This window comes from Nicotiana sylvestris, chromosome 8 (assembly GCF_000393655.2).
Source record: "Nicotiana sylvestris chromosome 8, ASM39365v2, whole genome shotgun sequence".
NCBI lineage: Eukaryota > Viridiplantae > Streptophyta > Magnoliopsida > Solanales > Solanaceae > Nicotiana > Nicotiana sylvestris.
This window is the reverse complement of record NC_091064.1, coordinates 212,173,535-212,317,713: the sequence shown is the minus strand read 5'-3', so window position 1 is coordinate 212,317,713 and position 144,179 is coordinate 212,173,535. Positions and strand designations below refer to the sequence as shown.

Sequence of the window (144,179 nt, the reverse complement as noted above, 5' to 3'; positions counted from 1 at the left end):
TCAGCAGGTTTAATAAAAGAAGAATCTTTTTCTCTGTAAGATTTAACAAAGCTCCATTTTTTCTTAGTGGGTTTAGTTGGGTTTGGATTTGGATTAATTTGATTAGAAGAAGAAGATGATGGGTCGGTTTTTTTAAGGCCAAGAAGCCCTCTAAACCATTTGGATGCTTTGCCCATTTAGTTAAAATAAAAGTTTTGGGATTAAAAAGAACATTTTTTGTCTTCTTTTTGTTGCAGAGAAATGGAGGTGAAGAGAGTGAGTGAAAGGAGTGAGAGGGAAGGAGGGAGACGTGGGAGAAGATGCGAGATTTGTGAGAAATAGAATAGGGGGAGAAGTCAAAAATAATGTGCTGAGGACTGTGTACTTGTTCTACTTGGGATTAGAAACTGTGTTTATTTATTGTGAATAATGGAAGTAATATTTACTCCAATGCTGGGGACTGTATGGGTGAAATGACCAAATCGCCCTAGCCAAACTACTCCCTGCCCAATTAAACTGTGACAACAACAACAAAAACAAAAACAACTATCCCACCTCGTGAAGGTAGAAATTCAATAGACCAATAAAAATCTAAAAAGTTCTAATAAAAACTCCTAGAGTAATAATCTGCATTTTTTTTTTATATATACGTAAGGGACGAGGAAGAAAAAATTGGAGAGAGAATTATAAGGAAGAAATCAAACTTTTACAAACACAATAAAAATTTAACTGACTTACCAACTAGATTATTAGAAAATCTCTTACAATCGACTTATGAAATGTGTCATTTATTGAATATAAAAAAGATAGGTATACGTGTAATGTAACTCGCCATGGGAAGTTGAAGACGTGGGTTAGAGCGAGAAACTCTAGCCTCTCTCTAAAAACAAATTTCATCTTCTTCTTCCCCAAAACCTAAAATATGCTCCTCAATACTCCCCATGCTCACCCACTCAATGACCTAAACAACATGGAAACTTCATCAAACAACATGAACGGAGATACCACATCTCCAACTAACATGAGCCTCAACTCTACCCATCCAAATATGTCTCAGACAAGCATGAACCCTAATACCACCCAAACATAACCACCGAAAACTGGGCAATACCACAAAGAAAAACCATCATTCCTAAGCATACTAAACAACAGCCCTACTTTCAGCAACCTTTCAAACAACATATGTGTCCAAAATGACATAAACATGGACCTGTTAACCACGGATGAAACTGAAAATCCTTTCCTCGAATAAGAGGAGGATATCTTCATTCCCATAACCTCTGAAGATAAAGAGAAATTATATAGGAACTGTGAAATAGCCCTTATAGTTAAGGTCTTTGGGAAAAGAGTTGGGTACCAATTCCTTCAACGCAAGCTTCAAGCGATTTGGAAGCCAAACGAAACTATTTCCCTTATCGACCTAGGATACGGCTACTATCTTATAAAATTTAACAAACAAGAAAATTACAATAAAGCTCTTCACAAGGGTTCTTGGAGCAGGGAATGTTGATTTCCGAAGAGCCTTTAGATCCATGCTTGATTATCACAAACCTAGTGTGGTTGCACTACTAGAAATAAGATTATCTGATCATCATGTCATCATGGAGGATTTTGGATTTTTAGGTCTAGCACAGGTTGCGGCACAAGGAAACTCGGGAGGAATGGCACTAATGTGGAACAATGATGAAGTCAACGTGGACCAAATAGGGGAAACAGATCAAGAAATCCATGCTATGGTAAAGGTAAATATTCTTCCTAAAACTTGGTTATGCTCAACTATTTATGCTAGTAGCTTATTAGAGGAAAGAATTACTCTTTGGAATAACCTAAAAACAGTTGCTAGCAACTATAAAGGACCCTGGTTAGTGTTAGGAGATTTTAATGAGGTCACTAGAGCAAGCGAGAAATTTGGAGGCCTCCCTGTCAATAACAATAGAATTTCTAAGTTTATTAGTTGCCTTAATACTTGTAAATTAATAGACCCTAGGTTTTAAAGGCCCAAAATTTACCTGGTTAAATAAGAGGAAAAAGAATAAAAATGCTTTCATTATGGAGAGACTTGACAGATTTGTAGCCAACAGTGAATGGATCAGTATGCTTCCTGAAGCTTGTGTAAAACATCTCATAAGAACTCATTCTGACCACTGTCCCATACATCTTGACCTTATCAAAGGACCTAGCCGTAGCAATAATATATTTTGACTAGAAACCATGTGGTTATCCCATCCCACTTTTAAGGGATTAGTAATGGACTGCTGGACAAATCAGCTTAATATATCAACTGCTATTAACAACTTCACTAACAAAGCCACTGCCTGGAATAAGGATACTTTTGGAAATATCTTTAAAAACGAACGAAATCCAAGCTAGACTAGAAGGTATTCAAAAATCTCCAAATTACACAACTAGCGCCTTCTTGTCTAACTTAGAAAATGAACTACGAGAAGAATTACAAAAAGTCCTCAAACTGGAAGAGGAATTCTAGAAACTGAAATCTAGAATCCAGTGGATCAAGATGGTGATGTCAATACAAAAATTTTCCATCTCACAACCCCGCAAAGAAGAAGGAAAAATAGGATTTTTAGTATTAGAGATGAGGCTGGTAATTGGTTCCACAACCCAAAGAAACTTACCCATATCATAACAAATTTCTATAAAAATCTATATACCACTAATCATACTTCCTCCCAAAAAATACTTATATACACGCCTTCCCTATCCTTAATTACCCCAACTGACCATTTTCCCCTCACCAGAGAGCCTGATGAGGAGGAAGTAAAGAATGCCCTTTTCTCTTTTAAACCACTAAAGGCACCTGGACCGGACGGTATCCACCTTTTTTTCTACCAAAAATTATGGGGAATTACTAGCAACCTTCTGGTCAACTTCTGTAAAGAATCCTTCACAAAGAAAAAAATGACTGATGACATGAATAGTACCTACGTTTGTTTAATACCAAAGCATCAGAATGCTGAAACCTTAAGGCAATATAGACCCATTAGCCTCTATAATACTGCATATAAGGTCGTAACAAAAATTATTGTTAATAGAATAAAACCCTTGCTCAACAAAATTATCCATCCTTCTCAAACAAGCTTTATAAAAGGAAGGAGAGCCTCAGACAATGCCATAATAGTGCATGAAGTCCAGAATTGTTCAAAAATTCCAAAGGGAAGAAAGGGAAAATCATGATTAAAATTGATTTAGAAAAGGCTTTTGACAAACTAGAATGGTATTTCATTAGATTCTCCCTGAAATCCCTTAACTTCCCGGATGACCTAATTGAGCTAATTATGTCCTGTGTATCCTTCACATCCACCTCCATACTCATAAATGGTTCAAGCATAGAATTATTTATCCCGACTAGAGGCATTAGGCAAGGGGACCCCCTATCCCCGTACCTATTCATAATATGCATGGAAATGCTCTCTAGACTTATTGACCATAAAGTAGTATGGGACCCCATAACCCTGTCAAAAAAGGGACCCCAATTATCTCACATGTTCTTTGCTGACGACCTCATTCTTATGATGGAGGCCAATCAACAAAGTTGTGACTCCCTCATAGATACTCTGAATAAATTCTGTAAGTTCCCCGGCCAATCTATCAACTTCAGCAAATCTAGAATAATCTTTTCTAAGAACACCCACCTGGACAAACAATCTCTCTTCAGCAGGTGCCTAAACATGAAAATATCAAACTCAGTAGGTAAATACCTAGGTTTCCCCATGACAAACTAGAGGCTATCCAAAAAGGATTTCCAATTCATTATCGACAATCTAAACAACAGACTAAAAGGATGTAAAACCCACTTCCTAAACCTAAAAGGAAGAACCACCCTCATTAAAGCAACCCTTGCAGTCATTCCTAACCACAACATGCAAATTTTCATCCTACCAAGAGCTACCCAAAATAAGATAGATTCCATCCAACGTAATTTCCTATGGGGAAGTACGGAGGAAAAAAGAAAATGCCACTTACTTAAGTGGAACAAAGTCACTACTCCAAAAAGACAGGGAGGCCTAGGGCTTTCTAAAACCAGTTGTAAAAATGATGCCTTCAACACCAGTCTAGCCTGGAGATACTCTAACAACAAGGAAGCCTTATGGGTCCAAGTTCTTCACAATAAATATGATAGGAAAACCAACCACAACAACAGACCCACTCCCAATCCTTTGTCCTCGCACATCTGGAAAAACATCTGTAAAGGAAACAAGATTTGCCAAATAGGGAACAAATGGATTATAGGTAATGGGGAAAACATAACCTTTGGAACAGCCGATGGATAAACCACGGGAACACACTAAGGGATAGTATCCATGGGCTTTTCCAAAGAGGGGAAGAAGATATGAAGGTAAAATCCATCATTCAGGATGGTTACTTCAACCTCTCAAAATTATCTTTCGAACTACCTGAAGATATAACCCTAAAAATCCATAGCACTTATATCCAACAATCCCAGTCAAGTAGGGATAAAATCAAATGGAAATCCCCAGGTTATAGCTCTTTCTCCATCAAGGCAGCCTATGATCTTATTACTCACCAGGATACTCAGATTGAAGAGAACAACCTCGACTTTAAGTGGATCTGGAAAAGTAACACCCTGAACAAACTAAAATACTTTATGTGGCTGCTCACCCTCAATAAACTCCCAACAACCACCTTTCTAGCAAAACATAATACCTGCGCATCTGACATCTGCACCACATGTGGAACTGAAAAGGAGGACATAAAATACATGCTCTTCTATTGCACCCACTCAAAAGAAATTTGGAGGCAATGTCACATAAAATACAACTACCCACCTTCGGATAATGAACTCTCTACGTTTTACTGGCTAAAGCATCAACTAAACTCAAACAAGCGATATAATCAATACATCACTTGGCCTGTCTTCTTAACTTTCCTCCTATGGTACTTATGGACCACTAGAAATGAAAAGATATTTCAAAAAAGCAGCCCATATCCTAAAATTAGCAAAGTAATCAATAGTACCCAAGAATTTCTTTTTCTAATCAATTAGAGTCCTATCCGGACACCAAAAAGAACCATCCTTATTAAATGACAACCACCTGACATAGGAACCTTCAAACTAAACATAGATGGATCATGCCTAGGTAACCCAGGTAGGGGGTATAGGAGGGATTTTCAGAGATAGCAATGGAAACTGGATACTAGGATTCAATATGGGATTTGCCTACGCTACGAATATCCAAATGGAAGCCATGTCCCTATAAGGCTTAAAACTAGCCATCCAAAAGAGACTAACCCCTTTAGTCATTGAAACGGACTGCCAAGAACTTATCAACCTGATAAACAATGATAATTGCCTTTATCAAAATATTATTGATGATTGCAGGTTCCTTTTATCTGAGGCAGACACACCACCTTTGAAGCATGCATTCAGAGAAGCTAATTGAGTAGCGGACACCTTAGCCAAGAATGGATGCAGCTTGGACTCTTTTGCTAACTTAATGTTGTATTATTATCCGCCTGTATTTGCTATTTCAGTTTTTTATAGAGATGGAATAGGCACTGCGTGGCATAGACAAATCTCATGTTGTAATGACTACTAAGTTTTTATGTTCTAAATAAATGTCTTTATTTACCAAAAAAAAACTCGCCATTATTTCTTTTCATCTTTTCTTTAGCCGAGAGTTTATTGAAAATGATTTCTCTATCCTTCTAGGGTTGGGGGTAAGGCTGGGTACATATTATTTTTTCCATACCCCACTTGTAAAAATTCATCGTATTTGTGTTGTTGTTGTGCGCGTGTAGTGTAACTCATGGGTGGATCCAATAGTTATGGGTTCAATTGACCCATAATTTTTATCCTAGATATGGATTTTTAGTATAAAATTCATAAATAGCTAAGACTTTTGAGCCATGAATCCACAACTCAAACAAGGTGATGAGTTTTAGTGGTTGAAATCGAAATCTTTAGCCTATAAAATTAAAATTCTCGATCTGCCTCTGGTATAATTTTATAGGTTCCAACAGATAAACCTACCATTTTAATACCAACTCATTAAACCTAGAGTATAGGCACTAACCTCCACCTTAAGTTTTAAGTGACCTAACTGTATTGGAAAAAATTAAGTTCATGTACAGAATTAATTATGAGGCGACATGTCATGACACGTGGACCGGTAAAAGAATAATAGTTGGCAAAGAATAGTTGAAGAGGCACGAGCTTCAGTAGGAACAGGCAGAGACCCAAGGAAGTCACAAAGGATAGGTGTTCGAACCTATCCATATTCAAAAGTCGCATCAGAAGAGTGAACATAAATAGCAAAAAGGGTATAGATAAGTATTATTGGTAATTAATAGGCATTAATCACTGAAAACGTTATGAAATCTGTATTGAATCAGTTATGGTTACCAATTATAACATTAAATTAAATGTCACTAATTGTCCATAATGACTCTATTATGAGAGAAACAAAACGTATTATTTAGAAATACCTATAAAAGGTGAAGATTGGACATTTGTAAGGACACGAAATACTATTGAAATATACTGATTTATTTTGATTTCTATTCAGTTATTATTTACATCAATTATTTCTATTTGATTATCAGTAACTCGGTTCTTCTAAAATTAAGCTTTGACTGAAATCCCTATTTTTGGTTAAACAAATTGGTTCCGTTATCAGGAATCTGATAATCGTCTACTTTCCAAATCGATTCTTTCTTAAAAATTGACTATGTCGAATGTCAACGACAATAACCAACACAATTTACCGCCTCAAGATCCACAACATCAAGTGAACGATGCAGATGACAGAACATAACCTCCTTCCCCATAACATTCTCAGCGACAGTCACGAGAGGGGACTCCAGACGGATCTGAAGCAAATCAAAAGGATAGAGTTGCGAACGAACAAGCACTCGATGATGCTCTTAGGAAATTAATTGCTCAACAAGTCAATAACGCTCTCCGGGCTTTTACCAGTCAGTTGCCAGTTGCACCACCAACTCCGAATAATAATACTTTGGAAACCTACATTCTAGACTCGTTAATTCAGGCAGTTGTGGAACTCCCAGCGAATCTCGTGATGGAGAACCAGGTAACATAGTTAATTTTGATTTACAAAATTTAGTATTAACCTTGCAGAAATAGCTCAAGGAGCAAAGCGATCGCATAGAACAAATACCCGGAGTACCGCATGTAATCAAGGGAATAGATATGGATAAATATTTATAACAACCTTGGAAGCCCAATGCTGTTTCTCTACCGATTCCGAAGAAATTCAAGATGCCCTATATTCCAAAATACGATGGCACAACTGATCCACGAAAGCACGTGACTGCATTCACAACTAGTGTGAAGGGCAACGACTTAACCAAACAAGAAATTGAATCAATATTGGTCAAAATATTCGGTGAAACACTCACCAAGAGAGCATTAACATGGTACTCTCTTTTACCAAAAAGTCTATAAATTCTTTTGCTGAGCTTGCAGATTCATTTATCAAAACGCATTCGGAAGCTCAAAAAGTCGATAAAAGAATGGAGGATATTTTCAAAATAAAGCAAGGAGATTCGGAGCTGCTTAGAGAATTCGTAGACAGATTCTAGCGTGAAAGGATGATGTTACCACGCGTACCTAATAATTGGGTAGCTAAGGGTTTTGCTAGTAATTTAAATGAGAAAAGTTCACAAGCGACGAGATGACTCAAGGAAAGTCTACGCAAATTTCCAGCGACAACTTGGAATAATGTTTACAACCGATACAACACGAAGTTGAGGATAGAAGAAGATACCATCTCCCGGTCTCAAAAAAAGGAGAGAGTAAGTTCGAGACGTGTTGAAACTGAAAAAAGGTCCGGTAAAAACAGATACGAGCCTTATATGGGACCAGCATGGAGAGACTCACGTTCAAAATAGGACAATTCAAGGTGTGATCATAAATCGAGAGATAGAGAGTCGGGCTCATCGTCAAGGTTTGGGAAAGAGCAAAACGCACGAGAGACGCGAGATGATGATAGAAGCTCGAAGGCAAAATTTGGCGGTTACAATTTTAATGTTAGAACATCAGAATTAGTAACGGTATTAAGAAGCATGGGTAATAAGGTGTTGTGGCCAAAAGAAATAAGATCAAATCCAAATAGGCGAAATCCTGATTTCTGGTGCGAGTTTCATAACGGTCATGGTCACAAAACGGCGGATTGTAGATTGCTACAAGGTGAAGTTGACCATTTATTAAAACAAGGATATCTTACCAAATTATTGAGTGAAAAAGGTAAGCAAACATACATGAAGAACATGCAGGAGCCCCTAAACCTCCTTCTCTAAAAAGAATAGTTAACGTTATAAGCGGGGGAGAAGAAATTAACGGCGTGACATATACGGCAGCCAAGAAAATTTCAAAGGTTACAGTTACACACGGGAAGCGAGTTCGACATGTTTTGGAAGAAGAAAGTATTACATTTGATAATGCAGATGCAGATGGCGTACTAACTCCTCACAACGATGCACTGGTAATATATCTACTTGTACATGACACTTATGTGAAATGAGTTTTTATTGATCCAGTTAGCTCCGTGAACATCATTTTGCTAAGAGTATTAAAGGAAATGCAAGCTGAAGATAAGCTGGTACCCAAGGCGCATACTTTATCTGGCTTTGACAATTCAAGTGTCATAACAAAAGGGGATGTATTACTTACAACATTTGCAGATGGCGTTGTCAAAGATACGAAATTTCAGGTGGTAGAGATGGATATGGCTTATAATATGATTCTAGAAAGACCATGGATTCACGAAATGGATGCTATGCCATCTAATATATATCAAGATATTAAATTCCCTTCACAATGGGGGATACGTCAAATCCGTAGAGATCAGCAGACATCTAGGAGCATCAACTCCATAGCAGATTCAAGCGCAAAAATTGAAGAAAAATAGCAATTACAGAATTTAGTTGAGGGTGTAAGCACATGATTTTTGCCCTATATGAGAATTACTCCCAAAAAATTCAAAATAAAATGATTTTCCTTGGTGTGCAATTTTGAGAATTTTTGTGACATTTTTGGATAATTATTTGTATTTGTCTGTGCATGTTTATTTGTTAAATTAATAAAAAAATACAAAATATGTCACATTTTGCATGTAGGATTTAATTCTACAATTTTTAGTAATTAAGTTTGTTTTACAAAAAATGAAAATTACAAAAATAGGCATCTTTTGTATTTTTAGCATTTAATGTCCAAATATACAATTTTATGCTTAATTATTACTTAATTGTGCGTTAATTGTTATTGGGAGTTAATTTGCGCTTTTATAACTTAATTTAGTTCTTAATAATAATTTAAGTATTTTTATAATTTAGTTTTATAAAAATAAAAGAAGAAAAGAGAGCAAAAAATAAAGAAAAATCGGATTGGGCCTCTTCTTCAATTTCAAACCACAAGCCCAAAAATTGCCCAACCTTCCCCATGACCCGGTCCATTTCAAACCGGATCGACCCGGTCCATAACCCCAATACCCAACCCCTCTTCATTTTTCATTTTTTCCCAAAACAAAACAAAAACAAAACAAAAAAAAGACTCAAAAAAAACCTAAACTAAACTATCCGCCCCCCCCCCACCCACCCACCCTTTCTTCTTCTTCTTCTCCAAAATCTCAAAACCACCCAACTCCCATGGCTGCCCGTCACCCTTTCCCCTCCAATGGCTTCCATAGCCAACCATGGCTGGTCACCTTCACACACGCGCACAACCCCTCCATCGACCACCCTTCGCTAGTCGTCGAACAACCCATCGTCAATGAGCAACCACGAACAATCCCAGCTCGCCGCTGCGACTCCTACTTCTTATACTTCACCATTGTTGCTTCTGCTGCGTCCAGACCCAACTGCTTCTGCTTCATCTTCTCCGCCCTCACGACCACTGGATCAACACCACGACCACGTCTCACAGCCCTGCCATGGACGACCACAAGTTCGTCGACGTGAGCTGCTTCTGCGCGCAGTGTCGTCTCACAGCCCTGCCATGCTCGTCTTCTCCAAACGACCAGCAGCAACCAGCTGCTTCATCTTCTTCGTCATGCTGCCTTAGCTCCGACCAACATCCATCGTTGATCCTTCTTCTCCGGCAAGTCGATGCTACTGTGCTGCGCTGCTGCGTCTCCATTCGCGTTGCTGCTTCCTCGCCGCTGTTGCTGCCCGTCTGCTGCTGCTGCATCGTCTGCTCCTTCTGCTGTGTCATCCATGGCAGCTCGTACTTCTGCTGTGACGCAAGCTCCAGCTCGTTGATTGCTGTTGTTCGTTACTTCTCCTTGTTTGTCCGTTCAAATGGTTTTGGTGCGATATTTGTTTCCGGGCAGATTTGTTTTCGTTCGAGTTCGTCGTTGGTCATTTACGGTTAGTTGGTTTAAGTTTTATTTCGTCCGTAATTTGTTTGATATTTTCAGATTTGAAATTAGTATAAGTTTGTTTCATTTTTCTTATTTATTTTTAGATAAAAATTGATTAGTTTAATTATAATGTTGTTAAGATTTAAGTTAAAGATTCAATTAAATATTTTTCAGTTTGTTTTATTAATTTAAAAGGATTTAATGTTAATATAAAAGAATGTTAGTTTAAATCGTTTGAATCCGTTGTTTGTTGTAGATTAAATTCGTGTTCATTTTGTTTAAAGTTCGTCTTTAATTTAGTGATTTAATGAGAAGTTATGTTTTGGTTTTTAATTTTTAAATCATGTATCTTTGTTATAATTTTATTGGAGTTAATTAAAAAAGAGCAATTGATTATTTGAAGTTTAGTGATTTGAATATGTTTATTTGTTTTGTTTAAGCTTAATTCGAATTTGAATAAAACTTGCTTGTTATTGTTGTTGAAACTTTTCATTTATGTTCATACTTTGTTTGATTGTTCTTGAATCCGAAATTAGTATAAGTTTGATTTTCTTGTTTGTTGTTTATCATTTATGATTATTTCTTCAGTTTGCTTCATGATCTTGTTTAGTTTTAATATAGAAATTGTTGGTTGTAATGTTGTTAGATTTAATTTTAAGTTCAAATGATTATTGAATTTAGAAATCTGAATATACTTGTTTGTTGTTGTTGTTGTTGAATCTGAAAGTAGGTTTGTTTGTTGTTAAAAAATATTGTTCAATCAAAATAATTTTAGTTGTTTCTTTGTTGTTCATCATTTAGTTTGAATTTGTTGTTGAAATTTGTTTAGAAATTGGTCATATTTGCTGTATTTTGGTTGAAATTGATTAGATGAATTGGTTATAGCTGATGGGGGTAGTTTGGTAAATTGCAGTACGTTCAGGGGGTAAAATGGTAATTGCAATAAGGTCGGAGGGGTAGTTTAGGAATTGTACATTTTGTAATTCTTTATGTTAAGCACGGGGGACAAAATGTAATGGGGTGTGGGTGATATAATTGTTTATGTTAGGCATGGGGGACACAGAAGAGGACGGACAGATAGAGAGAGAGAGAGAAAAAAAAGAGCTGAATATTTAAGAGAGAAAGAAAATTCCGAAAAATATTAAAACTTTCAAGAAAAAGAAAAGAAAAGAAAAAATACAAATAAAAAAGGGAGCTGGAAATTAGAAGAGAGAGTAGTACACACCTGACAAATATTCTGATACACAGGTTTAGAAATTAAGGGTTAAACATTAATTAACATTTCAAACCTGAAAATTCCCTTGGTTTCTGTCCGTTGTTTGTTGTCGGTGTTTCTGTATTTTATTTTGATTTTCAAATCTGTTCCTGGGCTGTTGTTGCTGGGCTGTTGTTGCTGTGATGTATTGTTATTACTGTTGCTGATTCTCATCTTCATTTTCTTTTGCTTCCAATATCAGGTACACGACTGTAATACTAGCTATTGCAAGCTAATAATGTGGAAGCATGAATACATATGAAGAATGAAATTTTGAAGTTTTAATTTCGCTTTTTTCTTTGTTCCTTTTGTTGATTGTATTTAAGCTATTTCATGTATTACTGAATAATAATTGGAATAAGAAAAAATAACATAAGTTAGTCATTAATGAATCGGTTTGGCAAAACGGGTTAATTCACTAGTTATGAAGGTTTCAAGATTATCAACAGTAGGTTAATCATGAATAAGTAGCTAAATTTAGCTAAGGCATGAATTTAAATTAAATTTCGTAAATTAGGCATGATTTGAGTTCAAGCAAGATTAGAAGAACGTTTAAGTCTAATAAACTTTCTAATAAGCTTTAGTAATTATGGTTAAATCTAGTTTCAAATGGTTGTGAATAATTAATCTCAATAATTTTTTTTATAAAAATGCTGAGTTGTATTTGATTCTTTTGGATATTAGTTGTCGAATTTTTATTTTATTTATAATTTCGAAATTTTGAGTAAAATTCCTTTTCATCAATATTTGTATTAATCTAGCAATTAGCATGCCATGTTTTCTTAAAATAATAAAAAAGCTAGTAATTAATTAGGATTTTCTTTCTTTATTTTATAGACTAATTTTAATAGAAAAATGTAGTCGCTTTAAGATTTGTCCATTTAAAATAAATGAGATGAGCCTCGCTTAATAAAATGTATAGATTGCGGGGCCCTCAATAAATGTACATTTAATTGCTTAGAATTCGGGAGGAGCCGTTTAGCAAATTTCTCGGCCCTACCCAAAATAATGATACGCTAGTCGCTTTAGGCGCGTATTTAATAATATTATCTTCTTAAACTCGGGTGCGTATTTCATGCAACCCAAATCCAAATCCTAAAACATTGAATAAAAATACGTTCCGGATCGCGGGTGCATTTTATGTGACGCAATCCAAAGACATGTTTTTAAACGATGTTCACATTCTTGTAAAAATAATAATAACAATTATGAAAGCGGTAAAAAGATAAAATTTGCACATAAGTTCATATTTGTATAAAATCAGATAATCAAGCCGAATATAACAGTTGAGCGACCGTGCTAGAACCACGGAACTCGGGAAATGCCTAACACCTTCTCCCGGGTTAACAGAATTCCTTATCCGGATTTCTGGTTCGCAGACTGTAATACAGAGTCATTCTTTTCCTCGATTCGGGATTAAATTGGTGACTTGGGACACCCTAAATCTCCCAAGTGGCGACTCTGAAATAAACAAACAAATCCCGTTTCGATTGTCCTTTAATTGGAAAAAACTCTTTGTACCCTCGCGGGGGCGGAAAAAGGAGGTGTGACAGAGGGTGCTACAACACAAGCCTCAACTGAACACAGGCGGACAGATGTAGACTCGAGGCCCGATTCCATCCAAGAACCGGAGGAAAATGAAAACATCAAAACGACTATTGAAGAATTGGAGGCTGTAGAACTATTCCTACAATGGCCTGAAAGGAAGGTCTACATTAGAGCCAGGAATACCTCCGGAGGTAATGACTCACAAATTAAATGAAGATCCATCATATCCACCTGTCAATCAAAAGAAAAGAAAGTAGGGATCTTTCAAAAATCGGGTGATTCAAGATGAGGTGCAAAAACTTTTAAAAATTAGGTCTATCCGCAAGGTAAAGTATCCTAATTGGTTAGCTAATACTGTATTAGTACCAAAAAAAGAATGGTAAATGGCGAGTTTGTGCAGACTACACTGACCGAAACAAAGCTTGTCCTAAAGATTCTTTTCTGTTACTACATATAGATCAACTAATTGATGCTACTGTAGGACATGAATTGTTAAGCTTTTTAGATGCATATTTAGGTATAACCAAATAAAAAAGGATCCCCTAGATGAGGAAAAAACTTCATTTATAACAGACAGGGGGACTTATTGTTACAAAGTAATGCCATTTGGCCTCAAAAATGCTGGGGCCACATATCAAAGATTGGTGACCAAAAATGTTCCAAGAACATTTAGGGAAAACCATGAAAGTCTACATAGATGATATACTAGTCAAATCCCAACAAGTAGGGAATCATATTCAGCACTTGTCAAATATATTTCAAATTCTCCGTAAATTCAACATGAAGCTAAATCCCGAGAAATGTGTATTTGGAATTTCATCAGGTAAGTTTTTGGGATTTCTTGTTTCTAACCATGGCATTGAAGTAAATCCCGCACAGATTAAAGCTATTGAGGAAATTCCTGATATGCTTACCAGTAAAAAGAGGTATAGAGACTGACGGGAAGAATTGCAGCCTTGGGAAGATTTATTTCCAAATCATCAGAAAAATGCTTTAAGTTCTTTTCGGATTTAAAAAAGCAGGATCAGTTCGAATGGTCTAAGGAATGTCAGCAAGCTCTCAAAAACTTGAAAGTATACTTGTCAAATCCACCGTTTCTCGCAAAACCAAAAGATGGGGAAAAGTTACTTATCTACCTTGTTGTTTCAGAAGTAGCGGTAAGTGCTATTTTGGTTCGTGAAGACCAAGGTAAACAGTCTCCAATTTATTATGTTAGCAAGTCATTATTAGATGCTGAGACATGGTATCCTCATCTAGAAAAACTTTCACTTGCATTAATTATGGCATCTAGGAAATTAAGACCTTATTTTTAATGTCACCCCATCTCCGTAATCACTGCTTATCCCCTGAGTAATATATTACACAAACATGAGTTATCAGGTAGGTTAGTCAAGTGGACCATAGAATTGAGTGAATATGACATTACATATCAACCTAGAACTGCAATAAAGTCACAAGTGTTAGCAGATTTTATGGCCGATTTTAGCCAAGGATGCAACCAGAAGCAGAAAAAGAACTACAAATATTCAACGGGTCTAATCCAGGAATTTGGACTTTATTCACTAATGGTTCATCGAACATAAAAGGGGCAGGTCTAGGAATTGTTTTGGTACCACCTACGGGTGAAACCATACGACAAGCCATAAAATGTCACGTTGTTAGTAATAATGAGGTAGAGTATGAAGTTGTGATTGTAGGTTTAGAACTGGGAGCTTGGCATAGAACAAGTTGTAATCAAAAGCGATTCACAGCTCGTAGTTAACCAAATGCTGGAGACTTACACAGCTAGAGAAGCAAGAATGCAATAGTACTTGGAAAAGGCACGTGATCTAGTTAGGCAATTCCAAACTTGGAAAGTTGTGTCGATACCACGAGAAGAAAATATCGAGGCAGACGCCTTAGCTAATCTTGCTTCTGCAGCGGAAGTGACAAATGATAAAATACTTATGTAATTCATCTATTCCATTCAGTACTTGATCAAGATAAAAACGAGGTAAATTTCAATAATTTAACTTGGGATTGGAGGAACGAGATTGTCACTTTTTTGTAGTATGGAATTGTCCTTGAAGATAAGAAAAAGGCTCACGCGCTTCGCAAAAAACCTGCTCGATACTATTTAAAGCAAGACAATCTTTATCGTAAAACATTCGGTGGTCCCCTAGAAAGATGCCTCGGACCTTCTTAAACAGATTATGTGATGAGAGAAATACACGAGGGGAATTGTGGAAATCACGTGGGAGGTAGATCTTTAGTGAAAACCATGATTAGAGCAGGCTATTATTGTCCCAAAATGTAAGAAGAAGCGGAAACTTTTGTGGCTAAATGTGACAAGTGCCAAAGATACGGTAACAATATGCATAGACCTGCAGAGTTATTACATCCGGTCATTGCACCGTGGCCTTTTATGAAGTGAGGGATGGATATCATGAGTCCACTACCACAAGCAAAAGGCAAGGTAAGATTTTTGCTAGTTCTCACTGATTACTTTACTAAGTGGGTAGAAGCGAGTGCTTTTAAACAGGTACGAGAAAAAGAGGTCAGAGATTTTATTTGGCGAAATATCATATGCCGATTCGGCGTACCAAATGAAATCGTATGTGATAACGGCCCGCAATTTATAGGCGCACAAATCACAGAATTCTTTCAAAGTTGGCAGATTAAAAAGATTATTTCAATGCCTTACCATCCGGTGGATAATGGACAAGCTGAATCAACAAATAAAGTCATTATCATCAATTTGAAGAAAAGATTGGAGGAATCCAAAGGCAATTGGCTAGAAGTATTACCTGTTGTTTTGTGGGCTTACCGCACAACAGCAAAACCAAGTACGGGAGAAATGTCGTTCTCACTTGTATATGGAGATGAAGCCTTGATCCCAGTAGAGATAGGGGAGCCAAGCACGAGATATACACAAGCAACTGAAGAGTCTAATGAAGAAGAAATGCGAATAAACCTAGATTTACTTGAAGAAGGAAGGGAAGCTGCACTAATAAGGATGGCAGCGCAAAAACAAGTTATGGAACGATACTATATTCGGAAAGCTCGTCTAAGATACTTCAAGATTGGGGACTTCGTACTCAAGAAGGTTTTCCAATCCACGAGAGCAGCTAATACGGGAAAGTTAAGTCCAACTTGGGAAGGACCTTATAAGATTCACGGTATATCAAGAAAAGGAGCATAAGAGCTGGAAATAATGGATGGCAAGATTCTATCTTCACATTGGAATGTTGTTCATCTGAAGAGATACTATTTCTAAGGAAAGGAAGTATCCACGGGAAGGTACCCTCATTTTAATATTTTATTTTTGAATTGTTAAAATTTTACTAAAGATTTTAGATGATAGGCAAAAAGCTAACCCGTACTAAGTGATGAATCACGACCTGCAAGACACGAGGAAAAATATAAATTTTTGGTCTAGGGTTACAACTATTCTGATAGAAATTTAAATGAGCTAAGCAGTCTTCATCTAAAATCGAACCTCTGAGTCCCGTATGTTTTTCCTTTTCAGGAAAAGGACCGCATGATAGGAGTAATCAAGTGCTAGAGATTTCATACTTCAAAGCTCAAATACTTAGGGGACTATATAATATACATAGAACATATGTATAAAGAAGACAAAGAAGATTGAATGCAAGTTAAATTCAAGTCAAGCCCAAAAGTCTACTCATCAAAAGTGCAGAGCAAAGTCACGAGCCAATAACACAAGCCAGTCAAAAAAACTTCATATAGATTTAACAATCTTATGATGTCTAGGTTAAAGGCAATGTTTAATCATGGGTTAAAAAAAACCTTAGATTTTATTTCCTTTTTTGCAAATCTGCTATAATCAAAACAGTTAGGAAAAGTTATAGAAGATATTTAAATACATGTAAAATGTTACTTAAACTTGACAAAGTTTTGATAAAAACTTTATCAAAGTTATTTCAAGAAACATGTATGCTCCTATTTCTTTTCCGTATATTTACACCATTATGAAGTTGAGACGTCTTCTTCATTAAGTGACGAGTATAAAAGAGCTCTCTTTTATAAAATTCATGTTTGATTCAGACATTCATGAAGTTAATGAAGCATTTTATAAAACAAAAAAAATGCAAAAAGGGTAAAACATAAACCCACGAATTAACTAACAAGTCCTTGAGTATAAAGGCAAGAGCGAGCAAACCAGAAGCTCAAGATAATCAAGTTAAAACAAAAACTTCTTAATATTAAAGTTTAGACAAAGTATGAACCTAGTCATAAACTATTTGTCATTTATACAAAATGCCCTGAAAAGATCTGGGGACTTGTCATTTTCAAAAAAAAATAAACCCTCAAATGGGACCGAGGGTTAAAACCACATTCCACCAAAAAGAAAAAAAGAGAAGTCACATTTCATAAACTTTCACTGAGGGACTGAAGAAGGATCTAAAACAGTGTCACTAACAGCAGAAGGTTGGAGTTGGCTTGAAGGAGTTGGAGCATTCATCGTACCCATATCATTTTCAACATGCTCAGGAGTATCAGCTATGGGAGAAGGAAAGTCTTGGCCTTGCTAAGTTTTTTCAGTAGTCTATTTTATCTTGGCTAACTCAGTATCCAAGTTGAAACCCTCTTGGCCAGCCTCCACAAGGGTCTCGTGGCGTGTGTTCAAAATTGCCCAACTCACTTCAACGACAGTCTTGTTCTCAAGAATCTCATAATCTTCCTCCCATTGATCAATCTCATTTTTTAGCTTTTCATTCTCAGCCAAGGCCGAATTATAAGAGGTTTGTAGAGGATCAAGTGAACTTTCTAAAAAATTGACCTTATTAGAAGACTCACGGAGATCTTCTTGGGTCTGAGTGAGTGATTGAACAAGTTCACCGGCATAGACTTCTTTTTCATTCTGCAAAGCCCTCAATTCTCTAATCTTTTTACTGGTTTTGGAGAGTTGCTCAGAAAACGATGTCTCAAGGAGATTTTTATCTTTACCAGCTTGATTTGAGGAAGCTTTCTCAACTGCCAACTCTGAAGTTAAAACCTTCAATTGCTGCTCTAAGGTGCACTTGATTCCTTCTAACACTTCCATATCAATTTGAAGGTTTCATATTGTTCTCTCCAGTTGTCTGCTTCAATTTGATAATCATGCATTAACTGCTCCGTGTGGGAAACCCTCTTTATCATCTCTATGCCAACAAGATTGATCTAAAAAAAAGGGTAAGAACCTTAATAGAAGAAGGATGTAGTAAAGTATGAAAAGAAACAAATACCTTTAATGATGACTGCACTATGTCATTCATCCAAGTCAAAGAGTTGTGACTCTCAAGATTGGATTTCTCAACTGGACCGAATAGAGGGTTCAACCACACATCAACCCGGCCTGATTTTCTCAAAAGGTTACTATCGGCAGAAACCTCGATGATAATTTTCTTCGTAGCTCCACTTCCACTTAAGGAACCAACCTCAGTATAATGGACAGTAGTGGAGGGAACTGTGGAAGAAGTCAAAGTAGCTTGCGGCGGAGCAACAACTGCAGCAGTTACAACTGGTAAAGAAGATGTCACAGTAACAGGCATGGAAAATGAGGCAAGAGGTACTTCATCAGAAACTAAACCCAAATTGTCACTATCAAACCCACAAGCAAAAAGCTGATCGTCAGAGTCACGAGCTGTCGCGGGAGTGTCATCATCAGAGATTACCATGGTGGCTTCAACAGGCTAGGTAATGGACGGGGAGGAGACGCTTCATCATCTGAAAAGACATGTCTTCTGGCTCGCGGCCATTTTATCAAGGAACCTCCATCCTGTTCCTCCTCCTCTTTAGAATATTGGACTGCAACAACCTTTCTTTTCGATGAAGAACCCAAGATTATCTCTTGAGCTCTTTCCAAAGAAACTCTGGAAGCTACGATAACATCAACACTTATATCTCGAATGAGAAATCCTGATAAAAAGAACGATTAAAACAAATTCCAAAAGAAAAAGTGAATGAAGGTACGAAGGATATATGAGAAAAAACATTTACCATGAGTCTTCACTTTCCAACCAAACCGATGTGAAAGGTTTTTCCAAGATCTACCTTCCATCGGAACAACATTCAATAACTTTCCTACCCAACTACGAAAATTGAGAATCTCATCAACAGTTCCCGTGGTTGCTAAAAAAGAGGAAAAAGTTAAATGGTAGCAAGCAAAATTGAGAGAAAAGGTAGAAAAAGTTATAAAAAGAAAACTTACGTGCAAAATTCCACTTCTCAGGAAATGGAACATTTTCTTGACCCACTAGACCAACAGTGGGGCAACAACAAACCTGGCATACCAGCCACAGTCTTTATCATCTTCTGGACTAACTAGCACTCTCTTACTTCTCGCTACTAAAGTAAAAAATCCTTGGCGAAAAAGTTTAGGAGAATAGAGATGAATCAGATGAAAGAAAGTAAAAGGCAAACCAGTCATATTGGCTAAATGCCTCAAGCAAGCAACAACCCTCCACACGATGGGGTCCTAAGCAAACGTCGAAAAAATGACTGAATTCGATGATAATAGGATCAATGAGTGGCTTGAAATTTAGTGTAAGGGTAAGTATACACAAAAGAAAACCCAGTCAAGTAAGATGCAATCCTTTGGTTCGCATTGGGAATTATAATGGGGAAATCATGTCTCCAATGGAAATCCCTACGAACAATAGAGATCAGACCTTCAGTGATTTGAGATGGGTAAATATCAGCACGATCTAAAGAAGACATAGAAGAAACTTGGTTTCTGATTGATTCTCTATCAATGTAAAAAGATAGTTCAGCAGGGACAATTTTGTCTACCAAAGGTTCACGCAGAGGTTCATTAGAGTCTTTATTTCTAGACGAAGACCTCTGGAAAATAGAACCTCTAGTTCTAGAAGGTGGAGTAGAACTCACTGGAGAAATAGAAGGGCCTTGTAACGATGAAGACCTTAGACTACGAAGTCTTCCTCCTCTCCTACTTCTAATAGGAGCAAGAGGAAGGTTATCAACAATGGGGACTCTCCGAGGGTTAGGGTTTGAAGAAGACATAGTAGTACGAGGAAAAAGAAAACGAGAACTAAATATTCTAAACTTTTTATGAGAAAGACAAAGACGAAAAATTATATTTATACTTAGAAGGAACCGTCAAAGGAAAAGGTGTAATGATGGAAACGTCATAATGGAAGTTATCGCTTCATAATTGATGGAGCCGTAAAAAAGACCTAAAAGGTGCTGAAAAGTTGCAGAAACAATCGAGGGATGCCACGTGTCACGAGCATTAAATGGAAGTGACATATGAAGCGTCAGTTCCAGAGAAAAAATAATGGCGACAAATATTCCCGCTTTAATAAGATTCACTTCCCAAATATTCTATTGAAGAATAAATGGCAAGTGGGGGGGGGACTATCTGTATTAGGAAAAAATAAGTTCATGTACATAATTAATTATGAGGTGACATATCATGACACGTGGACCGGTAAAAGAATGACAGTTGGCAAAGAGTAGTTGAAGAGGCACGAGCTTGAGTAGGCACAGGCAGAGACCCAAGGAAGTCAGAAAGTATAGGTGCTCGAACCTATCCATATTCAGAAGTCGCATCAGAAGAATGAACCTAAATAGCAAAAGAGGTATAGATACGTATTATTAGTAATTAATAGGCATTAATCGCGGAAAACATTATGAAATCTGTATTGAATCAGTTATGATTAGCAATTATAACGTTACATTAAATGTCATTAATTGTCCATAATGACTCTATTATGAGAGGAACAAAACGTATTATTTAGAAATAGTTATAAAAGGTGAATGTTGAATATTTGTAAGGACACGAAATACTATTGAAATATACTGATTTACTTTGCTTTCTATTCAGTTATTATTTACATCAATTATTTCTATTTCTATTTGATTGTCAGTAACCCGAGTTTTTCTAAAATTAAGCTTTGACCGAAATTTTTATTTTTGGTTAAACACTAACAATGTGAGATTCTTCACATAATTACTATTGGTGCATATGTAGGTCAAAGAGACTCAATCCCCACTAGACCAAATATGTTGAAGGAATATTGAAGAAATGACATAGTGAAAGGTCGAAGCTAAGGTTCAAATCTTGCGACATGTTTTATACTCCATTATACTAATGCTAGAGGAAAAGGAACATATGAGCATTATTAACCATAGTTTTCAACTCTAAAGTCTAAATCCTTTTCTCATGTACGGAGTAATTAAGGTTAATTACCTCTTTGAAAATATTTTATGTTAGGGTACCTTCCCTTGACCTTAGTTTGACCAATTTGATACTTCTAATTATCTAATAATATATGGAGTACTTAATTATTCTGCACTATCTAGTTAAATTAATTATATCAGGTTAAGATATACTGTAATAATGTAAAAAGTCTGTCATACCCTGTATATTTTAGATTGAATGACAATGTTAGATGATTTGATAATTAGTTAGTAAAATAGCTCTACTGTTTACTTTATAAGATTATGCATTCATGCTTTTCCGAAACCAAATTTACGAAAGACGGTGCCAAAATCTAGATCGACGTGTCCACAAACTGAAGCAGTAAGCTACACAAAAGCTCCCAATCATTCTTCTTTAAATCTTATTAATTTTTTCTTCTAAGAAACTAACAACTTGCTCAGACGGTTATTACATATTGCATTGTATAGTATTGTTACTTTAAATATTTTGATTGTTATTTAAATTTTATTATATCGTATCATTAAATCGATCTTACGTAACAACGGAAACGGTCACTTTATGGAATGACGGATTTGATGTGGTGACGTGGTTTCCTTATTTTTTTCTCTCATTTTGCCCTTCCTTATTATTAAATAATCATATTTTCTTTTGCCCTACTTGATTATATAATAATTCTACTCTGTATCATATTTTTCTTAGTAATGTTACAAGTTTATTCTTCATATTGTTAGTGCATGATATCATGAAACGATGGCAAATGATACAATCTATCCGCTAAGGGGGTTCAAAAAAGGAAAAAATTAAAAAATTAAAAGAAAATGTGGCTAGCGGAAAATGAACAACCAACCTAACAAAGGTTTTGAACCTCCTTGACCACTAAACTATATTTTTTGGCAGTATCAAGGAGATTCAAAATATAATATATAGAGGTACAAATCGAATTTTGCCTTATATATACAGTGTAATTTTCCGGCGAAGAGGGTTCAGATGAACCATCTAAATCCGCCCCTCTAAATCCATCCCTGTACAGTACAATATAATACGATACATTAAAAACGATATTTAACAACAATCCAAACAAGCTGTAAAATAAATTGAAGCACGTTGAAATATAGCAACAACAACATACCTAGTATTATCCCACATCGTGGGGTCTGGAAAGGGTAGTGTGTACGCAGACCTTACCCCTACCTTGTGAGGATAGAGAGGTTGTTGCCAATAGACCCTCGACTTAGGAAAGCATAAGCACCCTATTGAAAATATATACAAGAAGGGACATTACCAAAAAGTCATACAAAAGTAGAATAAAAACAACAAGATAGTAAGGTGATCAGCAATGAAAGAAAACAACGGTTAGTCACAAAAACTTACTATCAACAGAAAGCGAGACTGCATGCCGATAATACTATTATGAACACTCTAGACTACCGACTTTACTACCCTAATCCTCAACCTCCATACCTTCCTATCAAGAGTCATGTCATCAGTCAACTGAAGTTGCGCCAGGTCTTGTCTAATCACCTCTCCCTACCTCTTATTTGGCCTATCTCTACCTCTCCGTAGGCCCTCCAATGTCAACCTCTCTCACCTCCTCACCGGGTCGTCTGTGCTCCTCCTCCTCACATGACCAAACCACCTAAGCCGAGCTTCCCGCATTTTGTCCTCAATAGGGGTCACACCCACCTTGTCGCAAATTACCTCATTTCTGATCCTATCTAACCTGGTGTGTCCACACATCCATCTCAACATTCTCATCTCTGCTACCTTCATCTTCTAGACATGAACGATCTTGACTGACCAACATTTAGCCCCATACAACATCGTTGGTCTGACCACCACTCTGTAGAACTTACCCTTAAGTTTCGGTGGCATCTTCTAGTCACACAAAATACCGGAAGCGAGTCTTCATTCCATCCATCCCTCCCCAATATGATATGTGATATCTTCATCAATCTCCTCATTCCCCCAATAATAGACCCAAAGTACTTAAAACTCTCTCTCTCCTAGGGATGACATGCGCGTCCAGCCTCCCCTCCCCTCCCCTCCTTGAGTCTCGCCTATGAACTTACACTCAAAGTATTTTGTCTTGATCCTGTTCAACTTGAAACCTTTAGATTTTAGGGTCTGCCTCCATACCTCTAATTGCGCGTTCACACCGTCTCACTTCTCGTCAATTAATACAATATCATCTGCAAATAACATGCACCACGACACAATAATGAAATATAAAAAGATTTTTTTCAATACAAAAAAAAAAAAACAAATTGGAGGGAAAAAAAAAAGAATGAGATAGAGGTTGTGCCGTGACGGAAGAGTTATAGAGATGAAAGAGAAGATAGGAAAAAATATGTTCATTACCCTTTTGAAATTGTTTCAATTTAATAAAACATAGAGTACTGATCCTTCCTTTTAGATTATTTCATATCTATTCTCAGTCGGAAAGGAAAAACACACACAACGATTTTGAATATTTTTACCCAAGCAATCTCAAGCAACCATCCTTTTATTTTTTATTTTCTATAGTGATATATGTTGTTCCAATAATTATTTTAAGTCAAATTAGTATGTAAAATTTCATATTCAGTCAAATTATAATAATTGAAATGGTATCAAGAGAATATTTTGACACTTAATTCGAAACACATTAAATTACTCCACTAACTTTCAATCCCAAGATAGTTAGAATTAATGGTGAATTAGAGGTGCTAAAATTACCAAAAGTTTATACTAACTTTCGGCTGTGGCTGGTGAGCAGAGAGAGATTCCTGGCAACTGCTAACAAATCTTGCAAATCTTAGTAGAACTGACATAAATATTCCACTAGAGTTTAGACCCCCCCCCCCCCCGCACACACACACTCTATCTATATTTTTCCATGAGTGCCCTACTATATCTCACAACTTAGGACAGTAGAAGACAAATTCAAGTATAGTCCTGACGTGCTCTTTTGAATACAACGACAACTCATTTAATGAAATCTGGCGAGGATAGCGTGTATGCAGACCTTACCTCTACCCCAGATTATTTCCAATATACTTTTGGTGTCCTTCCCTCCAAGCTCTTCTGAATATCATTAACTTGTTCAACCATATTTTCTTCGTTAATGTAATTGAGTTTTTTCTTTTATACATTTTAATTGAGTTCAATTTGTTTTTAGAGTATCTTTTACAGTCTCTCTTTGTAATTTTCTTTGAGTAAAGCTTCCGTCCTGTTATATCAAGGATGTGACGAAATATAAAATAATCTACTTAACAATAATAAATCCAATATAATTCCATAAGTAAGGTTTAGAAAGGATAGTTGTTTAACCAGAAAATAGAAATTTCGAGTCAAAGCGTATTTTTAGAAGAACTCGGGTTATTGATAATCAAATAAGGAAATAATTGTGTAACAAGAAAAGAAAAATTGGACTGAGAAATAGTCGAGTAAGCAATATAATATAAATAAGTATATTCCAATGATAATCAGTGTGCCTATACAAATGTTATTTCTCTCCCTTTTATAGCTATTTCTAAGTACTACGTTTCCTTTCTCTCATAATAGAATCATTATGAGCAATTAATGACATTAATGGAATGTTATAATTGGCAATCGTAACTGTTTCGTGAAAATTCTATAACGTTTCTCCATCACTTACGCTCATTAATTGTAGATGTTACGAATTTGTACTTTTTGCTGTCTTGGTTCATTCCACCGGTGTCTCTTCAAATTATAAAGAGACCTGCATAACTGTTCCTTCTTGTTTTTCTGACCTTTTGCCCGTACCTATTAATACTCGTGTCTCTTTAAATACTCTTTGCCAATTGTCACTCTTTTATTAATCCATGTGTCTTGCTATGCCATTCACATAATTAATTCCATGTGAAAAGACGATTTTCCCCAATACAATAGTGCGTACGAGTCTTACTCTTACCTTGCGAAGATAAATAGTTTGTTTCCGATAGACCCTCGTCTCAAGCAAAGTACAGTCACAATAACAATGATTAAAATAGATACAATAGAGAAAAAGCCATAAAAAAGAGGCACGGACAACAACAACAATAAAATAATAAGGTAATCAAAGCAAGAGAAAGACACGAAGTGATAAAAATCTTATAAGAATAAAAAGATATGAGGATAATATATACCAGAACTATAGGTATGGCAAAGCAAAATGCTTGACTCTCTACGTATTAACCTTCCACCCTAATACAAAATGATTTACATAAAATGTAAGTTTTTAGATTAAATAATTATCATGTGACATAAAAAATCTTTTTTGTTTCCTATATTATATGTATGCAGAGAGAGCCAACATGACATCGTTTGTTTGCAACACAAGTGCTACTGTATGTGAATATGTGAATATGTGATTAGTTGGTAATCAAGCCTTTAATTCTTCTTAGGTCATGGTTGACCTTACATGATAATTCTTTAATTATATATAATACTTAGCTGAAAATTATTTCCATAGGGACCAAAAATTGATGCTCGTAAATTACTCCGAACATTTGTGCCGTTTCATAATTGAAGGAAACAACAAATAAGGAGTAGGTGGAAGGGAAGAAGAAAAAACGGCACAAAATATACGGGGAGGAATGTCAAAATTGAGGGACACGAGTCGCACACAAAGGAAGAACTTGGTCAACAAAAGAGGGCCTTATGAACGATAACCGTCCAATTACTGTCGCCATTTCCGATGACATTTCAACAGTATAGATTCGCATGCATTGACTCTCTGGTCAATTATAGATAGCAATGGCGATTGGTAGATCAACGGTGGTCAATTCGAATGTGCAAATTACATTGGTTATGCACTGGAATGAAGTAAATGTTTAGTATATATATAGTACACACCGTTTAGGGGTCGTTTAGTTTGAAGACAAGTTATGTGAGAATTATTTATGTTAGGTTACTTATATTGGGATTAGTTATTCTGTGATTAATTATCCTAAAATTATTTTTTATTAACTGTTTGGTATGTTATATTAACCAAAAAGGAATAAGACAGTACTAAATTTTTATTCCACAATTATTTTTGCTTTATCTATCATACCAAACGACCTCTAAGGGTGTTGCCAAAAACAGATTTTCCCATCAATATATGATGGCTAGGGTTTCTATGAGAAAATCTTCTCTGCATCTTAGAATGAATTAACATGTTATGGATAAAGAGAGTTCATTTATTTCGTGAGGATTTTCGGCGATCGATGACACAAGTCGTGATTGCTGCAGATTTACTTCCATCTTCGGGGAAACCCATAAGTATTAAACTAGTATTTGCAATTTAATTTTAGATACTAAATAATAAACTGTAGTCTTGATAAGTTACGTAGTATTTTTGTCAAAGAAGTTTCAAACACTACAACAAATGTGATATTTAGCTACAAATTTTTTAGCTACGACACAAAATTTGTCACTAATTGCTAACTTTTCGTGATAAAAATTACCTTTTGTGTCTAAATACGCGAGTCACATATTTTTAGTGACGAAATACAAAATTTTGTAGCAAAGTTTTGTCTACTAAAGTTTCTCACCAAAAAATGAGTTGGCGCCATTTACTGAGAAATATTAGCTACAAAGATAATGCTATTAATGACAAAAACTTGTGTCATTGACGTTGTATACCATTTGTGACGAAATATCTTTTGTCTTAATAAATGCTTAAATTTAGATACAAAAAAGTTTCGTCACAAAAAAATTGTTAAAATAGCAACAATTAAAAATCTGTAGCTAAATAATGCGAACTTTAGCTACAAAATATTGTACTTATTTGTGACCATAGTTTTTGTCACTAATAAGGTAGATAATTTACGGCGATCATTATGTTGTCCCTATTTAATACTTAATTTAGCCACGATGGCGTTTTGTCTAAAAAAAAATAGTGTCTTGCTACAACTAAAAATTCGTCACAAATCACTCATTTTTTGTGATAAATATTAGATTTTATATTTGGATGTACCAATTTAGAGATGATATTCAAATTTTATAACAAACTTTTTCTAATAAGATTTCCCAACAAAAAATATTAAACACCATTTACGGAATAATATTTAGCTACAAAAATGAAATTGCTGATGACACATTATTTTATCGTTGACCTTGTATACGATTTGTGATGAAAATTAAAATAATTGTCTCTAAGTTGTTAAAATTACATTCAGAAAAGAAGAAAAAGGGTCAGTAACCACGTATTTGGTTTTTATATAATGATAATTAGAATTTATAGTTAAATTGTGCGTTTATTTGCCATGAAAAAATCTTGTACTTATTCGTGGTGATAATTGTGGGTATAATTTATCTAAACATTTTGGGGGAAATGATTGCATTATTTCACAGAAATATGAAATGTATTGTCGCAAAATTATGTGTCTAATTAACCAAAACTAGAATTTCTAAAACTATAAAAGTAAAAAAAATAATTCAAATATGCCACTGAACTTTGAGAAAGACCCAAATATATTATGTGTCAATAGCTGAGGTCAAATATACTCCATGTTGTTAAATTGGTTTAAATATACGCTTATTCAGTAATGACGGAAGTTGTCCAGCACGTGATTTTTATTTTTATTTTTTGCAACAGAAAAGGCTCAAAATTGACTGTAAACTGGCGACATTGCAAACAGTTTGGCATATAACTATATACAGTCAAACATCTCTATCATAAGCGCATACTCTATAACACACTATAGCAGCTAACTTTTTTTAATCAATTTATCATGTTATATGTTAACCCTCTATAACCACATTTTACAAATAACAATAGCGATCATCACTATACCAATATATTTTTTATAAAATTATTTCTTGCTAGCAGCTCTACTCAAATATTAACTAATTTTGCATTTTACTGTATAATGCTAGTTCTAGTTAATTTTAGTAAATTTTTCAAAATAACTGCTATTTGGTTGAGATAAAAGATTCAATTGTTAAGTTCGTAAATGGTGAAGACCCAAAAGGTTATCTCTTGTTTTAGAAGTTAAATCTGTGTTCCGAGGCCATAAAAACCTTATTTTTTCTCACCTCGATTTGCGTGCGCAGACCGGGTGTATATTCAGAAAGCCTTTATGTGAAAATTTGAGAAAAATGCTAAATTTTGCCTTTAAAATTGAATTAAGTTGATTTCGGTCAATATTTTTGGGTAAACGGACCCGGACCGGTAATTGAACGCTCCAAAAGGGTCCGTAGGATAATATGGGACTTGAGCGTATGCCCGGAACTGAATTCCGAGGTCCCTAGCCCGAGAAATGAATTTTTGAAGAAAATTGTTTAACTGAAAAATATAAGGAGTTTAGAAATTGAATAATGTTTGAATTTGATGGTATCGGGCCCGTAATTTGGTTCTGGAGCCCGGTACATATTTAATATGGTATTTAAGTTGTATCTGTAAAATTTGGTAAGAAACGAAATTCATATGACGTGATTCGGACCCTCGGTTGTGAAAATAGTAACTTTAGGTGTTCTTGAGAATTTCAATGATTTTGATGCTAAATTCGTTGTTTAAGATGTTATTTTGGTGATTTTTCGCATGAGCAAGTTCATACGATGTTTTTAGATTTGTGTGCATGTTTAGTTTGGAGCCCCGAGGGCTCAGGTGAGTTTTGGATAGGCCGCAGATTGTTTTGAACTTAAGAAAAATTGCTGGTGTGTTTCAGGTCTACAATTGCGAAGCCTGGCTCGCAAATGCGAGCTACGATGCTCGCATTTGCGAAGACCCTTTGCATTTGCGATAAAAAGGCTGAGCAGGGGACCTTCGCAATTGCGAAGTTCATCATCGTATTTGCGATAACATCAGGCCGCAATTGCGAGCAAATGTTCACATTTGCGATAATAGCAGGCCTGAGCATTCTTCGCAATTGCGATGTAATGTTTGCATTTGCGGTGTTCGTAATATCACAAATGCGATAACTGCGATTGTTCAAAAAGAGTTTTAGACGGGATTTCAACTCATTCTTTCAAATTTTCAAACTCTAAGCTCCCATGGGCGATTTTCCAAAGAAAAGTTCTTCCCCAAATCATAGGTAAACAATCTCTAACTCATTTGTTTCAATCTACTTCATCATTTTACAATATTTCATCACAAAATCTAGGAATTTTCATGGGAAATTGGATGTTTTTGGGTGAAATTTGGAAATTTGGGGATTTAGACCTCAAATTGAGGTTGGATTCCAAAATCAATTGCATATCCGGGCTTGGGGGTGAATAGGTAATCGGGTTTTGGTCCGAACTTCGGGTTTTGACCAAGCGGGCCCGAGATTGATTTTTGACTTTTTGGGAAAAATGTTGGGAACCCTATAATTAAGTATTGGATTTGAGTTCTTTAGCATTTATTGATGTTATTAAGTTAATTATGACTAGATACAAGTGAATTGGAGGTGAAATATAGTGGGAAAGCGATATTTGAGGCTTGATTTTGGCTGTGGAATCCAGGTAAGTGTTTGGCCTAACCTTACCTTGAGGGAATATATGTTGTTGTCTTGTTTGCTACGTGTTAGTGTTGAGTACGACGTATAGATGTGGTGACGAATATCTATACGTTGGTGTCGAGCATGCCTGTGAGTCTTATACTGTGACTGTTGTGACTCTTATTATGTACTGTCCATGCTTAAATTGATGATTATCCACGTTGAACAAGACTTATGATAATTTCTTTGTAATTGACCATTGTTGAGTATTGGCTCAAGTTGAGATTTATTTTTGTGAAGTTAACTGTTGAAACGAGATTGATTATAGCTGATTCCCTTGCCGGGATGTTATTGTTTCTATTGTTGATTCCTTTGCCGGGATGTTATTGTCTCTATTGTTGATTCCCTTGCCGGAATGTTATTGTTTCTATTGTTTGGGTGTGGAAAGAGTGATAAGCACGAATGGTGATACCGTGCACATTCATACTTATGCATATGGTGAGGAAAGAGTGATAAAGCACGGAGGGTGATGTCATGCACATTTACATTTATATTAATACATACGGCGAGGAAGAGAGATAAAACACGAAGGGTGATGTCATGCACATTTATGCTATTCATATGATAAGGAAGAGTGATAAAGCATGAAGGGTGATGTCGTGCACATTTCTATTATTGATTGCATGGTGAGGATTGAGAGTAAAAGCACAATTATAGATTTCTTTCATTAAATTTGAATTTTTTTGTATCCAATTAGTTCTCCAATATATATGTGTATTAGAGAGTTTAATTGTTTGTAGGTACAATAAAACTAGTTATTATGGATTTTAATAATACATTAGCTTTTTTTGAAATTTAATTAATAAAATATGAATATCTTCTGAGATTTTAAATTTAAATATTTTATTTTCTTTTATTACATAAAAAGTTTGGAAAAATGACCATTTTTATAATTTTGTATATAACAGTCAAACAAGATCTAAATGTAAAATAATATTACAAGTGTATAATAATCATTTCGCTAAAGGATATGTAGACAAACAATATTATTATAGAGAGGTTTGACTGTAGTTAAAAAATTTGAATGACATATGTTGTTGGTTATTTAATAAAATTTTAAATATAATAAATTGGCAACGATACATTTTTATTGTTGCCAAAATGTCTAGTATTGTTGGTGAAACACTTGATTTTCTCTACAACTAATTACGCATATTCAGGGGCTACCGTGGCAGTATATATATATTAGATAATTTACTAAAACTTTATAAATATTTGACGGTAAAATTAATTATAATCATAAATTTACTTAAGCTAGTTGTAGGAACTCATAAACTTGTATATTGAAGAATAAAAATTAGTACCTAATTTTTGGAGTAATTTTTTTTGTTTCTTTTCAACTTTCCGCCAAAAAGCAAACGCGGCAAAAAGAAAAAATTTCCTCATTTATTTTTCACTTTGGCTCTAGGTTTTCTCCTTTCAATTAGACTGTTACAATTGAAATCTTTGTTTGGTATCTCTCTTCGGTAAGCATGTTCCCACCTCAAAATTTAAATTACATCTGAAGGTTAATTTATCTCCTCTTTTGTTACTGTATTTACATTGAAGAATTATTTTAGGAATTCAAACAATCACTCAAATTCTTTACAATCTTATTTATTTAGGGGTTTTTGTTCTTCCTTTTGTGTTTTTTAGCAGATTTTAATCATCCAAAGTCCATCGAAGATATGTATAAAGCAGCTACACCTACTTTTTACTCCAACGTTTGTGTTAGGGTTTCTTGCTCTGAATCGTTGTCTTTCTATTCAGTAAGTAAGTAATTTTAATTTGTGATAACCATCTTGCTTTTGAGAAAATGAGGAATAGGGTAAACACGAATCGAGCATTTATGCTAATTTTAAGAATTTCTCTATCATGCTCTTATGTGAATATGACAAATGCCTTGCTTTGCTAGTTTTCACTTTCCAGAATTCCCCTATCGTATTGATATGGGTAGTGGGTAAGTTCAAGAAATCTTTATTCTTTCTTTAGCTCTTCCTGAATTTCTTTTTGGTATTTCCTTGTTAAGCATATGATTTATCAAGATGAGTATTGAGTAGTTGAATATATTTGAAGTATAATCTTTCAGTTTTTTAGAATAAAGTTTACTTTCAACATTTTCTAACTTTATTTAGTGTATTTTGGTAGTTTACGATGGAACTTGCAATGTGTATTCCGATTAAAAATATGAGGAAAACAAAATTATCTTGTGTAACTTATTATAATTGCAGAACATGTTCATAGTTTTATTTTATACTTTGCCAATTACTAGGTACTAGTCATCCATATTAGAAAAGTTAGAACTATAATAGTTATGCCGACATAACTTTTCTAGTAAACTTGGAATCAGGTATCCTATAAGCCAGAGTTGAATTGCCATCGGTCTTCCTTTGACAGCTCTCTCTATAAGCTTAGTAGTCTAGCTATAGATTACAATTGAAAGTTAACACCAATCACCAATTCATATCAGGATTATTTTTAGAAGGAAAAGATAATATTTTGAGAAAATCTCATTCTTGAGATCCTTAGGCACTGTTCGGAGGAGGTTTAGCAGCAGTTGTTATCACACTTTTGCTCTACAAGCTCATCGCCACCATTGGATTATCTCTTAATCATCAAGTGCTTTTAGATGAATCTTTTCGGATTGTATCTCTGTTTTCTTGAAAAATGCTATTTTTATTCTTCCATTTTTCTGTTTTTAATTGCATAATGCATAAAATAGGGTATAAATGCAAAAGATTGATTTGGAAGTGGCTAATTCTTATTAATGTTTTAAGTCCTCTTTTCCGCTAAATTTTATTGTACTTTGCATCATTAGTTACAGTCATTGAAATAGTTGCTTCCAATTTAGTCTCTTAGAAAGTGAAGGTGAACAAAATATAACAAGTCCAAGAGCCCCTCACAATTTTTGTTTCACTTTAATGTTTCTGGACTTATACTCTGGTTATGTGATTTATATGCAATAATAATTTACAATCAACTGTAGTTACATTTGCAATGAAGAAAAATTATAGTCATTGTGTGTAAGATGCTTGGAAGTAGGGACAAGAAAACCATTATCAGCTCCATTTTGGTGCTCAAGTGAGATATGTAGTAGGTATTACTATCACCTTCCTACTGTTCTTGATTTTTATATTCTAATCATTCTGTTTTTCTTGTTATTATCAGCTCCAATAAATGGATTTTCTTGTTCAACATTTTGGGGGTCAACTGCAACCTAGTTTTTCCAACTCTCGAATCAATTAGGTAAATTTACTACTAGTTACTATTCTATAAAGTATTATTTTTAATTTGATATAGTATCCATGGTTGAAGGATTGATTTGATTTTAAATCTCCGAACTCAGAACTAATCATCTCGATCCCATAAAACACGGATAACGAAGTGTAAAGAAGCTAAAATGGAGGAAATGGAGTGGTAACTCATGAGACGACTGACCGGGTCGTCACAGGATGTAAACATTATGTTGATATACTTCAGTGAACTTTCACTTATGTTAAAGCTGTAATGATAAAGTTGAGTTGTAATTTAGAAATTACTACTAATATATATGCTCCATATTTTTTTGCATTTTAATATCTATATTAGTATATATGTTAAATAGTATTTTGAATTGACTTTTTTTATAAATACGTGCAGATTCACTTGGAATCAAGGAAGGTTGTGGACAAACTAAAATAAGGGTATTGAGAAATAAAGAACTCTTCGGGAGAAAAGATGATACTAGAAATCCTAGTTGGTAAATGGAGATCAATCAAGGTAGTGATTACATTGTATTTTTTTAGACAATCATACTTTTATTGAAGGACATTAGTTCGTCATAAATGCGACAAAAAATAGACTTTGTCCTAGAATTTTCTTATCAATAATATATAATATTTTATTTGACAATGAATTATCTTTGTATTTTTGAGAATTGTAATTGTCACTAATCATGATGATTTGTAGTAACGTTTTTGTTTTGTCAGTAAAATTAATATTTTTAGTGACGAAATGATAATTTAACTATGTAATTGTAAACCTTATTTATAAGAGCAGAGTTGTCACTAATTTATACAATTAGGGACAAAGTATCTTTTTGTATATAAAAGGCATTCTTTAGTGACGATATTGCAACTGTTCAACTACGAAATATATATAATTTTATAGACAATTTATGTCGTCATTAATTAAACTAAATAGACAGTGACAAAGCAGTTTTGTCGGCATTAATGACCTTTTCAATGACGAAAATGCATTATCAACTACGAATTTTTTGTATTTTTTTGACGAACAAGTTCGTCATAAATTCTATTAATTTAGGGACAAAAAACAATTTCGTAGTTAATATAACTTTATTTAGTAACGAAACACAAAGTTGTCTTTGTATATTATTAGTGACGGTGTTTTAAGGACGAAAGATTGACAATTTTTTTTTTGTCACCAAATATCTTTTGTGACGAAATATGAATTTTAGGTGACAAAATAATTTATCACTAATAATCAAATTTGTTGTAATGAAAGGAACATATTAAAGCTTGAGTGACTTCACAAATAATCTTAAAATTTTAACTCTAATACTAGACTCTTTCATAGATATTACGAGTCACCTTTTGACAAGCTTACTCTCACACATTCGTTTCTCTACCATCCTTTGTAACGATCCGACCGGTCGGTTTGAGTTTTTGCACTTTGCTCGCCAGTTCTCAGGCATGACTTGCCCCGTGTGATGTATTATAACTTATGTAAATCGTTGGTTTTCGTTTTCAGGGTATTTGGAATGAATTTGGAAGAATAGTTCTCAGTTTGAAGCTTAAGTGTGAAAAAGTTTGACCAAGATTTGGCTTGTTTGTATATGATCTCGGATCAGAATTTTTATGATTTGTTAGCTCCGTTAGGTGATTTGGGACATAGGAGCGTGATCAGAATACATTTTGGAAGTCTGTGGAAGGTTTAGGCTGAATTGGCGAAATTGAGATTTTGGCGTTTTCTGGTTGATAGATGAGATTTTGATATAGGGGTCGGAATGGAATTCCGGAAGTTGCAATAGCTTCGTTGTGTCATTTGTGACGTGTGTGCAAAATATAGGTCGTTCGAACGTGGTTTGGTTGGGTTTTGATCAAAAACGAAATTCGGAAGATTTTAGAAAGTTTGGCTTGAATCTGATGTGTTTTGGTTGATTTGATATTGCTTGAGGTGTTTTGAAGGTTGGTTCAAGTTTGTATAAGGTATTGAGTTATGTTTGTGCTTCTGGTTGAGGTCCTGGGGGCCTCGGGGTGACTTCGGATGGTTAACGGAGAGGTTGGAATCTTGTTGCAGCAGCTAATATTATTGCTTATGGTATTTTCGCACCTACAGTTTGGGGGCCGCAGGTGCGGTGCCTCATAAACGGAGATTTAGCCGCAAAAGCGGGAGAGGCTTGAGGAACAGGAAATCGCAGAAGCGGCTAGTGGGAACGCATCTGTGGAATCGCATATGCGGAGGGAGGCTCACAGATGCGGAATGGTAAGGTAGAGTCAGGAACCGCAAATGCAGTAGAGGGACCGCACCTGCGGAGTCGCAGATGCGGCTAGTGGACCGCAGATGCGGTATTTGGTCCGGTAAGTAAATTTCACAAAAACTGAGGATTAGACCGCATATGCGGTACCGCAGAAGCAGGTTTTGGACCGCAGATGCGGAAAAGCCTGGTGCAGAATGCTTAAAAATGAGTTTCGCGAGCTTTGGTCTATTTTCTCCATTGTTGAACGATTTTTGGAGCTTTTGAGAAAGATTGAAGAGGGAATCGAAGGGTAACACTTGGAGGTAAGATTTTTGAACTCTATACTCGATCCTATGTTAATTCCGACTTGTTTAATCATGAAATATGCGGAAATTAAAGCCTAAAATTGGGGAATTAGAGCTTGTAATTAGAGACCTAGAAATTAGGATTTGAGGGGCCATTTGAGGTCCGATTTTGATGTTCTTGATATGTATAGACTCGTGAGAGAATGAGAATTCTACTGATGTAACTTTTATCGGATTTCGAGACGTGGGCCCGGGGGCCGGGTTTAATTTCGAGATTTTTGATGTAAATTGGATATTTTCGAGTGAGTTTTGTTCCCTTAGCATATTTTAATAGTTATGTACTGATTGTGGATAGATTTGGAGCATCCGAAGGTCAATTCGTGAGGGCGAAGACATATCGGGATAGAGTTTGGACCGGATTGAGGTAAGTAATGATTGTAAATGCTATTATGAGGGTTTGAATCCCCAAATTTCACATTCTTGTGCTACTTGAGGTCATGCGCACGCTAGATGACGAGCGTGGAGCCGTGCACCGTTGAGGATTGTGACTTGGTCCGTCCCGTATAACTGCTAATTCGCGTATTTGATTTGAAAATCTTATGATATTCCACTTTTTAGAGATTGATATTATATTTTGGCGGTATGCCATGTTTGGGTCCTTGTGCCGACCTATTGAGACCCTTATGGGCATTTTTGACTATTTTTCCCACTTTACTTGCTAGAAGCCAATCCTCAGTCATGTTTTACCTGCTTAAATGTTTAAAACTGATTTTATCACTCTACTCCTAATTGTGAAAACTGGTTGGGCTGAGATAGACCGAGGGTCTGATTATGAGGTTGATGAATGAGATAGATCGATGGTCTGATTATGAGGTTAATGACTGAGAGAGGCTGAGGGCCTGATTGTGAGGATTATGTATCTATGGATTGGGCTGCACGCCGCAACATATATATATATATATATATATATATATATATATATATATATGGATCGGGTTGCACGGCGCAATGATACTTATATGGATCGGGCTGCACTCCGCAGCGATATATATTGGATCGGGTTGCGCTCCGCAGCGATATAGCGCTTGGGCTGTAGGAGCCCCTCCGGAGTCTGCACACCCCCAGTAAGCGCAGTCGACTATATATATGGATCGGGCTGCACGCCGCAACGATTACTGTATGGTACATATTGAATGTGAGTGCTGAGTGTGAACGCTGATTGGTAAAAGTTGAGAGTCACGAGTGACTAAGAGGCTTGCCCGAGGGGCTATAGATATACATGTACATGAGTGATGTTTTGCATGAGGGGCCTGTTTATGAACTTACTATTTTTTTGCTCCTCCTTAAAGTGAGTTTCTATTGAATATGTTGATTTAATTACTACTTTCACTCATCTTTAGTCCGAGCCTCTATTGGAAATGTTGAACAAATGATTTAAATAATCTTTCATTTAAACTGAAGTTTTTAAGTTACAAAAAAGGTGGTGAAATTCTGTTATGCCGAGGGGGCTGTATACGAACTAAGTTTTTGCCCGAGGGGCAGGTTATGGTTTTCTTCTCTTTTATTATAAATGGTATCGAACCCTATTGGAACTGTTGGAAAGCGTTTTAAATAATTTTTACCAAAAGCTGGATTTTAAATGAGACGATTGACTCGTATTCTGATTGAAAGCCTGTTGTGCTTATTGAGTTATCATATTTGTGGATTCATCGTTTCCTACTGCTCAGTCTTTATTTACTCTTATTATTTACTGGGTTAGAGTACTCATATTACTCCCTACACCTCGTGTGCAGATTCAGGTATTTCGGAACCCGGTAGCGGGTGTTGATTGCTCAGACGCAGAGTCATTAGAGTTAGCAAGGTGGCTGCACGACGTTCGCAGCTCTGCTTCATTCCTCTCATTTTCATTACTGTACTTAGTACACTTTTGACTGTTGTTGTAATCAGACCTTGGTAGATGCTCATGACTAGTGACACCCCGATGTCGGGCTTGTATAATTATTCCGTATTTTTCTTTTAAATGTTCATTATGAGATTATTGGTTTATAAATGATATAAAAATCACTTTTAACGGAGAATGGTTGATTTGGAAATCGTGTCGGCTGACCTTGTTTTCACGAGATGCGACATCACGACCGGGTCCGGTTTGGGGTCGTGACATCATCACATTTGTTTTATAGTACGTTTGATTCGCATAGGCGGAACTAAGATTGAAAGTTTGCGGGTTCTGAACTTGGCACCGAACCCATAGCATGTTTTAGGTACTAGGTTCGCAATTATATATTAATATAAACTTAATACGTTTTCTAATATAAATACAAGGGCCTATGCAAAAGGTACTGGGTTCGGCCGAACCCGTTAATTATACCCTGCCTCCGCCCCTGTTGATTCGAGACTGATGGTGGTATAAAGGCGTTTGACAATATTTGTTGTTGTGTTTGAACATAAAATTCACTTGCAAGAAGTTGTAATTTTGTGAGTGAAAATTATTATTTCATCACTTGAATATTTTCATAATATTTTTTATTTTATTTTAAATTCTTTATTTTAATAAACTATTACCAAATTATGAAACAAATATTAATATGCCATATATATTTTATTGAAATAATAAAATAATTGTTAAGACCAAATAAAAATAGTATTTGTTTCTATGCATGCACAAGCGTGGATTCTCTTCCATCTAAGGATTTTGTACTGCGAATGGAGTTTTATGTCCATTGGGACAAAGAGTCAAAGAGGTGATATATTAGGTTATAGGGGTTGATAATAGAGTATCCAAATTCTGGAAAAGACACCTACCCTGTGATTAGGTAAAAGCAGTATCCATTTTCATTTCTTTTTGGCTTTTGTAATGAGCAGTTTAGTAATTAGTACATGTTGTCAGTGGGTACTGATTAGTTAACTTGTCTTGGACGGCAAAATTAGCCTCTGTATGAAATGACTAAACATAATCTCTCTATATTTTATTAAGAGTAAAGGACTGATCAATCAGTATTCACGTGCTAAAGTCTTTGCTATTTGCTGCCCACAGCATACTGCTGTTGCATTTTGATAGTCTCCTGTCTTTTTCATGCTCTTTCTTCCTCTGCTCTCAAGACTGCTATATTACTTGCTGGCAACAACTAATACAAGTTTATTTACACTTGCATAAATTAATTTGGTACAAATATCACGTGCAAGTAGATTTCTTATCATGTACTACTTATTATCTTCAGAACAAAAACTATTGAAGGTTTGAACGAAAATTATTCTATCTTTATAACAAATAGCGATTGAATTTACTGTATACTTTTTATAGTCGATATACACATAGTATATACTAATTAAGTAATTATACACCATTATACATATATTTTAAACTAATCAGGATATTGTAACTTTCGGGTAATTCAGTATATTTTTGTCATGAAAATTTAAACAAAAAATTAAAATTCAGGACATGCTGACTAATTCCTAAATAACAGCACTTCAGACTTTAGAGTGGCTAACTGGTTCCATTTATATTAAGAGCCGGCCTCATGGGCCATTGGTAATGATCGCGAGCCCATTTCCAATCTGCACTTTTCTGCCCAATTCCGTTTACAGGATTTTGATACATAAAACTTGAGAACTATTTCCAAATATTGTCTCAATTATTTGGAATCTTATGTATGTCCAAACTGGCATGCTTGTGCATGAATATTACTGTACATTACTTGCAAAAATGACCATAAATTTTAGAAAATGTGTTATTTAAGCTTCTTATATTTAGATCTACAGAAGAATGTCAAAAGTTTCCCACTACATATGTTTGGGAATCTATCAATATATATATTAAAGTAATAAAGTTACCAAATATAATTAGCATTGTGGTTAAGTCAAGTGATAAGCTAATAAATACTAATAATGTATGGTAACTTTATTCTATATTTGATTATGTTAGTCAAATAGAAATATATATATATATATATATATATATAGACACACACACACACATAATTGAATTTGAATTAAAAGATAATTTTGAATTTTATATATAAAGTTTTAAAATCTATATATATTAAAGGAATAAAGTTACCAAATATAATAGCATTGTGGTTAAGCCAAGTGACAAGCTAATAAATGCTAATAATATATGGTAATTTTATTCTATAAAGTTTTAAAATTTGAATTAAAATAAAAATAAAAAGAAAGTTATCTTTTGTTATCATGCTTAATTCAGTTAATGATCATATGCAATCATGTTAAGAACTTTTGTTAAATTTTTATAATTATTTAAATATTACTTTACCTCGGGCAAAAAAGCAAAAAAAATCTCCATATAATTCTAAACTCTTTCACATCTAAAATCCTATAATTATAGTTCTTTAAAACACTATAGCTGGATTTAAATAAAGCAGATTTCTTTAAAAATAAATATAATATATATGGTACATGTCTATGTTTATTCAAATAACAAAAAAAAGTTTAAAAATCAAATAAAAGTTTACTTACATATATAATGAAGTAAAGCTACATGGTATAGAAAGAAACATCACAATAATGTGTTAATATTCAAATAAAAGTTATTTTTCTTTCTTTTTTTGAAGAATGTTTGTTTGAAGAGTCAAATTGTATAAATGGACATAAAAAAAAATAACAAAATATTGGTTATACAATTGCTATCATTACTTTTAATTTAGCACCTTTTAGGAATTAAAAGGTATAAGTTGAAACATTTTCATTTAGCTGCAGTCAAGCCAACATTGCAGGGGTATAATATTTTTTTCGTTGAAGAATATTAGTTTTGAATCATTAAATTATGTGAAAGGTTTCTCGAATTTCAACAAGAGGAATATTGGTTTCTAATTGGTAGTTTCTATATCGATTTTCAAGTATAACAAAAAATATATTTTGAAAATAAATGGTATGACGCCAAATATTTTTTTTTTAAATGTAAAAAATCATTTCAAAATGTGATTATTTTTTAAAATATAATGTATTTTTAAAAATAAAAGGATAAGATATTTTTGAATTTTAGTAGGGAATTTTAAAATTATTATAATAGAAGTCATATCATGATGAAATCAAGTAACCGAAATCTTATGTAATATTTACATAAATGTCCGACCAGATTTATTGTTGATCTTTTATAGCTGATATACATAGATGATATACTGACGATACATGATTATATCTAAATTACACATTCTTTAATTTTTTAATTTAAGTGGTTGAGTGAGCACATATTTAGGTTGATTAGATAAAGCCAAAAGAAAAATATGAAATAATTTTAACCAAAGACTAAAAATATAAATAAATTTCTTATGTAGACAATTTCTATTAAAAATTATCCTTTTATAGCGAAATAAATTATTTTTTTGTTACAAAAGAAAGAAAGACACAAAAAATAAGATAAAAGAAAATAAATATATAGAAAATCTAAGAACCAGAAAATAGAGATGACAACGGATTTCTTCTTCTCTTTATCTCTGTTGAGTATAAGAAATTTGGAAGCTGATCTCATCGATTTAAAATATTTTTTTCAATTCAAATACATAGATTATAAGATAAGGATATCTTAGAATATATATTATTTTTAATTTACATTGTGTATCGTTTTCAAAAAATTACTATTACTAACAAACTAATATGATATTCGAATCTGAATTTAGTTGCAATTTGAGTAGTTTGCATTGATGTTAACCATGTATAGTGTCGAGAAAAAACTACTTGATAATTTTAAGAGAATATGTGCAATGTTATATAATTACAATCAACTAATTTAACATTAAATGATTCAAAGATTTTTTTTTTTGTATATATAGGATATTCAAAATTTAAAATCTGTGGCTAGAGAATCAATAAACTCAAAATAGAGTCATACTGAAATAAAGTTTCGCTGGCTAAAAAATTATTTAAATTTTTAGATAGTCTATTAAAGTGGATTTTAAATTAAGGATGATATCTTCACTTGTATCATATAAAGCTAATCATTATTGAAAGATAACAACATACCAAATAAAATTAGAATTTTAAAATAAAATATTTTTTGAAAGATAACAACATACCAAAGAAGAGTTCAAGTCATAGTAAAAGAGTCATGTCGTAACCAAAAAGTCGTTCATATTGTGTCAGCCTTTGTGCTTTGCCATAAATACGAGTTATTGTTTCGCTTCGTGACTATTTTTAGGTTCCAATGACTCCAATAAGAATGATGTAAAAAAAAATCAATACGAGATTTGAAAAAATATTAGTTTTTTTTCATGTAGTATTTCTTAATTAATATCTAACGATTACCTATAATTATATAGAAGGTTTAAATTTTAAGGTTATTTATATATAATTCAAATAACTCAAATGTTTAATATGGTTAGTGTCAAATATCAAAATGGAGTCATACTGGAAAAAATAAATTCACTGGCTAAAGAATTATTTAAATTTTTAGATACCCGACTAAACTGAGTTTTTGAATTAAGGATAATATTTTTACTTCCATTATTATAAACATAATTATTATTGAAAAATAAAATTTTAGAAACTGAAATTTTAAAATGGAAATATTTTTTAAAAGATATCAATACACCAAATAAGAGTTCAAGTAGTAATACAAGAGTCAAGCCGTATCCAAAGAATCCTTCATAGTCTCAACCTTTGATTGTTTTGCCATAGATATGAGTTATTATTTTGCTTCCTGACTATTTTCAGGATCCAATGACACCGCTAAGAATGATACCAAAAAAGAAAATAGAATTATAACTAGGAAATTTGAGAAATGGTTAATTTTTTCCATGTAGTGTTTCTTAATTTATATCCAATAATTATCTATATTTATCAAAAAGGTTTAAATTCTAAAACTATTGACACATAATTCAAATAAATAAATATTTGACATGATTAGTCCGCGCATATGCGCGGGTGCTAATACTAGTGCTACAAAATGTACACAATTCTGAGTACTAAAATATGGAAAATTAACCAATCTGCGCAGGAACGCCTCAAATTATTTATATTTATTTCTAAAACAGCAAACTAAGCAAAAGCATCTTCCTGTACAAGGATACTACATTATGCTCGTAATACACTCCTTCAATTTAAAGCGAAATGTAAACAATAAAGAAAGATTAAACAACAACAACAACTACACCCAATTCGAAATAAGTTGGGGTCCGCTATATGAATCCATACTCTCCATTAAATTAAAACGAAAGGCGCTTTCCATCGTCGATTCACTTTATCCGCTTGTGTATTTATATAGGTTATTCATCTTGATTTGCCTGTCGAACAGTGTTTGATATCAAAGCCCTGAGTTCTTCCTAGATGTCAGTCCTCCAAATGAGAGAATTATTTCTGTCATTCTTCTGCTCAGGTCTTCAAATGATGGACGAAGTTCTGGTTTGCTGTTTGTAGTCAAGAAACAAAGGCTCAATTCAACTACAGTTACAATACTTCTTGATCAGAATTTATATCAAACAAAAGGAAAGGAAATCACCTTTGCCAACAATCATGTATAGTAGCTGAAACTCGGGAATCAAGATTTTGTGGAATGTCCAGTCTGCTATCCATGAAGCCAACAATTCCAACAACCTTCAAATAAACAAACTCCTTTTGGTACCACTACTGACCATCGAGAAGCAATTTTGTGGCGGAAGCCAAATGTATATAGTGTGAATGAGTTACAATTACTATACTAAAAATTATGACAGCCACCAAATAATAAATAAGACAATAATACAACAATAAAAGAACACCAAAATTTATGAGGTTCGGCCAATTTTGCATACTTCCTCGGACACAACCAATATTTTATTCCACTCCAAAAATACAAGTGAAATAATACTAAAGAGAGAAGATACAAATGCCTTAAGAAGATAAGAAGACAAATGAGAGGTGTTTAAATCCTAAACATTAGGCCTCCTGTTATAGGGAAATATTTTCCCCCAAATAAAATCATCCACCGATGTGGGACAATTTCTTTTGTCAATCAACACATCTCCACCTTAACAAAATTCCACATCTTTAATTTTCTCTCAATAACAAATTTTGGTTGTGTCTTCATCTTCTATCTTCAGTGTTCAACAATGTTGATCAAATTCAAACAATGTTGAAACTTGACCGCAGTCACCACTTTTGTCAGCATATCAGCAGGATTCTCCGTAGTATGAATTTTATTCACCGTGGCTCCACCTTCTTCTATGATTTCTCGGACGAAATGATACCGAACATCAATGTGCTTCGTCCTTGCATGATAAACTTGGTTCTTCGCTAATTGAATAGCACTTTGACTATCACAAAAAATTGTGATACTTTTGTGTCCAATACCAATCTCTTTTAGCAACCCTTGATGCCAAATTGCCTCTTTTACAGCCTCTGTAATAACCATGTACTCTGTCTTTGTTGTAGACAAAGCAACTGTTGACTGCAAAGTAGACTTCCAACAAACTGGTGCCTTTGCAAAAGTAAACACATAACCAGTAGTTGATCTTCGTTTGTCCAGATCACCCGCAAAATCTGAGTCACAATATCCAAATACGGACTGATTGCCTTCCTGCTCAAAAACTAACCCAACATCTAGAGTATTATGAATATACCGTAGAATCCACTGCACAGCTTGCTAATGCTCCTTTCCTGGATTATGCATATATCTGCTAATAACTCCAACAACTTGTGAAATGTCAGGTCTTGTACAGACCATTGCATACATCAAGCTACCAACAACATTTGCGTATGGTACCCTTGACATATACTCCCATTCAGCTTCATCTTTTGGCGACATAATAGTACTTAGCTTAAAATGGGGAGCAAGTGGAGTACTAACTGACTTAGTCTTCTCATCTATGCCAAAATGTTGTAGTACTCTCTTCAAATATTCTTTCTGAGATAAACAAAGTTGCTTTGAACGTCTATCTCTTATTATCTCCATGCCAAGAATTTTCTTTGCCTTACCCAGATCCTTCATCTCGAACTCCTTCTTCAGTTGAATCTTCAACTTATCAATTTCTTCCGAATTCTTGGAAGCTATCAACATATCATCAACATATAGGAGAAGATATATAAAGGAACCATCTTTAAGCTTGCACAAATACACATAATGATCGTATTTGCTTCTCTTGTACCCTTGCCGCAACATAAATTTGTCAAATCGCTTGTACCATTGTCTAGAAGATTGTTTCAATCCGTACAACAATTTTTCAAGTTTGCACACCGTATTTTATTTTCCAGCAACTTTGAATCCTTCTGGCTGAGTCATGTAGATTTCCTCCTCCAAGTTTCCATGTAAAAATGCAGTTTTTACATCCATCTGAACTAGTTCCAAATCCAACTGTGCTACCAAAGCCAACATAATTCTAATGGAGGAATGTTTTACAACTGGAGAAAACACTTCATTGTAATCAGTTCCCTCCTTTTGAGCATATCCTTTGGACACCAATCTTGCTTTGCAGCGAACATCTTCTTGATTAGGAAATCTTTCTTTCTTTTCAAATACCCATTTGCACCCAATTGCTTTCTTTCCCTTCGGGAGATTGGCAAATCTCCATGTATGATTATGATGAAGGGACTGTATTTCATCATTCATGGAAATCCTTCACTTATCTTCTTCTGAACTTTGGATTGCGTCTTTATAAGTGGTAGGAACATCATCAGCTACAATTGATGCGGCACAAGCAACCGTCTCTATGAGACGAACAAGTTTTGTTATTGTCCTTTTTGGCCTGCTAGTTGTTATTGATTCAAGTTGTTGTTGAGGTTTTTGAGTTGGAATCTCCCTCTCTACTGGCTCTTCTTCCAGAGGATAATCTTCATTTGTTTCCTCCTCTGCTTCTTGTGTAGGAAAAATAAATTTTCCCTCAAACTCCACCTGCTTAGAAGCACCCTCATTTTGTTTGGTATCTTCTGTTACCTTATTTACCATAGCAGATTCATCAAAGGTAACATCCCTGCTGAATATTACTTTCTTTGTCATAGGACACCATAAGCGATATCCTTTGACTCCAGAAGTAATTCCCATAAAAATAGCCTTCTTTGCCCTTGGATCCAATTTTGACTCTGTCACATGATAATATGCAGTTGAGCCAAACACGTGCAAAGAGTCATAATCTACAGCAGGCTTTCCATACCATTTTTCAAATGGTGTCTTGCCATCAATAGCAGCAGATGGTAGACGATTAATGAGGTGGCATGCATATGTAATTGCCTCAGCCCAAAATTCTTTGCCCAAGCCAGCATTGGACAACATACACCGTACCTTCTCCAGCAAGGTCCGGTTCATACGTTCTGCCACTCCATTCTGTTGTGGTGTATGTCTAACAGTGAAGTGTCGGACGATGCCATCATTTTCACAGACCTTATTGAAATGATCATTTTTGTATTCACCTCCATTGTCTGTGCGAATACACTTGATTCTCCTGCCTGTCTGATTCTCCACCATCGTCTTCCATTTGAGAAAAATTCCCAACACTTCATCTTTGCTCTTCATTGTATACACCCATACTCTTCGGGAAAAATCATCAACAAAGGTTACAAAATAGTGCTTCCCACCCAATGAAGGTGTTTTGGAAGGACCCCAAACATCAGAGTGTACATAATCCAAAATGCCTTTAGTATTATGGATCGCTGTACCAAATTTAACCCTTGTCTGTTTCCCTTTGACACAATGCTCACAAAACTCCAAGTTGCAAGCCTTTACTCCTTTTAACAATCCTTGATCTGATAGAGTTTTCAAGGATTTTCCTCCAGCATGTCCCAAGCGCATGTGCCATAGCTTGGTTGCTTCTGCCTCTTTGTCGTCACTGGATGTTACTGTCGCTGTCCCAATAACTGTACTGCCACGATAGCGGTACATATTATTATTCTTCCGATTAGCCTTCATTACCACTAGTGCACCGGAGCATACTCTCATCACTCCATTTTCTGCAATGATTTTGAACCCTTTTGATTCTAGGGCTCCCACATATATGAGATTTTTCTTCAAACCCGGTACATATCGAACATCTGTTAATGTTCTGATCATTCCATCATGGTTCCTTAAACGTATTGAACCAATGCCATATGAGGTAAGAGGGCTGTTATCCGCTGTGTGGACGACTCCATATTCTCATTCTTGAAAATCCACGAACCAGTCCCTGTTGGGACACATATGATAACTACAAGCTGAGTCCATCAACCATATGTCCGATGATGTTGATGGCTCTGTTGTAACTAATGAGAAGTCTGAATCATCACCATCATCTACGTTTGAATCCATAATGGTTTTTCCATTGTTATGTTTGACCTTATTCTTCAACTTCGAACAGTCTTTCTTCCAGTGCCCTTTTCTCGACAAAAGGCACATTCATCTTTGCTGGGTCTAGATCTTGACTTGGATCTTCCTTTCTTTGTCCTCGTTTGATTTTGAGGACGACCCCTCACAACCAGTGCTTCTCCTTCTCCGCCCTTCTGTTTTTCTCCCTTTCTTTGTTCATAGCTGTACAAAGCCGAACAAACTTCTCTGAGAGAAATTTCGTCATTCCCATGGAGTAGAGTAGTTTCAAGGTGCTCGTACTCATCAGGAAGTGACCCCAACAACATCAAGGCCAAGTCACCATCAAACGTTGCATCCATATTTTGCAAATCTGTGACCAACTTATTGAAACTGGTGATATGTTCATTCATTGTGGTACCAGGAACATAGGTGAAGCGAAACAATATCTTCTTCATGTGCAATTTATTTTGACTGGTTTTCTTCAAAAATTTATCCTTCAGTGCTTTCCATAATTTACTTGCAGAAGTTTCCTTTGTGTATGGATATTTCTGCTCTCTAGCAAGGTAGGATCGAATGGTACCGCAAACAACACGGTTGATAATTCTCCAATCTTCTTCTCCAATAACATCTGGTCTCTTTTTTTCAATCGCAAGATCCAGCCCTTGTTGAAGAAGGACATCTAGAATCTCACCTTGCCACATCCCAAAATGTCCTGTCCCGTCAAAAAATTTTATCGCAAATTTCGCATTTGACACAATTCTTGTCATAAGCGAATATGCCAATGATGACATATTATTAACACTTGATGTAGATTCTTCTTGTATATTGTCTCCCATCTTTGACACAAATATTATTTAATAGCTGACGACACAAATCAAGATTATTTCCTTTCTGGTGTGGAAGATCGGACTAAACTGCAACCACAGAGCATACTCAGATAGAACCTTGACTCAGTTACCAAGATAAATCTTTTCTGATATGGAAGATCAGACTATGCTGCAACCACAGAGCATACCTAGACAGTACCTTACTCTGATACCAATTATTGCGGAAGTCAAATGTATATAGTGTGAATAAGTCACAACTACTATACCAAAAATTATGACAGCCACCAAATAATAAATAAGACAATAAGACAACAATAAAAAAACACCAAAATTTACGAGGTTCGACCAATTTTGCCTACTTCCTCGGACACAACCAATATTTTATTCCACTCCAAAAATACAAGTAAAATAATACTAAAGAGAGAAGATACAGATGCCTTAAGAAGATAAGAAGGTAAATGAGATGCGTTTAAATCCTAAACGCCTCCTTTTATAGGGAAATATTTCCCCCAAATGAAATCATCCACCGATGTGGGACAATTTCTTTTGTCAATCAACAAAACTAACAAATCTAACTTGCTATCAGCATTTGCATACACACACACACGTGTTTTTAGGTGTTTGTCCTAATTTTCTTATCATATTTAATCTCTCTATCTCTTTAAAGAAGGACAACATATTTACCATAATTAGTTTTTTCCTATTACTAAAAGGAAAATCTAGTTCTTTCATATATATTTGGCTAGTTTTTTTTTTGGGAGGAAAAGTTCTTGACTTAGCATCCACAATGTAGCCTTAAAGAATTTGAGAGTCTTGTTTACGGGGAGAATTTGTGAGATAAGTGTTAGCATGCCACTTGTGTTTGCCTCTTTGTGAGGGCGTTCTTTCGATATTTTGTACTCTCTTTTATATAACGAATTACTCATCTCCGCTTGTGGGTATAGGTCAAAAGACCGAACAACGTTAAATATTTGTGTCTTTTTGGTATATGTCTTTTTGGTATATTTCTCTCTTGTTATCTGATTTATCGTCATTTAAGGTTTGTTTTACTAGCTTTCGCATGACACCTAATTATTTTGGTCCTAACACGTGCATATACATCGATATAGTGAAAAGAAACATTGAGGTACCTGTAAGGGATTAAGGTCTTTCCACGGAATCGATTCAGTCATTAGCTCCCATAAGATCACACCGAAACTAAAGACATCAGATCTGCACAACAGTGGAAGAATTTCATCAAGATACCCATGTAAGCGATGCTAATTATGTAGAATGTGCAGCAGGATGAAACAACATGCCTAAAAACCTTTTGCAAATTAAGGGGTTGATCTTTAACTGTATTGTTGAGAATTGAGAACTAAACCACACCACCAGTCTGAGTGTAAAAATATTAAGTTGAATAAATAGGATAAACTATGCAAGATCAGTCAATGGTATTATTAGAAACAAATTAATCTTTATCCAATTTTAAGCATTCTCATGCTTTATACACTTTTTATCCAAATTTTAATAGTATTAACCAAGCATCTGCAAAACTACAACATAATCCAGTGATTATGGTCATCGCATAAAAATCCAGCATTATTTGTCCGCAAATACATTACTAGGCGATACTTTATTCACTATTGTTGGATGTACGAATAAAGTCACATATTGGTAGCTGAAAAGATTGGGAGCATTCATATAAGGTATAAAGATTTCTTAATCGTCTGAGACGTTTTGGAGAAAACCATACGAGTTTGGCCCAAAGCGGACAATATCACACCCATGTTAAGAATATCTTTGGGCCGGTTTAGCCCAATACTCACAAAAGAATGGTCCCACCGATATGCTCCTTTCCTCCTAGAGAAAAGGCACAAGGAGCAATGTCTCAAGTTCTACGATCGGTTTTGCATTACACCATCAAGGTTAACTAACAGAAACAAAAAAATACAGAAAGTAAAGGTTGTGAAGCTTACTTCTCTGTTGAAGGTTCATTTCTAAGTACTTCAGGAGCCATCCACTGAGGCTGCAATGGTAAAATGTAGTAAAATATTGTGAGAGAGAGGTAACAGCATTAGCCCATCTGATGCGACCACAAAAAAGAGCAAAACAAAAGGCTAAGCAGCATACCGTCCCTCGTCCAGAATTTGCTGTTAAAAAGGTAGCATGTTTCAGTTTTGAAAGGCCAAAATCTGCAACCTGAGGAGGGAATCACCAATAAACTTGTCTAGTTAAAGGGCTTCACTATTTAAGAATAATTTTAAGGTTCCACAGAGAAATCAAAACCTTGACAGTCCAGCTTTTATCCACAAGCAGGTTTGAAGATTTCAGGTCTCTATGTACTATTGGAGGGTTTCGTCGGTGCAAGTAATTCATACCCCTAGCCTAAAGCAAACAGAAGAAGTGTGAGAAACAACATGAGTTCTCGTTACGGTAATGCGCTACACTTAAAAACTAATTACTCAAAGCAAATAGACGAGTCCAAGCGGATAACAGACCACGTCAAGAGCCATTCTAAGACGCCTTTTGAGGTCTAGCGGCTGATTATTCCTGTGAAGTGCTTTAAAAAGACTTCCCCTGAAACATATGATGAAACAGCATTTTCACAGAAAATTTTAATTCAGCTACTATATGCAGCGTCTAATCATTTGTGTCTCTAGTTTGACTGCTAATTTTCATAACCAGAACCATGTCTGATGAAATGACATACTTTCATTACCTGGGTAAATACTCTGTGACAATGGCAAGCTTTTCTTGGGAACATACTGCTCCCATAAATAATAGCACGCTTGGATGTCTAAGTCTTTTCATTATGTCAATCTGAAGAAGTGTTGAAAATCAATTAGAATTCTCTTAAGTATATGATAAGTCAATGACCGTTTGATGGCATCACATACCTCCTTTTTGTAGTCAAGCAAAGTTGTCTCACCACATTGGTTCCCAAAATAAACCTTTACAGCAACATCCTGAAGGACCAAAAAGGCGAGAAGACACAAATACCACGATGATGAGATATCATTTCAGTCTACCATCAGAATGTGAAAAGATTATTGTGAATTAGGACAGTACCGATCCTTTCCAGATTCCATGATACACAAGGGCATATGCACCTAAAAAAGGAAATATTATGGTGAGTAATATTCTAGCTCCCTCACAGACAGTGATTAACAAGATATTCAGCTTTTAATGCTTTTACAAATTGAGGCAATGAATGTACAAATAGATCTCTAACAGCTAGGGAGTTTCTTCTCAACCAAATTTGGCCGACATTACATATCTGCAGATAGCCAAAGTGCACCATGTCAATAACATTGGTACAATATTCTCAAGATTTACCTCGTCCAATTTCTTCCCTTAGGCTGATGTCTTCCCAAGATATTTCACAATGTGCTGTCAAGCTTATCCCGTTCTCATATTTCTGTGAATTTCCCTGGCTGCTTCTAGTGCTCTCCCCTGACTTCCGTGACTGTTGATTTTCTAACTGTTGTCGAGAAGAATCTTCCATCGCTGAAAGTTTTGAATTTCCCATCTGTGACTTGAGATATTTATCGTTGTTTTCGAAACATGATCTTGGCAACTGTTCAGGAGATCTGAATGCCTTAGAACATTCATCAAACTTTCTGGAGCAGTTAGCTATTGGACCCTCTGCAACATCAGTGGGCGCTATTTGTGCATTTTCAGGTGCAAACGTTCTTCGAGTAAAACAAGATGTCTTCAGTATATTCTGGAAATCATGATAGGCATCAAGAACATGACTATATTTTCCCTCTGAAGCTGATGGCAAATAAGGTTCCGTGACATCCTCACTAATAGAAGTTTTATCGCGTCCATTCGGTTGAATATTTCCACACATTTCTTCCCTAGTATTTCCAAATCCTGTAATGTGAAGCTTTGACATAACCTTTGCCACCTACCATATTGACAAAAACAGGTAAGACTAGAATAACAATGGCCATCCCACCTCTAAAAGAAATTAATGAAAGCCAGTAAAGTAGGCTGAAGGCCAAGAACAGGACATATCTAGAGAAAAATTATCCTATGCATGAAAGGAAGAAGAAACCGTACTAGTTTAGAAGGCTGAGCAATATCAAATTTAGACTCATCCGTCTCTGAGCTTTCTGAATTAGCTCTAATCTTCCTACCTAGCAAACTGAAATTCAGCCGTGCAGCCTGAAATGTTGATAACATTTCTCATACATCTCATTAATAATTAACAAAAAGCAAGGAACCTGTGACGGGGCGTAGCATTTTTGTTAACTTAAATGCATCTTCATGTTTGAGTTGCCTTAATTAATTGTCGTAAATTGCTTTTAAACTGATTTTTGTTGGATTATTTCTTAATAGTTGATTTTATTTTTTTTATAAATTAACCATATAAAATACGAGTTGAAGAATTATTTAAAGCAGCTAGTGGACATATAGAATATTATTGGTTGAGGTAATTAGGTTGGATTTGGTATATAAAAATGAAGAAATATGCAAACGGTAAAAATTCCAATTGCAGACTCACTTTCATGTGGATTAAGGCATTAGAACATTGCCTTTGATTTTAATAATAATAATAATAATAATAATAATAATAATAATAATAATTGTATAATATGGGCCGAAGCCCAAGAAAACAAATATATTTAAAATAATATATTTTAAAGTGTTGGGGAAAAAGTCAGCAATTGCTCCTTATGAACTTTACGAAGAAAAGCGCAGCATGAGCCATGCTGCTTAAAACCATGAAGACGCTACAAAAGAAGAAAAAAACGTGTGCTACTGTAACTTTACTCGAAAAAGAAAAGACATAAGGGATTGAGGAATCAAGAAACTGCTTGATTATTGAGCCAACAAAACGCTATAGAGTAGCTGATCCAATGGGTTTCTTTAATTGGAGATGAACAAAGTGACTTTGCTTTTGTACAACAATGTTAATCCTTCTTCCTAATTCATGGTACGTTTTCAACCTGTAGTGTATAAGATATATTCTAGTGTATATGGAGTAGCCTATATGTAATTTTCTTGAACCCCTTGATTTTGTTGGCCGTTCGAGAAGAAAGTTGCAAACAAACATTAAATAATATTAATAAACAAGGTTTTCCTCTACTTAGGATTTTGTAAATCAAGAGATTGGTTTGGTGAGTTGAATTTCGGACTGGAGCAACAAAGGTGTTTAAAAGGAAGGATTTTGAGGTAGTGAGATTTTAAACTTTGATACTTTTTCTAAAACCCGTTTTGAAAGTGTGTTTTCTCTGCCTGGTCCATGTGTTGGGACAAACGTGCGCTTGACAGAGTTGGTGGTCTTAGACTAGCCGCAAATATATTATTTTATGAAAAAAAAAATCATTTTATAAGTTGTTTGATAGTGTGATACAGCTGTGCGCCATAAGGTTGAGTTTTATAGTTTGATACGGCTGTGCGCCATCATATTGAGTTTGATACGGTTATGCGCCATCATACTGAGTTTGATACGGCCGTGCGCCATGATATAATGTTGAGTTTGATACGGCTGTGCGCCATGATGTTGAGTTTTATACGGCTGTGCGCCATGATGTTGAGTTTGATACATCTGTGCGCCATGATGTTGGGGTATTGTGTATGCCTTTGTACATCACCCGTGCATTGTGTATGCTCTGTTACATATTTGAGGCATTGTGGTGCCGTTGTGGACTCGTGGTCTGTTGGTAAATTTCTTTCACTGCAATTATGATAAGTCCTTAGTGTGTATCCTTGTTGGTTAATTCTTAATAACTCTGTTGATACACATATATTGAGTTATTGTATAATTATCATATTTACTATATCATCCGTGTTGGGTGTTTTTGTATTTTCCAACACTTGTTCCAAATGTATTTAAAGTGGCGGATCGAAGATCTTACTGAATTATATTTACGTATAATTCACTCCTTACCTGCATCTCTATTCAGATACTATTACGGGAGATAGAGCTAGTGGCTTACGAGTTTGTTCGAGTGGATCCTATTGCTGAGGTGAGCCACCGCATTGTTTGTGGAGGCTTTCGTTTCAGACTTACCTAGCTCGTGTTAGTTATTTCCTTTTTCTTTGGGGTTTGCATACCCGTCAATAAACTCATGTTACTCTGTTAGATGCTCCATGGTTTTAGTGTGGGATTTGAGCTAGAGTTTTATTATTTGAGTGATTGTTGGTTTTTCTATCGATTGACTAAGGTATTGGGCGATAATCGTTTCCTCTTTAATTATTAATAATACTGTTAGGCTTGCATTTTCTTTTCTCGGTGTTTGTGTAAATGGTTAAATGTTAGAGAAAGGGATTCGCCTGGCAGGTGGTGTTAGCTGGGTGTCAGTCACGTCAGGGGTAGTTCGGGACGTGACAGAACCTTAGTACCTAAACACTTACAGGTGCTTTTGGTGGCTTTTGCGATTGCCCTCCTATTTTGTCTAGTTCAGCCTCCTCCCTGTCTCTCACATTTGCAGATGCATTGCGTGCATCCTCTCCACGTTTAAGTGGGAACACTTTTGAGGCCTGAAAATATAGAACACAAACGATGAATAACTTACGCAGGAAACTAACTCAAAATGTTAATAAGCCAGTAATAAAGCAATAATAAGCACCAGATTGGAAACAGATGATGCAGTTTGTGGCGGTGGATGCCATTGAATACTTTTGAAATTTATTCCTTGCTTTCCAGGTTGTCCATTAGCCTGAGAGCTTCTTGTTTTTTCTGAGTTTATCTTATTTAGAAAAGCTGCATCACTTGAGACAGTGATAACACCAAAAATCTCACCGTCTTCGTACCATAGGCTCTTTGTCACAATTGCCATAAAGATCTGACCAGTCCTCTTCTTAAAAGGAAACTGACCCGACCATGATTGTCCACAGCTCAATTTTTTCACGGCATTCCTAGCCAATTCATGATATTCTTCACAAATAAGCAGTTCAGTACACCTGTGTTCAACTACTTCATAGTTTTTATAACCATAAAGTTTCTCAGCAGCTTGATTCCTGCAACAGAAAACTCGCTTGTGTTATGTGCAAGTTCACAGGAGGGGAGATAGCCGAGACTCTTTCATTTTCTTATTCCTTTTATTATTTACCCTTTTCCTTTCTTCCGTTAATAAAATAAGCGATGGAGCAATGAGTAAGTTTATAGTCACAATATGAGTCAATGGAAAGGGGATTTGGTTACAGTAAATGTGGATGTAGTACATCCGAGCATCCGCATCTACAAAGAAGTAAACCGATAATTGATACTAATGCCTATTTGCTTCACTACTTGCTATAATAGTAGGAAAAGATTGCTACGCGACTCATAGCCAATTGCTGCACCTAATCTTAGCATCTGAAAAGCGCACACTTTATATACTTATTGATGTCTTAACACGATCCGTCTAGCTCCAATCAGATCCTTTTTCATTGGCCATGAAAATTTCCCGAAAGAATATAATTAGACATGAAATCAAGATATTTTCATGCTCTCGTACCATATTGAATTGTCTTAGAACTTGGTTAGAAAGTACACTATCATTTTATTAGTATTTATTTATTTCCTCAAAACGACTTATAGTGCAGAGGAGAGAATGAAGCCATCCCTTGTATTTTTTGCAAAGAGATTGTTCCATGATGGGAATGGAAGCCTTGGAGCAATCAGAGGCGGAGACAGGATTTCAAGCTTATGGATTCTGAATTCTAATCATTTTAAGTTACTAGGTTCTAAATTAATAATTTATATATATTTAATAGATTTTTTAAGTCAATAGAGGGTTCGAACCAAAGCTACTGGGTTCGGTGGAACCCGCTCCCGACACTCTAGCTCCGCCCCTGGGAGCAATGGTAAAGTTGTCTTTGTGACCTATAGGTCACCAGGTTTAGCCGTGGAATCAACCACTTATGCTTGCATTATGGTAAGCTGCTTAGTGCCTACAGTAGGGGCGCGACCCTTCCCTGGACCCTGCGTAAATGCGGAATGCTTCGTGTACTGGGCTGCTCTTGAAATTGTTCTGTGCTTGAAGCTGTGAAGTAACTCTACCGTTGCGCCTAAGCTCGTCCAATAACAATTAAAGAATAAAAATGATAAAGATTTCATTAATAGGAGCTGAAAATTAGCAGTACTTACCAGTAAATTATTTCCCCCGTACCAACTTTGGTAACGTAAAGTGCATGACCCATATCCTCCAACACATTTCTGTACGGAGTCCCCGAGTAGAACACTCCGGGACCGCAGTACGACGTCGTATTATCGGCATCTGATTCGTTACTACATTTTTCTTCCAAGAGCAAGTTAAATTGTTCCCTGAGTCTCACATAACTCGTTTCTAAACCTCGCAATCGCTCAGAGAAAACTCGGGAAATAGCCAACTGTTTATCGTCGGAACCATAATCGTCCATGACGGCGGAATGCGGAGGTGGTAGTGATGGTGGTGGTGGTTTTGGACGGAGGTGAGAAAGGCTTTTGTAGCTGTGTGTGACTGTATTCCCCTTTGTTGAATTTAAATATTGGACTATTTATAATATGTCGTGGGACCAAAAGGTATTTTCCACGTGGCATCTGGGCGCCAAGAGGAAGCTAGCCCCTGAAAGGGGGTTGATATAATGTTAATTTTGGTCACAATTTCGAGGATTTACAAGTTTCGGCTTTGTGTTTTTTTTTTTCCTTTCCAATTTGAACAATTTTGGAATTATGCCTTGTTTCGTCATGTTTCTACTCCCTCTGTTCTAATTCATCTGAACTTGTTTGATTGAGTATGAAATTTTAGAAAAAATGAAGATTTTTAGAATTTATGATCCTAAACAAGTTAAAAAAAGGTCCAGATTATTTGTGCAGTTATAAAAGCTTTCAAGGGTAGAATTGTAAGTTTAAACTAAATTGTTTCCAAATTTAAAAATGAATCATTCTTTTTGGAACAGACTAAAAAAAATAAGTTCACGTCAACTTGAACAGAAAGAATAATATTTATTATTAAGAAAAAGTTCAAAAAATATCAGCCTTGTAAATCGGGTTTTTGTTTCAATTTGAACGATAGGAATTTGGAATATAGTCCATATTTGGTCACGTCATTTACTATAAGAAAGTTCCAAGACCACATTATGCGGCTACACTGAAACAAAAGAACTAAGCTGGCAAACGTCCAGGACCAATACAAAGCGTCTTCTAGTCAGGAATCGGAAAATGTCACTTCCTACGTCACTTTTTTATATAACCCGATTATTATTTGGGAGTAAAACAGTATGTTCATTTGGTTAGCAATTTTTCAAATAATTTTAAATATTTAAGTTATTAATTATGCTGATTTATCGTATTTTTTATATAATTTTTAAATGTATAATTTTTATTTTAATAAATTTATAACATTTATAATCAAATTAAAAACGAATAGGTCTTAATGATTAAAATTTATAACAAAGACTTAATTTTGTTAAGATGATATTATCCACATTTACTACTAACCGCCGTCACCGCCAACCATTGTCAACTACCACCACCGACTACCACCAAGCTCAAACACCACCACCGACCACCTCCATCCCCAACCTTAGCCGTCACCGCATTATCGACTATTATCATCTCCAACCTCATCATTATCGACTACTACCACCCACCATCACCCCATTATTTAATTAGTATTCAGATATTAATACACATCTTAAATATTCAAATACGCATTTAGATTCATACGTTTTATTTTTAATACACATCTTAATATACAAATGTGGATTCAAATTCAGACGTGATAATCCTTGAAAAAAATAAACGAGACCTAATACTCATGCTTCGGATCCCTATGAACAGAGGGAGTATTTTTAAAATTTCATATACCACATTTTGGAGTTAATTTATTAATTTTTCAAGTGATAAGGAACTTTTTGTAAGAAAAAGATAATGAATTAAGGAAATTTAGAAATTTATAAGCTGCTTTCTTTTCCTTGGGATCTGGAGGGAAATAGAAATAGGAGTTGGATGAAGAGATTATAAAAGCCACGCTTCTCACACGAATTTAGTACTAAAATATCCAACCTCTGAACTGAAAAAGTTATTCAAGAAATTAAGCTAGATGAACTTTTTTAGAACTATCGTTTATAACTAAATATGTTAAGAAAAGTCTTGAAAAAATAGTCTTGGGCCATAATTTTGAAGTATTAGAAATCTGACATCATATTTTAAAATTCTGACAACATACTTTAAAATTATAACAATATACTTCAAAATTCTAATAGCGAACTCTAAAAATTCTTACAGTATGTTTCAAAGTTCTAACACGAGATAATTTTCTTGGTACCAAATGATCCAATTTGTGAAAATCGCACAAAATTCTTTTCTTTTATGGCTCAATCTGAAACAATAGCTTTCTTAAAAGGAAAGTATCAACAAAATTAGTGGTGGCAAAATAGGTAAAAGAAAACAGTTAACCATATATATTATCCACTAAAAATAATATTTGTAAAACCTCATATTGGAAGTTCCTCAAGTTTGGGAGACTAAGAATTCTTCCAAAAGTGATCATATTCAAGAAGTCATGGATAATATGTTATGGTTATCCATATTATCCGTCGGTTAATCCATTTTTTATCCGTATTAAATATGGATCTGGTCAGATGCTTTATCCGTTTTTTTGTTACCTACTTTAAACCGTCCCATCTCCGATCCGACCGTCCGTTTGCCACCCCTTACAGAATCTAGACAGTACGAAAATCTAGAAATAACAGTCTTCTTCAATTCTATTCTCTGTCATCCACGATGTTGTGACCTCATGTGAGGCTACGTGGGCACTCTGGTGGCCATAGGATACAGCTTCCTTGAGTCTATTATTTTTTTTTAATTCATGTCAGGTACTTATACTGGACCGATTAAATTTGAATTCGTGCTGAAAAATCTGAATGTAAAATCTAAATGTTAGAGGTAAAACACCTTCTAATAAAAGGTGAGTTATATCAAAAACTCGAACTTAAAATCTCGTCTCAATGTAACCTTTACTAATGAGTTGAGTTATCGGAAAAAGAAGAAAAAAAAAAGGAGAAGTTGTTTCTTGCATATCGTTTTACAGCAAATTAAACATGAACGATGAATATCTCCAGCAACCACAACAATGGAAAATGTACACTAAGCTCCTCTGAGAGCATTTCTCGGGGGTATAGTCTAACAAACTCAATGTAACTCTACTTTTTCTGATCGCATCATAGATGACAATTTCATGCACTTAGCTTGTTCTTTCTGTAGCCCATTAAATTTACGGGCGAAAGGTGATGATTCAGAGGCAGAAGGAGGCGGATCCAGAATTTCAAAAGAATGAGTGCATTATTTTGAAGAGGCGAATCTAGAATTTATAGTTGACGGATTTAACTATAGTCTCTTTACCATAAACTCACTACACTTTTAAAATTATAGGTTCGAAATTATATCGTTTTTAAATTTTTAGTGATTTTCATTAATATATCTATATTCCGTGTCGAAAATAAGGTTGTCTAGAGTGAAATTTGAACTGCCAATTTTACTTGTAGAGGTGCATCTAGTAATTATTGCACCATAAGAGTCTTTGAGCGCGGGTGCATGTACATATATTTAAGTAGTAGTTTTGAAGAAATATAACATTGTTCTACATGGTTTAGAGAGAGGAGTATCATATGCATTAACCTAGATCCCGGAGGCAGATCCAGAATTCAAATTTTATGGGTTCAACCATTAAGGTTTTTAGAATTGAACTCGTTGTGTCTGTAAACTTATGTGTTCATACCTACAATTTATAATAATTTTAGTGAACTTTTATATATAAATTTATGTTTCGCATTAAAACACCGGGTTCAATAATGAACCCGACTCCGCTACTCTACACCCGCACTTGATGATTCAAGAAAAATAGAAGAAATTATTCTGGGGACTGATCAGATCTCTGTCACGTAATCATAATTAGTGGTAACAATATCGATCAAAAATACATTTCATGACCCGCTTAACTCGCCTATAATAAATTTGTATTTAACTGGCTCATCTAAAATGGTTATTATCTGCTGATCCTAAATATTAATTGTTCCCTCTTCTAAAAAGAGAGACTACATTGTGACAATTCATCTATGGATTTTCTTTAAAAAGTGATGCTTTGATTTCTGAACGAAAGCAGACAAGAAATCACATGTAAGTGAAAATACACAGAAACCAAAACCAAATATTAAATTAGAATTGTTAGTAAAACGAAAGAGTTTTCATCTAACAAAATAGGTTTCTTTTGGACTCATTAGAAAAGGAAGCGGTCGATCATTTTATGTTGGGAAAAAGATAGTATTGTTATAAATATATTATATTATGGATGTTCATTTAGTACTCCGTTATAAATAAGCTTCCTGAAGAAGCTTATCCATATGGGACTCCACCGTAAATATGTTTATCTATTTAGTACTATATTGGAAATAAGCTTCCTGAAGAAGCTTATCACTTTGGTACCCGGTTATGGATAAACATTACCCCAATAGAAGTTTATCCATATCGGGTATAATAAGCTTATCTTTTCAGTATCCAGTTATGGATAAACATTACCCCCGGTAGAAGATTATCCATACCGGGTATAATAAGCTTATCCATTCAGTACTACGTTATGGATAAATATTGCTCTCAGTAGAAGATTATCCATATCTGGTACAGCAGCAGCTTGTAGCAGCTTACACAACAGCTTGTAGTAGCAGCTTACACGGCAGCTTATAGTAGCTTACACTGCAACTTGTAGTAGTAGCTTACACTGCAACTTGTAGTAGCAGCTTACGGAGCAGCTTGTAGTAGCAGCTTACGGAGCAGCTTCCTTTCTTCTATAAATAGAAGAGATTTCAGTTCATTATGTACATTAATTTGAATTTCGAATAATATATCAGTTTCTCTCTATACTTGTCTTTACTTTATAGTCTTTATTTCATAACACGTTATCAGCACGAAGCTCTACCATCTCGAGCAAATATTTTGAAAGTATCTGAGGTAAGAACTTTCTTTTCCTAAATAATGTCAAATCTTTCTAAACTTGAATTTGTAGCCCTGGATATATCGGGCAAAAGCTACATGTCTTGGGTGCTTGATGCTGAAATTCATCTTGATGCGATGGGTCTGGCAGACACCATCAAGGATAAAAATCAGGCATCAAACCAAGACCGTGCCAAAGCAATGATATTCCTACGCCATCACCTTGATGAGGGCCTGAAAATGGAATATCTCACTATTAAAGATCCAGTCATACTGTGGAATAATTTGAAAGATAGATATGACCACCTGAAGATGGTCGTTCTTCCACAGGCACGTTATGATTGGACTCATCTAAGGCTACAAGATTTTAAATCTATCAGTGAGTATAATTCTGCTATGTTCAGAATTATTTCCCAATTAAAATTATGTGGTGATAATATTACTGATCATGATATGTTGGAGAAAACTTTCACCACTTTTCATGCCTCGAATATGCTCCTGCAGCAGCAATATCGAGAGATGAGATTTAAAAAGTATTCTGAACTTATCTCACATCTTCTTATAGCAGAGCAACATAATGGGCTATTAATGAAAAATCATGAAAGCCGACCTATTGGTTCTTGTCCATTCCCTGAAGTGAATGAGACGAACTTCCACCAAGCTAAACGTGGAAGAGGTCGTGGCCCCAGTCGTGGTCATGACCGTGGTCGGGGAAGAAACCCTAATCATGGTAATAATAATGCACCAAAGAAGCCTTCTCACCACCGGCAGTGGAAAAGGAAGGAACAAAAGCATGAAGCGGTGCAAACGCCAAATGTAGAAAATGCATGCTATAGATGTGGAGGAAAAGGGCACTGGTCACGTACCTGTCGTACGCCAAAGCACCTGGTTGAGCTTTATCAAGCCTCCTTGAAGAAGACAGAGAAAAATGCTGAAGCAAATTTTATTTCTGAAGATAATTTAGACTTCATGCATTTGGATGTAGCTGATTACTTTGCACTCCCAGAAGGAGAAACAAGTCATGTAATCGGTGGTGAATCTGTAGAAATGTAAATATTTTAATTTTTGTTATTTGTAATAGATAGTATGGTTATGTAATTGTTGTACATAAAGAAAAATTATGATTTGATAATGATGTTTACTATAATATATCTTATTTATGTCATTTTAAAGAATATGGATAATATTATTAGATCAACTTAAACTCTAGCAGAGTTTGCAAGAAATATACAACCACCAGAAGTAGTTATATTTCATACATCTTATTGTAATTATATTTTGTTAACCACCAGAAGTGGTATATGTCTATGATCACCAGAAGTGATAATTTAGGCTTTCTATAGTTACAATTGAAGATAAGCTACATAAATATTCTCTATATTAAATGCACGCCTCGATTTGCTCCTGAAGTAGTAAATATTTTAAAAGAGGTTGAGGCATCACAATTTGATGTGATTAATGCGCATTCAGATAATTATGTTCGATTTCCTGAAGGATGAGAACTTTTGATAATATTAATTCATTCCCTGATGTGAATATGACAATACTAATAAGTCGAGTAAATATGAACGCGCTCTTGATGTGAATACATTACAATTCACCTCCAGAAGAGTTAATATAATTGAGAGAATATATACTCAATATTTTGTATTTTAAATTTGCTCTTGAAGAAGTAACACAGTTGAAATTGCCTCCTGAAGTGGAAAAATATTATGAAGAAGAGTTTTCGTGTGCTTAAACAATTGTTATACATTGTTTATTTGATTGTGATTTTCTCTCATGATACCAGCAGTGTCTGAGCAATATTTGATAGTACAAAATGTATCAATAACTCCTGAAGAGCTAAATGTTTGCCTAAAGAATACATGACACCAGTAGTGCCAGATAAATATTAGATTGTGGATAATAAAATTAAGGCTCTCGAAGAGCTTATATACAAATATGTCATTCATATTATATGATTATGGTCAAAACATATGTTGTAGTAAATCTGAAGTTTACTAATACAAATGGCTATCATATTGAGACTACAAATGATTGGAAGATTGATAATCTTCATGTTTCCATAATCATAGGGGGTAAAATAATATGTATGTGAGAAGTTACTTGCCTTATTCTTTAATTTGTACTATATCATGTATCACAGTAAACCAGAAGTTTACTAAAGCAAAAGTTTATGCCATAGTAAACCAGAAGTTTACTAAGAGATAACACATGACATGATAAACTTGAAGTTTTCATTTGCCATTTTTAAATGAGCTATTTGAGAATTCAGATAAGCATATACTAAAGAACTAGAAGATTCTTCAGGAATTCTCATGTGTTGCTTGTTCTCATAATGAATTGATTATACCAGCTAAAGTTGGGACTAAGACCCCTGATTCTGAAATATATAAAAGGTGAATATGGGCCCGTTCACCTATCATGTGAACCACTTATAGGTGCATATATGAGATGGTTACATGTGTAATTATTGTCAACCTGCAGTTTGGCATTTGGAATTGCTTTTCTCGATTAAGAGCATAATTTTCAGATTATGAAATCAAGACAGTTCATCTTGATAATGCTAGTTTATATCCAAGCTGGTTTAGCATTGAATACCTCCTATTAATGTCTAAACCATTGCTTATAAGAACAAAGCTTCATGTGTTGGTCTAAGATTTTCTAAATTGCATATAGCAGCACTCGTATGCATCAGATCAATAATATATGATAAGTCCTCCCTTCACAATTGGTTTAGGATCAGAAACCAAATATTTTTACTATCTTTTGCTGCGTGGTATATGATTAATTTCTCTACCATAATACACAAAGATATGTTTCCCAAAGATGATTGGGGATATATGTTAGTTTTTCTAACATTTAGGGGATGGAATAAACAGTTGAAAAATATGTTATATGAATCGAATTATCATGATCCTCACTTAGAAGATAATTCAAGTCGAATGCCAGAAGCATTTGCTGATCCAAAATTAAATATCATATTTCAGCTGCAAATGCTCCTATTAAAATTAAAGTCCCTGAAGGATAGAGTTTACTGTACGCATGAAGCGTGGTAGACCAATCGGTTCCAAAGGTAACAATCCTTGAAAAATAGTAGGAGCTAATGATCAAAATGATCATAATGAGGAGGAAATAAGCTCTAGAAGAGCCCACGACATAACATTTCATGAAACTCCCGAAAAAGTTCAGGTACCTGAAAATAAAGAAAGTGATGAGATCTCCACAAGTTATGTCGCTTCGGAACTGACACAAAATGATCGTCGACGATACATTTAATACAATATAGTGCACAATATTGTAAACGATTGTGAGGATCGGACTAGCAGTCCAGACACTTGAAGATGTCGTACCATTTAGATACAAGTCTTAACCTATATGACTTATTTGGCTAAATCTATATGAAGATCCTTGAAGGATTGAAAATGCCCGAAGCATATAATTCAAAGTCTTGAGAAATGTACTCGATCAAATTATAAAGATCTTTGTACGGTTTAAAGCAATCTGTGCGCGTGTGGTATAATCGCCTCAGTAAATATTTGCTGAAAGAAAGTTACATAAATTATGTTATTTGTCCATGTATTTTTATAAAGAAAATGTCATCAAAATTTGTTACACTTGCTATTTATGTTGGTGACATAAATCTTATTGGAACTCCGGAAGAGCTCCAAGAGGGTCTTAAAAATACTTTTACATGAAAGATCTTGCAAAGACAAAACTTTGTCTTGGTCTGCAAATTGAACATTTAGCAAACGAGATCTTTATCCATCAATCTGCCTATACAGAAAGAGTCTTAAAACGCTTTTACATGGACAAAGCGCACTCATTGAGTACACCAATGGTTGTTCGATCACTTGAAGTGAATAAAGATTTGTTCCGACCTCCAGAAGAGGACGAGGAACTCCTTGGTCACGAAGTACCCTATCTCAGTGCAATTGGTGCACTAATGTATCTTGCTAATGCTACAAGGCCTGACATAGCATTTTCTGTTAATTTACTAGCAAGATATAGTTCTTCTCCTACACGGAGACATTGGAACGGGATTAAGCATATATTGCGATATTTAAAGGGAACTCTTGATATGGGTTTGTTTTATGCTAACAAAGATAGTGCAGACCTTGTTGGTTATGCAGATGCAGGTTATTTATCTGATCCCCATGATTTTTCCTAGTAAGGTTTTAATGAGGCACATTATCTTTTAATGAACATCCAAGGGGGAGTGTTATAAATATATTATATTATGGATGTTCATTTAGTACTCCGTTGTAAATAAGCTTCCTGAAGAAGCTTATCCATATGGGACTCCACCGTAAATATGTTTATCTATTTAGTACTATATTGGAAATAAGCTTCCTGAAAGAAGCTTATCACTTTGGTACCCGGTTATGGATAAACATTACCCCCAGTAGAAGTTTATCCATATCGGGTATAATAAGCTTATCTTTTCAGTACCCAGTTATGGATAAACATTACCCCGGTAGAAGATTATCCATACCAGGTATAATAAGCTTATCCATTCAGTACTCCGTTATGGATAAATATTGCTCTCAGTAGAAGATTATCCATATATGGTACAACAACAGCTTACACAGCAGCTTGTAGCAGCTTACACAACAGCTTGTAGTAGCAGCTTACACAGCAGCTTATAGTAGCTTACACTGCAGCTTTTAGTAGCAGCTTACACAGCAGCTTTTAGTAGCAGCTTACGGAGCAGCTTCCTTTCTTCTATAAATAGAAGAGATTTCAGTTCATTATGTACATTAGTTTGAATTCGAATAATATATCAGTTTCTCTCTATACTTGTCTTTACTTTATAGTCTTTATTTCATAATAAGTATTAAATCGTAGAGAAATGCACGTATTCCCGTCATCAAATAGTGACCTCTAACTGCTCTCTTGCTTTTTCTTTTTTGCCCAAGCCACAATTTTTCTCATTTGATGTAATTTTGTTCCTAGCCAATAAAAACTTTTATACCTATAATTTTGATGACTTTTTGGCCCCAATCTTCTTTTAATTAACTAGTCTTAGGGTACGCGTGTTGCACGTATATTCTATACTAATAAATATATATTTTTTTAAAATCACTTAAATAATAATTTGCTTGTGTTATAAATGAAGATTAAATAAAAAATATATGTTCATGAAAATGTTGAATGTTGATTTTTAGCCGTAATTCTCATTTTGCGTTTGTGGCATTCAATTTAATTTTTCTCTACATCGTAATGTCATATTTATTATGTACAAGTTAAATTCATTTTGGAATTCAAAGACTAAATTTTGAAAGAACATTCGCATTATGACTCACATTTTAAGAATAACTTTGTGCATTTTTTCATGTTATGATTGTTATTGCCTTTTAAAAATATAATTGGCAGATTTCTTTTTGAATTTACTCTTAAAATAATAATATCATCGTTAAAGACAAATATGCCATAGTTTCGGTCTAAAAATGCTTGTGTCGCTAGAAAAATAAAATATATGATAAACAAACTTTCTTTTGAATAAATATTTTAATTGACTTCAAAGTCTTTATATGAGTCTTGGTTGTTCATATAGTTTGTTATAAGAAAAGAATTTTTATAAAGTAAAATCTTAATTAATTGAAAGCCACAAATTTTAGACTTTCTATCTAATAAGAAAAGATTTAATAATTATATTTTTAGTAGTTTTCAATGTCCTAAATATTAGGAAAAATATTAAATGACTACTTTGTTTGGTGTGAGCTCTATTTTTAAAAAGTAAAAAAGGCGAATAACATTTTGATAAGACTATTCATAATTTAGAAAAGATTTGAATTAGATTTTTAGCTAACTAATTAATTCAAAGATTTAATAATTTATTGTCAACATTAAAGGAAATAATTTACTTCCTTGTTGATTTAAATTATTAATATTGTTCATCTCCAATTTTAAATATTTAACTATAATATAATTTTATCCACTAAAGTTCTATTCCTATAGCCTCTAGGCGGAAGAATCGATTTGAAAAGGAGTTAAAAATGCAAAGAAACGTAAATCCTTTACTTCTTTCCCTTTCATTTATTTTTCTTTATTTCCTTATTCTGAAAATTAATATTAAAAAAAATAAACATGGAAAGTTTTGTTACCTTCTTAGGGAAGTGTTTATATAAAGTAAAGTTTTAATCGATTTCAAAATATAGAACTTTCTACATATTCAAATAAGGAATATATTTTAAACCAAAATTTTAGTTGATTTAGAACTCCTAAAAATTAGGAAAAACTTAAATTACAATTTTGTCCTACATAAAATCTACTTTTAGAGGGTAAAAAAGGCGAACGACATTTCGCTAAGGGCCTTCGTGCTTTTAATATAGTATAGATTATCAACCGGTCAAATATATTAGGAAGGTATAAGATTTACCTCTTTAACTTTTTGTTGGAAATTAATCGAGAAAACCTATTTGACTTGGTAGTCCTAAATTATTCTCAATAATATTAACTTTCTAACGAAATTTTGTATCACTTTGGATTTTATATAATCTTAGCAGGCACTCTGAAAATAAAATATTTGAAGTAGAAATTAAAAAATAGTATTCGAAAGTTAAAGTTGCACTTATATATTAATTTAATAACCAGAAACAAATTTTAAAAATTTGCAAGTAAAATTCATTATTTCACTTGAAATAACACATTAAATACACTGTGGCATTAGATAATGCTTATAAAAAAACTGCACCACCAATGAATAGGTAATGTTAAGAGAAATAATTTTGTAAAATTATTAGTGTTAGTCAAATAATTTTGTTATTAATGATATTACAATACTTCTATTTGAATTGATCAAATTGTAATATATTGACACTTTATAATAAACACTTGATAGTTTTACTATTCTTGGGCCGTCTTGCTCCAGACTATGCATTTTCATTGACTAGCATGTATGATTTATCGTAGCTGATTTATTAACTTTCATATGAGTTTACTGTATTATCCCTTTCGATTTTAAGGAAAAATTGTCACGTGCATATAAGTGATGGCACATATACTTTTGTTTAAATCTTATGGTAGACTTGGTATCTTCTTTGAATACTGTAAACTGAAAAAGTTACTCCAAGAATCACGAGCCACATGATTCACGGAAGGAAACGAAAAAGAAAATTTAACACTAAAATATTTATAAAAGAAAAAACTTTTTTGTTTACATCATTGAGATTTTTTAAAAAAATCCGTATATATTAATTTTAGAATTCGATGTTAGAAGTGGAAAAGGAGTTTATGACTAGGAACGCCAAAAATATTTTCAAAATAAAATCAACTAAACTGAATCAAACTAATTTGTTGTTAACCTCAAAAAAAGATTTGAATACATTTATATAAATGACACTGTAAATCTGTCGGTATTATGTTGGGCCCGTGCGCAAGCCGGGCTTCATTTTTCTTCGTAACAACAAATATGTTCCAGAATATGATCTAGGCATCCTAGATTTCTTTTCTTCCCTATTTGAATTTGAATATGCACGAGTAAATTTATCAGTTGTATTTTAAAGTTCATGTTTTGCGAATATAATGATTCTCTGATAGGTACTGTTAGGGACCCGACTCTTTGACATCGGGCGCGGTGCGGCTGTGGCAAGGATTGGGTGTGATGGCTGCCATTAGCCTATGTGCGTGCAAAACAATCATGCGGGCAATGGACAAGACAATATCATGTGGATTGTTGCGGGCAAGTATTGACCAAGGTCTTGGGGCAGACAAGACATACTTGGCAAAGACTTGACAAAGCAGTATGGGCAAAGTTGGGGCGGCATGACACAACATGCGCGCCAAAGTCAGTGGCACGGGCACTTCGGGTTGTGGCAGCGCCAAGTGCGGGCTAAGCTAAAGTACGGCAGTGCGGGATGATGGCAAAGGCATTCAATAGCTAAGGCAAGGCTATGTGAAGGAAAATACAAACAATGGCATGGGTAAAATAAGGATTGACATGGGCAAGACAGAAACTCGACCAAGGCATGTGCGGGCGGCAGTGACGTCGAGCATGTACGGAAAAATCATGGGCGGCAGATTGCGGGCAAAGCATTAGTGTGGAGCAATGTCAAAATGAGCCAAGGCTGGGTGCAATGCCAGCTTTGGGCGTGCATCAGCTGACCAAATCAAAGGGCACATGCAATGCACATGCCAAAGTAGTTGGCGGTTTCCTTTTCGTAACCACCTTTACCTATATCTGATTTATGCTTGTATCCACTATCATTTAGTGTAGAACATGACCTATGTAGTTGGGTATGTCAACTACAAGATAGGAACAGACTTAGTCTTAGCCCGACAAGTGGCAAAAGTTGTAGACAACAAGTGTTCATGTGCTGTCAAGTCCTAAAGGCTGCCTATGTGCTATAAATATGTGTCTTTGGACTTAGTCAGATTTCAAGTGCAACTTCGTGTGAAGTTTAAGTGGGAAACAAGAGTGAAACGTGAGGGTTTCTAAGTGTTTCAAAAGGGACTAAGGTTAGGCATTGGGGAGGTCTTAGTATTGGCTAAAGAACGCATTGTGTTCTTTGTCAAAAGTGGGTTTGTGGTTGAATTGTGATCATAGTCAAATTAAGGTTCCTTTGTAAGTTTTCAAAATTAATACAAAGGTTGGGATTTTCCTGTATTTGATTGTGTTCTTTTCAATTTGCTTCCAAAATTCGTTTAAAGCCAAACTTGCTGAAAATTTGACTAAGTGTTGGGAAAGGCTAGGTCAAGTGCGCAACTTGACTGTCGCGCGGGTGTGACTTTGGACTGACCAAAAACGCCACCGTGACAACTTGTATCAGAGCGGAGCAAGGTTCGTGGCGGTGGTAAGACAACCAGTAGCTGATTTCGTGTTGTTATTTGAGAAAATGGCTGGTGGCACAAATGCTGAACTACGCCAAAGGGTGGAACAGTTGGAAGCACTCGTTGGGCAGGCTCTTTAAGTAGGTGATGATTCTTCTGTTCTTGCAAGATTGATATGTTTGGAGGTAGATTATGCAGCGAGGCATGAAACTACGATGGCAGAAACGGTCTTGATATGCAAGGAAAAGGAAGAATTGCATTAGGAGGTGGTTCAATTTCGAAGGGCATCACAAACTACTACCCGTAGAAGCAATGATCGCTCCAAAGTGAAAATTACGGAGCCAAAAGCTTATGGTGGTTTAAGAAGTGCAAAAGAATAGAAAAATTTCTTATGGGATATGGAGCAGTATTTCGAGGCTGTTCATGTGCCGAGTGACGAAAATGTGATCATTACACCTATGTATTTGACTGATAATGCGAAAGTTTGGTGGCGTACATGAGTTGCGAAGGTGGAAAGTGCTGGACTGCCTAAGATTGAATCTTGGGAGATATTGAAGAAGGAATTAAAATCTCACTTCCTTCCAACCAACTCGTCATGGGTTGCAAGAGATGGACTACGCTGCTTGAAGCTAAGTGGCACAGTGAGGGAGTATGTCAAGGAATTCTCATCCTTAATGTTGAATGTAAGTAATATGGCAGAGGAAGACAAACTGCATTACTTCATGAGCGGATTGAAGGGCTGGGCGCAATTGGAGTTGAGAAGGCAGAATGTTCAATGCCTTTTTATTTCTATTGCCGCGACAGATGCATTGCCTGACTTCAATATAGGTGATGACCTTGCTGAATCTTCGCATTCAAAGTCTGAAAGAATGAAAGACAAAGCAAAGGAATGGAAGAAAAGTGGGAAAGGCCAAGCTTCCGAAGATGAAGGATTTGCCAAGAATGGGAGGCAAGTGGAGACTTCCAATGGCAAGGAAAGAAGCGGCAAGTTCAAAGGCTGCTTTACTTCTGGTGGATCGCACACAAGGAATGTCTGGTGCAGGCTAGGGTGAATGCTATGCTGCCTGCGAAAAAACAAGAACATGTGGCGGAGGCAAATGCTATTGTGGTAGATGCAAATGGATCAACAGGGGCGTTGTATGTCAACAACTCCTTGGGGCTGATTAATTGAGTTAGCTCGACGACGACGTCGATTTCAAAGGGTACATGTGTTTTGTTAGGGGCCTGACTCTTTGACTTCGGGTGCGGCGCGGCTGTGGCAAGGATTGGGCGTGATGGCCTTGCTATTGGCCTATGTGTGGGCAAAACGATCATGCAGGCAATGAACAAGACAATTTCATGTGGGCCGTTGCGGGCAAGTATTGGCCAAGGTCTTGGGGAAGGCAAGACATGCTTGGCAAAGGCTTGACAAAGTAGTGTGAGCAAAGTTGGGGCAGCATGGCACGACATGCGCGCCAAAGTTAGTGGCACAAACACTTCGGGTTGTGGCAGCGCCAAGTGTGGGCTAAGCTAAAGTACAATAGTGCGGGATGATGGCAAAGGCTTTCAATAGCTAAGAAAAGGCTATGTGAAGGAAAATACAAGCAATGACACGAGTGAAATAAGGGTTGACATGGGCAAGGCAGAAACTCGGCCAAGGCATGTGCGGGCGGCAGTGGCGTCGAGCATGTGCGGAAAAATCATGGGCGGGAGATTGCGGGCAAGGCACTAGTGTGGAGCAATGTCAAAATGAGCCAAGGCTGGGCGCAATGCCATCCTTGGGCGTGCATTGGCTGACCAAGTCAAAAGGCACATGGAGTGCACATGCCAAAGCAGTTGGCGGTTTCCTTTTTGTAACCACCTTTAGCCATGTCTGATTTATGCTTGTATCCACTATAATTTCTGTAGAAAATGGACTATGTAGTTGGGGATGTCAACTACAAGATAGGAACAGGCTTAGTCTTAGCCCGACAAGTGGCAAAAACTATAGACAACAAGTATCCATGTGTTGTCAAGTCCTAAAGGCTGCCTATGTGCTATAAATAGGTGTCTTTGGACTTAGTCAGATTTTAAGTACAATTTCGTGTGATGTTTAAGTGGGAAACAAGAGTGAAACGTGAGGGTTTCTAAGTGTATCAAAAGGAACTAAGGCTAGGCATTGGACATGTCTTAGTGTTGGCTAAAGAACAACTTGTGTTCTTTGTCAAAAGTGGGGCTGCGGTCGAATTGTGATCATAGTCAAGTGAGGGTTCCTTTGTAAGTTTTCGAAATTATTACAAAGGTTAGGATTTCCCCGTATTTGATTGTGTTCTTTTTAATTTGCTGCCAAAATTCATTTAAGGCCAAACTTGCTGAAAATTTGGCTAAGTGTTGGGAAAGGCTGAGTCAAGTGCGCAACTTGACTGCCGCGCGGGTGTGACTTTGGACTGACCAAAAACGCCCCCGTGACAAGTACCACGTTAAGATTATCCTCCGTCTAATATAAGAATCTAAGCTATAATAACTCAAAGTTCCCCGATCGACCATTCCACCCTGTGCCAAAAAATAGATCAATTAGAACTCGAAATTTATATATATAGAAGAGCAACAGGTTTCGACCTATGTGCTTAAAGGAATTACAATCAAAGCCGAGGGTAGTTCAGTCATTACATCTCTTAGATTTTTTTAGGTTTTTTTTACGTGTACATGTGTTACAATTTTGATAATCACTATGATTTTACGTGGCTTTTTTCTTGCTGCCAACATATACGTAGTTGTATTTGTGCAGATTTTCTTCTTCTTTTTTAGCTTCATTTTCTGCTCTGGAGTTATGTTTCTCTTGCTCTCTCCTCTGTACATTTTTGGGGTGTTTTTTTTTTTTCAACAAATTTTTTATTTGGATTTCAATTAATCCTTGGCCTTCGTTTTATTTCTGGGTTCTAGTGAGTATTTCTCTGTTCTTCCTTTTGTTTCTTCATAATAAGTATTTGATGAAGTGTTAATTTTTCTATTTGTTTCTCCGTTCTTTTGAGTCCTTTCTTGCTGGGTTTCTTTTTGATTGTCTCCTTTCCTCTCCATTCTCTAAATTGTTCTTATTTCGGAATTCGGGGAAATGCCCCAAAAAATATCACTATTTTCTGGCAACTTATTGGCATTATCCCTTCCGGCTTATTCCTTTTTCCTTGATGCCCTTTAAGTGATTAAATTCTTTTAAATTTCTTTAATATTTTATTGGGGTATTGTTCATTAATACTGAATCTTCTTACTTTGGTATTTGGCAGGCTACTTTTGTTTCGGCATTCAAGGCAAAAGCGCATGGATCATCATTGTTTTTGGGTTGCTGCACACCCGAAGGTCTTATGCTTTGATTTTCGGAACTTGAATTAAAATTTTACAATCCCTTAGAGAAACCGCCACTATATGATTAATCCGCTAAGGTAATTATCAAGGATGGAGATTAGGACGAGTTAATCAGAATGGTGATTTTGTGCAATTTATGTTGTCTGAATTTTTTTATGAATATATAAGATACCTAATAGTATCTCTTCTCAAAAAATATGTTTTTTTTACTGATGCACAAATCGAAATATCAAATAGAAGATGACTTGCTATGCATAGCGATTAAATTATTCTGGTCGTAAAATTATTTATATTTTTTTAGGTTGTTCCATATATTGAGAGCAAACATACCCAGATTGGTAAAATAAAAGAAACCCCCTAGACAAAAACTTACCGGGACTCTATGATTTAGAGTATAGATTAACAATTATTTAACAGGGTTGCTCTTATACCAAAATAAAAATAGTAATGTAAAATTCAATTTTATTCTCTGGATGGAATTTCTTTGATCCTCAAAACATCTGAAATTCATTCATTCCATATTGTCCATCAAATCTCTCAATCGTGGATTTATTTATATTCCATCTTCAAAAGCTGTTTAATTAGTGTCTTAGAAAACCTCGGCATTGGTTTATGCGCCTTGACATTGTATAATATAGGGAACATTTAAAGGTTGTAGTATCTTGGTAAAGGATTTGAGATAGTTATGTCGCTGATAGAATTGAAACAAGACAATTCAGTGTGGTAAAATCTTATGTATAAGCTCAGTAAATTTGTTCTCTTCTTTTATCTTCATATATATATATATATATATATATAATAAAGCTCAACTTAGTAAAATCTCATGAATTCATTTTTTTTCCTCTGAATTTTTATTTGAATTGTTGAACAAATGATCCTTTAAGAATGTATCGTATTGAATTCTATTTTGCATTACTTGTGCAGTGTGTTGCTTCCCTAGAAACATACCAGGTACTACCTAGAGTCTGCGTTCAATTTGACCATAAAAAATGAGTTTGTTTCCTTTTTTTTTTTTTAATTAAGTAAATGAGTTTTTTCCTCTTCTTGTCCCTCATGTACCCCATTACTCTTATACATAAAAAGATGGAAATCTAGCTAGCAACTTAGACTAAATTTCCCGTCCTATAATGTCTGATGAAACTTCACATGGTTCGTTCTATGTTTACTCCTTTAGACATGAAATAGAATTTTAGTCGGTGGCAATATTCTGTGATTATTATTTTCAATGTAGAATGTTGGATGTCAATAGTGTCTCAACATTACTGACATTGTAACTTGCTCCATAAAAACCTTTTATTTGTTTCTGGAAAATGGAAAGAAAGAGATTAACCATGATTAGCCAATTCCTTGAATTCATTACGTATATGTGCTCAATACTCTTAAATTCCTTCATGGCTGCTACAATTATGGGGGTTTGTCTGCGACTGCCTATTATTCTGTGTTTTTGACATAATTATGTTGTATTAGTGAACTAAATCTTGTTAGAGTGGAAGAAGATTTTTGATTATGAGGTATTTAATGCATGTTGTGGAGCTATGTGGAGTATTCATGCGTACTCGCATCTCTGTTTACTTGCTGGAGTCTTTTGGAGCATGCTAAATTTGAGTCTATAGTTTTTTGAAAGGTACAATAAAGCACAAATAGGGATATATACAGATACGATTTAGAGAAGCATAACAATTTAGTTCTCTTGCTTCTATTCCTTTTCTCTATTTACTTTTGAAAAAAATAAGATGGGCTAGACTAATAAATAACCCCTACATGTGTTGGTATTACGGGGTTCAAAATCAAAAAATCAGATAAGCAAACAAACGTTCGTTCAATAAACAAATCATAAAATAATTCCGAGCCCGCTGAATTCACAGTGTATCCTTAAGGAATTTAATTCCCTCACTATTGCCAAAGGTGTACGGATTAATTTCTCCCAGGATAGAACGAAATAACAATTCTGTGAAAGCGACACTTCAAATCACAGAACTTCAGTGAACTCAACAAACAGAGCAAATCACACTTGACACTTATGTTTATTTAAAAAATAATGCAACAATGTAGAAAATAGGGGAGAAGATTTCAGATTTTTCATGTCTTAAAGATGAAGCCAACCCTCTAAATTTATAGACAAAGGAAGGGTGAGATGGAGAGGTGCAACCCAAAAGGTGCCTCTTCCATTTCTCATTCACACCCTTTAGAGCAAAAACACAATAATTCCCCACATGAATGGGGAATGGACATATGTGAAAAACATGCATGAAAATACTGTGTGATTTGCAAGTAAGGATTAATCGCATCTGGATAAGTAGGTTTTCCTTTGAACTTTCTGTAGTGAACTTATGTCGGATATACTCGGTCAATCGGTAGATTTGATATCTTTAAACTGTTGAGCTTTGGTGTATACCTAGAAAATCATAAGTCATACAATCAATCCTTAACCGTTTTTGGTTCTCACGGTTGTGTTCGTTTCAGCCATGAACACCGCCTGATTTCATGAGTGCTTAGAGAATGGGCCTCTACTTTCATTCCCCTTAAAGCGGCTTATACTTCACACTCACATAGGTGATTTCTAAACGTGTAATCCTATAGACACACTATCTGGTCATATCCTACCGGACTTAGCAAATCATTAAAAAGCTTTAAGCTTTATTGACTCATCAAAAAGCCTTAATACTTTACCTTGATTTCTGAATATTGTCTTCACACAAGAATGGGTTGAGTTATTTGACAATATTGAACCGTCATTCATAACTTTGTTTGATCTCTTTGAACCTAGCTCTTGGGATCTCTAGTCTGCTAGGTAGAGTTACCGCCATGATGACTTGTCCTAGGTCTTAGCCCCATTCCCTTCGATGATCTTTCAACTGCCTCTCTAGATATGCCTTTTGTAAGTGGATCTGACACGTTATCTCTTGACTTTACTATCACAACCCCAAATACCCCGGTCGTGATGGTGCCTATCACAGTACTAGGCAAGCCAACCAAACAAGTAACCACAGTGAATTCTTTTTATAAAACCATTTTCTAAAACTGATTGAGTCTCAAATTCTCATAAGAAATATTTAAATCAACTGAAAGGTGCGAAAAACAGTACAAAATATACCAGCACAGCCTAACAATCTGGTGTCACAAATCAAAAGCCTCTAAATACAACCCAATTTGACTAACTAATACGTCATAAGTCATAAAAATGCATAAAACTAAAATAGGAAGGAGGAAAGTAGGGCTGTGAACGTTGTGCAGCTACCTTGCAGTTTTCCGTAAACTCTGAGAGTGCTAGGGACCCTACTCTGCTGCTCGGGCACCTGGATCTGCACACAAGATACAGGGAGTAACGTAAGTACGTCAACTCAGTAAGTAACTAAAGTAAATAAGGTCTGAGTGCAGTGACGATTGACAACAATAGAACATTCTTATCCTTTTCTTGTTTAACGTGCTCAACAATTACTCTTCAGCTTTATTGCCTTTACTTTATTGTTCATACTTTTTTGGTCTTAGCTGACCTCGAGGTCCCTGGATAGACGAGCTCGAGGCCCCTACTGTATAGACAATATTGATTTGGTTCATTATTTCTTCTTATTTAAGCTCAATATTACTTGTTTAATCACTAGTATTAAAATATATCTCATATCTTTAAAACTACAAATTATCTTTAATTGTTACTCACGTTTTTCGAGGTAAACAAATATCAACTGCGCTCACTGGGGGTGTAAAGACTCCGGAGGGGCTTCTTCCAGCCCAAGCACTATAACAAGCCAACAAAGGCATAATCAATATCTTGTAGCGGCGTGCAGCCCGATCCCATATTGTCACTCAATATCAAGCTCTCGGCCTCACTTAGTCATCACTCTCCAGTCTCACACACACGGGCTCAAAATGCCGTGATACTAGCCCGAAACAATGATATGATATGCCAAATAATAATAATCGAGACTGAGACATGATATAATATGCATGAACAGGACTTAGTGCAGAATATCATTGAAACTAATGATATGACAGCAAGAAACGATCTCTCGGGTCTTAACAGTATCAACGTGAAGCCTTAACATGATATTTAGCATGATTTATAGCTCATTAACTTAGTCATATGATCACAACACAGATATCAGCAAGAAAGAGCCACTAAGCGGTGCCATGGAATAATATAGGCCGCAATTCTCACGCCCACACGCCTGCCACTTGGCATTTGCGTCACCTCAATAGTAATCATAGAACACATAGTTCGGGGTTTCGAATCCTCATAACCAAGTTTGGAAGCGTTACTTACCTCAAACCAAGCCAAAACTCTAGCCCGCAATGCCCTTGCCTCTTGATTCAGCATCCAAAAGCTCCGAGTCTAACCAAAATCAGTATATTATCATCAATACACGCTAAAGGAACAAAGCCTATGCGAAAATTATCAAATTAAATCAAAAATCCCTAAATTGGCTAAACCCGACCCCTGGGCCCACGTCTCGAAATTCGATAAAAATCACATCATTAGAATCCTTATCCTTCCACGAGTCTATACATACCAAAAATATTGAAATCGGACCTCAAATTCTCAATTTAAACTCTCCAATCTCAAGCCCTAATTTCCCAATTTTTCACCCCTATTCTCTTCAATTTCCATGTTTAATCAACTGAAATCCACCATAGATACACGTATTAGGTTCTAAAATCTTACCTCAACAAGTTTTCCCTTGAATCCCTCTTCAAAACCCTCCAAGAAGCTCCAAAACCGGATGAAAAATGGTGAAAATAACTAAAATTTTGCGAAGCCCTTTATTTATACTTTCTGCCCAGCAAAACCGCACCTGCGGTACCAACGTCGCATCTGCGGTCCGCACTTGCGAACACATCTCCGCTTCTACGGATTTTCATTAACCAGCCAAACTCCGCTTCTGTGGTCGCTTAACCGCACCTGCGGTCACGTAGATGCGGGGACCTAGCTGCACCTGTGGTTCCTCTACGCACCTGCACCTCAAGACTTCTCCTGCGAAGCTCGCACCTACGGTCCCCATTCCGCAGGTGCGGATTTGACAGAAGCAGCACACCAGCTGCATTTCCTCAAGTCTAAACTTTTCCGAAAACCATCCGAAGTTATCCCGAGGCCCTCGGGACCCCAACCAAAAATACGAACAAGTCACATACCACTATTTAAACTTATTCCAACCTTCGGAACAGTCAAAACAACACTGAAATACCAAATCCCCCTCGGATTCAAGTCTAAGAATTCCAAAACTTCCGAGTTCCGCAAACGATGTAAAAACCTATCAAACCTCTTCCGAATGACCTAAAATTTTGCACACATGTCACAAATGACACAACGGACCTACTCCAATTTCCAGAATTCCATTCCAACCCCGATATCAAGATTTCCATTGCCGACTGGAAAATGTCAAATTTTCAATTTCGCCAATTCAAGTCTAAATCTATTACAGACGTCCAAAATATATTCCGAACATGCTCCTAAGTCCAAAATCACCCAATGGAGCTAACCAAATCATAAAAGTTAAATTCCGAGATCGAATACTAAAAAGTCAAGATTGGGTCAAACCTTTCAAATTTACAACTTCAAGCTGAGAATCATTCTTCCATATCAATTCCGATTATCCTGAAAACCAAAATCGGCGATTTACATGAGTCATAATACATCATACAGGGCTACTCATGCCCGAAAACTGGCGAGCGAAGTGCAATTGCTCAGAACGACCGATCAGGCCGTTACAGGAACTCGACTGAGTATACGGTTATCTGTCAGAATAACTTTCTCCACACAAGTTCTGGGGTAAATCAGAACTTATCAACAAGGCGTTCATCCTCTCCTTTAACATTTTATTCTTTCTGCAATTCCACTAGATTGCGGTAATTAAGGGGTTGTCGTTTGATGAATAATACCATATTCCAAATATATTTTTTCAAAAGAAGACTCACATTCACCGCCCTTTTACTTTGTAGAGCCAACCATAAGAACTGTTGTTTGTATCACGACAGAGCCAGAATTTATAAATGGTGAAGTTTTTAATCTTCAAAGCAATCTGACACATTCAGAATTCATAAACGGTGAAGTTTTTAATCTTCAAACCGAGTAATATGTGACACAATCAAATTTAATAAACGATGCAGTTTTTAATCTTCAAACCGAATAATAAATTGGGGTAGAAAATCACTAAGATTTTAATCTCCAGAACGAGTATAAAGTCACTTAGACTTTAATTTCCGATAAATGAGTAGAAAGTCACAAAGACTTTAATCTCAACGAACGAGTAAAAATTATGCAGATTTTGATCTCGAAGCATGAGTAGAAAAACCACAAAGATTTTAGTCTCCATAAAGAGTATAGAAAATCATGAGAATTTTAATTCCCTTTCCACATGGTTTTTCAACTAAACCATTATAGCACTTTCTCTAATCTTTATATATATTACGTACATTCATGATCTCAAAAATACTTTTAAGTATCAATGTAAGCCTAATTCATATCTTACAACATTGAAAATAATCTTCCACTTAGTTTATGCATGTTACGAACCGTTCTTCACTAGAAAGTATATGTTACTCCAAAGCATGCATATAACTCCAAATATTTAATATGAGATCATCATGTAATAAAGATCTACCCTCAAATTTATAGAAACTTAATTTAATAAATCACAAAGGAAAATAAATCCCCCTTCTGTTGGTTTGTGATATTATACCTTTTCTAGAGCAAATCACAACCACCGTTCTCTAAGGCAAGAAATATCATGCCCCTATAATCTTGATTTAATCCCATTAGAAGAGGGTCTCAATGGGTGCGGACGGTTAAATGCACCGTTACAGAAAAATATCTTCTATAAGAGACAAAGACACCAACCATTTGAACATTGTTAATCCCACATGGTGATTCGTTGTGTTCACTAACAAATAACAATTGATATCACAGAAGAGAAGTAAGGAATGTAATTTTAATTTGCTTCCCTGACATGTCCGTCGACATCAATTATGCTTGGAGAATTTCACTTGACTTCCTTGAGTTCTAGTAACTAGAATGTGATCAACCAGAAGTCCAAACTTAAAGAGCCACGATCAAATGTCAAAAACCATCTTTGAAATTCATTTTCCAATAACAGTGCACCAACATTGCGTTATATATGATTGAAAAACGCAATCAGAAGATACAATTAGATTCCTTAAGAATGTTGGTATTACGGTGTTCAAAATCAGAAAATCAGATAAGCAAACAAACGTTCGTTTAATAAACAAATCGTAAAATAATTCCGAGCCCATTGAATTCACAGTGTATCCTTAAGGAATTTAATCCCCTCACTGTTGCCTAAGGTACACGGATTAATTCCTCCCAGGATAGAACGGAATAACTATTCTGCGATAGCGGCACTTCAAATCACATAACTTCAGCGAACTCAACAAACGGAGAAAATCACACGTGACACTTATGTTTAGAAAATAATGCAACAATGTAGAAAAGAGGGGAGAAGATTTTCAGATTTTCCATGTCTTAAGATGAGGCCAAGCCTCTAAATTTATAGACAAAGAAAAAGTGAGATGGAGAGGTACAACCCAAAAGGTGCCTCTTCCATTTCCCATTCACGTCTCCATTTCCCATTCACGTCCTTTAAAGCAAAAACACAACAACAAGTACCAATGTTTTTGACGAAGGCAGACAAGACTGGAGCCTAACCACAACATGGTGGCTGCACTTCATTTTGTAAATCTGCAAATAGTATATAAGTGAACTAATCTCCCATAGATGAAAAAGAATATGCCGTTCGGGAGCCACGTTACAACCAACAATGAACATTCTGTCCTTTATGGATGTAAATAATATCCAGCAGTTGGTATACAGTATCGTCTTTATTATTTGCCATGTGTATCAATTTTTTATGATTTGCAATTACATATTAAAACAAAGCTAATCAAAAATAAAAATTACAACTTCTATATTGTTGGACCCATGCTGCCACGGGCCAATCAACTTCTAGTATTAACACAAACACTATAAATATCAATCAAAGTACTATGCTCAAGTAAGGCTTGTTGACTGCTGACAATAACAAAGCTGAAAGCTCATGGAACATATTCTTATAAACTGCATGCAGCTTCCTCAAGGGAAGAGCAAGCTCATCAAAATATGAGAAAAAAGAGTAACATTTGGACATGTATTTCAGATCTGTGAAGTTGATCCCAGGCATTAGATCATAAATTGAATTAATTACATTAGTGAGCCTATTTTTTTTTCTCCTGATGAATCAGAGCAATAAAGGTCTGAATCTTAGTGGATTGTGGCAGCAAGATCACTCTGCCACTTACAATATCTCGTTGTGTATTTAAGTTGTTTGCACAGAATTCTATCCATCGCTCGATGGAAATTGTGCTTCAAGGCGATCGCCACAGCTTTTCCGCTATGATGACTTAGCCAACGACACGTGCCCTTGGGGTCCAAAGACCCCTACTTCAGTTCGCCAAGCGGACGGCGAGCAGACGCATCGCCTCCTGTGCCTTAATTTGCAAATAGATGACAATATGACATATCTCCAACACTTGTGACGCCTCAATGTTCATTTGCACCGCAAAGACCAGGGAATTGAGAAGCTTATCACTAGAAAAAAAAATTGCAATAATTTTGTTTAGAGCAAATCCCAAATTAGTATTCATCAAATGGAGTAAGGGGTCATTTGGTTAAAGACAAGTTATATAAGTATTAGTAATGCAACAATTAGTAATTTGATGCGCGCTAAAGCATATATCTAAAACTTAATACTAAAGACCTAATTCAACATAGTCAATTAAACGCTATAATTTCAGTTATCGCTAAGATAGAAGATACAAAAGGCTTTTCATGACACTTTTAGAATTGCTGGAATCTTAGAGGACCTACCTGCAAAACCCAACGTTAGGTGCAGTTACGGGCGCGCCAAAACCGTGTCCACTACACTATATATGCACTGAAAATTGCCAGTTTCAGAATTTTAACATTCAAAAATCAAAAGTCCCACAATGAAACCGCTCGTTCTTCTCATACTCTTCACTCTATTCCTTCTTCAATACGCTTCCGCAGTACAAATCCTCTCGAAATCGAAGCTTCAAAAATGTGAGAAAGTTTCCGATTCGAACCGCCTAAATTGCACCAACAAAATCATCATCGACTTGGCTGTTCCCAGTGAATCGGTAATCGATCTCTCTATCTTCTTCTAGAAACTTCTGATTTATCAATCGATTGTTGTAGAATAGCGAATTGTATGTAATTGCAAGTTTGATATTTGAGTTTATTTATTCTAGAGTGGAAATGAGGCTTCGTTGGTGGCAGAGATAGTTGAAGTGGAAGATAACTCAAGCACTAACATGCGAACACTTCGAGTTCCCCCGGTGGTTACCATTAACAAGTCCGCCGCATATGCTTTGTATGAGTTGACATATATACGCGTATGTTTTTAAACATTCCATGTTTGACTGGACACTGAGTTTTGAACTCAATATTTTCTTAGTGATTGTGCAAGAAAACATGCAAGTAATTGGTGAATAGTAAAGTTTGATACAGGAGCACTGCATCAAAGGTTCAAAATTTTAATCTGAAAAACGGTTAAAATTTGAATATAGTTAAATGAATTGAATTCTCAAAAAGCTGTTGGAATTGTTTGAAATAATGTTGTCAATGGAATTTTTGTCAAATATTTGTCTCCTTTCCTTTCTTATGTATAATGTTTGTGGAAGTATGTTTTTGCTGTTGAATAAGTGAGTGGAACTTTTTTTCATTCAGTAATGCTGCTGAATTGCATCCTGCAACTATTAAGTAGTTCTGATAACTCGCTGGAATTTTCGGAATAATTTATTTTCTTATACTATGTTAGCAGTTTGAAGCTGGAGGCCCCTAGATTACATCTTTAAGCATACTTGATTGTCCTGTGTATATTACAGTCCATCGGGTAGATTTTGTTTAGCAATGTCTATATCCAAGCAATCCTTCCATATATGTGATCCATGTAATTCCTCCAAAATGCACTCATGTTTTTGGTAGCACTTATTCCTGAAGAAGCTTCTCTATTGCTATATTTATTATCCTGTACACTTTTATTTCTCTTATGACGAATAATTGACTCGTCTGATTTGCCAAAATGGTGGAACAACACTTGCAGATGTACGTCGGAGTCATTGTTATATAAGACTTATTGTGGCCTAGTATTAAGGATTATAGTCTTGTACAGAAACTTGTTTAGGTCACCAAATAGTAGACAGTTGGAAAAGGAAAGCAAAAAAAAAAAAAAGATAACACGTCCGATCCTTGTTTGAGTTTAATTCCATGGTATTGCTTTCTGTCGGTTCAATTGACTTTTCTCGTGTAGGATGTTGCTTATAAACCACAAGAATTCTATGTCAATACACGCAAGTGTGAGCCAGATGCTGGGGCAGATAGGGTGAAAATATGTGAGAGGTAATTCATTTTGATAGTGTTCTTTTCCAAATTGGACTTGCTTTAGGCAATTTTTCATTTTCATCAACAATCTTTGTTTGTGATTCTAGGTTATCTGAACCTGGTTAAGTCAAAGTATCCGGTGATTAAATAGTTCTGCTATTGAATTTGAGAAATATCAGCTTTAACTTTTCTATCTTATGGGTAAGTCCAAATTTGGCTCCAATTTCCATCTTCCTAAGAAATCTTGAAGATGATTTGAAAGGGATACCAAAAGAAAAAATAATCATTAGGGAATCTAGGCAGATAGTGCTCCTTGCGCTTCACTGCCTTAAACATAGATAAGTTCAGAAACTTTGATAAAATTTTAGTCCTTAATTACCTCAAAATGTTATTCCTCAGCGGTCTGTTGGGAATAAACCCCTTACCAAAATAATATTCACGGTAATAAAGCGGAATAATAATGTAGCACCGAGATACGGTAATTAACAAGAATAAAAGAGTAACAATGACACCAAAATTTTTACGTGGAAAACCCTTCTGAATAAGGGAAAAAACCACGACCCCGAGAGGAGCAACTGATATCACTATAGTAAGGAATTTTACAACTTTGTAGGTCGGAGGTAAATACTCCAAAGACCACTACAACACTCAAAAGAAATAACCCTCTTTTGATATTCCCACCTCACTACAATATCGCTCACTCTCTATTTTCCTCACAGACTATTTTCTTATACCTTGTCTGTGAAACCTCACTCTTTCTTTCTCTCTTTGTTGGTGTGTAGAAATGAGAGTTGAAGCTCTCCTTTTATAGCCAAAGCTTCACCCTCTAAAGCCTACAATATTTGACAATTTACACACATTTTTCACAATTCAACAAAGTTGGCTACCAAACCAAAGAAATTCAACAAGGTTGGCTACCAACCAAACCAAGTCAACAAGGTTGGCTACCAAACCAAAGAAAACTCTTATTAGGCACATGCCTAATACTTCTTCAATGAGATGGACATCATCAATCTCCCCCTCCAGTCTCATTCATCCAGAGGAGGTAGCACTGTCTTCTAGTTTGAATGCATGCCGACAAGTTCTTTGCATAGCTCGAACTTGTTCCTTGGTACCACCTTGGTCAGCATATCTGCGGGATTCTCATTTGTAGAAATCTTCAAGACTTTTAGAGATTCATCATCTACCATTTCTCGAATCCAATGATATCTCACATCAATGTGTTTGGTCCTTGCATGGTACATAGAGTTCTTGCTAAGGTCTATTGCACTTTGACTGTCACAATAGACGACATACTCCTTCTGATGCAATCCAAGCTCTTGAAGGAATCGCTTGAGCCATATCATCTCCTTGCCAGTTTCTGTAGCGGCAATGTACTCTGCTTCAGTTGTTGAAAGTGCAACGCACTTCTGCAACTTAGACTGCCATGATATAGCTCCCCCTGAAAATGTAAATAAATATCCAGTAGTAGATTTTCTGTTGTCAATGTCACCTGCCATATCAGCATCTGTATAGCCCTTCAAGATTGGATCAGATCCTCCAAAGCACAAACAATCTCCCGTGGTACCTCTCAGGTACCTGAGTATCCACTTGACTGCTTCCCAATGTTCCTTTCCAGGATTTTCAAGAAACCTGCTGACAACACCAACTGCGTGAGCAATATCAGGTCTAGTACATACCATTGCATACATCAAGCTTCCGACTGCTGAAGCATAAGGAACTTTAGCCATGTTCCCTTTCTCCTCCACTGTTGTAGGACACATCTTCTTACTCAACTTTAGATGACCAGCAAGAGGTGTGCTGACTGGCTTAGCATTCTTCATGTTGAAGCGTTCTAGTACACGTTCAATGTACTTCTCCTGAGATAGCCACAACTTTCTACTTGTTCTCTCTCGAACTATCTTCATCCCTAGAATTTGTTGTGCTGGGCCCAAGTCCTTCATATCAAATGACTTGGACAGATCTCCTTTCAACTTTGCTATCAACCCCTTGTCTTTTCCTACAATTAACATGTCATCCACATACAACAACAATATAATAAAGTTATTCTCAGAAAATCTTTTGAAGTATACACATGGATCAGAATAGGTCTTTAGGTATGTTTGACTTTTCATGAATGAATCAAACTTCATGTACCACTGCCTTGGTGCCTGCTTCAATCCATAAAGACTCTTATTCAATTTGCACACCATGTGTTTCTTTCCAGCTACTTCAAATCCTTCTGGTTGCTCCATATAAATCTCCTCTTCCAAATCTCCATGAAGAAATGCAGTTTTCACATCCAACTGCTCCACTTCAAGATCTAGGCTAGCTGCTAAGCTCAAAATTGTTCGAATAGAAGTCATTTTAACAACGGGGGAGAAAATTTCGTCAAAATCAATACCTTTCTTCTGTTCGAAGCCTTTAACCACCAATCGAGCTTTGTATCTGACCAGCTTGCCATCTCCATCTTTCTTGAGTTTAAAGACCCATTTGCATTTGAGTGGTCTTTTACCCTTTGGAAGTTCAACCAGCTTGTATGTGCCATTTTTCTGGAGAGATTCCATCTCTTCTTGCATAGCTTTCATCCACTGGTTCTTTTCTGGATGGGACAACACCTCCTTAAGACTTTCTGGCTCCCCCTCATCACTGATGAGGACATACTCTGTGGAAGGGTACCTGCGTGACTCTACCCTTGGCCTCTCTGATCTCCTCAGAGGTTGAGGTTGTTCTTCTCCCTGAGTGGGGTGCTCCACTTCCTCGACACCTTCATCAAGTTGCTCCCCCTGCTCAATAACCTCACCAGGTTGCTCCCCCTGCTCGGCAACCTCGTCGGTCGTACTTTCTGCACTTGTGGGATTGTTAGAAGTAGAAGGAATAGTAACAAAGTTAGGAATTATACCATTCTTCGCCTTTTCTGACATATCAGCAGCAGTTCCAACTTCACTTTCTCGGAAGACTACATCTCTACTTCTGATGACCTTCTTCTTTACAGGATCCCACAGTCTGTACCCGAACTCTTCATCTCCATATCCGATAAATATGCAGGGAATAGATTTATCATCCAGCTTTGTTCTCTGCTCTTTTGGTACATGTGCAAAAGCTCTGCAACCGAACACCTTCAGATGCGAGTAGGACACCTCCTTGTTGGTCCAGACTCTCTCTGGGATTTCAAACGCCAACGGAACTGATGGACTCCTATTGATCAGGTAACAGGCTGTCTGAACTGCTTCACCCCAGAATGACTTAGGCAGTTTAGCCATTCTGAGCATGCTTCTCACCTTCTCCACAATGGTGCGGTTCATCCTCTCGGCTACGCCATTGTGCTGTGGGGTTCCAGGAACTGTCTTTTCATGTCTGATCCCATGACTTGAACAATACTCTTCAAATTCCCTTGAAGTGTACTCACCTCCATTGTCACTTCGGAGACGCTTTAGCTTTCGACCCGTCTCCCTTTCTACTAGAGCATGAAACTTCTGGAAAACTTGAAACACCTGATCTTTGGTTTTCAAAATATAAACCCATAATTTTCGTGAAGCATCATCAATAAAAGTAACAAAATATTTGTTACCGCCCATTGATTCAATTTCCATTGGGCCGCAAACATCAGAATATACTAAATCAAGTATATTCAATTTTCTTTCAGACGATGTCTGAAATGAGACTCTATGCTGCTTACCAAATAAACAGTAGTCACAAGGTTTTACAGTTGTACCTTTGGCATAAGAAATGAGTGATTTCTTGGCAAGAATCTGCAATCCCTTCTCGCTCATATGACCCATTCTTTTGTGCCATAAATCTACAGAAATCTCATCTTGTGCCGCGTTCAATTCACCTTGGCATATTTCTGCATTTGTCCTGTACAACGTGCCACGAGCAACTCCCTTTGCAATCACCAATGATCCCTTAGTGAGTCTCCACTTTTGATTTGCAAAATAACTCTCGTATCCATCTCGGTCTAAAGCAATTCCCGAGATCAAGTTCATCCGCAAATCAGGTACATGCCGCACATCCTTTAGAACCAATGTGCATCCGACATTTGTCTTGATACAAATGTCACCAATCCCCGCAATCTTTGAGTAACTTGTGTTACCCATTTTCACTGTGCCGAAATCACCTGCTACATATCTGCAAAAAAGATCTCTTACCGGTGTGGCATGGTGAGATGCCGCTGTGTCAACCACCCATTCCGACTCTGAACCTGACAGGTGCATGCATTCCTCTTCCTCATTTATAAAGAGGACAACATTATCATTATTTTGCACCATGGCGGCTGTGTTGTCGTCATTCTTCTGGCCACTGGTTTCACCTTTGCCCTTCCTTGGATTTGGGCAATCTCTTTTGAAGTGACCTGGTTGATTACAGTTGTAGCAATTTCTGACTCTTGATTTGGATCGGTTCTTTGACTTCCCACGAGCTCCGGATCTACCATAGTTGTTCGAACTCCTTTGATAACTCCTGCCTCTACCTTCTGTGATGAGAGCCTGTCCTTGATTTTCAGGCTTCTTTCTCATCTTCTCATTGAGTAGAAGAGCCGATGTGACATCTTTCAACTCAATAGTAGTCTTACCGTGCAGGATGGTTGTTGCCAAGTTATCGTACGAAGATGGCAACGAGTTCAATAGCAAGATGGCTTTATCTTCTTCCTCGATTTTCACTCCGAGGTTGGCAAGCTGTGTGATTAGTCCGTTAAACACATTTAAATGTGACAAAAAATTCGTACCTTCACTCATGTGTAGGGCGTATAACTGCTTCTTCAGGTACAATTTATTTGTCAGCGTTTTGGACATGTATAGGCTTTCCAACCTTGTCCAAATTCCTCGTGCAGTGTCTTCATCAATGATGTTATTTACCACATCATCTGATAAGTGCAACCTAATTGCACTAGCAGCTCTTTCATCCAAGTCAGCCCAATCCTCAGCTTTCATGGTATCAGGCTTTTTGGAATCAACATCTAGAACCTTGTGTAATCCTTGTTGGATGAGCAGATCTCTCATCCTTCTTTGCCATGTTGAGAAACCGTTATCTCCGTTGAATTTTGCTACCTCGTACTTTACTCCGGACATTTTTATTTTTTCACCAAGTATAGTACTACCGACAGTGAATAGTATTTCAGTGAACGAGCAGAACCCGTGCTCTGATACCAGTTGTTGGGAATAAACCCCTTACCAAAATAATATTCACGGTAATAAAGCGGAATAATAATGTAGCACCGAGATACGGTAATTAACAAGAATAAAAGAGTAACAATGACACCAAAATTTTTACGTGGAAAACCCTTCTGAATAAGGGAAAAAACCACGACCCCGAGAGGAGCAACTGATATCACTATAGTAAGGAATTTTACAACTTTGTAGGTCGGAGGTAAATACTCCAAAGACCACTACAACACTCAAAAGAAATAACCCTCTTTTGATATTCCCACCTCACTACAATATCGCTCACTCTCTATTTTCCTCACAGACTATTTTCTTATACCTTGTCTGTGAAACCTCACTCTTTCTTTCTCTCTTTGTTGGTGTGTAGAAATGAGAGTTGAAGCTCTCCTTTTATAGCCAAAGCTTCACCCTCTAAAGCCTACAATATTTGACAATTTACACACATTTTTCACAATTCAACAAAGTTGGCTACCAAACCAAAGAAATTCAACAAGGTTGGCTACCAACCAAACCAAGTCAACAAGGTTGGCTACCAAACCAAAGAAAACTCTTATTAGGCACATGCCTAATACTTCTTCAATGAGATGGACATCATCACGGTCTGTGTTCAGAGGTAAGCTGCAAACTTGTCTCCAAGCCAGCTGTGCCTTATAGCCTTCCATTGTTGTATTTGATAGAGAAAATGAATCGGTAGATCCGATAGGCTAAAGAGACAGTTCCTAAACCAAATGGGTGTTTAAGATGGATTTGATGATCGTGATTTGATGTTTGACATAAACCTGCATTTACTTTAAGTTCTATTTATAGATAATGGATGAATTACAGCATGTATTTAGAGTGTAGACATCACATGGATTCACACTTATACATCAGTAGCATAATCTATAATCAAGCTCCGGAAGAGCTTAGTACCAAAGGCCTTATAATGGAAAATGCTAGGAGCCATGATGATTGAAGGCTTATAGGATGATAAGTTAAGTAGCCTGAAGTGTTGAGGATGTGTTTCCAGTCTTATTAGAGGATTCCGTTTCCTCCTAAATGTGCACCATTTGATGGGAATCAGATTGAATGCAAAAGGAGATAACTGTGGCTGCAAAGGATGCCCTATGTGGATTTGAGATAGTTCCGTGATATTGGTCACAGAAATTAATTGACGCTCACACCACATAGTGTTCCACACACTTCTTCTATTTAGTATGACCAGACTTGCCACTATCAAGTAAACAACAATTTATAACTATCTCATTAGCTGACAGAAAAACTCATACAGTTAGATAGAAGAGTACAACCATCTAAGTATCTTCATCTTTGTTTTCGTCCTTTGAATTTCCTTCAACTGAACAGGTATATAATCTTGAGAAATGATTGATGGCCGGTGGTTTATTTTTGAATATCTGAATGTGCCTCCTTTTTTCTATGGTGCGACTATGCTAAGTTTAGACTAATATTCATGTCTCCCTGTCTGTAGAGGTTTGGATGTAACGTTGCTTCTTGACAGACATTTCATCTTTATGCTATCTTTCCAGCAACTCCACCGCTAACACTTTTTAAGGCATAAATGTTTGTATTTTTGTGATAGCTAACTTTTCAAAAGTGCTTTCTGTGTCAGCTCAGTAACTTCTTGATGTTTTTAATAGGTTGAGAGATGAGAACGGACACATTATCGAGAACACTCAGGTAACATGAGATTTTTAATTGCTTCTTCATCTTGGTAGAATTGTTTCTTGTTAAGGAACATGACCCACTGATACATTCATCAGCTTGCCAAACTTATGATGACTATATCTTCAATCTGGGCTGGTTTTTCAGAAAACATTTCATGCCAAAGAAAAATAAAGGAGAGATATATCCAATTTCTTAATGACTGATAACTAGAGCTCTAAGGAAATTTGCTGCCAATCATAATACCTAAGAGCTGTCTTTCGAATTGAATTTTTAAAGGTAAGTGGAAGTCATCCATTTAAAACTGTATTTAGGAGTATTGTTGAAAAGGCAAATGAATATGTTCAGTTAATGTAGAACATATTATCTACTGATAACCGGAAGGTCTACTTCACAATATTTTCTCCCATTGAAAAGTTTCCTTTATTAATTTATCCTAGCACAGGATGTAATCCTTCTACTATTATTTCTTCTCAGCCTACCTGTTGTCCTTGTGGAGATCAGCGGAGAGTTCCTTCATCATGTGGAAACTTTTGTAAGTTCCTATCCATTTTTCAAAGAATCTTTCATCTTCAGTGCATATTTCAGAGTAAGCAAGAAATTGTTTCCTAGCTGATATAGTTTCTTGATTTAGTTGACAAGATGATGCACGGCAAGGCAAACACTGCTCACTGTCTTCGTTTTCCAGGTGACTGGTAAGGCCTTTATAAATCTCCATTTTGTGTCAATAAATTTCTATGGAAAATTGTGTTATGATTTGAGATCAATTAATTTTGAAAGTCATCTAGCTTCTTGGATCAAAATTGTTTTGTTGCAGATGTTAAAACATTAAAATGGTTTTCTGGAGATGCTGTTCTAAAATGGCTTTTTATAACATTTCAGTTTCCATACATTCCTTCTTTACCAATGATATATTTTTATTGTTACTAGATTTATGCAAGGCTATAGTGACGTGTAAAGATTAGTTAATATTGCAAACAGTTCTCTCTACCTTTAGGTTTCATGTATTTGGCATTGGGCAGCGCTCAATTGGATTTACCATCCGAATTGACGTTAAGCAGCAATCTCAGAATTCGGTATTTTCTCTGGAAATCCTTACAAGTATCTTTTCTATTTTATGCTCCATCATGCATACTTGTTTCACATTTAATTTCTTAGCATACAACACTCATTTCCTTTTTATTTTGTTTTTAGTGTCTAAGGTATGGTGGTGTCATGCATGCAGGATCATTTCTTTGAAATATGTTAGTTATTAATCATCCAACTTTATATGGGATTAAAGCATAGTTTATTGATTGATATATATTAATTATTAGAAAGAGAAGTCAGCAGCATGAATTGGAGAAAGATCAATTTTGCAAAATAGTGTTGCTTTGCTAGTCTTCAGCACTGTGCTTTATCCCCTATACATGTTTTCATGTACAGCTAGTTTAGAATTGATTTATCTGTCTTTCTGGGCATTAGCTCCTAAAAATCAGCTATAGACATGGCAGTTTCCTTATCTTCACCAGTTCACCTTTCACCATTTCTTCTCCATATTAATATTGACTAATTCATACTTCTACATCTCATTTGTTTGACAATATTCAGTTTTTGGGAGGGAGAGCATATTTTGTTCCAGCATCTTAAAAGATTATGAATCACCAAAACTAGTAGAACTAAAGTAGAATATATTGTCAAGCTAACTCCTTTGGTCATCTCAATGATGACTGTTTAAGAAAAAACAATTGAAAAATATACTATTTGCTGTTAGTATGGTACCGGGTTTTAGATGCTTCTATCATTTAACTACTGCCTGCAAGAGTTAATATATGGTGCAAATTTGAATACAGGAATAATTAGCAGAACCAATGACAAAATCAAAACCATGCCTTTTTTTTGGTGGAATGATGATATTCCACTCACTTTTGCATGTGAAGGGTATAGATGTTATAGTTGATTCACTGTGAATTATTGGCGGCAGGAAGTGATTGTCGGTCCGGAAAATAGAACTGCTACATCCAGTGATAGTTTTCTGCGGGTTAATCTGGTTGGAGACTATGTTGGATACACTGATATTCCGTCTTTTGATGACCTCTACCTTGTTATACCAAGACAGGTAGATCTTGTCACTCATCTCACTCTGAAAGAGAACTCTTTAACAGTTTTCAATTTTACCTGATATAAATCACTGAGAATATGCTATACTAGAAACTAGAAAGCACTCCTTAAAGTGGCGTATTATGCAAATTTAATTCTTGAAGGACAAGAATAATGCTTATTACTTCCTTATCAGGAAAAATAAAAAAGGAATACTGCTTATTACTTTATTGCATATGCAATTGCTTGCACCTCGTTACTTTTGGCCATGTGTCTTTCGTTGATCATGCAAGCATTTCAATATGCTCACTGCAATTTGTTTCTTCTTTCCGATGGAATTTTTTGTTTTTCATTCTTGGGTACTCTTGTCATTTATGATATTAAGGTTTTTGTATCCCTTTTGTTGAAGGGTGGCCCAGGTCAACCACAAAATCTGGGGAGCAATTTTTCCATGTGGATGCTACTTGAGAGAGTGAGGTTTACATTAGACGGGCTTGAATGTAACAAAATTGGTGTAGGTTACGACGCGTTCAATGCACAGCCAGATTTTTGTTCAGCACCATTTTGGAGTTGCCTGCACAATCAACTATGGAACTTTTGGGATGTCAGTAAATTTAAACACTATGCTCGTTTTCAAAAATAGGATTCTATTTGTCTAATAAATTCCCACGTCATTCGAAAACTTATTCTACTGCAGTCGTGCCCTCTTTGTTTTCCTTCTTAAGTAATTGCATTGCAAATTTTCTTGCCACTACAACATTTGCACCATAATGATGGTCTATCCAATTCATATATCTGTCTAAACTGCATGAAAGAGACATCTTTTAGATTTCTGTAACTGTTTGTTATCTGTTTCTATATTCTACAGGCGTGTGCTGCCCATGTTTTCCCTTTTTCTTTGTTGCTTGTGTTTGAAAACATTTTCTCCCTACATGTCTGCTATTCCAGTGGCTTGTACAAATTATCTTTCTTAAGGAAAAGTACCAATTTGAGAATCAACCAGCACATTTATACTAAAAGTAGATATAAATAACATGGGGAAAACGGTGGTTGACTGTGGTTGAAGTACAAATGGACCTTAAAAGCAATTTACAATGTTCCGGACTTGAATTGTGAGTAATTTTATCTTGCAGGCTGATCAGAATAGAATCAGTAGAAATCAGGTGCCGCTATATTGCGTGCAAGGAAGGTTTGAAAGAATCAACCAGCATCCAGTTAAGTTTCGCTTTTAGATTTTGTGTCTGCGCAGATGTCTTTTGCTTCTGCTTGTAATTTACTAGTATCTACAGAATGCAGGAAGTCATGCATTCTCTATTGGAATTACAGAAGTCCTGAACACAAATCTTTTGATAGAACTGAATGCAGATGATATAGAATATGTATATCAAAGGTCAGTCATGTTATTAGGTGTTAGTGCTTTGTCTTGTGGTTCTCCTTGGCTTAGTTTCTAATACGTGTTCCCCTTCCTCTGAAAAATGTGAGCTTATTTGATGGCCGATTTTGTATCACCTCCAGACCAAGCCTGCAATAACAACGACAGAGACATAATTAGACAAGGGACCAATTCCTTAGTGTTTCTTCATCAGCTTTTAAAATTTGTTTAAATATTATGCAATCCAGAAAAAGCTATCTGAAGTTACCTTTTGATATTTTTCCTGTCAAATTAATTTAGGCAGCATTTGATAATCAGTCAGTTGAGACAAATTTGATGCTTTAGACTTCTTCATCGATTTTCAGGAGTAAGATAAGTAGCTCTTTTGAGTAAGATTTTTTTCTATTTGCACGATTAATCTGCTAATTTTGTCCTTGCAGTTATTATTATTTGGAAACTCCTATAGATTTTATATTCATATAATGGAGATTGTTTAATTGTGGTCGTACTTCTTCTCTATCGCTACTATTATTTATGTTTCTTAATAAAAAAAACAATTTGTCCTTTATTAGAAATGCCAAGTACTAACCAAATTACAATTTTAAGAAGCATAGTACATCAAACTTTTAAGGAACAACAAACATTATCAACTAATAGGAAAATGAAGATAAAAGTTGTCCCTTAATTTGGACGGACTATGAGCATACATTGAACATTTTGAAGATTGATTTAGGCCTTTTATGCAGGAGCCCTGGGAAAATTATAAGTATTACAATCCCAACTTTTGAAGCTTTAACTCAATTTGGATCAGCAACAATTACAACAAAAAATATAGGTGAAGTGGAAGCGTCCTACAGCCTCACGGTAGACAACTACTTTATGTTTAGACAGTTAAAATATATGTGTTTTATCTGTTCATCAGTTTAATGTTCCGTCATGCTATTTAAAAGGATAAAGTTTCATATTCATATCCCAGAATTAAGTCGCCAATAGGAGTTGGCTCAGTTTGTAAGGATCAAATGCTTGCTTGAAAGGTCTTGGTTATCCCCTCTGCTGGACAACCTGTACGTCCAAAGTAAGTCCTCCTTGAGGCCTGCAGCATGCTTTGGCCCTGGACGAGTCCTCCCCTTACTGATATGTTCCATAGACCACCCACACCCCCAATCCACAAAGGAGAAAATAAGGAAAAAAAAAAAAGGAAGTCCCATAATAAGTCATGCTACATCATTGTAGCATTATCTTGGTTTATATTTGCTTTGATTTACCAACTTGATAATTTCCTTTGTACTACCCCAGATCTAATCTAAGCAAATTTCACCAGTGGACAATAGTTAAATATCTGCGATGTCCTTTGGTGTATCATTTCCTTTTTTTCTCTTTTATTCAGAAAGTTCACAATTTGTTATGGGATTCTAGAAAAGCACATAGATGTTCGAGAACAGAAACTTTATTAAAGCATCGCAAGCCTGTAGACTTAATTCTGATTTTAGCAGGTCAATTTGCAGTTCTTGTTCAATCACAGATATACTTCAATTCGTCTACTTGAATAATTATTCATAATTGACTTTTTCATCATGCAGTTCGAATGCTCAGCCGGTGTCAGCCAAATGGAGGTTATCATACTTATTTCTGATATATGACACAAAGTCATGATTATTTCAGAAGAAATAACTTTAGTAAACCTTATGGTGCTGCAGGAACAATTTTATATAATGAAGCCAAATGAAGTCATGACTCGAGCATTCAAGTTGTACCCAGCAAGTGATCAAGCTGCAAAGTATATCTGCTCAGGTAAGATATTAATGAGGAGGGCATGAGATGTAGTGGATGATTCCGGAGATGCCACATCTTCTATGTTTACTCTTTGTTGCAGCAATACTGAAGGACTCAGATTTTAATGAAGTTGATCGGGCGGAGTGTCAATTCACAACCACAGCTACTGTTCTTGATAATGGATCACAGGTCAGCTGTAGTTTATGCTGGAAATCTTGGTGCACACTGTGTTTGTGCATATTTTTTTCTACCAATATTAAAAAAGGAAAATAACAATGATATTATGGGCTAAATGGTGGGGAGAGTGGAGTGGAGACACCAAGAAAGTTTCACTTCTTCCTGCATAGTGTACAAATTAAGACTGATAATAGTTGAAGTTAGTATTCTGACATGGGGCCTGGTATGAGTTTATTCCTTTAAGAGAGAAGGTATTTCATTTCAAAGGATTTCTTATCTGCACATGTTTGGAGTTTGAACCTTTAGCACCTTGGATGATTAGTTTGAGGGGGCAGAAACTTGCCAGACAGAAAAGAGAGTGGCATATGTGCTTTTCAATAGGACTATGTGTGTTGCTGGAAGCATTTGTTTAGCTTCTTTCCATTTGTAATTATCTCTGCATTTTTCCTTATATAGGTGTCAACCTGGAAAGAGGTTTGGTTTCTGCTATCATTGGATGAGATTACAGTGTGTTTAAATCGCAAAAGAATAGAGAGAATGGAATGGAAAAGCTTCCTTTCTTTCTTTCTTTTTTCTTTTTTCTTTTTCAAGTAAAGAACTGCACTTTCAAAAACTGCTTCTATCCCATCAGTTTTGCCTCCCAGGGCTCCAACAAAGTTTCAGTTTTAATTCCCAGAAAGAATAGCTTCGGTGGATTCCAATTAGTATATTGTGAAACTAGGTTTTGAAAGTATGCGTTCTTTTTCTCCTCCTACCTGTATCCCTTTAGCCATTCCATTATCCTAAGATTGATCCCTCTAGGATTTAGGTTTCTCAACCATTCGTCGGAGAACATTGTTGGTGAGGCTGTCAGATAAACATGCAATGTCCTGCACCCACTCTTATTTGTATCACACGTCATCTTCTTAATGCAGATTCCATTTCAACCTCCTAAGACAAGCATCAATGGTTTCTTTGAGAGCATTGAGGATCTATGGAAAAAATTTTGGGAGAATTTGACAGATTTTATCACTGGGAAAAGTTGCAGGTATGTAAATCTTTTATGTCTATTTAGTGTCAAATGATAGCCAATGAAGCATATTATAGATATAGACTCTTAGAAGACTTGTATCTCAATCGTGGTGTTTCCATTGAGTTTCACTAAAGTTTAAAGCTTGTAATTGATTCACTAAGGTTATATACTGACTTGAGTGCTCTAGGCAAGAGTTCTAGATATCTATATATACCCTCAATGTTAATTTTCCATCTGTCTTGCATTGGTCTCTGGCTAACCATGATAAACTATAGGCAATCAAAGGATTTATTGCATCCACTTAAAGGGTTATGAGTAGTGTTGTATTCCATTCATATAACTTCAGTTTTCATATGAATTTTCTGATTAGCTTTTCTTTTGATAAAATAATTTCCTGATTAGATTTTAGTCAACAAATGTTTTTAACTAAAAGAGTTGTTAGTCTGCTACATATATTAACCAAACATTATTGGTGATAGTGTATAAATTTGAATTTAGGAGACCAACATCTTTTTTCCAAAATGAACTTAAATAGCTACTTAGGTTCTGTTACCAGTTCTTTCTGCATTATGATGTGGCAAGAGCTATTGCCTCTGCTTTCTGGACCAAAAGTGATATAGTCTTAGATTTATTCCTGAATGTTTCTCTCATAAGCATAACGGACCAATTGAAGTTTTATTTGAGAAATTGATGCATCTCTTCTTGGAGACTTCCAGTTCTCTCTTTTGAATTATCCTATTCTTGATTAGGGCATTTAATTCATATATCGGCTATTTCCATCATGTAGAGCGCTTGAAAATATCATGTACCATCCTAAGGACATATTTCGTCTTCTGAAGAAGAATGCTGACTACCATAATCTCATGCTGAGTGAGGACATACAATTGCACGAATTTTATATCATTTTGTTATTTGATTTAGTTTGGTGATGTCTGATGCGGATGTTATATTTCGCTGAAAGTAAGAGTAATTCCTGTCTATTTCCTGAGAGAAACTAGTTGTGCCCAAGTTACTTTTTGGATCTGATTATGCAACCCTGATTATTCAAGTTACAGAATGAAGTGCTCTGGATTCTTCGACTTCAGCTGCCATATACAGTACATCTGTATCACTTGGGTAGTAATGTTTTGCCTGTTCTTGGCAATTCTTCCAACAGGTTTCTTGCTTACTTGACTCTTGTGCTAATCTTTTAGAAGTTGAAAGCAGAAACATTTTGACACTATGTTACTTTTGTGACTTGCAGTGATTGTACTACTCTGGCTTCTTCACCAGAAAGGTTTATTTGATCCTCTGTATGACTGGTGGGATGATCATTTTTCAATTACTGAAGATAGTCATATGAGTCATTGGAAGCATAGTTACACTCCTGACTCATTAAGAATTCATCATAAGAAGAAAAGCCATAAACATGAGCCAAGGCATCATAAGCATCATGCACTAAGGAGGCATACAAAGCTTCACAATGATCCAAGGCACGAGAATCTTTTGAGAGAAACTGATTATCATTACTACCTTCACCATGTGCACAAGGATAAGCACAAACATGGAAAAACCAAGAGCTCAGGCATTACAAAGCCACTTCGTTCAAGGAAGGGAGAGGATGACCATTTGAGACATCACAGACGAATAAAAGAGAGAGAAACTTTGGGAGGACTTGTCATAAACAAGAAGCCAAGTGCTGAAATTCAAGAGGAATATCTAAGGCACAAACATCCCATCTTAAATGACACACATCATAAGAGGCAAATCAAGTGGAAAGACTGACTAGAACTGATTTGACAGTGATTGTCAAAGCCTTGCAGCTATGTCATGTAGAGAAGATGTTAAATTTGGTTTTTTCTTCTTTATAACGTTCTTTTGACCCCTCTTAGAGTATCTCTAGTTCAAACTAAATACTCTAGAGATATTTCGCGGAGAAGAGCAGGGTTTTGAAATATGGGGGAGCAGGAAATAGTGAACTTTGCAAATTATATTGCTCTCAGATTCTAGTAGGAGTTCTTAATTCAAAACTGTACCATGTATTGAATTTATGCACACTTTTGTTCTTTTCTTCTTCAATAACAACTACACTTTGTGTTGGAATCATAAAAAAAGAAAAGAAAAGAAAAAATATATGTATAGATGTTGATATCAGTAAATTTTAGCAAAATTTCCCCAGACTAATGATTTGCTGAGTTCTTTCTTTCTTTCTTTGTCCCAGCACTCTGTCTGTCAGCGTTATCTTTTGCTGCTTTGAGAATATCCGGGTAAGTTCGTATTCTTGGACACTTCTACTGATTTCCTCATTTTTTGTTGTTGGCTATTGTATCTTCTCATCTTTTTCCGAGAGCCTAATGTGGTAACCGTTGGGAAATTGTAGACCAGGAGTCCGCAGTGTGTCTCCTCCTTGTATTGTTTCCCACCTGACAGTTTTCGCCATGTATAATATTAGCTCCCTCTCTTTTTTTCCTCAAAGATATTACTGCAAGTTATGTTTTTACCTGTATTTGGTCACGAGGGAGTGGAGAAAGACAGCCATCTGCACCTTTGTGAAATCTGTACCAACACAAAATCTCATACCACCTCCAAAAGCCATGAAATTTCGAGAAGCTCCATTCAGTTCTACTCCCTGTATTCCATGAATATTTCATTAAGACTTGAGGAAATTACACTATGATCACACACAACCAATTTCATTTTCTGTAACCTTCAATATCGTGCAAATAAAGTAACAATAAAGCATGAAAGGCTCACCTCCCATCTCCATGGATTGAATTCAAGGGGATCTTGATATTTGGCAGGGTTTAAGTGCACAGCCGGAGGACAAACCATAATCGCCCAACCAGCTGGAATGGTGTACCCTGCATCAGATGGAGTATTACATTAAGGTATGTTCCTATGAGTAAATCTGGAGCTTTATTCACAAGAATATGTTGGTAAAGAATTTTAATCGTATATACCTTTGAAGTTGACATCTCTTAGTGCTTTTCGGAAAATTGCTGGAACAATATTTGCCAGTCTGACTGTTTCATTAATAACCTACATATCCAGTATTCATGTTAATGAAGAATGTTCTTAGTTCTGGTTACTAAGAATTTTGAAAATGGAAAATCAATTTTAAATAAAGTACCTGAAATGTGAATTTCATTGATTTATATTCTTTCCATGTAAGTCCAGAAGCTGGATTTTCCCTTCTTCTAATTATCGCCTCATGTTCCTCCTGAAAGTATTACAAACACGTTATTACTGGCATGGAAAAACGAGGCTGATTAGTTGAACAAGATTAGTCACACTTACTGTTAATTCTTTTAAAGCCAATGGATGGTCGTGAAGAAATTTAGTGGCTAAAGTTATAGCCAGAGAGGTGGTCTCGAAGCTGGCAAAGAGCAGTACAAACATCAAATCTAGAGCTATTGCCTCGGTGAGGATTGTGTCCTTCCTTTGAAGTTCTTCTAAGACATAATCAAAGAAATCACTTTGTTCCTTCCTAGGCTTTGCTCTTCTTTCCTCTAGCAGTGTCTTTAGCATCTTCATTGCCTTCTTTCTTCCCTGGTGATCACCTCCAGAGTCAGTTAATCACTTCAACAAGTATATGGGCACACCATTCTTGGGTGAATTTGCAGAACAGTATACTTGTGCCAGATAGCTAAGTCTGAATATGTAGTGTTAATACCTGTAAGCACTTGTGATAGGCAGTTCCGGGAATGTCAATAGGGAAGGAAATCAATCCCTGTATAAAAGCTACAAAACTTTCTCGCAGATTTTCCGATGAGTTCTCAGAATCATAGCTGATTAGCTTTTTTGCAGTTAGATCAAATATCATCTGTAGAAACACCAAGAGATTAGCTGATTGAAATTCAGAACGTTTTAGCATATTACCCAAGGGGAAAGTTTGGATAACTTACATTAGCAGTTGCTTCCTTCATCTCTACACTTGTCTGACCTGACCACCTCTTCAATTTATTTTTCGCTGCCTCTTCAACCTCAGGCATCATCTTTTTCAGACTTTCAGGACCAAAAAGGTTTAGTACCATGTTCTTCAAGTACTTGTACATAAAACCATGCAAGGAACCTACATTCTGCCTTCCAAATATCTCAGTGAATGTATCCGGATACCAGCTCTGAAACAACTGTCCCTCTTGCTGAAAGATGAAGTAATTTAGGTCGGGGTCTGTAGATACTATAACAGGACGTCCCACCACGCTAGTTCGAAAAATCGGCCCATACCTGAAAGAATTGCCAAAGACTTGTTTATTAAGATCGTAAAATGAAGTCTGGTAATGTCAGTTTGTATTATTATTACTATATAATAAAACCAAAAAAAGTGGATTGCAGCAACCACCTTTGCATCCTGTCCTTCACAAAGGGGGCAATATCTGATGATGTATTGGGGGCAAAGAACTGAATGGTCTCACCAAGTAATGGCCAGCCCATTGAACCTGGTGGGAGTTTTCCATTGCATCTGGGATTCCTCCAGTTGTAAACCCAATGTATAATGATTATAAGAAGAAAAGCTCCAATGCAAATACCCACTGATATCATCTTAGTTAATATGTATTATCTGCCTCTCTGTATCTATAGATGAGAGGAAGAGAAGTTGGAGATCTTCTGAAAGTAAGAACTGTAAAGGGAGGCAGAAAGAACTTCCCAAGAGAAGGAAGTGGAAATGTGTTTGTAGGCAGGTATGAAAGAGCTTGAGAAAAGGCTGCCCAAAGAGAAGGAAATATATTGGTTTATTATCAATAAAATAGTAAGTGGGAGAGTAATGGTAGGAGATGTTGTGAGAAGAAGATTAGTAGAATGAGAAGAAACTGCTGTCATGTACTCCATATCCACGAGGAGGAGTTCTTAAATAGGCAGGCTAGAATTACAACTAATTAGAATAATAGTTCCATTTGTTTTTTCAAGTTGGTTGCTCAAAAGAGCTGTACAAGTAGTTGGAGATAAGAATAGTATAGCCAGAATTATTTTGAGTTGAGAACATCCTCATTCCTTTGTCAACGGGCACATATAAAAAATTCTAAAGAAAAAAAAACTAAAATGACGATTGAAGCTACCACGAAGCTGTCCTCTCTCTGTTTCTTTCTCTCTCTGTACATTATCTTTGAAAGGTCTAAACACACAAAACTGAAGGAGCACTTGCAAGAAATGTTGCATATCTTTAGGAGCTTTAATTGGGATTAAAAAAAAGCCATTTTCACAGATTTAATAGGGTGAAAATTGGATTTAAAGGCATCTCTTTCTTGCACTTGGAAGTATGAAATCAATCATCAATATGAAATTACAACTACAAAATCTTATGGTTGAATTAGCTGCAGCAAAATCTTGCCAGTATCTAAGTTAAATACTCTTATGTCATTCAAACAGACTTAATGTAAAGAATCAAGATAGATGCTACTCATGATTGATTGTTCTACTCCTCAATTTTGCTTGTCAAGATTTAGATCTTATCCTAGATCTTATTCTTTAGTTGTAGTCGGTTATACCATGTCAAATTTTGAATCTTAATTACATAAGCAGTGATTCCAAGAGGAGTATTCTAGATATTGAGGCAACTACTGTATCAGGTTCTCTACTAAACTATTCATCCATTATCTTATCTGACAAGGGAAAAATTAACTATTCTTTTGCCTTATAGTAACCCTTTTTCATTTTCAACACATAGAGCACCACCCCCACCGTCGAGCCGCGGGCTTAATCCCACTAAATAATGAAGTATAGGTAGGTTTACTGTGGATTATGACCAACCATAATTATGCAGGTTAGCTTGCTTCTTAATACTAATCCTGCATTTGTTTGTACTTTAGTAGTATAATAATGTAATAAGATTCATGTGTTAAGACAACAGAATTGGATTATGAGTTTAAGCAACTGTTTAAGTCTTAATCTAGACAAGCGCGGGAATCAAAATCTTTGTCTGGTTCTGGATACTTATGATTAAAATAAAAGAACTCGTGTGCAGATTGAACTATTTGGGTCAAAGGGGGTCCATTTTGCAACAAAAAAAAGGCTCTATTAGGTTGTTAACATATTAATTTTGTGTTTTTAAAATGTTCTTTTTGGTCACTATTACAGAGAAATTTGTTGTTTTCCTTTTTAGAGAAACCTCAGGGAAAGTCCTAGCTATTGTTGGAATGGTGTCACTGATGCTGTACCATTGTACCAATTTTCGGTGATTTGTTTTAAAGGCTTTTTAAGTAGAAAAGTTTCAGTGAATACAGAGTAAAATGACCAATTCTGAATGGATTGCTTAAGAGGATGACACAGATAGCTCAACTGCCTTTTGGCCTTAGGCTAGAGAAAAGGTCTTATGTGGAGGTGCAGAATAATGACAGCTCAATTTGACTCCTAGTTTGAAGCTTTTTAAAATAAAGAATTAGTACTAACTCTATAGATTAGACAGAAAAGGAAGTGATTAATGAAGTCAAATTCTCTGGACCTTGGCAAGTACTTATTTTTTAATAGCTTAAGAGTAAGGGACTTTTTTCTTATGGGGCTTCTAAGAACCGACATTAAAAGGTCCTACTTGTCTTGATGGTGTAAAGCACAGATCTGATATTTGGGACCCACCTATTTTTAAGGCCAAACCTCTCCACCTGGTGTCATTTGTTTACTTTTTATATTGTGACTTTTGCATCTCCAATAAAACTGTTTCTTTAGTTTACCCAAGAATCCACAGTAAACATTCTTTTAATTATTTGATATATTTTAAATTCATTAATTTGACTATTCTAGATTTGTGATAAATAACCCATTAAGAATTCATTTGGTACGAGGAATAAGGGATAATTATTTTCGAGATTAAATTTGAGATAAATTTATCTCACATTTGGTTGGGATAAAATCGTGGTATAACTAATCCCGAGATTGTAGGGTCTTTTATTCCTATGGGAGGATGGGATAACTAATCCCATAATAATTAGTTATGGAATAACTTATTTTCCAACCAAATGACCTCTAAATCTCTCCACCGAAAGGTTTCGAACTCGAGACCCAAATTAAGAGCAAAGAGTTTTAGCTATTCACCATGCTATTTGTGGTAGAGATGTCAATGGTTCTTTAAAAACCGACTAAAACGATCGAACCGTATGGAATCAATTATTAGGTTTCTTTTAATAAAACCGTAGGTTTTTATATAAACTTATAGTTGTACCGAATAATAGGGTAGGTTTTTAATTCTATAAAAATAAAACCGAAAAAATATCGAACCGTTCCGAATAAGTTTATATATGAAAAATATATTTTAATATACTAAGTTAAAACTAGTAACAAATTATTAAGTTTTTTTCTTGAGTCTTGGATATGAAAATGGCTACAAGTGACCAAATAATTAATATCTAAACTCCCAACTTCCAAATCTATTCTACTACTCATAGAAACTAAATTAGCTCTGACATCATGAGTTGCTAGCACTAGGTATTCCAACGATCTTCAGTTGCAAGCCAAGGTATTGGATAGCTTTCCTCTCGTATAATGTAGATTTCTTTTGTTGGATACTAATCTTCTAATAAGCTCTATTCTTGAGTCCCAACTTGATTAGTATCTTTCCACTTGTATGATTTATATTTCTCGTCTTTGCTTAATTTATTTTACGCTACCATAAAATAGTGTGATGAATCTCTATTTTGCACATCTTTTATGTTCCTTTGATCATTAATTTTAAAATAGTAAAAATACCTAGAGAGTTTTTCTAAAATCCTATTCAAGTACATATTTATCACATTATGACTTCGACTAGTGACTCTTGCATGACGTTTTTAAAAATACCGAAAATTAATCGAACCGTACTGGTACTAATACTGATACAGAAGAGAAATCGAGATGATTTTGACGGTTTCAATAAGTCTAATTTTGATTATATAAAATGAAATAACCGAAAAATTAGTGTGATATAAATTTTATAAAAAAATCGTCCGACCGAACCATTGACACCCCTAATCCGTGATACAGAGCAAAAGGTTTAATTCTTATTCCTATACAAATTGAGAAGTGGGAGCAAATTTTTTCCACCCCATAAGAGATAATTAGTCCGGAAATATCCTTTCGATGGATAATTTTCTTCTTCTTGACAAAAGAAATACTCCCTCTTTTTGTTTTTTAAAATGCGTTTCACCCCCTTAGCCTGTAATAAATTTGTGCTTACAAGTTACAACCTCTGAACTTATTCTCAGTTTTCTTGTCTCCCTATCTCGAGCGCCCTTACCCAACCCTGTTTGTTTTGTCCTTTTATAAAAGAGAGAATCCTCTTTGTTAAATTTCAAAATTGATGCACTATGGGATATGTTATTGCTAGATTGCTAAAAAGGGAAAAAGAAAAAGGAAAGGAAGAAGACAAAAATGAAGAGATAAAGCTTGAATCTTAAATCATAGTATTAAAGTACAAGACTTGATCCTCATTGGCCTCTCCTATTTTCCAACTCCGGGGTCATCCTAACCACTAATTAAACTATGAAAATTATAGGGAAACTAAGAGAGAGGAGCCTAGCTAGAATGTGCATCCTTTTAATTTGTGAATTTGAAAAACGATGTGACACCCTTGTACAAGTTAATAATTCGTCATATACAATAAAAATTTTAAACAAATATATAGAACTAAAATTACAGGATTCTTTCCAACCTATAAGCTACATTCCTAGAGGCGGATGTCTTTAAAAAAATAGTGATATACTAAAAGTAGCATCCTATATACCATGTAAATTTCGATTAAACGCAAAAATCAACGACGACCTTCAAATCCTTGGTCCACCCCACTCGTTGTAAAAGCCACATGAGGTTACGGATCTATAATGTACCACTTATTTCTGCTGTGTTAGAAGTGCTAATTATGTACCTAATTGTTGAACACATTGCTATAGTCAAACTCGAACTTCACACCGACGTGCTAGGGCTTAAGATAAGGATAGAACTCGTTTGGATGGAAGCATTTGACATTACGTATTTCAAACTCATAAATTTAAATCCTTTGTTCTGTATGGAAATATGTAGAAAAAAGCAATTGAGATATTACAGTAGGTTGTCTATTGAATTAATCATGGGGTGTGTTTGGTACGAAGGAAAATATTTTTCGAAAAATATTTTTCATTTTTTTCATGTTTGGTTGGCTTAAATGCTTTGGAAAATATTTTGCTTAGCAATTCATTTTCCTTCAATTGGAGGAAAATGTTCTCCTATCAAAAGGAGGGAAAATATTTTTCAAAACTCTTATTCAACCTTCTCCACCCTATTTCCTATGCCCACCAACCCATCCCACCCCCAAACCACCCCAACCCCTCCCCCCAACCCCTTCTCCCTCACCACATCCCCACCCACCCCAACCTCGCCCATCACCCATCCTAAGAGTACTTTCTTTTCATGTTGTAGATAGAGTATTTTTTTTATTTCAACAAAATGAGTATATATGATATAGTAAAAGTATTTTCTTTCAATTTAACAAAATGAGTATTTTTTTCATGATGTAGAAAAAAGTATTTTCTTTCATCTCAACAAAACGAGTACTTTTTGTAGAAAAAGTTTCTCATTTCAACAGCCTAAGTATTTTCTTTTCCTAGAATAGAAAAAGTATTTTTTTTTTCAAAAAACGAGTACTTTCTTTTCATGATATAGAAAAAATATTTTCTTTCATTTCAACAAACTGAGTATTTTCTTTTTCATGATATAGAAAATTATTTTCTTTCATGTAACAAAATGAGTAATTTCTTTTCATATTGTAGAAAAGATACTTTCTTTTTCAACAAAATAAAGTATTTTCTTTTTAGTTATTGAGGTCAAATTTTAACGTTGTCTTGTGTGAAAAAGTAAAGTAGCACATTAGTTCTTTGGGTTTGTTTGAATTTTGAAAAGAATAATTAAATTCTTAAAGAAAATAGAGTCCAGAAAATGTTGGGTATGAGTACAGGAAAGATGGGGATTTTGGGGAAGGGGGTTGAGGAGAGTAGCATAAAAAATATTTTCCTAAAAATATTTCATAATCTCTAACCAAACACTAGAAAATATTTTTCGAAAAAATATTACCACTCACCAACCAAACAATAAATCACTTATTTTCCAGGAAATATTTTTCTAGAAAATATTTTCCTTCGTACCAAATACACCCATAATCTTTTCATTTTGAGATGTTTCAAAAATGTTTGACGATATCCATTATTTATTTTTAAAACTTTTAAGAATTTAATTTCATTAAGATATTTAAAATATAATATTTGATGTGATATTTTATCTATTAAATTAAATTTTCAACCATATACTAGGAGTAATATATTAGTCTAGTAAACATGTCACACTTTGTTTCTAGTCTCTCAACATGTAGGAGAGCATACCCTTATTCCAAATTCATTTCAAATGACCCTAGAGAAAAAGTTGTTTGAATCATAAAAGAAAATTATATTGAAGTTGAAACCCTCTCCTGATTTCAAATGTTACCACACAAAAACAATGATTGAAGGTTGGACGTAGTTTATAAGAATTCTGAAAATCCACTAGAACTAACTACTCGCATATATTAAAAATAAAATTAAAAACTAATCCAATGCATCAAGAGTGCAATTTGATACCATGCAAGTCAGGACTTTCACCGAGGATGTTCAAGAGTTTATATGTATGTATAAAAGGTACTAAGTAATATTTTTACACAGTATAATTTATGAAAAATGGTGGTCTCTGACCATCCTTGAGCCCGCAATGAGGCACGCCACTTTAGATGCATTGTCATTTGCTCTTCAAGCTAGTTAGAACTTATGAATTCACTCTTATCCTAGATCCACCCTCCAAATTGGATATTCCTAACTTAAGCTTCCATTTGTATATAGATTTTGGCTACTTACTAAAAAAAATTGAAAATATTGTTTGTTCATGGAATTTGATCAGTTTCGAAAAAAAATTGAAGAAAAATTTTCAAGTTTCAAAAACTAGCTTGGGGTGAAAACAAAACTTCAATATTTTTTCAAGTAAAATGTATGTCCAAATACAATTTTAACTTTCAAATTTTCTTTTTCAAGTTTCAACCAAATCTATATCCAAACGCAAGCTAAATCGACGACATTCAAATAATTGAAATAGTCTGCAAGACATGGCCCTTCTGGAAATAGCCCTGAGCACGCCAGTGTGGGTAAAGAGCACATGCTTTGGAATTTGGAAGCACTCAACTACCACCTGTAATATGCTCCCAGTATTAAGTGTATATATACAGTGGTGTCTTCTTTACTTACAATTATATGTGACGAGAAATAAAAAAGGAGAAGAGGAGAAGATTGAGGACAAAGTTGTACCTTCTGTCTGTGCCGTGCGCATAGGGAAAGTATTATTTCCATAAAACTTACGACAATGATCCTGGTCAACAGGCTTTAAACTAGTTCTCCCTCTTCCTAAATAATTTGTGAGTTTTCACCTGCTGCATATACAGACACGGATTCAAGATTTTAAATATATCGCGGATGTAAAATATCATTGTCCCTCGTATAAATAGCGAACCCAATATATGTAGTGACCGCTTCCATATTTTCTTCGAATTTAATTAGTTCGATCCAAAGTCAAGTGTCTGTTATTAATTCATGGTCATTCCAAACAAAGGCGAATAATAGTAAGCTTGAGCTTTATGTCTGTGTATATTCAGGGGCGGAGCCAAAGCTTGGATAACGGGTTCGGTCGAACCCAATAGTTTTAGTGCAAGCACTATATTTGTCTTAAGAAATTCATTGAATAAGTACAAATTCTTACTTTAGAACTTAGTAACATAAAAAACCTAGAATCCCGAACCCAGTAACTTCAAATTCTGGCTCCACCTCTATGTATATTTAATATTAAGTTAGATTTAATTTACATATGAGACTTATTATTCTAATTTTCAATTTACGATATCAGACTTATTATAAAGAGTTATAGGTCTAGCCAGTCCATATAACTTAAAATAAATATTCAACTACGCATTACCACTGAAATCATGTAACTGCTCTCAGGTGCATGTTACCTGAGGTTTTAGGACAAGTTTAAAAGCAGTCAAATTAGTTGCTGAATCTCTGTACCTACGTTGACAAATTTTTTGACTTGGCTAGCCAGAGCCTAATAGGTTCATATCGAAGCAAAAGCAAATTAAACAAAAGAAAATTCCATTTAAAAGCCACCATAGTCGAGCCTCATAGCGATCATAATCTCAATCTCGTTAGACTTTGACTTTCTCTTGTATGATCCCTTACGAGCAAATATATGCTCATAAGTGTGCCTCAAGATTTCTGCACTTGGATAGACGATTTGTAAACAAAAAGAGGAAGAAATGTTTGACTCAAAGGATATTAAAACCTTTTTGAACAAATCAATCAAAGATGAAGGGGTAAATCGTAGCTGAGAATAATAATCTCTATAAAGAATGATAGATAAAGAGAAGACGGATCACAAGACTTCTTTTACGGTCTACTTTTCTCCAAACCTTTTAGAAATCTTTTCATTCATAAATAGTAATGTAGCCAACAATCGGAATCCCCCCCCCCTACAAGGTTATTGTCCTCTATATATATAAAGAGCGAGACTATTTTAAGCAGTAAAAGACATATTACAAGAAATATTCGAAGGAATATTCCTAATGTCCCCTAATGGGCCTACATTATTACAAGGGTCGTCCAGTCTCTTGTTTGTCCTAAGGTCGTCTCCCTCAGCACATTGATTCAAGGAAAACCCCGTTAATCGTCGTGCTCGTCGTCGGTCATGGTTGGTCAAATTTGGACCCATACAGTTAGTCCCTCCGCTTGTTGGGGTTGCAACCGGATGCGTCCTTGATGAGCGGACATCATGCGTTCCTATGGAGAAATTTGATCCGTTGAGACATTATGATGTGGCCAATGGGGGACGGCTAGCGTGCTTAGCAAGACACCTGGTAATACACTTTACCGGGAAATGACGTCATCTTCACGTGCGTCATCATTATGCATGTTTTCGAGGCAGGAGTTGATGGCTTGATGCTTCCATTCCAGCGCTACTCTGTGACCCTCTGCTTCGGTTTTGGCGCCACCTAACCCTATAAATAGGTGAAGGGTTTGTTTTTTCGAAAGTTCTTGGCCATTTCACTCCTGATAACCTCTCTTATTCCTCTAAGCTTGCTCTCATACCTTCCTGCTTTTTCTTCTTACGTTCTTCATTCATAGCTTCTTCTTCCTCCTTCTTTGCATTGATATTTCTTCGAATGACATCATGCCAAGATCTGATCGTTCTCGTGAAGGGGTTCCTAAGGCCACCCCATTGCCCACGGCGTCCGTTTCAGGCAGTAAAGATACGGTGGTAGAAGAGGGTGGTAGTCCCCCTATAGTGGAGGAGTTATTACCGAGACACCCCATGTCTCGAAGTGACTTTCTCAAAGACCCCGCTCCTACTCCTGCCCCCGTACTTTATGAGACGGAGCAGTTTCACCTTGACGCTCTTCGTATAAAATATAGCATCCCTTCTCACGTTGACATGATTCCGGCGGGGAGAGATTTTGTAGATGTCCACAAGCATGAGTATTGTGCTTTCTATGAGTACCCTTTCGTGATTGGCTACACCTTTCCTCTCTTCCCCTTAGCGGAAGAGTTCTGTAGGTTCTACCAAGTTTACCCGGCACAACTTTCACCGTATACCCTTAAGGTGCTCCTACTGTTGACCAAGTATGCGGAGTTGGCGTAATGTAATGTTTCTATCCACCACCTTTTGCACCTGTTCTCTCCTAGCTTCTACAGAGGCACCATGGTGCATTTGAGGTACCGTGGCACGAAAGGGTTGGTGGTCGGGACTGACGACCGAGTAAGTCACAAGTTTTGGCACAAGTACTTCTTTGTCAAAATCGAACATATTGTCTCCGACTCTGCCAGGTTTCCGGAGCAATGGAATGAGGCTCGTAAGTGTCGCCACTCATTTTATTTTTCCTTCGTCTGTATTCATTATAAAGTTTGTTTGCTTCTCGTTTGCAACTATGGGACGTCCGCCCCGCCCTATTGCGGGCATAAGGGATTGGGTAGCTCGTTTGTTATCCCACGCAGCGGAAACCTGTGATTGGCCTTCCTTCGTAAATCGTTACGGCCCTAAAGTTCCAACTGGTGAGTGTTTTGCCTTTACCCCTTCACTGTTTATATATCACCATCTATTAATTCGACTACTTCATGATGGTAGGTCAAGGAGCTTCAAGGCGGAGGGCGCTAGTTCCCGCATTTCGACAGGCCGTTGCCGCTGCGGACACGCAATTTATTTTGAGTGAATCTGTTCGAGAGGGTCATCCTCAACCTGCTTAATTAGAAGGCCCCTCTTAGGCCGTGGTCGTGAGGGAGGAGGCTTCTTCAATGCCGGACCCCCACCTTTTGGACAAATCCTCCAATGGGGACGAGCCGCTATCGAGAAAAAGGAGGAGAATGGAGCTCGGGAAGGGTGTGTCTTTCGACACTGATAGAAGTAGGGCGTCGCAGACGGCACCTGTGCCCACATTCATGGTCGATGCCATGTTATAGGGGAGATATCCTCACAGAGAGGGGGTTTGTCTAGGAGCCGGCTCCGTATGCTCTGCCAAGGGTGGTGCATCGTCCAATGTTGGAGGTTGTTGCGTCGAGGGCGAAGGCTCAGGCTCAGATGTCGACCCGGAGGAAGTCAACGAGTTTGTAGGTCGTCACACTCACGTGGAGGTCAGAGCAGAGGGGTCTGATCATCACATAGTCATCCCCGGGGACTATAACTTATTGTCAAACTGTGAGCAAGTGGCGTCCGTTTTAGCTCCTCTATGTGCTGCCCCTAAAAACGAGGTGCTCAGGGTAATGAGTGATGTGGAATTGTCTCAGAACGTCGCCGATATGGCTTTGTGGGTAAGTTCCATTCTTTTTCTTTTCGTCGTTGGGCTTGTGCAGCGATTGCCGACCTGTATTTCATTTTTAACTTTTTTTTTCTTTTGTGCTAGACCCTCATCATGGAGACCGAACGCGAGATTCAGGAAAAGAGGAGGATGACCGTATATGGGAAGATGTCGTCCAAGTATCAACGGTATTGTGCTAAGCATAGCGCGATGGTCGATATTTATACTCAAGACCCTAAATTTCAGTTGTTTCGCGAAGGGCTCAAACAGAGGGAGGACTAACTAGAGCGCAAGGTCGAAGAGTTGAAGGAGCGGGATGAGGAGCTCATAAAGGTTGTCGCCCGTAATAGTGAACTTGAGGCCTCCCTTAGGGCGAAGGAGGATGAGCTTGAGTTAAGCAGGGGGTGATGGCCGAGAATGTCGAGTTTAGTCTTAAGGTCGCGGGGCTTGAAGGGCGTGTTAAAGAGTTGGAGGCGGAGTTATCTGTATTGAATGGGCAAGTGGCCTCGCTGAGAGCGGAGGATGCAACTCGACGTTCTCAACCTTTCACGTCCCATGCTTCAGCCGATCCGGTCGTGCCTCGTCGCTTATATGAATTATGGGTTCTTGCTGAGGCCCGACTTGACGTGTACAAGGCTTTCCACGTGCCGAGGGGAGAGCAACTAAGGCGGAGCTTCAAACCGTGCATAACGAAACTCGTGCAGCTCGTGAGGCATGTGGGTACGACCCTCATACTGCTGGTAGAGATGATATCAACTCGGATGAGGCGAATCGTCTTGCTTCGGACTCTTGGTATGAAGAAGCTTACCCTACGGGGGATGATGTGTAATATTGTGTTTTCTTTTTGTTTTTGGGCTTTTGTGTGAGGTGGCATGCTTGAGCCCGTTTTGTAAGGGTCAGTGTAAATTATTTTTATGCAATATAGTTTTTATTTTGTCGATGGGTTGGTGCTCTTTGTAATTTCTATGGTATCCGAGATACATGTCGAGCTGTGGAGTTGATTTATCTTTTGGGTGTGGTTTGATTCCTCTTTCTTTTTTTGATGGCCTTGACCAATGGGATGTTGCTCCGTACTTTTGTCGGAGTAGGATCCCATTGTGGTTCGAACGAGGTCGAACCCATGTTTTGTCGATGGCCTTGACCATTGGGATGTTGCCTCAAGCTGTCGTTGAAGTAGGATCCCATCGTGGTTCGAACGACGTCGAACTCATGCTTCGTCGATGGCCTTGGCCATTGGGATGGTGCTTCCAACTGTCATCGAAGTAGTATCATGTCGTAGTTCGAACAAGGTCGAACTCATGTTTCCTCGATGGCCTTGTCCATTGGGATGCTTCGAACTATCGTCGAAGTAGTATCCCGTCGTAGTTCGAACGAGGTCGAACTCATGTTTCGTCAATGGACTTGGCCATTGGGATGCTTCGAACTGTCGTCGAAGTAGTATCTCGTCGTAGTTCGAACAAGGTCAAACTCATGTTTTGTCGTTGGCCTTGGCCATTGGGATGCTTCAAACTCTCGTCAAAGTAGTATCCCGTCGTAGTTCGAACAAGGTTGAACTCATGTTTCGTCGATGGCCTTGGCCATTAGGATGCTTCGAACTGTCGTCGAAGTAGTATCCCGTCGTAGTTAAAACGAGGCCGAACTCATGATTCATCGATGGCCTTGGCCATTGGGATGTTTCGAACTGTCATCGAAGTAGTATCCCATCGTAGTTCGAACGAGGCCGAACTCATGATTCCTCGATGGCCTTGGCCATTGGGATGTTCCGAACTGTCGTCGAAGTAGTATCCCGTCGTAGTTCGAACGAGGTCGAACTTATGTTTCATCGATGGCCTTGGACATTGGGATGCTTCAAACTGTCGTCGAAGTAGCATCCTATCGTAGTTCGAACGAGGTCGAACTCACGATTCGTCGATGGCCTTGGCCATTGGGATGCTCTGAATTGTCGTCGAAGTAGTATCCCGTCGTAGTTCGAACGAGGTCGAACTCATGATTTGTCGATGGCCTCAACCATTCCATGGAGGTATGCTCGTATTCCCGTGGGAAGGCACATGTCGACTTTATCCATACAATGGAGATTTGATTATATTCTTGTAGGGAGACACGTGTCGACTTTATTTATGCAATGGAGGTCTGATTGCGTTCTTGTGAGAATCATATATCGACTTTGTACATACAATGGAGATTTGATTACATTCTTGTAGGAGTTACATGTCGACTCTGTACATACAATGGAGATTTGATTATATTCTTGTAGGAGTCATATGTCGACTTTGTACATATAATGGAGATTTGATTATCTATATCCAGTCCCTTCATTACTCCGTACCGGAGATCATGTCGATGGACGGGGTAATGAACAATACTTCGAACCTTGAGATGCCCCCCTTGTCGTCTCATTGAAAACCTCACCGGGAAAACCCGATTGGGACAAAACTCGGGTAAGGGAAAAAGAGTGCGACTTAGGTGGCTCCTCCTTTCAGAAGTGGATGTATTTGAGATGGGCGACATTCCAATTGTTTTGGAGTATTTTTCCCTCCATTGTTTCTAAATGGAATGCTCATTTGTTTGCTGTGGCCATGATTTTGTACGGTCTATCCCAGTTTGTTCCTAGTTTTCCCTCATTAGGGTCTTTTGCGGCTTGTGTTTTAGCCTTGAAGACTTAGTCTCCGATTTTGAGCGGTCGCACTTTGGCTTTCTTGTTGTAATACCTTTCTACTTGTTGCTTCTGGGACACCATTCTTACGTGGTCCATGTCTCTCCATTCTTCGACTTCATCCAGATCTTGTAGTCTACTTTCGTCGTTGCTCGGTCCGCTTTCGTTGGAGTATCTCAAACTAGGCTCTCCGACCTCGACGGTTATAACTGCGTCAGTCCCGTAGACCAGTGAATATGGCGTCTCTCCAGTGCTGGTTTTTGGTGTAGTGCGGTATGCCCATAGCACTTCCGGTAGTAGTTTAGGCCATAGCCCTTTAGCATCCTCAAGCTTCTTTTTCAATATATTTAGTATTACTTTGTTAGAGGACTCGGCTTGACCGTTGCCGGCGGGGTGATATGGCATGGAGAGTATTCGTTTGATGTGCCAATTTTTGAAAAACTCGGTCATTTTCTTTCCGACGAACTGAGGTCCATTGTCGCAACTGATTTCTTTGGGGATGCCAAAACGACATATTATGTTTTTTCATATGAACGCGATGACATCTTGCTCGTGTACCTGAGTGTATGCACCTTCTTCCACCCATTTAGAAAAGTAATCGGTTAAAACCAAAAGGAAACGTACCTTACCTCGTCCTGCTAGGAGGGGACCGACTATGTCCATTCCCCACTTTATGAATGGCCATGGTGAAGTGATGGAATGAAGGAGTTCCATTGCTTGATGTATCATAGGGGCGTACTTCTGACATTGTTCACATCTCCTGACATAGTCCGCGACTTCTTTTTTCATGGTGGACCAGTAGTATCCAGCGCGGATGAGGCATCAGACGAGGGTGCAGTTTCCCGTGTGGGCGCCGCAATGCCCTTCATTTACTTTTTCCAGTACTCGCCTTGTTTGGTTTGGCCCAAGACATTTGGATAGGGGGCCACCAAACGTTCTTTTGTAGAGATCACCATTTACGAGGCTGTATCTGGCTGCCTGTATCCGGAGCTTTTTGGATTCTTTTTTATCTTGTGGGAGCATTCCATCCTACAAATATGCTACGAGGCGGTTACGCCAGTCCAAAGTTAGGTTTACAGAATGTACCTCGACGTGGTCTATTGCGTAATGGAGAAGGGTGACCACGTTTTCCTTGTTGATATTTTTGGTAGCCGCCGCTAGTTTGGCGATCTGTCTACTTCGATATTCTGCACCCTGGATATTTGGTCAAGGCGGCATTCATCGAATTCTGGTAGTAGTTTGTGAATTTCCGACTGGTACTTTTGTAGTCTTTGTTCTTTGATTTGGAAAGTCCCAATGATTTGGTTCACCACGAGTTGAGAGTCGCAATGTAGGATGACTCATCGGGCGCCATATTTGAGGGCTAATTTCAAACCTGCAATCACAGCTTTATACTCGGCCTCATTGTTAGTCATCTCGGGGCATCGTATGGACTGGCGAATTACTTCGCTGTAGGGACTTCAAAGACGAGTCCTTGTCCCGATCCCGAGGTATTAGAGGTGCCATCGGTGTAGAGGACCCAAAGGTCGGTATGCATGGAACCGCGGAGCGCTTCCTGTTCTACTTCAGGCAATATTTCTGCACTAAAATCAGCGATGAAATGGGCGAGCACCTGTGACTTAATGGCAGTTCGCGGTTGGTATATTATGTCATGCTCGCTTAGTTCTATGACCCACTTGGCCAATCTACCCGATAGTTCGGGTTTGTGCAGGATACCTCTTAGGGGGAAGGTTGTCACCACCTTTATGGGGTGACATTGAAAATATGGTCTAAGCTTTCGTGAAGCTACGACTAATGCTAAAGCTAGTTTTTCAAGGTGAGGGTACCTTGTTTCGGCATCGATTAAGGTTTTGCTGATATAGTAAATCGGAGATTGCATACCTTTATTTTCACAGACCAAGACTGCGCTTACCGCAACTTCAGAAACTGCTAGATACACAAGTAGACATTCACCTGGGTTCGCCTTGACAAGCAGAGTAGGCGAAGATAAATACGCTTTCAGTTTTCTCGGGGCGTTGACGCATTCTTCATTTCATTGCAGTCCGTAGTCTTTCCTTAGCACATTGAAAAATTTGTGACATCTATCCAAGGATCGTGAAATGAACCTCGACAGGGCGGCTATTCGTCCTGTTAATTTCTGCACCTGCTTTTTGCTGGTCAGTATCTTTGGTATTGCATCGATGGCCCTGATCTGATCTTGGTTGACCTCGATACCTCTTTGTGACACTAGGAAACCAAGGAACTTTTCTGAAGTTACGCCGAAGGCGCATTTTTCGGGATTCAGTTTCATCCTGTATTGCCTTAATATCTCAAAAGCTTCCTTTAGATGGACAATGTGATCCTCTTTCTTTGTCGACTTTACTAGCATGTCATCGATGTAAACCTCCATGGTCTTACCGAGCTGTTCTTTGAACATCTTGGTGACTAATCTTTGATACGTGGCCCCTACATTTTTGAGTCCGAACAACATTACCTTATAGCAGTACCTTCCTCGGTGAGTGATGAAAGTTGTCTTTTCTTGATCCTCCTCAGCTATTAGAATTTGGTTATAACTGGAGTAGGCGTCCAAGAAGCTCAGCAGTTCGTGCCCCGCTGTTGCGTCGATGAGATGGTCGATGTGGGGTAACAGAAAGGAGTCCTTTGGGCATGCCTTGTTCAGAATCGGTGAAGTCGACACACATCCGCCATTTCCCGTTCTTCTTTTTGACCATGACCATATTGGCGACCCATTGGGGGTATTTCGACTCTCTGATGGAACAGTTAGCGAGTAATTTATCGACCTCTTCGCTGACCGCCTCATTGATAGAGGCATTGAACTTTCTCCTTATTTGTCGTACCGGGGGGTAAAGTGGATCGACATTCAGCCTGTGTATGGCGATATCCCTTGGGATTCTTGGCATGTCTGAGTGGGAAAAGGCAAACAAATCGGCGTTGTTAGTTAAAAACTCAAGATATTTACCTGGTTCCGAGAGGTTGTGTCCAACATAAGCCTTTTTTGTGCTATCGGTGTTGTCCAGTTTGACGGGATCAAGATCTTCTACGGTTCCTCGCAAGCTTCTATGATGTCTGGGTCTTTGATAGCCTCTACTTGTACGTCGGTTTTGGTTCCCGACATGGCTGATTGTTATGCCTCCGCACTTTCTCCTTTTAGTTGTTTGGTGTGTGTACAATATTGGGCGATCCGGTAGCATTCTTGAGCGGTGCGTGGCTCGCCTCGGATGCTGAATATCCATTATGGGGTGGGAAATTTGATTACTTGATAGAAACTCGACGGGACGGCTCGCATGACGTGTATCCATGGGCGTCCTATGGTGGCATTGTAGGTTGTTTCCTTATTCATGACGTGGAATATCGTTTCCATGGTGACCCCTCCTGCCAGGACATGTAGCACTATTTCTCTAGATGTTCGCTCCACTGCATTATTAAAACCATTAGTGTCATGCAACATGGTATGATTTTATCCTCGAGCCTCATCTGCATGAGAACTCGTGGGTGAAAAATACACGCGCCGCTTCCGTCATCCACCATTATTCTTTTTACATCGATATCCGCGATGCGTAAAGTTATAACTAAAGTATCATAGTGAGGGAAAGACAAACCATCGGTATCCGACTTATCGAAGATGATACTATCTTCGAGGTCATCATACCGTTCGTGGGCAATTGTCCGTTTGAGTTTATGTGTGGTGGTGAATTTCACATGGTTGATTACTGTGTCATCGTCGTCGCCAATGATCATTTGTATGGTACGAGCTAGTGATGGTGGTTTTGGAGGTCCTTGAGGTTGATCGGGCCCTCGAGCGAAATTGGCCCGTCCTCTATCGCTCAGTAGCTCTTTCAGGTATCCCTAGTTTAACATTCTTACTACTTCTTGTCGCAGACCTATGCAGTCTTCGGTCTTGTGTCCTCTTTCCTGGTGGAATTCACACAGGACGTTTGGCCTCCTTGTGCTCGGATCCGACTTCATCTTTTACGGCCACTGCACCTTCGTCCTGAGCTTTTCCAGTGCGTACACTATTTCTGAAGGGGAAACACAAAAATTATGAGCGGATAACAATGGAGGCATACCTCTTTCGTTTCGGAGGGGTACGGTATGTCGAGACGCGACATCTGCATGTCGTAGAGGAGGTAGATTAGATGTTCGGATATATGGCTGGTGCCTTTCTCGATTGAAACGTGGTAGTTGATCCCTTCGCCCGTCGTTGCGACGATCTCTCCTTGTCTCGGTCTGGACTGATGTTAATCGCTGAAGCGGGCCATTCAGGTCATCCTCGTCTGCCCTCACTTCGGCGCTATAGGCATTGTGGATCTCTTCCCACGTGGTAGGGGGTACTTCATGAGTCTATTAAGTAGCTTTTTGGTTACTTTTGGCCCGTTTCTGCTTAGCCCATTTTGGAAGGTTGCTACTGCTATCCCTTCTGATACGTTCGGTAGTCTCATCCTTACCTTGTTGAATCGGGTTAGGAAATCCCGAAGTCCCTCGCCCGTCGTTTGCCTGATGGCGAAGATATCATTGACCCTAGCCTCGGCCTTTTTCGCTCCCGCATGAGCAGTGACAAATTTATCTGCCATCTCTTCGAACGTTGATATCGATTGTGCTGGTAGTTGGGAATACCATGTCAACGCTCCCCCTATCAGAGTTTCGCCGAACTTTTTCAGCAGCACAGACGGTACCTGTTCTTTTGATAAATCGTTACCTTTTACTGTGGTAACGTAATGGATTAAGTGATCCTCCGGGTCCGTGGTGCCATTATATATTTTCAAATATGGCGGCATTTTGAAGGTCTTTGGAATAGAATGAGGAGCTGCCCCTTCGTTATATGGTTGTTCGATGAATCGGCCCACATCGCATTTTGGTAACAACTTCGGAGCACCTGGTATTTTATCAACCCTCTCCTGATGTTCCTTTATCGGTCGCGGAGTGTTTTGTTCTCATTTTCCATCTCTTCCATTTTCTTTAAGATGGCCGTAAGTGCATCGTTGCATGTATCAGCAACAGTACGAGTGTTACCCATTCGCATAGTGCCTGGCTCATCGGCGACAACTGCAGTTTTTGCGGGTAATGTTTCTTCGATATCTCCCTAAACGGGTTTCTCGAGCATGCTACTTAAGGTGTTTGTTAGCCATTCTTCTAATAGCTTTTTCACGGCCGGTGGTGCTTTTCCTGCTGCGGATGTTGAGGTTTCCCTCTCGCTTGAGACCGTTAGACCTTCATGCGGAGGAGGTGAGATTTCTCCTTCAGGTGTAGCACTTGGAGTTGCGTTTTCGTTGTCTTCCCCACTGGCATCATTGAGGGAATTCACGAGGTTGTTTGTAACACCTACTATTGCCTTTAGCCTTGCTTCTCCCCTTCCTGCCATTGTTGGCCTTTGTGGAGCTAAAGAGAGGTGGTTATTTCTTTCAAGAATCTAGATGAAAACTATGATTTCAGCTATAGAAATCCCCACAGACGGCGCCAAATTGTTTGACTCAAAAGATGTTGAAACCTTTTTGAACAAATCAATCAAAGATGATTTCTAGAAAGAATGATAGATAAAGAGAAGACGGATCATTCATTCATAAATAGTAATGTAGCCAACATTCGAAATTCCTCCCCCCCCCTACAAGGTTATTGTCCTATATATATATATATATATATATAAAGAGCGAGACTCTTCTAAGCAGTAAAGACATATTACAAGGAATATTCGAAGGAATATTCCTAATGTCCCCTAATGGGCCTACATTATTACAAGGGTCGTCCAGTCTCTTATTTGTCTTAAGGTCGTCTCCCTCAGGACATCGATTCAAGGAAACCCCATCAATTGCCGTGCTCGTCGTCGGTCGTGGTTGATCAAATTTGGACCCATACAAGAAGAAAAAAAAAGGAGAAAAGGAAAACCTGCCTTTGGATCCATGCATATTCTTGGAAATGGTTCTTCATAGAAGTAAATATTGCTCTCTTAGTTCTCGTGCTTTGACTTTTGACTAGTTGGGTGCTAGATTTTGACTTTTACCGCTTTACTTTGTTTAATAGAGAGGTAAAACCTAGTAATCAATTCCTTGATCCGGGGAGGAATACAGTGCTTTTGACTTAGTTTTAAAAATTTTAATTTGTTGGAATATGAACTCATATAAATTTACGCGTTAGTTTTATGCTTAATTTGATCAAATGATTACTATTCGGGGGTTAGAATTAGTTTAATTATTGTGCACATTTCAGATTTCACGCATTGCTCCTTGATTAGCAAAATAATGTTTTACTACACTGTCAAAAAACTTAAGTTTTATTGTGTGCCTCATATAACTTACATTAGTTGTGTGAGACTCATTTTTCTCTTACAAATTTGTGGACCCCAAATCTTACATTTTTGGGTCCACAAAACTGTGAGACAAAAAAGATACTTCATACAACTAGTGTCAGTTGTATGAGACACAAACTAAAATTCTTCCGTTATGTTGGAGTTCTGTTCTGTTTTGAAAAGACGTCAATAACAATAACAATAACAACAACAACAACAACAATAAACTCAGTGAAATCTCACAAGTGGGGTTTGAGGAAGGTAAAGTATATGCAGACCCCTACCTAATGACGATAGAGAGGTTGTTTCCGAAAAGCCCTCAAAAGAAGTGAAAATAAAGCAATAAACAGACAATAGCAACAATCAGGTAATAAGACATGAACGCAAATAGAGATACGTGCAACAACAAATATCTAAGAATACGACAGTATAAAAATAGAGTCAGTCTTGCTAGAAATAATGACACAAGATCCTGGTATAGACTATCCGAACCCCTAATCTGCAATCAATATGAGAATATAAGGCCCTGGTATCAACATAGAATAATTGATTATTGTAGAATATTTTTATATTAGAGTTGATGTTGATATAATCATTATGCTAATATTAGAATAGTTATTAGAGTTGATGTTGATATAATCATTGTATTAATGCTTCTCTTGTCGTTTCTTCGTACATTTCCAATTTTATTTCTAAAGAAAGATTTTTCTTGTTCTTTCTTCCCAGATTATGTTTTGCATCATAAGTCATAATCAATCTAATGCAAAACATTGCATCTCTAAAATTTATGTTTTGATCATGTTTGAAGAATTTTACACTATATTAAATTATTTGTACTGACTGGAGTAGAAAACTTGGTTGTTTTATATATTATCCGACGCAATCGTGATGATTGGATGTAGAAAATAGAGAATTTTGTCGATTGGCAGATCTTATATATTAACATTATTATTTAACACGTTGAGTATCCTAGACTCATATTAACTTGAGCATTAATTAAAGTGGTAATACTAACATACATATACAGTAATCTATCTTGATTAATCACCATATATAACTCTAGTTTCTATTTTTACGTAGGAAAGAAATGAAAACATAATTATAAATCAGAAATAATGATTTTTCCCAGACGTGCAAGGTGCCCCAGCCCTTTTAACGGGAAAAACTTCAATATAAAAGTCAATTTCCATTCTTCATGTTCTAGTAACAGACGTATGCTCGGTTGAAGCTAGATTTAACACATAAATATTGTTTACAATTTGCAAGAAAACCTATATTACATTATGAAACTTAATGTATTCAACCTAAAAACCTAAAGAAAAAAAAAAATTGTGGGAGGGGGGGTTGCAAAGGCACTATTTAAGTTAGAGATTCTTGATATTAATGAAGTCCCTCCTTCCATTAAAATAAGGTAAAAGATAGGGTAGAAACTGGAATCAGTACACTAAAAGAAAATAGCATATAATCCAATAGGTACTAGCCATAAGTTGTACTAATGTTCCTAATATTAGAGTTTGACAATTTATCGATCTGCTCTGCACGTTTAATGATAGGAAATATAATATATATAGCTCCATTTGCCCTTCCCCTAGTTCTAGCTCTCGTCATACATGCATAAATTATTCGGTAAGCCAAAAATTCGTGTGGTTCAAAGACAAAGATTATGCAAAAATTACTTATGAGTGTAAAATATTGATATTGTTTAGTATTATTATGCTACTTGGACTACATTAAATATGGATACCCAATGTATAATACAAAACTTTACAATTCTACGCTTGTATTTGAAAGTAAATAAGAAAATACAAGTATAAAATCAAGGTTTATTTGATCTTTTTAGTGCTTTATTTTTGTGTAAATTATTCCATGTTGGAGATCCAGCATAAATAATATTGCAATTTTGTTATAAAATTTTATGAATATTACTTCTATATACCTAAAATTAAATGTTAACTAGTGGTATTTCTCTAATCTCTCGATAACCAAAAGATCCACATATATATCGACGGAGTCTTTTGGTGCCACGTTCACTTATGCACGACTAGGGGTGTACAACTGTACGTGGATCGGGTTGGTTCGGTTTTTATTAAAACCAAATCAAACTAATTATATCGGTTTGGATTGGTTCGATTTTGTCGGGTTTTTCGGATTTTTTTTGTTACATGAATATTATTTCAATTTTACTTTATTAAAATTATAGATAAAGCCTTGATAAGTGAATATATGTTTAGTAAATATGGAAAAAATTGACAAACATATGATCTATTAAAATATTTTAATGAGAGAATTTTTTTAGTAGCACATGATAGTTATTTTCCTAGTCGTCTAACAATAATTTTTCGTTAATTTACACTTTCAAGGTTAATACATGAGAGGATCCGAAATATTTCTACATTTTCTAAAGAAAAATCACTATAAAGTCTTAAAAATATAAATAAAATTTATATATTTATATGTCGGTTTGGTTCGAATTTTTTTACTCAATACCAAACCTAGTCGGATTTTTTAATCGATTTGGTTAGGTTTTTCGTTTGATGCGATTTTTCGGTTCGGTTTGAACGGCCCCATGCACGACCATTTGCTTGTTGTATTAAAGTAAATTTAAGTACCACGGTTAATTAACTGATCATACTCATGAGTTTATGCTATTGGAATACTAATAATAATATAATCCAACTATGTGTCATTAATTAGTGGTGTGTTTTGGTGCCACGTTCACTAATCCACAACCATTAGCTTGATAGTAATTAATATATTTAACATACCAGCTAGCGTTAACTTCTTAGTTGATGTAAAGTTTGTGTTACATTTGAATACTACAATCAACAAGAAAATGTAATGATATTGTATGAACAAAATAGCTTAGCTGCTGTAGCACCCTCAGAAACCAAGTGAACATTTGGAGTAGAAATAAAGGAAGTATATATTAAATTTAGCAACAAACATATAAATATTATAAAAATTAAGTGAAGATAACCCTGATTCCATGTTCAGCTCACAATAAATAATACTTCTCTACTGAATTCGAGGACATAATATGCTTAGCAGATTGCTAAGTTGTATTCATAGTAATAATTTTCATCGCAAGGCATACACTGACACGTTCTTGGTGATTAAGGATTCAAGAACATGAAGCATGAGCAATTTGCTATTTTAGATACCTGTATGTACAACTCAATTGAGGTGTACATAGGCCGGGTTAGTTCGGATTTTTAAATTACTAAATTAATCCAATAATGTCAGGTTTTTAAATATATAAACCAAATCAAACCAACAAAGTAGGATTTTTCAATCTCGGTTTTTCTCGGGTTTTTCGATTTTTTTCGAATTTCGAATATTTTCCAGTAAAGCCTTCATAACACAAAATATATAACGTGTTCTCATAATATTTTTTTAAGTTATAGTAGGATACAACTATATAATGTATTTTTTAAGAAAAAATACAATAATATAATATTTTTGTCTAGAGCGCCTCGCTTCTCGGAAAAGGCCGGAAACAAGCCCTAAATTTGAGACTTTGGAAAATTGAGTCATAGCATTGTACTAAAATATCCAATAAACAAAGATAATAAAATCGCATAAAATAAATATTGCTAATTAATAAGCCATAATAAAAATGAACATAATCTAAAAGTACTATATAAATCATGCTAAAATAAGTATATCTAGTAAGTACTATTAATTACATGATTAATTGTTTGTGCTTATCGTACATTATCTAATTAATTAAATGGTAGTATTTAATATTTGCAGGGCTAAATTCGAACAATAATATTGAATAGTACAAGTATACTCGTTACATGTTTCATAATGTACAAGTTGTTTTGGATAATCGAATGTCTCACTATACATACTAGTAATGAATATTCTCTTTTGCGCCAATATTAACTGAATTGAAGAAGACAATTTAGTTTTTCATTCGATTTTAAATCAGACAAGTACATTTAATATTCGCTACTTAATTATTTAGTGGTTCAAATTTTAATTATATGGAAAAACTCCTTAATTCAAATTGGAAATCAAAACCAAAACTATCACTTTAGAAACGTTATATGTATAAATAAATAAATAGACATGTGTAACTCTTATGTCTTACTCGAAACCCCTGCATGCTTTTTCGGTTAAGTTCGTTGCACGGAACTTGTCTAGTACGGTTTACTTCTCTAGTATGATTTGTGAGCTATTACACTAAAGCGGAGTTTATTCAGAACGCACGTGAAGAATAGCATATGCGGGTTCCCTAGTATATATATATATTAAACTAATCAGTAGCCGACTACTTATTATCCAAGAAAGTGGGATTCAGAATTGTGTCAAAAGGAAACGCATGTAATCAGACACAACTGTCAAAAGTAGAGCTTTATGGATACATTAGAGTCAAGAATGTAGAAATTAACCTTTTGGTTTACGGCTATTTAGGGATAAATAAATAATTATAGGATATTAACTTGCCCTATTTCACCTTTCACTATTTGGTTTCTTGTAAGAATTCAGAATATGATACTCTCAGCATCTAATTTTGAATATGAGCTCGAGCATTTTCATTCTAATTGTTTTTAAAAACAAATTTACCTACTTAAAAACTACTTCAGAAGCACTAAAATCGTAGTAAATGATAGGAGTATAGGAACTAATCTTTAAAAAAATCTCAATTAAAAAAGTTGTTACTCCCTCCGGTCCAAAATAAGTGATTTTTTGGCCTTTTTCTTGTGGTCCAAAATAAGTGATTTTTCCAGATTTCAAGAATGGATTAATTATTTTTTTCTACATTGTCCTTGGAGTAAATAGTGTTGGAATATGTGTTAGGAGTATTTATGTGAGATAGTAAAGGTTAATATGGTCAATTTCATTGCTAATTAATGCTAAAAGGTGGATTTCTTAATCTCTATGAAAACATCCAAAAAATCAGTTATTTTGGACCGGAGGGAGTATTATATAAAATTTGACAAGAGATTACTTTCTACACTATCATTAATATCTTCCCCAGAAAAATAGGTAAGCATACTTCTCCATAATGATTATAAATTTTGAGGTGATATCATGCATGACCTGATGGGATCATAAATAAAAGGCCTAGAGACCCGAAACTTTGTTGTTGTTTTTTTACTTTTAGCCCGCGCCAGAAATTATTTATGTTCGGTAGTCGAAAAAGTATATAAAATTTGTGTATATAATATATAGAATGCATATATATACTATAAAAAAAAAATTCATTTTTCAACTATTATTTTTAGAGCGGTTATACAGTGCCATTTTCCCAACTTTGTTCCTGTCATGTTGTTAAAACTACAAGCGAAAAATATTGATCAAGCCGAAAGGAACATTCGATTTTATTGCGCTACACTCCTTTCTTCTTTTGCAATTTTTCATTGTATGTCACATGCCCTGACATACCTATTTCATATGTATTTTCTTTATATAATACGTTTTCATTCAATGTTGATTATTCAGTGTTGATGACATTAAAAGGGACAAAGCTATTAACTAAGCACAGTTATTGGTTCCCCGCCCCTCCTACAATTTTTGTGACCTTTCAAAAATTAACACCAAAAAGAAAAAGGAAAATGCCCTATTGGCCTTCGAAAAATTACAGGTGAGTCGGCTGATAGAACAGAAATGCCCAATTATGAATTGAGTATTTTAACTTGGATAAGGCAATAGGTATAATTCGAATCGTTGTCAACTATATTGAGGGGAGAAAAAGAAAAACCAACAGCTTCAGCGTGGCATCTGATTTGTGTTTTATTTAGCATGTCCTAAAATGTATTTTTAATAAAAGAACTGTAGACAAAAGAAACTAGAAGGATTAATAAGAGTTTAAGCTTCAATTAGAATCATTGAAGGACTCTGGGAGACCAGTAATAGCATAGAGCATCTGACATTTCTTGCTTACAATTTCTCTTTTTCATGAACTGCTTTCTTATTTTAATCTTTCTCCTTTATCATGATAATTATGCTTTCCTAAGCACAGAGTCTATTAAAAACAGTCTCTATTTTCACAAGGTAGGGGTAAGGTCCACGTACACACTACCCTCCCCACTATGTGAGATTACACTGACTATGTTGGTGTCGTCCTTTAACATGACGATATGTCAGCTGGGAATTGGCCTAGGCAATAAGCAAGGCCATTACCAAGCTCGTTATCAAAACCATGCCTCGATTGATGAGAATATAACCAATAACATTGTAAATTATACTTGCTCTGTGAGAGAGATTACATTAGTATACAACTTGCGCGTAATAACCAGACTCCATTCTGTGGTATGAATTTTCCCGTGTACCAGTAAATAGTATGACACTCATTAAATGGCCACCTATGGGCCATCAGCAGAAACTCAGATCCAGTTCAGTTGCAAAGGAGTTGATCTAAAGAAACTGCAACCGGCAATAATATGGATCTGTCTAGCCCCAAAATGGTCACGTGTGATCGGGATGCACTCCTATTTAGTGTAGAATCTCAAGTTTATGTAGCTGCAACCAACTTTCTGATCTTTCTGTCATGGTTCAACATAGCACTCACACTCTCAACAACCAATACAATCTGCACAGGTAAGAATATACAACATTAAAATAAATAAATATGGATGAGGAGCAGCGTCTTAAGCCCCGTTCAGTCAACCTCAGAAGAGACTAGTCAATTTATCAACTTAAAAAATAGAGATTCAAACCCTATTCACGAGTTAAGAAAAGATAAAGGCAAGAATGGTGTTCTACTGATAGAAAGACGGTGATTTTACTAGTTCATTTTGCTAATAAAACCATGATTACAAAACCTTGTTTTCTCTGAAGAAGCCATGTCACTCTACAAAAATATCATTAGCAGCTTAGCATGGTATTCCAAGACAGAGAACACAAAATAAGACCAACAGGTTTGATCAATTACTGCAGACTTCAACAAGAGTACAAGACAACAAGAAACCAGGTAGCAATTAATTTGACCGGGAACTCTCTTTAATACATGACATGTTTCACATGTTAATGCAATAATATACCAGGAAAGGTACAAAAGCGAACCTGGAAGCAAGCATAAGCCATTCCTGTTGCAAAGTAAAAGTTGGCATTGCCAGTTCCCTGCATAGGTAGTAAGATATTTGCATAACTACCTAATGATGACATCTGGAATTGCCTTATTGTTTATAGTACACTGAGAGCAACAATGCATAAGCATAGAAATGGAGCAGATACATACCCTCCATATCCACAAGTTGTGCATCACAGGACTAAGAAGCGAAACTCCAACATACCCACAAAAGAGAAAGAATGAAAACTGCATTTCTGCATTGTGTATAATGGTCAGATATGATCCAATTAGGACCATAATCAAGAGAAAAGGGTATGCTTACTACCTGCTAACTCATTGAAAAACAGCACTAACAAAGCCAAGTACAGAGCTGAGTCCCCAACCTGATGAATTTTAACCAAGTTAAGTGGAAGCCAAGAAATGATCATAATGTATTGCAACAGATGCAAGCAATAAAAATGCTGAACAAATTTACTCTTCACATAATGAATGCTAGCACTAGTAAAACTGAAGCAACCATTATAACTTTTAAGAAATTCGAGCACAGCTACCAGAGATGGCATCTGGTAATAAACCAATCATGCAAAGCATTTGTAAAAGCAGTTTATGCTTCGTACATATGAGGTAAACCCCTGAAACAATATGCTTTGTAAATATGAGGTAAATCCCAGAGTGGAAAAAAAAAAGACTAAATCCCAGAAACATAATTTCAGGATCAGCCTAACATAGAAAGATACATGTACAACAGCATCATGACTGAACCAAAAGTGGAAAGGCTTCACAAATAGAGAAGAGTACTAGATGATAAATCCAGAATCCTAATCACAATGGAGAAATTGAAAAACTCTCAACTAACACAGTCTCACACATCCTCTTAGAAAGGGGACTGCATAGGCTCTGTACAATGATAACCCCCTCCCCCCACCCCCCAAAAAAAAAAAACATACAAAAAAAAATCACAAACACATGATTCCGGTTATACTGCAGAGGTCATGATTTCACAAATCCACTATTAGCTCAAAATATAAAAGGCTGAAGTGCTCAATCTTCAAACATCAAATTTAGAAAAAATTTAATATTCATGAGTTAACTGATATTCAGGATAAAGAGATTGCCCTAATGGGTAGGATTTAAGCGTCAGAGATTCACACAGGACAGAGAGTACTCACTGAAGGATAGGGTTTAAGCATTGAACAGATTGCCATGTAAACAAAAGCCAAGAAACACGGTCGGTGTTTTAGCCTTATGGCTAGTGGCAGTATCATGAAAAGGATGTTCACATGGAAAACAATCAGAAAGAAATTTCTGAAAAATTCAAAGACCTCTGCAAAGAAGTACCTGCAGCCAAGATGCACAAAGAGGTTACAGAAAGAAGAGATAATCCATGGAGAAAGCAATTTCGTAGTCACTTACCATAAGACACCAATGTTTGGAGACAAATCTTTGACAGTAAGAATAAAGCCGTAGGTCCTGCAAGTCAATAATGATATAGAGTTATCAACAGGTTTCAATACAGAAGCAAATAAACTTAACCAAGTTTTTGCCAATAATGTACATGATTATTTGCTTACAAACATGAAATGATAGCACTACAAAGAAATAGATAATTCTGCAGATACTTACACCGTCACAATATTCTTTACCAAATCTACTTAGCTTAAACAAAGACCTATATGTTTGGCCAAATGCAGCAGTGTCCAACAATGAGATCAATCAATGACATCGAATTGATTGGACGATACAGCATAAGGAAAAGCTCCAAATGTTGAAACTTGATAGCAAGAAAGGTGATAAATAAGAGCAATGATGGGCGCAATGGCAGGCATGATATGAAGAAACACAATAGAATAGCTGCTGCTTTACTCACACCACAAGAGTACCATTTACGAGCTACGATAAAGATCCTGAAGGACTGGGGCAATAAAACTTAATCTATAGTTAAATGTTCCAGAGTTGGCATTCAACAGCTACAAAAATAAAATGTCTGAGTTTTTCTATGATAAGTAAAAAAAATTAAAACAAAAAGGCTGTGGAATTTTTCCTATCAACAGTAAGGAGTTCAAATTAAGGAAATGACAACAGCAAGGATTACAACAACTACGCCTCAATCCTTAGCTAATTGGGACCGGCTACATGGATCCTTCCTATCAATGTCGCTCCATTTAAACCCTGCTCAACCGAATATTCATAAATGAAAGTTCTCTAGGCAATGACAAGCAAAAGTAAGTAACTAGTACCTTTTAAACATTTCTGAAAGGCCGCCATAGTTTCTCATAAAGATGCCACACAAAACCAATGCATATAAGGTCCAAATAAAAGCCCAGACAAAGAAGAGTACAACTGGTTTCCATGAGAAATTTTTAAGTTCTTTCAGGCCATTTTGTTCCACCCGGCCTTTACTTGAGCTATCATCTTCATCTTTCTTACACATTAGGAACAATTTCCTTGGGGTTGCATCTGGACCATTACCTAACAGTAAGATTACCTGGAACGAGAAGAACAAAATAGAAATTAGAAGAGTTCATAGACATTGATGTTACACAAGCTAAAAATGACCCACTTAAATAGGTAATTCTGCTCTTTCCATTTAAACTCATGCAATATTTTCAGCCCTTTATGACATTTGGGACTTACAGGTATAATGAGAATTGCCGGATAGAGAGACAAATGAGATGCTATAACCCAACCAAAAGCTGCCAATGGGGCTACTCCTGTGTATACAACAAGCAAATTAATCAGTCTTGTTATTGTATTACCCTTTATGGACAATGCCTCTGTATAAGCACCCTATATTCATTACATCAGATGAATATAATAGAGTATGTTTTTACAAGAGAACCAAGAAGGAAGGAGTAAATATGCCTAGTTTCCAACTTCCATAAAAGCAAATAAGAAAACGGGTAAAAGGAGAGGTGAGGAAACTATATATAAAAAGAAGTAAAGAAAATATTCACTAACATATGGAAAGGTTTATTGACTTCTTACGGATGCAGGCTCCATAAAGTGACAAGATAATAAAAAGATTTTCCACAGGGGTTGTATTGAAACCCACACATGTGACTATGGTGAAAGGATTCCACAAGTACACAAGAGCAGCAATGTCCTCAGATGGTAGAATCTCTGAAACAAAAGAATGGTGGTTATTGCATCATTAACTAGTGAAGCAAACAAATTCCGGCATTAAAGCTGAATAATTACCAGAAACTTCAAAGAGCTTCCCCAACCCCAGCAATTTTAATCTCTCACAATATGCCATGCGAAGTTTAAGGCCAGTTGCTCGGATTAGCATGGCACAGATGAAATCTGCAATCACAGAAACCAAACTATATCCAAAAATGGGTTGAATGTCCATGCGATTTCATAATTTTGAAAGAGCTACTTAGAAATGATGCTGCATGAGGAAGTAACAAATAAACTCAACATGAGATCATTTCTATCTGCAAATTTTATAGTCTCAGAAAGATTAACATGACAAGATATTTAAGGAGACTATAGGAAAGATGGAGATTCAGCGTTGAAGGAGGCAAAAGTGGAAACATGTTACACGCTGGTAACTCATTTCAAGCTACATGATACTCCTTTTTTCTCAGGTTAAGGGTCCTCTCTGTTTTGGTTGGTCCAAATACTGGGGCTAATTTCTCTAAAGGAAAAAGTTCTATGTACGCTCCAAGAAACTTATTTTATGATAGCCATACTACTTTTAAACACTTTTTCATTTTCATACTACAACGAAGGTCCATTGGAGCCCAGAACTCACATTTATACTCTGGAGCTAAGTCTTTATTTTAAAAGAAAAAATGTTGGTAAAGAAAGAAAAAACTAAGAGCTATAAAGTGATGATGAATTGATGATGGAAGCAGATAATGCAGTAACCCAATTTTTGTGCTTTAAACAGTTTTGAGGAAAAAGCAAGAACCATCACAAACAAGTATTTGTTATACTTTACACACAACTCCCAAAAGCTTCATGGAAGTGAACCGACCAACCTTCTTGAAAGTAAAGGTGTATAAATCTACTCAGAACCATTACTCTTATTTCGATCTTCTAGAAAGAGGCTAGGTGTTTACAGCATATTGTTTTTTTCTTCCTGTTAATAATACAGTAGAATAGTTAATGCTCATTACTTATCCATCTCCACGCGCTTCTTATACGTGTCACTATGTTCAACTGATATAATGACAGCTAAGGACAATGAATATGGAATCAAGAATTAAGAAAAGAATGCCATTTACTGAAGTTCCTTAGTGAACCATTTACGAACCCATTCAGAGGATAATCGCCGTATGATCTTTAATACAAACGCAGCCGTTGAAAGTTCTACATTAACCAACCCTTATTTGCCGTATAGGAGTTAGTAAGAAGTTCCCGCAAAGGTTATTTCCAATGATGTATAAAGTTATCACTGAACGAATGCAAGCCTTAATTATTACACAATCAGGTCACTTATTAAGTGATTATAGATAAATATGGTGATAAATATTAATTGGTAATTTGGTACAAATGGTAAGTGACCAGCTATCACTAGTTAAAATTCACTGATTGTGCAAATAAATCTTTACATAGTAAGTGTATATAACTAAATCCTAACTTTAATATCCGCACTGATATGTACAAGTCAAAAGAGTATGTTTTCGTGGAAAGCAAGAAAGAGACAATACCTGCATAGAAGATGAAAAGGCTGTCCTTCAATTCTACAAATGACATTAAAAAGAAATAAAATACGTTATAGTGATAGTAAAAGAAAAAAAAATCAACTTATAACAGAGTGCGGAAATGCGAACAAATGCTTAATTGAAGCTAAAAATTTTACTTTTTCATTGTAAGCGGACCGAGAACCGAGAGTAAGAGCGGAGATCCATGATACATAGAACCTTCCAGAACATTCAAAATCAAAGCATAATCAAATTAAACACTCAAAAAAATGTTAAACAAAGTATTTATAGATAGAGAAGGTAAATGAAACGAACCAGCATACGGCGACATCGACGACTGTGTTAACCAGTAACCTTCAGCCACTGCCCCAAAAAAAAAGAGGTCAATGAAAATAATGATACATTGATGTTTTGTACGTGTAAATTGAGAATTGGTAAATAGTAGAGGAAAATTTACAGCGGCGGAGACTGGTGACGGGAGTGGAAACTTCAGGACGAGTAGCTAAGTTAAGGTTTTGGGGGAAGTAAATGAGAACTAATCTGAAGATTATTGATGCTACTGTCCATCTCCAAAAGCGTGGCTTCTTCGTTGGAATATTCTGCTGCTTCTCCTCTTTCATTGTTGCTGCTGCTGCACCGGAGAGCTTCCAGATCCAGCTCCAATGGCTGTGGACTGTGGTAGCAGAATCGCAGCGATCGAATTCGGAGAAATGCCTCAAACGGAACGATGTCGTACTTAGATGGGCTTGGTTACTTAATTGGGCCTAGCTCTTGGTTACTTATTGGGCCGATACAAGATTGAAAAAAAGTGGGAAATTGACAATGTATAGTCCCTCTCGAAATAATAGCCTAATATATATATATATATATATATATTATGTATGTTATATATAAAAATTATATAAATTTTATATTCTTTTTCGACTATCAAATATAAATAGTTTTTGATGCGGGCTAAAATTGAAAAAGCTCAAAAAATATTGGGTTGGGTGCTACATTGGGCCTAATGCAAATGCATTATGCCCAATTGAAACTTCAAATGTATAAAGTGTTTGGATTTAATAGAGAAGTAGTAGAAATGGCACCAGGTAGCCACTTTAAAGGACTGCTATTTAGAAATTAGCCAGTGTATCCTAAATTTCAGTTTTTCAGGAGAGGTCTGAGGTTAAGATTCTTAGTTTAAAATTTCAGGACACAATAAGTACTGATTATTTCTTAAATAGCATCCCTAAGAATGACTATCCGTGCACTTGCCCCTTAAAAAAAATTTCTAAATAAAACATCAAAATATGATTGAAACACTCGTCTCTATTGGTGCTTGATTTTCCAAAAAGTTGAAGAAAAATCTCATACGTTTTTCCTGAACAAACACCTACGATATATTTTTTTCCATTATGAACGACTCATAGCGGGATATCGTACGAAGTGAAATTAGAATTATAATTTTGCCAAAGCATGTGAAATTTCATTTTATGCTTAAATTGATTCACGGAGGAAAATATTTGGATACTTCTCCATAAATAAATTTAAAGAAATATTATTTACAAGAAAGATGGTTGTTAGTTCCTCATCTCGTTTTATTACAGAAAAATGAGATATACCTATAGGTATTAAAAGTTAGTATATTATATTGAAAATGTTATGACTTACACAATTTAACGATATTAGTTAGTAAATTACCACTGGAAACATAACCCATTCAAGTTATCGTGCTGAGTTCTGCCCACAGAATGTCAAGTTATAAAATTGAAGCTTACCTAACATATTCTCTAAAGTAATATACATGCACAATTGCACATTATCGAAATATGTATCAACTGTACAAATGAATAGTGGTATACGGGTAACACATAGTATGAAAAATGGATCCCTTTAGTTGGGAGCAAAGTTATTCTATTTCATCATTTTGAGCTTTTTGCCTTTTTGGCCCCACATTTATGACAAATCACACATTAAGCCCCTCAAACGACTTTTGCCCCAAGATATCCAAAATTTACAGTCAAGGCCTTACATACTTTGTTTTAACAAAAGAAAAAAGATTCGTACTTGCATTCAATTCTTAATTAATCCGAATTTAATCTGATTTGAGCTATATAAGACTCGTTAAAGAAAAAAGAATACTTTATATAAATTTTTTTCATTTCTAAATTTCGAAACTTCTTATTAAAAATAAAGGGTAGCCCGGCTCCTGTAATGTGCGGGATTCGAATAAGGGTCAGACCACAAGGTATATTCTATATTTTTATGTAATTTTACCCTGCATTTTTACCAAAGACTGTTTTTATAGTTCGAATCATTATAATATATCCACAACTTTATCAGTGATGTGTCAAGATACTCTTTTTATCGGGCAAAGGCGTGGAAGTTGGAACATTATAGAAGAGCAAGCAATTTCACCTTATTTGCCGAAAAACCCCTTAAACTCCACCCTAATTTCTACTCAAGCCCTCTTTAATATACTCCTTTCTGCTCTTCCAGTTTCCCCCAAATATCTATCTAGTATATATCTATTTCACTCTCTCACGTTTCCTTTCACAAAAAACAGTTGTTTTCATAAAGATCTCTGTTTATTCTGCAAAATTTGGAGGAATTTTCTAGAAAATGGCGAGACCTAATCAGGAAGCAATCGATACATTCATGAACATTACTGGTGTTTCTGAAACCACCGCTATTCAAAAACTCGAGGTGAATTTATTTTTTTACTTCTGATTCACTGCGATTGTTACCGTAAGGGTTTCGGCTTGGTTTCAGCTTCTGACTTTTTTACTGCTGTAATCATCTGATGTTTATGGTTTGTTTACCGAGTTGTTTAATTTTGTTTGATTAGCAAGTTAAGATTTTTTTTTTTTTTTGGAATTTAATTGCTGATTACTGCGATTGTTTTGAGTTCCTGATTTTCACTCAGTGGTAGTATTTTAATGCTTAGAATTAATTTTTGTTAGCTTAAATATAATCAGCTAGTTCAACCAATCAAAAATAAAAGTGATCAGCTAGTTCATCTGTTCGAAAATGTTAACAATTTTGCTTTCTTTGATTCAAACTAAGTGAATTTTGATTGGTATTTTGAAATGTATCTTTTCACCATTTAGTGCGAGGAGAATACTAGCTTATAGTATTGAAAATGACGAGTTTTGCCTCAGGGCTTTGGTCTAGTGGTAAGAACCTAGCGCGTGATATATGGTTAGACATACATCACAGGTTCGAACCTTGTCATAGACAAGATCCTAGTATTTAATTGGAGAAGGGTAGAGGAACTTGTTCATTATCCACGAGTTTCCAACCTTGCACTGTTGGCCCTCGTGATGTTCTCGGTTATCAAAAGAAAAAAAAAACTTGTAGTAATTTTGCGTAGTTTTTGAATATCTAAGTTTTAATTTAAAAAATGTATTAAGAATAATGGAAAATAATTTTCTTCTTTTTCTCTTTTAAGTTCCGTTTAGCTCATGTAGTGTTTAATTACTTAGAATTTAGGTTTGCTCTCTATAATCATCCTCTTCCGCCATCTCAAAAAGTTCGACACTTTTGGTTTCACCAAGATGAAAACTAAGTCGATCTATATTTTAAATTGTATTCTTTCACCTTTTCGATATGTGGAGAATTATATTTTTTTAATTTAAGAATATCTAAATTCTAATTATAAGAAACTTAGTAAATCAACTCCAATTAAGCTCTAAATGTTTGTTAAATTGACTCTCAACAAGTTAAAGGTGCCAAACAAATTGTCACGCAGGGAGTGATTTTTACTAAGGGATGTTTAGTTGGATCAATTGGATATGAACTTGACGAAGTCGTTATCCACGGATGTGTGCCGATTGTGAGGTTTGTTGCAAGTGTAATGAGGAAAACTTGGTTTCTGACTGGTCTATTGTAGTTTATTTTCCAGGCTCTGGAGAATAGGTCTTTGTTGGGTTGTGTTCAATTTTGCTGGTTTGTAGTTTTTAAATTGGAGCTATGTCTGTAGTGTTATACAGTTTTGTGCAACCGGATGTTATTCTAAGGTAAATAAATGGAGAAAACTCCCATATATTAAAAACTAGAGAACTTACACAATTGTATGGTTGTTTACAAATGTCACCCAGTCTTCTGTACAAGCCGGAACCTCATGGGTGTACAAGAAACTAAGAATAAGAGGGTATACCTCAAATGTACAAAATCATTTTCTGCTTCATCAAAGGCTCTCCTATTTCTCCCTTTACACAAGACCCACATGATGGCTAGGGGGGAAATGTCCATGCAGGCAGATGCAGAACACACTTCATCTGAACACTAGCTAATACATCTCTATTTGTGGACTGCTTATGAATTTGGTGGGTTCACGTGTTACAATAAGCATTCTGATATTCATCATCTGGAAAGTATCCGTGGAAATCTGAAAACCTTGATTTTGAAAAGAAGATCTTACTAGTATAAATAGATAATAAATAGGTGATTTTCCATAAAATCATGTCTGCCTATTTTGGCCCCACTCTCCTAATAAAAAGACATGTCTGTGTATGTATGAGCGCTCCACTGTAGGTTCCTTTTTAGTCCTGTTTTACTGGTCTGAGAGGGAGAGAAATGGAGAGTGATCCGCTCAAAACATACATTTGAAGTATCAAATTAGAGTCAAGAAAAAATAGAATTTCAGGGGAATTTAAACAACGCCGTCTTGTCTTTTTGTCTTCTGTATATTTTGAAAAGTTTACTTGAATAAATGAATTTAATGCTCTGAGAGGCTCTTGGTTTCTGCCTCCCTTGGCCATTACTTGATAGATCCAGAATCTACTGCAAGGAAGTTGATGAGGATGGTCAGAATTTTCATTTCTCCCATAATTAATAATGAAATACTAAAGTACCATATTATCCTTCCAATACCCTCATGGTACAAGATTCCTGGCAGGAAATTGACCCATCTTTTGCTTAATCACTCCCCACCACCTGAAAGCCTAGAGCATCTCTTGTAGTGGAAGCTTAAATGCAAGCGTGAATTTTTTTTGTAACAAAGCAGTTTTGGGTCGAGTGCTTTTCTTCTGTCAAGTCTTGATTGATGTAAGGTTGGTGATGCACTTTAGTGTCATTTCCATCTCTAGAACTTTTTTTGCAAATGTTCAGCCATTTTCACTTGATGCATGCTTTGAACCATAACAGTTGATATGGGAGCTCCATAAATCGATTCTTTTGCTCTTTGAATGAGCATGGCTTTATAGTCTTACATGCTGTGTTGATAGGAGCATGGTGGGGATCTGAATGAAGCTGTGAATGCACATTTCAATCAGGGGGACAGCAACAGGTTAGTACTGCATGTCCTTTGTCTTGTCAGTAATCACCATCTCTTACATTGGGCTTTTTTGTTTGCGGGTTATTTTATTTATTTATTTTTGAGTTAGCATCTAAAATGATCTTGCATACTGTCAGTTACGAATTCGTTCTTTCTGATTATGCAGAGTACATGCAGCACCTCTTGCTGCTGCTCCAGATGAGGATGCTATGGAAATAGATGATCCAATTACAGAGGAATTTCGCAGACCTCCCTTTTCACTTCTTTCCTCTTCTAGAAGTCCAAATCCTTTCTCCCTTCTTGATCCTAATTTCACTAGAAGTGTGTTTGACACCGATCTTACAAGCCGTGCTCCATTTGTTTCACATCCAAGACAAGTAAGAGAGATCCCTATTGAGGTGAAGGATGGGGATGGACAATCTGGTCATTCCAGAAATGCTCCTATTATCGAGGATGTTACAGACACTGAGCAGACCCATGGCCCAGAAACACGTGGGACTATCATAGTTGATGACGATGATGACGAAGTAGTTCCAAGTCCTCTGTCAACACATGCTGCCAGGCATCGTGATAGAACAAATGACGTTATCTTTAATGGCGACTCTACAGCAGTGTTTTCAAGACCAAGTGCTCCTGGTGACGATGTCTTGCCTGACTATACCAATGATATTGAGGAGGAAATGGTTCGTGCTGCGATTGAAGCTTCCAAACGTGATGCTGAAATGTCAAACCAACAACTTGATGTCAATAATGTATGTAATAGATATTGCTAGTTGTGACATCCTTTTAGCTTCTTTCGCTTTCAACGTTGATGTTACCTTGTCATGCCACAGGATCTAAGTGATCCAACGCCTCAACCAAGGCAGTCTCATCTAGAGGATGCTCAACTTGCACATGCAGTATCTTTGTCTTTGAAGGTTCATCTTACTGATGCTATACTTTCTTCTTCTCTGATATTTCTCATGCTAACATGGATGAAATTTAGACTGCTAAGCAGGAGAAAGCGATTCATGAACTAGGAAGCAAAGCTATATCAGAACCAGAAGGTTACAAGCCAGCTGAGGAGGATGAGCGTGGAAAATCTATAACCTCAAATGGAAGGTACTGATTATTTTCTGGAATCTTCATTTATGATCATAAAATTTCTCTCTTTATCTTCTTTTACACATGGCTTACCAGTTTCTCACTTGCATGTGGGGCATCCCTGCTTCAACCTACACCTACCCTGCATGTTATGTACTTGTGAGAGTACAGAGAGCATGTTTCTGCATTTTGGATCATCTAACTAGTCTCTTCAGGCAATTTAGATCAGAGGTGGGGAGTTCATCCGTCCCAGATGAAGCTGAAGATTTGGAAGAGGAACCACTGGTTTGGCGCAGAAGAAAACCCATATCTTCAGGTTCTGAAACAGCCCAAGATATCGAAGAGCATGTTGTTAGCCCATTATCAAGTCCTCGACAGCATGATAATCTTAACCACTCCCCGAGAAACGGGGCTGACTTCCCTTCTGATGAGGTATTTTTCCCCCTGTTTTAGTGGTGGATGTTGTGTAACATATATACTCCTTTGGCTTTGGACTACGATTATGTTATACTTTCGTTTGTTTTCTTTGAAGTGGGGCGGCATCTCATCCCTGGAACACGATGAAGCTGTCATGCTTGAGGCTGCATTATTTGGTGGAATACCTGAGGGTAGTGGATATCGTTTGCCTAATGTACCTCATCAGCTTATGCAGAATGGTGTTGAGGGACCCATGGGTCCTTATCAATGGCGCATGCCTCGTCCCCCATCACCCTCTCTTGTGGCCCAGCGTTTACTTCGGGAACAACAGGTTAGCATTTTAAGCCCTTAGCTGCAATTAAATTGGCTAGTTTTCACTCATTCCAGTTCTAATCTTTGTACTTAGGATGATGAATATCACGCTGCATTGCAAGCTGATAGAGAAAAGGAATTGAGGGCCAAGGAAGAAGCTGAAGCTGCTCTTGAAGAAAAGAGGCAGGAAGAGGAGGAATCACAAAGGAAAGCAGAGGAGGAAAAGGTATAAACTATAAAGTACTAATTTTCTGCCTAAAAAGGGAGATAACAATGGGAAAACAGAAACTCGAGCACTTTTTCCCCCATGAACTTTAATGGTAGTACAGATTTTGTCATTCAATCTTCTTTTCTCTATCTCCTTTATATCAGTATTCTTCTTGAAAAATATTATCATTTTAGTTACTTGGGTAATATGCTCCCAGTCTCTTTTTGTTTGTCTGTGTTGTATGTTGTCTGTGCATGGGCGCACAAATGTGATTGGATCCTTTAGGTGACAAAAATTTTCATTTTACCTTTTCTTTGATTCTATATAAATTGAAGATCAAAGGAATTCTTCTTATCTTTGTAGTTGGTTAAGTATAGATATTCTGCTGGCTTTAGAATCTCAGACTCGGTTATTATTCAGGAAATGGAGAGACAATTAGCAGCAAAAGAAGCTTCACTTCCTCAGGAGCCAACAGCAGATAACGAGAATGCTGTGAATCTTGTTGTACGTATGCCAGATGGCAGCCGCAGAGGGCGGCGCTTTCTCAAATCTGATAGATTACAGGTATGTTAGTGTTCGGGAGACATGATTTCATCAGATTTTATGGTATGATTTTAAGATGATTTAACTGGATCAATGTGTGCTTCGCAGTATCTTTTCGATTACATTGATGTTGGCAGAGCGGTCAAGCCTGGCACATACAGATTGGTAACTCTTTAACTTTGGAGCTAGCTTGATGTTGGCAGATCGGTCAAACCTTGTGGCTTGCTACTCAAGATGTTAGAACTAATTTAGTTTCAATAATAGTAGCAGAACAGATTTAAAAGTTAGGACTTTTGGGTGTTAATTACTTGGTCACTTATTGCCATTTCCATAATTCAAAGGCCCAAAGAAAAAAAAATATAATGCTTTGTTAGTTTTAAGCTTAATATATAAAATATATGAAACATATATAAATTTATCGGTACGGTTTGGTATTTTTTCGGTTTATTTTTATAAAATTTAAAATCGACCCTATTATTCGGTATGGTTATAAATTTATATAAAAACCTACGGTTTTATTGAAAGAAACCTTATAATCGGTTCGATACGGCTCGGTCGGTTTAGTCGGTTTTTAAAGATATTGACACCCCTAGGTTTGAGCACCTTATCTGCTCTCTCTTCTCCTTACTAGTATTATTATCAACAACAACAATAACCCAGTATAATCCCACTTAGTGGGGTCTGGGGAGGGTAGTGTGTACGCAGACCTTACCCTTACCCTGGGATAGAGAGGTTGTTTCCAAATAGACCCCCGACATCCTTCCCTCCAAGAACTTCCCACCTTGCTCTTGGGGAGACTCGAACTCACAACCTCTTGGTTGGAAGTAGAGGTTGCTTACATCAGAACAACTCCTCTTGTCACTAGTATTATTATCATCATGTTATTATTATCTTATTCTTCAATTTTATTACTAATATTGTTTCTATCAATACTTTTCTTTCTTCTTTACTTTCATCATAGCTTCTTTACTCTTGTATTTTTCAAATCTGTTTTGAAATACTTTTTTTTGAGCCGTGGGTCTATCGGGAACAACCTCTCTGCCTTATATAAGGTAGGAGTGTAAGGTCTGCGTACACTCTACCCTCCTCAAACACCACTTGTGGGATCACGTTGTTTATGTTATTATTGTTGTTTCTTTGCTCTAAGAGTTGTTTCAAAATGGTTGGGAACTTCCACTTTGACAGTGTCTAGTGAAGTAATGTGTTGCAGAAAGTTCATATACATTTTAAATGGTCACTTAATTCTTCTAAAAAAAAATGGTCACGTAGTTTGTGCTTTTGGGGTGTGGAAGAGAGAGAAGATTTGGTAGTTCGCTTCCTAGTACTTATTTCGTAGATTAGTTATACATTTTGTTTGCGTTGTAACAACTAGAGATATTGAATACCTGCTAATACAATGTCCTACATGCAGGTAAGACCTTATCCCAGGCGTGCTTTCAGCGATGGAGAGAGTGTCCTCTCTCTGGACGAACTGGGGTTATCCAGCAAACAAGAAGCGCTGTATCTGGAGATGATATAATTTATTCATTCTGTAATTAGTTTAAAATCACTTCTGAAGACTTAAGATTATACATGGTGAAGATGGTGTTAGGGGGTTGGGTTGTTTTGGTTAAATTATCTGGTTGGTAGGGAAAACGCCAAATGATTACCTTGGTGAGGAGTATTACAGTGATTCATGGTGCCTTTTCTTTGGAAATATTTGTTTGTTTGAAAATTGAAAAAACTTGCGAAGCTCGTGAAATGGTTGCTGCTGTTTTCGTTGTTTGGGTCATTGTAGTTTGTATATGGCTTGCAAATGGTCTTCAGGGTGCACCAAGGATAGCTACTGAAGAGTTCACGGTCTCGGTTCTGTGCACTTAAATACTAATCTGGGAAGGTTTGAGGTTAACGCTGGAATGACCTGCTATGTGAGCCATGAGACATATCCGGAACTTAAGGGTCATTTGGTCTGATGGATAAATAAAAACAATCTTGGGATAAAAATTAAGTGTGGCTTTAATCCTTTGTTTGGTTACTAATTCTAGGATAAGTTATTCCAAAATTAAAAATAATATTGAGAGATAACTTATACCTGTCGGATTGTGGAATAGTAATCTTAGGATAAGTTATTTTAGGATAAAATAGTAAAATTGATAATTTTAAGATTAATATTGTATACCAAACAATTAATAAGAAAATACTATTAGGATCACTAATTTTAACATAATTAATTTCAGTATAACATTCAATCATAACTTGTCTTTGTCTTCAAACCAAACGTCCCTTTAATGCTCATCATGGAGTGGCTTTAGAGAAATATGAGCAAATCAAAGCGAGCAATATATTTCTAAAAAGAGAAACTAGAGAATGGTAAGACATCCTAATGGAGTAGCTTCCAGGTTGGGGGTTTTGTTATTTTCATAACTGAGAAAGCTTCACGTGTTAGTGGTGCACGGTTCGAAAAAGACATCCCGATATAGTACTTTCAGGTTTATTTTATATACTCGAGAAAGCTCTAAGAGTAAGTGACACACGGTCAGAAATTCCGTGGATAGCGGGTGTGCACCTCTATCTATTTCGCTCCACACGTCTTTGTTTGCGGTAAGAGTTCAAACTCGTGACATGTGTTTAATTTACATAGCGCGAGCTGTTATAATTCTACTGAAGCCCACGTTGCGCTCTTGGGGCTCGTTTGGTACGAAGGATAAGAAATAATTAATTCCGGCATTAAATTTAAGAAGAGTTTATTCCATGTTTGATTGGTAGAAAACTACGGTATAATTAATCTCGGGATTAATTATTCTGAGTTTGTAGTGTTTTTTTTATTCCATGAAAAGATGAAATAACTAATCCCGAGACAATTAATCCTAGGATAACTTCTTTCCAAACAAACGACCCCCTCGCTATTCTACCTAAGTCCCATCGGAAGAACCAACAATTTTTGTCACCTAAATAGTAAACCGACAAAAGTCTAAGTTAACAATACTAATGAGATAAATGTGTCTGATCACAGAATGAACTAAACAAGTTTTTTGACCAAATCAACTGATGCTACTATGCGCGATCATCATTGCTCTGCTCCAGGAGCTCCACAACTCTTTGATTTACCTGTTCTACTGAAATTAATGAGACCAAGACTTATTTGCCTACAACGGCAGCAAGAGTTGTTGACAATGCCAAAATGATTTTTCAGTGGTTTGCATTTGTTGTATTGTGAGATTAACTTATTTAAAAGTTTGAATTATTATAAAATGTATTTAATTATTGGTATGTCAGCATTATCTTATGTGATGGTTTGTTTTCCTTGAACCAAGCAATGACAAATTGTATTTTTAACTGATGGTGGCAAGACTCTAACTCAAAGGCATTTGCTTGCTCTAATAATGTGTTATCTAAAAACTGAAATTATTAAAATGAAAACATACGTATTTATTTATTTTAATCTTTTTTAGAGCAACAGTAAATTTATCTCAGTTTATAGGTTATGGATTCGAGTCGTGGAAGTAAAGGCGTATCCAAGTTGAGGGATATGAGTTCACGTGAACCCATACCTCTCGCCCTAAATCATGTATATGTTATATTTCTTCAAAATTACTTAAATATATGCGCGTGAACCCATTCTCAAAGACTCTTATGATGTAATTATTAGTGGGTGCACCTCTACAAGTGAAATTGACAGTTCAAATCTCACTCTGAATGGTCCTGTTTTCGGCATGGAGTATATATATATATGTAAAAATTACTAAAATTTAAAAAAGAATACACTTTTGGACCTATAATTTCAAATGTGCAATGGGTTCATGGTAAGAGACTAACGTTAAACCCGTCAAATGTAAATTCTAGATCCACTTCTTCGCAATAGTGCACTCATCCTCTTGAAATGTTGGATCCGTCTTTGCGTGGAAGTAGCCACTAATGCTTGCTTTAGGGTGATGCAGCCGTTTCCCGAACTCTGGTTAAATACGGAATACTTTGTGCATCAGACTACCCTTTTTTTCTTCTAGAAAGGTGACTGACTATGTGCGTGTTTACATATCACATCTCCTTCTATCACCAGATTTATAGCCCGTTTGGCCAAACTGCAAAAATCAGCTTATTTTGAGATGTGTTTTTTTTCAAAAGTACTTTTGGTGAGAAGCAGTTTGTGTGTGGCTTATTAGTTTAAAAAGCACTTCTGAGTAGGGGTGTGCATTCGATTTATCGATTCGATTTTGACCTTTATCGATAATTACTTATCAATTATCGATTTGTACATATGCTTATCGTTATCATTTCAATAAGGTTTCGATTTTTTCGATTTCGATTTATCGATTTTTGGGGCTTATCGATTCGGTTATCGATTACACCAATAAGAAAATTTGCGGGATTCCACGGAAAGTATATCGCTATAAACACGCCTAACTAATATGGACAAAAAGAAGCTAAAATAAGACGAACACCGTTTATAACATAAAAATTGTGTCAACAAGCACATGCAACGAAACTAAAGTAAGGGGATCAAATGTATGCCACCAACACTCCAACAGTATAAAAAAAAATACATCATCACAGCTAATTCTGTTTTCCATTAATTTGAACTTCATTCCCTTGGGCTTTAAATATAATCATTCCTTAAATGTGGTGGAGGAAATAATAGGGTTAGGAACTTAGGGTAAAGGGAAGGGTATTATAGAATAAGGGTATTAATTTTTTTTGTCTTTTTAGTATATCTTATCGGTTTATCGATAAACCGATAACCGAAGAGGACAAGACCAAAATCGATAAGGAAAATTTTGAAATCGAAATCGATAAATCGATAAACCGATAACAAATAATCGATTTGATTTATCGATAAACCAATTTGAATGGACGCCCCTACTTCTGAGCAGCAATTAGTGTTTGGCCAAGATTTAAAAAACTGTT

General features: G+C 36.2%; 7 protein-coding genes and 2 long non-coding RNA genes across 13 annotated transcripts in view; 5 read left to right on the top strand and 4 right to left on the bottom strand.

The window, feature by feature from the left end:
* The window catches only part of LOC104219797 (protein IQ-DOMAIN 22), a 5,184-nt gene extending 4,819 nt beyond the window's left edge, over nucleotides 1-365 (bottom strand). Inside the window, exon 1 of the mRNA XM_070153235.1 lies at nucleotides 1-365. This exon is cut by the window's left edge and continues 340 nt beyond it. Coding sequence (XP_070009336.1) covers nucleotides 1-176 — 176 coding nt within the window. The 5' untranslated portion in view covers nucleotides 177-365.
* Nucleotides 366-15,814: 15,449 nt separating this feature from the next.
* LOC138876313 (uncharacterized) lies at nucleotides 15,815-16,321 on the top strand. The gene has a single exon (XM_070155226.1). The coding sequence runs from the start codon at nucleotides 15,815-15,817 to the stop codon at nucleotides 16,319-16,321; it is 507 nt and encodes a 168-aa protein (XP_070011327.1).
* A 14,785-nt stretch (nucleotides 16,322-31,106) lies between these two features.
* Nucleotides 31,107-33,646, top strand: LOC104213268 (uncharacterized). Of its 4 annotated transcripts, none has more exons than XR_011401577.1 (4): nucleotides 31,107-31,217; nucleotides 31,390-31,499; nucleotides 32,899-32,976; nucleotides 33,370-33,646. It is a non-coding gene; the product is annotated as an uncharacterized lncRNA (long non-coding RNA). The 4 variants fall into 4 exon arrangements; XR_707595.2 differs by having other exon boundaries at nucleotides 31,390-31,503; XR_707597.2 differs by having other exon boundaries at nucleotides 31,387-31,503.
* Nucleotides 33,647-42,533: 8,887 nt separating this feature from the next.
* On the bottom strand, nucleotides 42,534-55,860 carry LOC104226427 (uncharacterized). Its single transcript, XM_009778425.2, has 15 exons — nucleotides 55,589-55,860; nucleotides 54,087-54,477; nucleotides 53,872-53,997; nucleotides 51,571-51,675; nucleotides 50,842-51,415; nucleotides 50,575-50,615; nucleotides 50,403-50,471; nucleotides 50,225-50,325; nucleotides 50,004-50,082; nucleotides 49,792-49,890; nucleotides 49,636-49,704; nucleotides 49,482-49,531; nucleotides 48,654-48,735; nucleotides 42,947-43,041; nucleotides 42,534-42,854 (listed from the first exon to the last, which is right to left on the bottom strand). The coding sequence occupies exons 1-15, from the start codon at nucleotides 55,858-55,860 to the stop codon at nucleotides 42,752-42,754; spliced, it is 2,256 nt and encodes a 751-aa protein (XP_009776727.1). The 3' UTR covers nucleotides 42,534-42,751.
* Nucleotides 52,256-53,668, top strand: LOC138876457 (uncharacterized). Its single transcript, XR_011401732.1, has 2 exons — nucleotides 52,256-52,447; nucleotides 53,421-53,668. It is a non-coding gene; the product is annotated as an uncharacterized lncRNA (long non-coding RNA).
* A 25,612-nt stretch (nucleotides 55,861-81,472) lies between the features above and the next one.
* On the top strand, nucleotides 81,473-98,013 carry LOC104231334 (protein HAPLESS 2). Its single transcript, XM_009784307.2, has 18 exons — nucleotides 81,473-81,643; nucleotides 81,755-81,898; nucleotides 82,816-82,904; nucleotides 89,662-89,701; nucleotides 90,164-90,221; nucleotides 90,321-90,381; nucleotides 90,684-90,762; nucleotides 91,650-91,784; nucleotides 92,175-92,369; nucleotides 92,899-92,979; nucleotides 93,055-93,155; nucleotides 93,884-94,001; nucleotides 94,718-94,750; nucleotides 94,835-94,928; nucleotides 95,011-95,099; nucleotides 96,002-96,114; nucleotides 97,149-97,255; nucleotides 97,343-98,013. The coding sequence occupies exons 1-18, from the start codon at nucleotides 81,473-81,475 to the stop codon at nucleotides 97,861-97,863; spliced, it is 2,229 nt and encodes a 742-aa protein (XP_009782609.1). The 3' UTR covers nucleotides 97,864-98,013.
* Nucleotides 98,014-98,101: 88 nt separating this feature from the next.
* On the bottom strand, nucleotides 98,102-100,884 carry LOC104231335 (cytochrome P450 87A3). The gene is made up of 9 exons (XM_009784310.2): nucleotides 100,421-100,884; nucleotides 99,984-100,305; nucleotides 99,752-99,901; nucleotides 99,376-99,627; nucleotides 99,209-99,298; nucleotides 99,039-99,117; nucleotides 98,833-98,939; nucleotides 98,580-98,707; nucleotides 98,102-98,501 (listed from the first exon to the last, which is right to left on the bottom strand). The coding sequence occupies exons 1-9, from the start codon at nucleotides 100,618-100,620 to the stop codon at nucleotides 98,399-98,401; spliced, it is 1,431 nt and encodes a 476-aa protein (XP_009782612.1). The 5' UTR covers nucleotides 100,621-100,884; the 3' UTR covers nucleotides 98,102-98,398.
* A 25,061-nt stretch (nucleotides 100,885-125,945) lies between these two features.
* Nucleotides 125,946-132,190, bottom strand: LOC104231333 (uncharacterized). Its single transcript, XM_009784304.2, has 14 exons — nucleotides 131,936-132,190; nucleotides 131,794-131,841; nucleotides 131,637-131,697; nucleotides 131,485-131,517; nucleotides 130,025-130,149; nucleotides 129,812-129,946; nucleotides 129,461-129,537; nucleotides 129,064-129,311; nucleotides 128,240-128,296; nucleotides 127,996-128,164; nucleotides 127,152-127,209; nucleotides 126,995-127,080; nucleotides 126,820-126,876; nucleotides 125,946-126,346 (listed from the first exon to the last, which is right to left on the bottom strand). The coding sequence occupies exons 1-14, from the start codon at nucleotides 132,096-132,098 to the stop codon at nucleotides 126,269-126,271; spliced, it is 1,395 nt and encodes a 464-aa protein (XP_009782606.1). The 5' UTR covers nucleotides 132,099-132,190; the 3' UTR covers nucleotides 125,946-126,268.
* A 1,777-nt stretch (nucleotides 132,191-133,967) lies between these two features.
* LOC104231332 (plant UBX domain-containing protein 8) lies at nucleotides 133,968-141,062 on the top strand. 2 transcript variants are annotated; one of them, XM_009784303.2, is made up of 11 exons: nucleotides 133,968-134,163; nucleotides 136,686-136,747; nucleotides 136,902-137,487; nucleotides 137,569-137,652; nucleotides 137,721-137,836; nucleotides 138,043-138,250; nucleotides 138,351-138,566; nucleotides 138,642-138,773; nucleotides 139,176-139,319; nucleotides 139,407-139,463; nucleotides 140,710-141,062. In XM_009784303.2, the coding sequence occupies exons 1-11, from the start codon at nucleotides 134,080-134,082 to the stop codon at nucleotides 140,815-140,817; spliced, it is 1,797 nt and encodes a 598-aa protein (XP_009782605.1). In that variant the 5' UTR covers nucleotides 133,968-134,079; the 3' UTR covers nucleotides 140,818-141,062. The 2 variants fall into 2 exon arrangements, with proteins under 2 accessions (XP_009782605.1, XP_009782603.1); XM_009784301.2 differs by having other exon boundaries at nucleotides 138,034-138,250.
* The last annotated feature ends 3,117 nt before the right edge of the window (nucleotides 141,063-144,179 follow it).

Coding starts and splice junctions, on each gene's coding strand:
- LOC138876313 (XM_070155226.1), top strand. CDS start 15,815: ATGCCTTACCATCCGGTGGATAATGGACAAGCTGAATCAACAAATAAA.
- LOC104231333 (XM_009784304.2), bottom strand. CDS start 132,098: ATGAAAGAGGAGAAGCAGCAGAATATTCCAACGAAGAAGCCACGCTTT. Junction 131,842..131,935: donor CGTCACCAGTCTCCGCCGCT/GTAAATTTTCCT, acceptor TTTTTGGGGCAG/TGGCTGAAGGTTACTGGTTA. Junction 127,081..127,151: donor GTTTTTCAATGAGTTAGCAG/GTAGTAAGCATA, acceptor TACACAATGCAG/AAATGCAGTTTTCATTCTTT.
- LOC104231332 (XM_009784301.2), top strand. CDS start 134,080: ATGGCGAGACCTAATCAGGAAGCAATCGATACATTCATGAACATTACT. Junction 136,748..136,901: donor AATCAGGGGGACAGCAACAG/GTTAGTACTGCA, acceptor CTGATTATGCAG/AGTACATGCAGCACCTCTTG. Junction 139,464..140,709: donor AGCCTGGCACATACAGATTG/GTAACTCTTTAA, acceptor TCCTACATGCAG/GTAAGACCTTATCCCAGGCG.
- LOC104231335 (XM_009784310.2), bottom strand. CDS start 100,620: ATGATATCAGTGGGTATTTGCATTGGAGCTTTTCTTCTTATAATCATT. Junction 99,902..99,983: donor TGAAGGAAGCAACTGCTAAT/GTAAGTTATCCA, acceptor GTGTTTCTACAG/ATGATATTTGATCTAACTGC. Junction 98,708..98,832: donor TCAATCCATGGAGATGGGAG/GTGAGCCTTTCA, acceptor CATGGAATACAG/GGAGTAGAACTGAATGGAGC.
- LOC104226427 (XM_009778425.2), bottom strand. CDS start 55,860: ATGGACGATTATGGTTCCGACGATAAACAGTTGGCTATTTCCCGAGTT. Junction 50,326..50,402: donor TGCTTGACTACAAAAAGGAG/GTATGTGATGCC, acceptor ACACTTCTTCAG/ATTGACATAATGAAAAGACT. Junction 43,042..48,653: donor AAGACCTTAATCCCTTACAG/GTACCTCAATGT, acceptor GTTTATTTGAAG/GTTGTTGGAATTGTTGGCTT.
- LOC104231334 (XM_009784307.2), top strand. CDS start 81,473: ATGAAACCGCTCGTTCTTCTCATACTCTTCACTCTATTCCTTCTTCAA. Junction 90,382..90,683: donor CTTCGTTTTCCAGGTGACTG/GTAAGGCCTTTA, acceptor CTCTACCTTTAG/GTTTCATGTATTTGGCATTG. Junction 97,256..97,342: donor CTTGGCAATTCTTCCAACAG/GTTTCTTGCTTA, acceptor TGTGACTTGCAG/TGATTGTACTACTCTGGCTT.